Consider the following 144,179-nt stretch of genomic DNA (forward strand, 5'->3'; position numbering starts at 1 on the left):
CAAAAGAGGGACTTGGCTCAAAAAGAGGGACACTTGGAGGTGTAGTGTTCATGGAGGCTGGATCAAGAAACACCCCCAAAACCTGCCATTTTTGTGGTGCTCTGACCCAGTCAGTAGCCATCATAGTTCAGCCCTTGTTATGGTCGGTAAGATCCTTACACTTTTTTCTGCCTCGCATCAGCTTCAAGAACTGACTGTTAGGCCTCATGCACACTGCCGTGTTTCACGGCCGTATGCGGGCCGTGGAACCGCGGCCTGGATCCCTCCTGAGAGCAGGAGCGCACGGCGTCACTGGTTGCTATGACGCCGTGCGCCCCCTGCTGCCGGCACAGTACAGTAATACACTGGTATAGATCGTACCAGTGTATTACTGTACTGTGCCGGCAGCAGGGAGCGCACGGCGTCATAGCAACCAGTGACGCCGTGCGCTCCTGCTCTCAGGAGGGATCCAGGCCGCGGTTCCACGGCCCGCACACGGCCCTGAAACACGGCAGTGTGCATGAGGCCTTAACGTGTCCCATCCTTAGGACTCCTGCACACGAACGTATTTTCTTCCCGCATCTGTTCAGTTTTTTTTTGCGGACCTTATGCGGAACCATTCACTTCAATGGGTCCGCAAAAACAACGGAAGGTACTCCATGTGCATTCCGTTTCCATAGTTCCGTATTTCTGTTCTGCAAAAAAGTAGTGCATGTCCTATTATTTTCCGCAAATCACGGTCCGAGGCCTCATTTAAGTCAATGGGTCCGCAAAAAATACGCAACGCACACGGAACACATCCGTATTTCATCCGTAATTTGCGGATCCATACTGTAGAAATGCTATGCCCAGCCCATATTGCTTATGTGTTTGGTGATTAATAAGTTACTGTTTCCATTTCCGATCCGCAAAAAACGGATCACATATGGAAACCATACGGATATGTTTTTTGGAATAACGGAACGGAAGAGGACTTAAATGAGAGAAAAAAAACCCCCTCAGATACGGAACAATGGATCCGTGAAAAACGGACCGCAAAACAACTATGGCTGTGTGCATGAGCCCTTAGGTGCTATTGTGACCACTGATCATGTGTATCCCACCACTGCCGCTATGCTAACATACAGCAGGCCACAGCTGGAGGCTGTGCTGCTAAGGCCTCGTTCACATTTCCGTGTCAGTGTCACGTCCGTTGAATTAAAGCGGATGTTTTTTGCACGGGTGCAATGCGTGACGTGAACGCATTGTGCCCGCACTGAATCCTGACCCTCTTATTTCAATGGGTCTGTGTACACGAGCGTTGTAGAAGTGAATGGGGCTGCGTGAAAATCGCAAGCATCCGCGCGGAATTCTCGCCCGTGTGAAAAGGGCCTAAGGCCTCTTTCACACGAATGTGACGGATTAGGTCTGGGTGCATTCAGGGAAACTCGCACCATTTTGCAAGCAAGTTCAGTCAGTTTTGTCTGCGATTGCGTTCAGTTAAATTTTTTCCACGTGGGTGCAATGTGTTTTGATGCGTTTTTCACGCGTGTGATAAAAAAAATGAAGGTTTACACGTGGTGAGCATGATGACCTCAGCTCAGGTCCTTTTGCAGGTCCTGCAAAAAGAAAAAAGAAGACGATAACGGCTGCGCGATCAAGTGGATGAGGGGAGTAATTTTTTTATAATTTTTTTATAATTTTTTAACCCTCAATGGACATTTTACTTAGCATTCTGAATTAAAGAATGCTATTATTTTCCATTATAACCATGTTATAATGGAAAATAATAAAATGTACAGAACACCGAAGCCAAACTTCAGTGAAGTAGTCCGGGTTCGGGTCTAGGTACCAACATTCTGTGTTTTATCACGCACGTGCAAAACACATTAAAACGTTTTGCACTCACGCAGAAAAAACGGAACAACGCAATCGCAGACAAATTGCGTGCGAATTCGCGTGGGTTTCCCTGAACCCACTTGCAACTGTCACAGAAGGTGTACAGGAAACAAGACAATGCAAAAATGAATATATGACTCACTGGATCCAAAACTAAGGAACAAAAGGGAGACCCCTGCATAAGACTTGGCACTCTCCCTGACTCTGCTCAGCCTATGCGAACACCCCAATGGTGGATGATCGCATATCCACGTACCTCGACTATATAACACCTGAACACCCTACAATAGTGAGGGGACACGACCATCGGCTCCCTACACCAGACATGGAGGGAGTCAGGGTCACCTGGGATCCAGCAAACATAAAATCACAAATAAATGTACAACACTTATCTTGTAGAAGACTGGGAAATAGGATCAGCATGCACACACACTCCATGAAGTTGTACAAACCGCACATAATGCATTATGGGGAGGAATTTAAAGGGATGCAATCAGTCCAACTACAAGACAGCTGAGAGAGACTAACGAGATAAGGAACTGAAAACCAAAACAAAGAAAAGCTCAAGGAGGAGGTTCTGAAAGGCATCTGTCAGAGCTTCTCAGATGTCTGGTTGTGACAGTACCCCTCCCTCTACGAGTGGACTCCGGACACTCAGAGCCCACCTTCTCAGGATGGGACCTATGGAAAGCCCTGATGAGACGAGTGGCCTTAATGTCCGTCACTGGGACCCACATCCTCTCCTCAGGACCATAACCCTCCCAATGAACGAGGTACTGGAGAGAACCACGGACAACACGAGAATCCACAATCCTAGAGACCTGAAATTCAAGATTCCCATCAACCATAATCGGAGGAGGAGGCAAAGGCGAGGGTACAATGGGTTGAACATAAGGTTTTAATAAAGACTTATGAAAAACATTATGGATCTTTCAAGTCTGAGGAAGATCAAGACGGTAGGCAACAGGATTGATGACAGACAGGATTTTGTAAGGCCCAATAAACTTAGGACCCAACTTCCAGGAGGGAACCTTCAATTTGATATTCTTGGTAGACAACCACACCAGATCACCAACATTCAGGTCCGGACCAGGCACACGTCTCTTGTCTGCCACACGCTTATATCTCTCACTCATGCTCTTTAGATTATCCTGAATCTTTTGCCAAATCGATGACAAAGATGAGGAGAATCTGTCCTCATCAGCTAAACCAGAAGACCCCTCTCCCGAGAATGTCCCAAAATGCGGATGAAACCCATATACACCAAAAAATAGTGACTTATCAGAAGACTCCTGACGACGGTTATTTAAAGCAAATTCGGCAGGGGACAAAAAAGAACACCAATCCTCCTGATTCTCCGCCACAAAACAGCGCAGATATGTCTCCAGATTCTGATTGACGCGTTCTGTCTGGCCATTCGACTGCGGGTGGAAAGCGGAAGAGAATGACAACCGAACCCCCAAGCGAGAACAGAAAGCCTTCCAGAATCTGGAAACAAACTGCGTGCCCCTATCAGAGACTATGTCTGAAGGAATACCATGCAATTTGACAATGTGATCAATAAATGCCTGCGCCAGCGTCTTAGCATTGGGCAAACCAGGAAAAGGGATGAAATGCACCATTTTGCTAAAACGGTCCACCACCACCAGAATCACAGTCTTCCCCAAGGAACGAGGCAGGTCCGTTATAAAGTCCATGGACAGATGTGTCCAAGGACGGGAAGGAATGGGTAAGGGAAGGAGAGGACCTGATGGCCGTGAATGAGGGACTTTGGCACGAGCGCAAGTCTCGCAGGCTGCCACAAAACCCTCAACCGACTTACGAAGCGCAGGCCACCAGAATCTCCGAGCGATGAGATCCACTGTGGCTCTTGCCCCCGGGTGCCCAGCAAGGACCGTATCGTGGTGTTCCTTAAAAATCTTGTGTCTTAAAGCGAGAGGCACAAACAACCTCCCAGGAGGACAAAAAACAGGAGCCTCTGACTGGGCTGCCTGCACCTCTGCCTCCAAATCAGGAAAAAGAGCAGAGACTACCACACCTTCAGCCAAAATGGGACCCGGGTCTTCAAAATTCCCACCTCCAGGAAAACAACGTGACAGGGCATCTGCCTTCACATTCTTAACCCCAGGGCGGAACATGACAACAAAATGAAACCTTGAAAAGAACAAAGACCATCTGGCCTGTCTCGGGTTCAGACGCTTGGCTGACTCTAAGTAGGCCAGATTTTTATGGTCAGTAGGCACGGTAATAGGGTGTCTGGCTCCCTCTAGCCAATGGCGCCATTCCTCAAAAGCCAACTTGATGGCCAACAATTCCCTATCTCCCACATCGTAATTTCTCTCTGCGGAGGAGAGTTTCTTCGAGAAAAAGGCACATGGTTGCCATTTGGCAGGAGAGGAACCCTGAGACAAGACCGCACACCCACCCACCTCAGAAGCATCAACCTCAACTATGAAGGGTAAAGAAATATCAGGTTGCACCAAGATGGGAGCGGAAGCAAAACTCTCCTTGATATTAGAAAAGGCCTTACGCGCCTCTACCGATCAGGAAGAAAAATCTACCCCCTTTCTGGTCATATCAGTGAGTGGTTTAACAATAGAGGAATAATTCAAAATAAACTTCCTGTAATAATTGGCAAAGCCCAAAAAACGCATCAGCGCCTTCTGATTCTCAGGAAGCTCCCACTCAAGCAAAGCACGGACCTTCTCGGGGTCCATGCGAAAACCAGAAGCAGAGAAAAGAAAGCCCAGAAATTGAATTTCTGGAACCGCAAACACACATTTTTCCAGTTTCGCGTATAATTTATTCTCCCGCAGGATGAGCAAGACCTGACGTAAGTGTTCCTTATGAGTTTTGAAATCAGGAGAAAAAATTAAAATGTCATCCAAATACACTAATACAAATTTTCCCATTAAATGATAAAAAATGCTGTTCACGAAATGCTGAAAAACGGCTGGGGCATTCATCAAACCAAAAGGCATAACCAAATTCTCAAAATGGCCCTCAGGGGTATTGAAGGCCGTCTTCCATTCGTCTCCTTCTCTGACCCTGACCAGGTTGTATGCCCCTCTTAGATCTAATTTGGAAAAAGACTTTAGCCCCTACAATCTGGTTAAACAGGTCCGGGATCAGAGGAAGCGGATAAGGGTCACGAATAGTGATACTGTTCAGCTCCCTGAAATCCAGACAAGGTCTTAAAGAACCATCTTTTTTCTTAACAAAGAAAAAACAAGCGGCAACAGGTGACTTCGAGGGTCGTATGTGTCCTTTTCTCAGACTCTCAGAGATATAAGCACGCATAGCGACCCTTTCAGGTTGGGAAAGATTGTATAAACAAGATTTAGGCAGCTTGGCGCGTGGGATGAGATTAATAGGGCAATCGTACTCCCTGTGCGGGGCAAATCCTGAACTCCACTCTCAGAGAAGACATCCGAAAACTCAGAGAGAAAAGGTGGTACAGTCTTAGTAGAAACCTCAGAAACAGATGTCGTGAGGCAATTCTCTCTGCAAAAGTCACTCCAACCATTTATTTGCCTCGCTTGCCAATCAATGGTGGGGTTATGTTTAGTGAGCCAGGGTAGCCCCAACACAAGAGGAGTAGGTAATCCGCTAAGGACGAAACATGACACATCCTCAACATGAGCATCACTTACAATCAAACGAATATTGTGAACTATGCCCTTTAATGATTTCTGAGAAAGTGTAGCGGAATCAATAGCAAAAACAGGAATATCTGAACGCAATCGTAGACAGAACTGACTAAACTTGCTTACAAAATGGTGCGAGTTTCCGGGCCGCATCGGGTGACACCAGTGACGGGGTGACACCAGCAGGGCCAGCCGGCAGCACCCTCTTGCCTGTGTCACAACTTGCACACATCTCATTTACAAATCCCAGGCATAGTCATCTCTGTATTACCATCCTCAGCAGAGGATGTGTCTGGAATTGAAACCCATGACCTTCTGTATTAAAGGCAAAGCACTTACCCACACAGCCATAAGAGAGGTATTGCCACTGACTGAAAAAATATGAGACTTCTACTGTTATAGCTGGCTAAGTGTACATCTATACACATGACAGCTGCCCTAACACACCCAGCACTGCTATATCTCTATATGACAGCTGTCCCAGCACACTCAGCTTTGCTATATCTCTATATATGATAGCTGCCCCATCACACCCAGCTCTGCTACATCTAATACACATGACAGCTGCACCAGCACACCCAGCTCTGCTACATCTAATACATATGACAGCTGCCCCAGCACACTCAGCTCTGCTATATCTATATATCTCTCAGTATTGCTATACAGTAGATAGATATATAGAGATATAGCAGAGCTGAGTGTTCTGGGGCAGCTGTCATGTGTATAGATGTAGCAGACCTGGGTGTGCTTGGGCAGCTGTCATGTGTATAGATGTAGCAGAGCTGGGTTTGCTGGGGCAGCTGTCATATATAGAGATATAGTAGAGCTGAGTGTGCTGGTGCAGCTGTCATGTGTATTAGATGTAGCAGAGCTGGGTGTGCTGGGGCAACTATCATATATTGAGCTATAGCAGAGCTAAGTGTGCTGGGCCGGCTATCATGTGTATAGATGTAGCAGAGCTGGGTGTGCTTGGGCAGCTGTCATGTGTATAGATGTAGCAGAGCTGGGTTTGCTGGGGCAGCTGTCATATATAGAGATATAGTAGAGCTGAGTGTGCTGGTGCAGCTGTCATGTGTATTAGATGTAGCAGAGCTGGGTGTGTTGGGGCAACTATCATATATAGAGATATAGCAAAGCTGAGTGTGCTGGGACAGCTGTCATATAGAGATATAGCAGTGCTGGGTGTGTTAGGGCAGCTGTCATGTGTATAGATGTACACTTAGCCAGCTATGACAGTAGAAGTCTCATATTTTTTCAGTCAGTGGCAAAGCAGCTTTATGGCTGTGTGGGTAACTGCTTTGCCTCTGATACAGAAGGTCGTGGGTTTGAATCCCAGCAGAAACTTTTCTGAAATACAGGCTCAATTAGAATACACAAGCACTGACTCCATATATGCACATACAGGGCGGAACACAAGAAGAGGCTGCATCTCATCGCTGACATGGAGGTAAGTAGAAGTGTTGTTTTTTTTAACCACTTCCCATCTGGGCCATTTGCCCCCTTCCTGACCAGGCCTAATTTTGCAAAACTTTGGAACACCTTTATTTATCCAAGTCATTCAGAGATTGTTTTCTCGTGACACATTGTACTTCATGATAGTCATAAATTTGAGTCAAAATATTTCACCTTTATTTATGAAAAAATCCCAAATTTACCCAAAAATTCTAAAAATTCACAATTTTCTAAATTTCAATTTCTCTGCTTTTAAAACAGAAAGTGATACCTCATAAAATATTATTACTTAACATTTACCATATGTCCTACTTTATGTTGGCATCATTTTGGAATTGTCATTTTATTTTTTTTAGGACGTTAGAAGGCTTAGAAGTTTAGAAGAAATTCTTCAAATTTTTAAGAAAATTGCCAAAACCCACTTTATAAGGACCAGTTCAGGTCTGAAGTCACTTTGTGGGGCCTACATAGTGGATACCCCCATAAATGACCCCATTGTAGAAACTACACCCCTCAAGGTATTCAAAACCGATTTTACAAACTTTGTTAACCCTTTAGGCGTTCCACAAGAATTAAAGGAAAATGGAGATCCAATTTTTAAATTTCACTTTTTGGGCAGATTTTCCATTTTAATCCAATTTTTTCTTTAACACATCGATGGTTAACAGCCAAACAAAACTCAATATTTATTACCCAGATTCTGCGGTTTACAGAAACACCCAACATGTGGTCATAAACTGCTGTATGGGCACACGGCAGGGCGCAGAAGAAAAGGAACTCCACATGGTTTTTAGATGCCATGTCCCATTTGAAGCCCCCTGATGCACCCTTACAGTAGAAACTCTCAAGAAGTGACCCCATTTTGGAAACTAGGGGATAAGGTGCCAGTTTTATTAGTACTATTTTTGGGTACATATGATTTTTTGATCATTCATTATAACACTTTATGGGGCAAGGTGACCAAAAAATTGGTTGTTTTAGCACAGTTTCTATTTATTTATTTTTACAGCGTTCACCTGAGGGGTTCAGTCAAGTGACATTTTTATAGAGCAGATTGTTACGGACGTGGCGATACCTAATATGTATACTTTTTCTCATTTATTAAAGTTTTACACAATAATAGCATTTTTGAAACAAAAAAATTATGTTTTAATGTGTCCATGTTCTGAGAGCTATATTTTTTTTTATTTTTTGAGACATTTCTTATGTAGGGGCTCATTTTTTGCGGGATGAGGTGACGGTTTTTTTGGTACCATTTTGAGGGACATACGCGTTTTTGATCACTTGGTGTTGCACCTTTTGTGATGCAAGGTGACAAAAATTGCTTGTTTTGACAGTTTATTTTTTATTTTTTACGGTGTTCATCTGAGGGGTTAGCTCATGTGATATTTTTATAGAGCTGGTTTTTACGGACGCGGCAATACCTAATATGTATACTTTTTTTTATTTGTTTCACTTTAACACAATAATAGCATTTTTTAAACCAAAAAATGATGTTTTAGTGTCTCCATGTTCTAAGAGCTATATTTTTTTTTATTTTTTGAGAGATTTTCTTATGTAGGGGCTCATTTTTTGCGGGATGAGGTGACGGTTTTATTGGTACCATTTTGTGGGACATACGTGTTTTTGATCACTTGGTGTTGCCCCTTTTGTGATGCAAGGTGACAAAAATAGCTTGTTTTGACACAGTTTTTTTTTTTTTTTTTTTTTTACGGTGTTCACCCGAGGGGTTAGGTCATGTGATATTTTTATAGAGCTGGTTTTTACGGACGCGGCAATACCAAATATGTCTATTTTATTTTATTTTTTCTATTTTAAATTTTTTTTTTTATTCCTTACTTGGGGACCTTTTTTTTTTTACATGTGAAACTTTATTTTATTTAATTTTTTCAACCCTTTATTTTTTTTTACACTTTGCTTCACTTTTTCATTTTTTTTTTTTTCACTGTTGATTTCTCCTGTAACTGGGGCTGACATAGTAGCCCCAGTTACAGAAGAAATGCACCCCCCAGAGAGGCTGTACAGCGTGATTCTGCGCTGTACAGCCTCAGAGCAGGGCTGATCGAGGTCTCTGTAAGACCTCACACAGCTCCTGCACGCTCCGGTCCCGGCGGTCACATGACCGCCGGGCCGGAACAGGAAGCGCATAGGCGCTTCCTGCTCTGCAGACACAGCGCTCGGTGAGCGCTGTGTCTGCAGCGATCCGGAAGGCAGGGACACCTGGGAACTGTCCCTGCCTTCTCTCTGGGTTGCCCTGCTGTCACTGACAGCGGGCAACCCGATCAGCAGCTGCACGATTAGCGTGCAGTTGCTATTTCTGAAAGGACGTTTTAAAACGTGCTTTCAGAAATAGAGGTCCACCCATAGGACGTTTATATCCTATGGGCGGACGTAAAGTGGTTAATACCCGACTGTTACTGCCATAGGGGGAGCGGGAGGCACCGCGGCAGGTTCCCCTGGGTGGAGCCTAACTAGGAACATACCGGAGGATATAACCGGAGAACGGAGCGGCGCACGGGGATAACAGTAAGTGCAGGGGGATCCCTGGGCGCCGCTCTACACTTCTGTATAGTCAGTTTAGATACTTTTTCCTGGTGAAAGGTCCTCTTTAAGGCCTCATGCACACGACCGTTGTGTGCATCCGTGGCCGTTTTCCGTTTTTTTTCACGGACCCATTGACTTTCAATGGGTCCGTGGAAAAATCTGAAAATGCACCGTTTGGCAGCCGCATCCGTGATCCGTGTTTCCTGGCCGTGAAAAAAATATGACCTGTCCTATTTTTTTCACGGCCAACGGTTCACGGACCCATTCAAGTCAATGGGTCCGCGAAAAAACACTGATGCACACAAGATTGGCATCCGTGTCCGTGATCCGTGTCCGTGATCCGTGTCCGTTTTTTCCTATCATTTCAATGGCAAACTTGACTTAGATTTTATTTTCATTTTACATGTCCGTGGATCCTCCAAAAAACAAGGAAGACCCACGGACGAAAAAACGGTCACGGATCACGGACCTACGGACCCCGTTTTTGCGGATCTTAAAAAAAAACGGTCGTGTGCATGAGGCCTTAGTGTGAATTATTGTATTATGATCTTAACCCCTTAAGGACACAGGGCGTACCGGTACGCCCTATTTCCCGAGTCCTTAAGGACCAAGGGCGTACCGGTACGTCCTGACTTAAAATCGGCATTCCGGCGCCGCGGGGGTTAATCGGAACGGGATTTCGGCTGAAATCATTCAGCCGGCATCCCGTAACAACGCAGGGGGGGGTCATTTGACCCCCCCGTATCGGCGATCGCAGAAAACCGCAGGTCAATTCAGACCTGCGGTTTTCTGCGTTTCCGGTCCATTCGGGTGTCCGGTGACCCGATGAACCGGAAAAAGACTGCGATCGGTGGCGTAATTATACACCACCAATCGCAGTCCGAGGATTTGAGGAGGCGGTGCTGGCCCTGGTGCTGAACACTGCTGTCCAGGGTGCTGATTGGTGCAGGGGAGAGAGGCGCGAGATTCAAACTTCCTGCGCTCCTCTCTCCCCTCCTCTTCCTGTTCTGCACGAGCACCCGGCAGCATCGTCCAGCACCAGCTCCTGTGTCCCCCTAATCGCCATCCATCACCCTCCTGCACCCATCGCCACCCAGGTAGGTTAGGGTCAGTGAGGGAGAGGCATCGTTAGGCAGGGAAAGAAGGGAAAAGTTAGTTAGCAAAAAAAAAAAAAAAAACTTTTAACTTTTACACAAATCTTTTTTTGATCCATCAGACCCCAGACCCCCCCCTGCCACTTGCCCCCCCCTACCAGCCCCCCACCACCACCAGCCCCCCCACCCACCCCCCCACCACTCCCCCCAACCCCCCCCATCCCCCCACCACCACCACTAGCCCCCTCACCACCACTTTTTTTTCTGCGTTCGCTGACTGGTCGGCACTTTTTAGCGTCCGTCCACTGTTAGCGCATCGCCTGCCCCACCGCTGATCAGCGTTGTACCGCTAATCAGCAACTTTTTTTTTTTCCTAACACTTGCCCTTTTTTCCTTTTTTTAGTACGCGAACACCCGTTGCCCCCACACACACGCACATATAATAAAGTTTTACACACACGCACACCTACACGCACACACACCCATGGCCCGCCGGGTGTTCTCGGCCGAGGAGGCATATGCCCAGATTGCCTCCGACTCCGAGAGCCCCAGTGAGGATGAGGATGACCCCACATTCCTCTTATCATCAGCATCCTCCTCATCATCATCGGATGACGATGAGCCACCAAGGCGGCGGAGACGCCGCCAGGCGGAGCCAGGGGCCGCACATGCTAGGGATCCTGTGGCCCACCCTAGTACGAGCCGCCCTGGGGTTCGTACTGGTTTCCCGGCCCACCAAATAAGTTCACCGGAGACCCCTGCCGATGAACTTAGCTGGTGTCCCCCAGTGGACTTTGAGCCTGAGATTCCGGATTTCGCTGGCAATCCTGGAATCCAGATTCCCACAGTGGGGTTTACTGAAATTGACTATTTTAGTTTTTTTTTCAGTAACCCACTGGTGAATTTGATGGTGGAGCAGACGAATCTGTACGCCCAACAGTTCGTCGCTCAAAACCCAGGCTCAGTTTTGGCTAGACCCGGTGGCTGGACGCCGGTCAGTGCAGCCGAAATGAGGACATTTTGGGGCCTCGTGCTGCATATGGGTCTAGTCCAAAAACCCAGTGTCAGGCAATACTGGAGTGGGGACGTCCTGTACCAGACCCCACTGTACAGTATGGTCATGACACGCTCCCGGTTTGAGGCCATCCGGAAATGTCTGCATTATTCCGATAATGCAGCATGTCCACCCCGAGGTGATCCTGCCTATGACCGGCTGTATAAGATACGGCCTGTCATCGATCACTTTGGGGCCACATTTCAGCAGGCCTACGTACCTGGAAGGGAGGTCGCGGTTGATGAGTCGCTCATTGCGTTCAAGGGGAGACTCAGTTTCCGCCAATATATTCCCACAAAGCGAGCGAGGTATGGCGTGAAGCTATACAAAATTTGTGAGAGTACCTCAGGGTACACTTACAAATTTCGTGTGTACGAGGGGCGAGATTCCCGTATTCAACCCCCAGAATGTCCCCCCACTCTGGGTGTTAGCGGGAAACTCGTGTGGGACCTTATGTACCCACTGCTGGATAATGGTTACCACTTGTACGTGGATAACTTTTATACCAGCATTCCCTTGTTCAGGTCCCTTGCCGCCAGATCTACGTTCGCTTGTGGGACCGTGCGGAAAAATCAGCGCGGCCTCCCTGCCTACCCCCTCCAGGTACCTATCCCCAGGGGTGAGACCCGTGCACTTACCAGTGGAAACCTGTTGCTGGTCAGGTATAAGGACAAGAGGGATGTCCTTATGCTGTCCACAATCCACGGTAACGGCACCACCCCAGTCCCTGTGCGAGGTACCGCGGCAACGGTCCTCAAGCCCGATTGTATCGTCGACTACAATCGGTATATGGGAGGAGTTGATCTCTCGGATCAAGTCCTCACGCCATATAACGCCATGCGCAAAACCCGGGCATGGTACAAAAAAGTTGCGGTCTACTTGGTGCAGGTTGCCATGTACAACTCTTTTGTACTATCCCGAAGCGCTGGCAGCACAGGGACATTCCTCCAATTCTATGAGGCAGTCCTCAAGGACCTGATCTTTTCGGACCGGGAAAGAGCAGGCCGGAGTACCTCGGGAACTGGAGGCGCCCGGATCGTCCCTGGCCAACACTTTCCAGGTGTGGTCCCCCATACTGGAAAGAAGGGACGAACCCAAAAAAAGTGCAGAGTGTGTCGCAGGAGGGGGATACGGAAGGACACCACCACTCAGTGCGACACGTGCCCCGATCATCCGGGCCTCTGCGTTATCGATTGCTTCAGGGAGTATCACACTTCCATGGAGTACTAAATTTTTATAATCCCCAACAGTTCACTAGAGAACATAAAACACTATGGCTCTCAGACTTTGGAGACACGAAAACTATTTTTCTTTCCCCCAAAAATATTAGTTTTAGTGCAGGCATCCTCAAACTGCGGCCCTCCAGATGTTGTAAAACTATAACTCCCAGCATGCCCAGACAACCTACAGCCATCAGCAGGGCATGGTGGGAATTGTAGTTTTACAACATCTGGAGGGCCGCAGTTTTAGGATGCCTGCTTAGTGTCTCCAAAGTCTGAGAGCCATACATATTGGGCATCGTCGCGTGCGTAAAAGTCGTCGCTATAAAAATAACTTTTGACCAAACGCCTCGGATGAACGGTGTTAAAAATATAAAATAAAAACGGTGCCAAAACGCCTATTTTTGGGCAAAATTTCAATTTAAATCCATTTTGCCGGTAATAAAGCAAGGGTTAACAGCCAAACAAAACTAAATATTTATTGCCCCGATTCTGTCGTTTGCAGAAACACCCCATATGTGGTCGTAAATGGCTATATAGCCGCACGGCAGGGCATAGAACGAAGGGAACGCCATACGGTTTCTGGAAGGCAGATTTTGATGGACAGTTTTTTTTTTGACACCATGTCCCATTAGAAGCCCCCCCTGATGTAGCCCAGACTAGAAACTCCAAAAAAGTGACCCCATCTAAGAAACTACACCCCTCAAGGTATTCAAAAGTTACTTTACAAACTATGTTAACCCTTTAGGTGTTCCACAAAACTAAATAGCGAATGTAGAAACAATTTTAGATTTTTTTTTTTTTGTTACATTGCCTCAAAAAAGAGTAATATAGAGCAACCAAATATCAAATTTACCCCAAAAATAGTCCCAAAACAACAACCACCTTATCCCGTAGTTTCCTAGATGGGGTCACTTTTATGGAGTTTCTACTCTAGGGGTGCATCAGGGGGCTTGAAAGGGTACATGGTGTAAATAAACCAGTCCAGCAAAATCTGCCTTCCAAAAACCATATGGCGTTCCCCTTCTTCTATGTCCTGCCGTTTAGCCAAATAGTAGTTTACCACCACATATGGGGTGTTTCTGCAAACTACAGAATCAGGGCAACCCATTTTGAGTGTTGTTTGGCAGTTAACCCTTGTTTTACTCCTAGAAAAAATTGATTATATTGGAAAATTTTCCAAAAAATTGAAATTTCATAATTGTTTCTCCATCTGCCATTAACTCTTGTGGAACACCTAAAGGGTTAACAAAGTTTGTAAACCCAGTTTTGAATACCTTGAGGGGTGTACTTTCTTAGATGGAGTCACTTTTTTGAAATTTCTATTCTAGGGGTGCAACAGGGGGCTTCAAATGGGACATGGTATAAACAAAACCAGTCCTGCAAAATCTGCCTTCCAAAACCCATATGGTGTTCCCCTCCTTCTATGTGCTACCGTTCGGCCAAACAGTAGTTTACGACCACATATGGGGTGTTTTTGCAAACTACAGAATCAGGGCAACCCATTTTGAGTGTTGTTTGGCAGTTAACCCTTGTTTTACTCCTAGAAAAAATTGATTATATTGGAAAATTTTCCAAAAAATTGAAATTTCATAATTGTTTCTCCATCTGCCATTAACTCTTGTGGAACACCTAAAGGGTTAACAAAGTTTGTAAACCCAGTTTTGAATACCTTGAGGGGTGTACTTTCTTAGATGGAGTCACTTTTTTGAAATTTCTATTCTAGGGGTGCAACAGGGGGCTTCAAATGGGACATGGTATAAACAAAACCAGTCCTGCAAAATCTGCCTTCCAAAACCCATATGGTGTTCCCCTCCTTCTATGTGCTACCGTTCGGCCAAACAGTAGTTTACGACCACATATGGGGTGTTTTTGCAAACTACAGAATCAGGGCAACCCATTTTGAGTGTTGTTTGGCAGTTAACCCTTGTTTTACTCCTAGAAAAAATTGATTATATTGGAAAATTTTCCAAAAAATTGAAATTTCATAATTGTTTCTCCATCTGCCATTAACTCTTGTGGAACACCTAAAGGGTTAACAAAGTTTGTAAACCCAGTTTTGAATACCTTGAGGGGTGTACTTTCTTAGATGGAGTCACTTTTTTGAAATTTCTATTCTAGGGGTGCAACAGGGGGCTTCAAATGGGACATGGTATAAACAAAACCAGTCCTGCAAAATCTGCCTTCCAAAACCCATATGGTGTTCCCCTCCTTCTATGTGCTACCGTTCGGCCAAACAGTAGTTTACGACCACATATGGGGTGTTTTTGCAAACTACAGAATCAGGGCAACCCATTTTGAGTGTTGTTTGGCAGTTAACCCTTGTTTTACTCCTAGAAAAAATTGATTATATTGGAAAATTTTCCAAAAAATTGAAATTTCATAATTGTTTCTCCATCTGCCATTAACTCTTGTGGAACACCTAAAGGGTTAACAAAGTTTGTAAACCCAGTTTTGAATACCTTGAGGGGTGTACTTTCTTAGATGGAGTCACTTTTTTGAAATTTCTATTCTAGGGGTGCAACAGGGGGCTTCAAATGGGACATGGTATAAACAAAACCAGTCCTGCAAAATCTGCCTTCCAAAACCCATATGGTGTTCCCCTCCTTCTATGTGCTACCGTTCGGCCAAACAGTAGTTTACGACCACATATGGGGTGTTTTTGCAAACTACAGAATCAGGGCAACCCATTTTGAGTGTTGTTTGGCAGTTAACCCTTGTTTTACTCCTAGAAAAAATTGATTATATTGGAAAATTTTCCAAAAAATTGAAATTTCATAATTGTTTCTCCATCTGCCATTAACTCTTGTGGAACACCTAAAGGGTTAACAAAGTTTGTAAACCCAGTTTTAAATACCTTGAGGGGTGTACTTTCTTAGATGGAGTCACTTTTTTGAAATTTCTATTCTAGGGGTGCAACAGGGGGCTTCAAATGGGACATGGTATAAACAAAACCAGTCCTGCAAAATCTGCCTTCCAAAACCCATATGGTGTTCCCCTCCTTCTATGTGCTACCGTTCGGCCAAACAGTAGTTTACGACCACATATGGGGTGTTTTTGCAAACTACAGAATCAGGGCAACCCATTTTGAGTGTTGTTTGGCAGTTAACCCTTATTTTACTCCTGGAAAAAATTTATTATATTGGAAAATTTTCCAAAAAATAGAAATTTCAAAATTGTTTCTCCATCTGCCATTAACTCTTGTGGAACACCTAAAGGGTTAATAAAGTTTGAAAAAACAGTTTTGAATACCTTGAGGGGTGTAGTTTCTAGAATGGGGTCATTTTTGGGAGGTTTCTATTATCTAAGCCTCACAATATGACTTCAAACCTGAACTGGTCCATAAAAAGTGGGATTTTGAAGATTTCTCAAAAATTTCAAAATTTGCTTCTAAACTTCTAAGCCTTGTAACATCCCCAAAAAATAAAATATCATTCCCAAAATGCTACAAACATGAAGTAGACATATGGGGAATGTAAAGTCATCACAATTTTTGGGGGTATTACTATGTATTACAGAAGTAGAGAAACTGAAACTTTGAAATTTGCTAATTTTTCAAAATTTTTGGTAAAAAATGTATTTTTTTATGCAAAAAAAATAACTTTTTTGACCCAATTTTAGCAGTGTCATGAAGTACAATATGTGACGAAAAAACAATCTCAGAACGGCCTGGGTAAGTCAAAGCGTTTGAAAGTTATGAGCACTTAAAGGGACACTGGTCAGATTTGCAAAAAATGGCCCGGTCCTTAAGGTGAAAATGAGCCCGGTCCTTAAGGGGTTAATATTTAAAAAGGGTGTATCCACAAATGGGGTATTGGATTTTCCTCTTCGAATATCTGTAAGAAAGGGAAATACATTTCGAAATGATCGAAAGTCTACTTCAGAACAATCGACATAAAAAATCAGAAAGTTGAGAAATCGGAAGTCTTTGATAAAAGCAGATTGTAAAAAATTGGAAGTCCCAGATATCGAATTTTACAGAATCGGAAGTATTGAATTCTGAGGTTCGGTCCAGGTTTTGATGACAACTTTGTGGAGTATATAAGGCGTATACAGACAGGTGTGGCGCAACCACTGAGGAAGGGAGAGTTATAATTCCCAAAACGCGTCTGGGTTTAACGCCATACACCTGTCGATATTTCTTTAATCGCATGGCCATGCAGACAGGACTTTTATACTCGAAAAACTGAACATCCGAAAAATCGAAGTTCCAAACTATCGGATCGAATGTAAGAAAGACGTCACTACCGGACCATACAGGAAGTGACGCAAGTGCTATTCCGCGAGTATTGAACGCGGCCATCAAACAGAACAACGGGAGACACCGGTCCCATACATCACCCGTTGTGCCCTATCCGCTCTGTTTGAGCAAACCGCAGGACCCAAGTGGACTACCCATACAAAGGGAAGGTAAGCGGCCAAATAGCCGGAAAGTTCATTCTCTTCTGTCCGAAATAATACCAAACATCATGGGACTGTCACCCGATATATGAAGCACTGGTCGATTGTTCGAATCTTTCTAGTGTTGCATAGGTATTTCTTACATCTATTACCTATTATTGGGGACATATTGGATTTCTATGGAGACATAGGCCACATCAGAAGGCCCTACATAGAACCTTAGCTACAATCTATGGCAAAGGAGTTTTGGACATTGATTATATTCATCTACCCCATTGTGGCTATTTTGATGTATTTTTATTGTGTTGTTTTATATGTTTTCTATTGCTAGCTATTTTATATCCTACCATTTTATTTAATAAATGTGTGCCAATTGGTAGACTGCTCGTCCATACACATTTGTTCTATTTTCATGTGAAATATGTTTGTTATACACATATACCGCTACACTGTGCCCCACAATATACAGTATACCTCTACACTGTGCCCCACAATATACAGTATACCTCTACACTGTGCCCCACAATATACAGTATACCTCTACACTGTGCCCCACAATATACAGTATACCTCTACACTGTGCCACACAATATACAGTATACCACTACACTGTGTAGTCTGTTCTATAAGCACCATTGTTTTGTGGCAGAGGACAGAAAATAATGTGAAAGTGCCCCTCCCGAGACCAGGCTCTGACTGCTGGGGAGTGGGGGGTCTGCTGAGCTAACGGATGCCCCCTATGGCAGTAGCACCACCATAGCCCCCATATATGGCAAAAAAATTATTGCTTCGGGAGGGGGGGTGACACCATTTTCTACCGCACCGGGTGACACCAGCCCTAGCAATGCCACTGCTAGACCCAGCATGCATATGAAACCTGCATTCCCTGAATTTTATGGTGGCCAGTATGGCACATAACAGGTGGTGTTTAGTGTTAGGTTTCCATGTTATAGAGATGGCCTTGACACTGGCAGACGGGCCCAAATAATTTTGTACAAAATGTATTTGCCAATTTACAAAATGAGCGTAGCATTAGCACCAGAATATTTTCTATAACTATGGCATTATTGTACTTTATTTGTGTTTGCAGAGTGCTGTTGCATTGTGTTTTCTTTCCTCGCGTTTCTAGCCATGGCGACGTGTGCCTGTGCATTGGGATGTGCTGACTGACCCCCTTTTTCTTGCAGTTGCATAATGAAGGAGCCACCTGTGTCTGGATGGTGGACAACAAAACCGTGGAAGCTGCTCGTGCTTCTTGGCAGATCAAACAATCAATCCTCTACTAGTGGTTTGTCGGAGCCATCTAGAGCCTGCTCGCTATATATGCATGCCCTCACATAACCACTGCTCCCAACACCTCGTAACAACTAGATCAGAACGGTTTAGATGGCGGGCAATTCGTAAGGTGATCATCCTACTTCTCTTAATCCAATGATGCGCTCCCTCTCAAAGTCAGTCAAGTGGGCAAAATCTCTGAGTTCATCGTAGATACATGTCTAGCAGTCACCAAAAGGTGCACTACCCAAAAGTAGCCTCTGAGTGCCTTTTTATAGGGCAATGGGGAAGCAATTTTATGCTCTCTTGTGGTAAGACCCAGTGTTTAATAAGACCACACCTGTAATCATTTAGATGTCTGCCTGAGACATAACTGCATGCAGAGTTTGCAGCAATTTGACATTTCTATCTGGGTGTGGTATTTTTTTGTTTGTTAATGATGTAGTAGTGATAGATATTAGGAACTGCAGGGCCCCTATGTGCCCTCAAAAGGAGTGTAGGTTAGTAAGCTTGGTAAGTTCCATGTCATTGAAACCCTACCAACTTTTATACTCCAAAATATATTAAAAGACAATATAGTGATTTTTTTCATTGGTGAGCGCGGGAGGATTAACTTCGATTGGATTCCAAAATACACTGTACCAATAGATTGTCTACACGTGTAAAAGAAAAACATGAATAAAGGAAACTGTCTCCAAGGTTTATCATTTTATTAGGTGCTGAAAATGCACAATCATTTGTTATAGGCCTCTCAGTGCAACCAGTTTTCAGGTTGTTCAGACTGTATATGGTGTATTCACAGGCAGATTTCCAGTAAGTCACATTTCAAGTTTTCCAGATGATTGAGAGTCAAGCAGACGATGGCAGACTCTTAGCATCTCTCTCTTTGGCTTCTATTAGGAGACGAAAAAAGACAGTTATTCTCAGAAAGAGGACTAAGACCCCTTTCACACGGGTGAGAATGTATTAAGAATGCTATTATTTTCCCTTATAACCATTTTATAAGGGAAAATAATAAAATGAATAGAACACCTAAACCAAACCCGAACTTCAGTGAAGACGTTCGGGTCTGGGTACCACATTCAGTTTTTTCTCACGCGTGTGCAAAACTGAACAACGCAATTGAGATCCTACTCGCGTGGGTTACCCGCAATGCACATGCAACGCATCCGGAGCAAATCCGGGACACCCATGTAAAAGAGGCCTAAGGCTGGGTTCACACGGGAGTGACGGATTGGCTCAGGGTGCGTTCAGGGTGCGTTCAGTGAAACTCGCACCATTTTGTAAGAAAGTTCAGTCAATTTTGTCTGCGATTGTGTTCAGTTTTTTCTGCGCGGGTGCAATGCGTTTTAATGCTTTTTTCGCGCGTGATAAAAAACTAAAGGTTTACAAACAACATCTCTTAGGCCCCTTTCACACGGGCGAGTTTTCCGTGCGGGTGCGATGCGTGCGGTGAACGCATTGCACCCGCACTGAATCCTGACCCATTCATTTCTATGGGGCTGTGCACACGAGCGGTGATTTTCACGCATCACTTATGCGTTGCGTGAAAATCGCAGCATGCTCCTCTTTGTGCGTTTTTCACGTAATGCAGGCCCTATAGAAATGAATGGGGTTGCGTGAAAATCGCATGCATCCGCAAGCAAGTGCGGATGCGGTGCGATTTTCACGCATGGGTTCTAGGTGACAGTCTATTCACTGTATTATTTTCCCTTATAACATGGTTATAAGGGAAAATAATAGCATTCTGAATACAGAATGCTTAGTATAATAGTGCTGGAAGGGTTAAAAATAATAAAAAAGTTAACTCACCTTCTCCTCCTGTTCGCGTAGAGGCCGGTCTGTTCTTTAGCTGTGGCTGAAGGACCTTTGATGACGTCAGATCACATGCTCCATCACCATGGTGATGGACCATGTGATTGGAGCATGTGATCTGATGTCACCTCAGGTCATTCAGTCCACAGCTAAAGAACAGACCGGGATCTACGCTAACAAGAGGAGAAGGTGAGTTAACTTTTTTATTATTTTTAACCCTTCCAGCACTATTATACTAAGCATTCTGTATTCAGAATGCTATTATTTTCCCTTATAACCATGTTATAAGGGAAAATAATACAATCTTCAGAACATCAATCCCAAGCCCGAACTTCTGTGAAGAAGTTCGGGTCTGGGTACCAAACATGCGTGATTTTTCTCACGCGAGTGCAAAACGCATGACAATGTTTTGCACTCGCGCGGAAAAATCGCGCATTTTCCCGCAACGCACCCGCCTCTTATCCGGGCAAAAAACATGACGCCCGTGTGAAAGAGGCCTTAGGCCTCTTTCACACGGGCGTCATGTTTTTTGCCCGGATAAGAGGCGGGTGCGTTGCGGTAAAATGCGCAATTTTCCCGCGCGAGTGCAAAACACTGTCATGCGTTTTGCACTCGCGTGAGAAAAATCGCGCATGTTTGGTACCCAGACCCGAACTTCTTCACAGAAGTTCGGGCTTGGGATTGATGTTCTGAAGATTGTATTATTTTCCCTTATAACATGGTTATAAGGGAAAATAATAGCATTCTGACTACAGAATGCATAGTATAATAGTGCTGAAAGGGTTAAAAATAATAAAAAAGTTAACTCACCTTCTCCTCTTGTTCGGGTAGATGCCGGTCTGTTCTTTAGCTGTGGACTGAATGACCTGAGGTGACGTCAGATCACATGCTCCAATCACATGGTCCATCACCGTGGTGATGGAGCATGTGATCTGACGTCATCAAAGGTCCTTTAGCCCACAGATAAAGAACAGACCGGCCTCTACGCTAACAAGAGGAGAAGGTGAGTTAACTTTTTTTTTTATTATTTTTAACCCTTCCAGCACTATCATACTCTGCATTCTGTAGTCAGAATGCTATTATTTTCCCTTATAACCATGTTATAAGGGAAAATAATACAGTGAATAGACTGTCACCTAGCAACCATGCGTGAAAATCGCACCGCATCCGCACTTGCTTGCGGATGCATGCGATTTTCACGCAACCCCATTCATTTCTATAGGGCCTGCGTTACGTGAAAAACGCACAAAGAGGAGCATGCTGAGATTTTCACGCAACGCACAAGTGATGCGTGAAAATCACCGCTCATGTGCACAGCCCGATAGAAATGAATGGGTCAGGATTCAGTGCGGGTGCAGTGCGTTCACCGCACGCATCGCACCCGCACGGAAAACTCGCCCGTGTGAAAGGGGCCTTAGCAACCATCAGTGAAAAACGCATTGCATCCGCACCTGCTTGCGGATGCAATGCGTTTTTCACGCAGCCCCATTCACTTCTATGGAGCCAGGGCATGCGCTAAAAACGCAGAATATAGAACATGCTGCGATTTTCACGCAACGCAGAACTGATGCGTGAAAAACAACGCTCATGTGCACAGACCCATTGAAATGAATGGGTCAGGATTCAGTGCGGGTGCTATGCGTTCACGTCACGCATTGCACCCGCGCGGAAATCACGCTCGTGTGAAAGGGACCTAAGGGTTCCCATACAACGTGCCCGGCTGCATGATCCATATGTGGAATACTGCTAATTGCCGCTCTGCACCTGTATTTATAGGTGCTATGTCATTAGTAAATTTGCCCCACTGTGTTTTTAATTAATGTTGAAATAAAGATGAACTGATTGTATCTTCTCTAAATGCTGGACTACCAGAAGCTAGCCCAATCCTTTGATATTTAGGGTGTATCCATTTTTTAACATTTGTCCTCCAGCTTCCTCACCTGCTTCCTGCTGCACTGTTTTAACTGCCTGGCTTTCTTGACTGATCTTCTGGTCCACATCTGTCAACGTTCACAAGGACTGAGTGACGTGTGCGACTGCAGCCAATGACAGGCCTCAGTGGTGGCATGTCCCCAAGGAGCTCAGCAAGGAGCTCATCACTGCTGAGTCATGTCACTGACTGCAGTGGCACATGTGATCCTATCCATGTGAAAGTTGACAGAGAGAGAGACCAGAAGACCAGTGAAGCCAGGGATCTGGAATGGAGAAATGGGGAGCAGGTGAGTATGGATTTATTTTATTCACAAAGCAAAAAAAGTTTGGCAGCCCTCTTAATGTCTATGGGTGCAGCTAGCTTGGGACCTCCACCAATACAGAGAATGGGGGCTCCTATGTGCTTGTCCTGATGAAGCATGCAACCCGCCACTCTATTTATTCTCTATGGGACTGCTTAAAATAGCCGAGTACAGTATAAATATTTTTATATTGTTATACACTGTAGTGTATCTTACTATGCTACAGTTTCCATTTTATATTTTTGGGAACATTTGTTTGACCCCCAACATTTTTTTTTATTGATGACTGGGAATAATTTAGAATGAGGGGGAAAAAAAGACACCTCATGAAATGAGTGATGTTCCCATCCCTGTTCCTTCTGGCCCTCTGGGGAGGTCATCTGTGGTCATGTACACCGCTGCAGCCATTCCACTGACCACTGAGCCTGACTATTTCCTCAATCACAGTCATCTAACTTTTTTCATGGGTTACCCTTTAATAGCGTTATACAGATTTATGTAAATATGGTTGCATGGCTTAAAAATGAATAACTATGCACCTTTTTATTATACTTTTTATTTCTCACCATATTTAGAATCTCAGAGATCTTCCTGAGTTGCATATAGAAATCCATGTATATACTCTATGTTGTGTAGCTGTTTATGTTGCCTACGTTGGTCTTTTAACTTACCAGCCGCGTGGCGCATTCCACGGTGCAAGGCATCACCTGTCTGAGGCATTTTTTGTTCATTTATTTGAAATGTCAGATTCGTGCCAGTCACTAAAATACAAAACAGAGCAGTCTAGTCATTAACTGTTATCTAAGACTGTGTTCACGGCACATTTTCGTGCACGTTTAAACGTATACATTGGAAAAAAGAGGACGGAACGCGTTCTACACTTTTCAATTCATCCAGTGCATAAAAAATAAAACATATACCTTACATGGATACTTTTTTTTTCCCAATAGGACCCTATGGTGACAGATGCCACTCATTTGCCAGAGGCATCTGTTTAATGCATATATGTTAAATGTGGAGTAAATCATGATGTTAATGCAGTTTTGGTAGCAATTCTCAAGGTTTATGTAAATAGGCCTCTTACACTATAAATTGCCCTTACCAGGGTGTGTGGGTTCAGCTAAGTCACATGACTGCATTCTCCGAGAGCGTTGTGGCTTTAGAGGAGGCCGCCGAACTGGAGGTGCTCCATCTGGTGACAATGAAATGGGAGCGTTAAGTTATTTAACTAACGGGAATAGAGAGGAGGGGCAAGGAAGACCTGAGAAATGAATATTGACAGCAAACAGTAAAGAGTAAATGGTTTGAGAACATTCAGATTAAAAACACATGCAGAATGGAGAAATAAACATCAGGAACGTCAGGAAGAACAAAGCGTGCAGTTATAAACTGAGATGGAAAAAAGCGAAAACAGATGCAGCTAGAAAAATACAGACTCTTGGGTCTATGTGGCGAGTGAGAGGGTGCAGTGTATGGTGTACAGTGTTTGCGGTGAGCACTGGGCAGTTCCCACCTCCCACTGGGGGGGCCGCCTCTTTCCCAGGTTCTCTGATTCGAGGTTTGGGCACTGGGATTTCCTTCCTCGTCTCTTCTGAACTTTCGGTCTCGCTGTGCACCCCCCCACAAGACACTTTCCTACCTCGTGGGGCAGCAACTGGCCGAAGTTCTGCAGAAGGGGGGCAGGAATCAGTAAGACCCCCCTGGAAAAACAAGGGAGGGGAAGGTGCAGTGAATTGGATGTGAATTAGACAGTCCATGGTATACAGGGCAAACTGATTTTTGCTGCAACGTGGTAGAAAAAAACATATCCTATCACTAGCTCTTTGTGTTGGAGAACATTTCATTTACCAACAGAAAGGAGATACAGAAATATTTGTGGTGACATTATGATTTGCCCAGCCTTGCCATTAAATTGGGCTGACATTGGAACCCAGCATCTACAGCTCAGTTCTACATGCCGTTTGTACATATTCTCAACTACAGTACTCCATTCTTTCAACTCTTTCTTTCATTTCACTATGCAAAGAGGTATCTCCCAAGAAAGAGAACAATCTCGCCAGTGGCACCTATTGGAAGTGGCTCTCTATGAGTCAAGATCCGACTTTCCAGCAAGCCTTGGGATTTGACAAGGGGATATAGCCAGGCCAGATATCTTGGGAGACACCTCTCTGCACATTCCTTTCCTATGGAGCATTGCCAATAAGTCTCCATATCATGGAGTACTTTCAGTAAGTCTCCATACAGGACAGGTCTCTTTAAGGAGATTCAGCACCTTTCTTAAGTTTCATCGCACTAGATTTACTGAGAAAGCTTTGATCTCAGCCATCTCATACCTTTCAAGTATAGAAACATACAGAAAGCTCCACTCTTCACCTGTAACCGACCAACATTGATAAATTGGTCAAATAATAGATTATATATTTATAAAAAACTACTTGTACAGTTATTGCTTTAGGTATGTGACTCCTTTCTTCACTATATAACCAGGGTCACCATAATCCAGTTCCGGATCAATTTTTTTCCACATTTCACATAACTTACAGCCACAAGCTAAATTTACTAAGTAAATGAAACATATCAGGTTGGGGTATAATGTAGCGTCCCTCATTGTACTTTTCCATTTGTGCATAGAGGCTGTTTTTATAGTATGATGTTTACATGAAGAGTCATGCAAAATTGCCACCTATGAATGTCATGGTTTGTATTGTCCAAGTTTTCAGCCAGGTCTGTCAATACCTTGTTCTAAACATATGACGTCTGGTTAAAATTTTGATTATCTCACAGTGAATAGTCATTGGATAATGAACTGCTTTGGAATAAAGTCTTAAAGGGATTGTCTGCTTTTTACTGTTGATCATTAATATCAGATTGGTGGGCTCTGACTCCCGACACTCCCACCAATCATCTGTTTGAAGAGCGAGCAGCGCTGCCTTCTCTGCTCTGTTTACCTGCTTGCCGCAACAGTTGCAGTGGTGAGCAGGTGTAATTACAAGTATGGTGTCCTGAGGATAGGTCATCAATAGTAAAAAGTGGACAACCCCTTTAAAACTATTGTGTACGTGTCTAACTTCCTGATTTCTGCATTACTGTCCCCATATACGTTCCAACTGTTACTATGGCACCCCCGGTAAGTCTGGTTTTTAAAGGCTACGAATAGTGTTATTACCTCTTCTCTTGATAAATTCTTCTGATTGTTTCTGTCTCCGTTGGAGAAACAAGGCTGTCTGTCCTCAAACGTAGCACCCTCCTCTGAGAGACAGAGAGAGAGAGCGAGAGACAGAGAGAGAAGGGACAGGAAGGTGTGGGGAATTGGGGGGACAATGCCGATACACATAGAAAGCACACAGAGTGGGGAAAAATTGGGGAGTACCAGAAAAAAGACAAAGAGCCAGCATGGACTGAACTGCTTATGAGACCAAGAAAGAGATCAGAGATATGGAGTGTAATATGGAATGTAAGAAATAGAAAAAAGAAGGGATAGATAAGACAGGACTAAGTAAATACTTACCCCCATCCCCAGAGGAGCGCCTTCTGTCATCAGGAACACAATTAGTTCCTCCTGCCGTTTCCATCTGAAATCAAGGTACAGAAATGTAAATTCATCATGAAGAGAGCACAGATATGTAATCAGTAGAATTAAAACATGGCATAAATAGAATCAGCTTCTTTCCATAAGTATTCCACTACATACCTCCTTCCACACACGGACTCCATCCATTCCAGGAAGCGGAACTCCTCGTACTCTTGCAGGCTGCACTTCTTCCAGTGGTGGTTCACAAGACTAAAAAGTAAAAAAATCTAGTAGTAAAAAATATAATTTTATGGTATGGTCTCTTCATTGTGGTCCAGTTATCCAGGTTTGTGCCATTTGACTGCAGTTTTTCTACTCTTTATTGATGCTGTATTGAGCATTATTTTTAAGCACTTACCGGTGTCCCTCTGCCTGGCAAGCCCCTCACTCCTCCCATAATGTGGAGTTCAGCACCATTGCTGACTGTTGTCCCATTAGTAATTGGAAAGTTCTCCAGCTTCATGTGATCTGAAGGTTCAGGACCAGGGGAAGGTGGAGGCACAGTTCTTCCCCTGTCTCGTTCTCTCTTTGGGGTCCGGCTTCTGCGGAAATGGAACAAGCTCCTACGCCTTCTTTTGGGGGGAGCATCCGTTTCACTTTGTGGAGCTGAAGATACACTGATGAACATGTAATGGGTTGAGTCACATCTTGTATGATGTAAGAGCTACACTGCTATAAGGATTTTGTCCAAATAATTTTTATCATACCTGTTTGATTGTGTTAACACTGTCCGATGGAAAAACTCATCCAAGCCTTCATCTATAGCAGGATCAGGGCGTTCTGAGTCAGATGCTGGACCTCGGACCTGGTGAATGAAGCAAAATTGTCACGCATCCCTAATGACTATGCAATGTGATGAATGTAAATGTATCATCATACTCACCTTGCCTCCTCCTGGTGCTCTACGGGATTGTTGTTTCGGCCTGTCCCGGGTCTGGTGCTGCAGTTTACTCCCTTCTGTGGGTAGTTCAGAAAGACCTTCTAGAGATACGCTTAGAGAGCGAGAGAGCTGACTGCTAGCAGATGAGGAGAGCGCGGGTGGAGAACTGAGTTCACGGGAGCCAGGGGAACCCAAATCTAGGGTCTTGGGGCTTAATTCCTGCTCACTCACACCTACCAAATGAGGGGCATATGGATTTAGTTAATATTATAATATAATAATATGTCAATAAGTTAATATGTCTTTCAGCCATAAGAGAAAAGTAAAGGGATGTTTTCCACAAAGCATACAGAATGAAGAAGTATAAGTTGAAGCTGTGCATGACTTTGAGAAAATAGTACATATGAGAGATCTCACTGATAAATGCAGACACGGGCCGGATTTTCCTGCCTTGAAGACGTTTCTTTATTACCATTGTATCCTGCAGAAAGAAAACAACATAAAAAATAGGGAAAAAAATGTCATACCAGTAAATTGTGGTGGCCTTAACTAAGCAAGTGAAAATGACCGTTGTATGTAAGTTGGACATCTGATGAATATGGTGGTCTTTAAGAAGGTGGGGAAAATACGTATCTAAGAGAAAATATAATGTTGGGAAGTAATCCTCAGTACTAAAGAGCAGAGAGTAGCAGTAGTTAATTTTTTGGGTGGGACTTTGAGATTAATGGCTTGTCCTAAGGATAGGCCATCGATATCTGATTGGTGGGGATCCAACTCCTACCCACCCCCACCGATTAGCTGATAGAAAGGGCTGTAAAGCTGCAGACTGTGCTGCTCAGGGTTTACCGGGCACAGCTCAGTACATATGGAATCCAATGGAACATGACACATTTTTTTCTGAAATATTGAAATGGAAATGCACAGAATAAACCCATCTCCATTTTAAATCAAAGCTATACAGTAGAGGACTCATGCACCTCTTTGGCAGTCCTATTACAGGTCCATGAAAAAAAAAAAGTATTAGAGGGGCTGTCCAGCTGGGCAACATTTTTACTAAAGCTATTGACCGAGCGGTCATCTTGAGCGGTCATCTTCTGCAATCCTGGTTTAAGCCTCTGAGCACAATAATATGTTGGTAGACCATGCACATGTACACTGTATAAGAATTGACCCCAAGTGTCTGAAAGCCAAATACTCAGGCTTACAATGCTGGAATACATCTCTCCTTCATGTGTTTCCTGTTTATTCCTGGGTGGTGTCTGAGGGATATATCCCATAATCCTCTGTTCCTCCTCCATAAGAGCCTGCAGCTGAGATCTATGACGGGCCTGTCAGATTAATGAAATGAGGTAGATATAAAAATATGGATTTTTCTGGTTCAAATACAGTGCATTGATCTTTTTCTGATGTAATGACGTAGAAGTATATATTTATACAAGTCAACTGAAAGGGGTTGTCCAGTTTCCCATATTGATAAGTGAGACCCAGACGATCTGATATTGATGAACCTATCCTGAGAATGGATAAATATGGGAAACAGGAAAATCCCTTTATTGTTCTGTATGACGCCATCCCAAGGGTACATGTACTTGTCTTATAATGGAGTGCTAATTTAGGATATAAGTCCAACTTCACAACCATTTTTATCATTGCAGGCATCTAAAATGAAAAAGTGAAGCAACTTTGCAATAAGTCTTGCTTAAAAATGTCCTACCATTTTTCTTTTAAAGGGTCACTGGGCTTTCATATGTTATAGGGATATATCAAAAATTTAGATCAGCCAGGTCACCACCTATAGAACGAGGACAGAACAGGACAGAACGCGAGTCGGACTCAACAGAAAGTCTATGGGCCCGTCTCATACAGAGACAAGAGAGTACACTAAGCAAGCTCTTCTCTTCCCTCATCGGTGGGGGTCTCAGCGCTCAGACCTCCACAGATCAAAACCTTTGATATGTCTATAACATATCAAAAGTTTCCTGAAAATACAGTGACCCTTTTAAAGAAAAATGGAAGGACATTTTTAAGCAAGACTTATTGCAAAGTAGCTCCACTTTTTTCTGGAACAATATAAAAGAATTGGTTGTGACAGTGGACATAGTCTTTAGGCTTGTCATGATTAATGTGATTCCGTATTGTGGGCTGCTATTCAAACCCATCCCATCATGGCCCTCTTATTATGTCTAATTACCAGCTTTCTATGTGTTCTTTGCATTTCCTGTAGAACTTGCTCCAAAACAGAATTACTGAGACGCGTCATGAGGGACAGCTGTGCAGCCCTAGAATGACAGACAGCATATGTCAATTTTACACAATTTTAGAGGATAGCAAATTGTCGATAGTTTCCAATGCCTTTTCTCTTGATGCATTGAAGAGCATGATCAACTATGCTTTACAATAAAGAGGCATCCTACACAGGCACATACTCAAAATATATAATATCCAAATATAAAATACATTTTTAAAACCATTATGAAACTTTGCTAGCAGCAATTGGTTATTAATTAGAACCAATCAATATTTGATATTATAAAAAAAATGTATGTGTACGTAAATAACCTAAAAAGCTTAAAGCGAATTAAATACTGATGACTTATCCTGAGGCTAGGTCACCAATCTCAGATTGGTGAGGGTCTGACTCCTGGGACCCCAACTTATCAGCTTTTCAAAGGAGCTATGGTGTTCACATAAGCACTGCAGCCTCGTTATAGTACAGCAAGCACATTGGGGGAGATTTATCAAGACCAGTGCTTTCTGCGCTGTTCTTGATATCGCCTGCACTTCTGGCCTAATTTATGATGAGGGTCAGGCAGTCCGTGCGTCTAAACAGAAATAGAAGGCAGCTTGGAGCTGCCATAGATTTTTTAAGCTTTATTTGTGCCAGAAAACTGGAATAAATGAAGATACATTTGTCGTAGCTGGTTGCCATACCTCCTTGCTGTGTCCCCTTTCTGAAAAGTGGTGAGGGCGGCAGAATAAATAGGCGAAACACAACACAAAGCTATGCTGACAGACATATGCTGTCTGTCATTGTGACTTTTTAACGCCACTTTATTGGTGCATGGGAGATGATAAATCTCCCCCCTTGTAAAGCAGCTGTGCTCCGTATTGAAGCTCAGTCCCACTGACTTGCATCTGACTGGGCTGCGCAAAGGCCATGTGACCAATGGACGTGTGGTCACAGGCTGAGGAGGAGGCCAATAGTCGGACCAGATACTGATGACCTATCCTGAGGATAGGTCATCAATGTTTAAAGGGGTTTTCTGAGATTTTTATACCGATGACTAGTGTTGAGCGACAAGATTCGGTTTTGGGTTATCTAAGAATTCCGTTTTGAATTCTGCTACCACGGACCATAAGTTATGGTCCGTGGTAGCGGAAACCATAACAGAATTCTTAGATAACCTGAACCAGAATCTTGTACGCCAAACTTGAAAACACAAGTTCGCTCAACACTAGTCATCAGTATAAAAATCTCAGAAAACCCCTTAAAACTTAAATCATCACTATCTGATTGGTGGGAGTCTGACACCCAGGAACCCCGCCAATCAGCTGTTTGAGAAGGCAGCGCCATCTCTCTGCTTTTCCTAGGCCGAGTGACAATACTTCATGTGTCACGTGGCCTAGGAGCAGCTGGGCCCAAATAAAGTGAATGGGGCTCATATACTGAGACAATTTTATGAAGGAATTTTATTATTAATTCCATGATATATCTATTAGGCCTCTTTCACACAAGTGATATGGATTGTGTCAGTATCTGTTCAGGATAAAAACTGATTGTTTTGCATACAAGTTCAATCAGTTTTGTCTGCAACTGTATTTAGTGTGTGCGTTTTTTCTGCATGGATGCAATCAGTTGTGATGCATTTTTCATGCGCGTAAAGAAAGCTGAAAAAATAACACTCTACATCTCCTACCAACGATCAGTGAAAAACACATTGCATCTGGATATCTTCCATTTCTCACAAAAGCCCCATTCACTTCTATGGAGCCAGAGCTGTGTGAAAAACACACAGTATAGAACAGGCTGCGATTTAGAATACGCCGCTCATGTGCACAGACCAATTGAAATAAATGGTTAGGCTTCAGTCTGCATGCTAAGGGTTTGCTACACGCATCGCATCCGGATGGAAAAGTTGCTTGTTTGAGGAAGCTGTAATGCTCAAATTGCTCCAGTATAAGGCCTCATGCACACAGCCATTGTGCGGCCATTGCGTGCATCGGGGACCGCAATTTGTGGTCCCCAATGCACGGGCAACGTTTGTGCGGTGGCAGGGACGGATCGAGACCCATTAAAATTGAATGGGTCCATGATCCATCTGCACCGCAAACAAATATATTTTTTTGCGGTGCGGAGGCACAGACAGAAACGCCACAGAAGCACTCTGTAGTGCTTCCATGGAGTTCCGTGCCTCCGTTTCGCACAGCATCTTCGGATTGCGGACCCATTCAAGTGAATGGGTCAGCATCTATGATGCAGGGAGCACACGGCCGGTGCCCCCATATTGCGGACCCGCTGTTTGCGGATCGCAATACGGCCACGGCCGGGCAATGGCCGAGTGCATGAGGCCTAAAGCTGGGTGTTGGGGCAAGGTTGGTGTGGGGAATTCTAATTCCTTGCAGCTAACCTCCCTACATCATCCTCAGCATACAGGTATCATTTACTGTACTGAGCTGGTATTCTCCTAAGGAAGTTAGAAGGGGCACAGTAGTAATGACTATTGACAGATTTCCCCTTACCAGATTATTGGAATCACTTCCACTTCTTGTCTTCTTTTTAACTTGGGCTACTTCATTTTTATGATAATGTACTATTAGTTAAATCACTCACGCTCAGTCCATGATGCACAGTGCCTATCCCGCTCCACCTATTTATTCCGACCACTAATTCATGCATTTGTCAAGAAAGTTGGAACCATGTTTTGCTTTTACTTATGTCTGCCTTGCCAGCCTGTAGCCACTGCTATAAACCACTTACCTCAGCTTATTATGTAATTCATTCCCCACCTGCCTAAGCATATCACGTATATGGGGTGGGCTGAGTCCATGTTGTTCTCGAAGCCTGCAGAGCATTGCTCCTCCACGCTGTGCATCCCGCGCCGCTCCCGGGAAGAGATCCTGAGTAGCCTCCCACATGGTGTCTGCAATGTTCTATGTAGAAGGCAAAAAAGATTCATTATGCGGCGTGCCTATACTAAGTTTACAATAATGGTTAGGCCGGGTTCACATCACCATTTAGTTTTCTGTTCTTCTAATCTGTCAGAAGAACAGAAAAAAAACAAAAAAAACACATCTGGGATGGGAGATGGGAGAAGAAGTCCTCCATGCAGGTCGAGAAGAAGTCCTCCATGCAGGTCTTTTTAATCTCATCAATAATAATAGATCTCAGGCAGAAATGGCAAAAACAGATGCAAAATAAGCACAACGGATGTGCAAAACTAAACGGTGATGTGAACGTGGACCCATTGAATGGGCGATGTGGAAGAGAATATTGAGAGTTTTGTAAATCAGATTTGCTTGATATTTCACAAACAGATTTACCACTTCACAATGTGAGTAATACCCTATTGAAGGGGTAGGCAACCTCTGGCACTCCAGCTGTCGTGAAACTACAACTCCCAGCATGCATAATTGCTCTTCTCAGAACTCCCATAAAAATCTGTGGGGCATGCTGGGAATTGTAGTTTCACAACAGCTGGAGTGCCAAAGTTTGCTGACCCCTGCCCTACAGCTATAGCACAGAAGTTTTAAAGAAGGGAGTGTCACACCAACATAAGGCCTCATTCACACATCAGTATTTGGTCAGTGATTTCCATCAGTGACTGTGAGCCAAAACCAGAACTGGAGACTCCACAGACATAAGGTATAAGGGAAAGATCTGCACTTGTTCTGTGTTTTTGACCTGCCCCTGGTTTGGGCTCAAAATCACTTTAAATGCACACTGCCACGAACGTGTGCACTCCATGGCCGTATTGCGGACCGCATTTGCAGGTCCGCAATACACGGGCAACGTTTCGTGTGCATTCCACATCACGGATGCGTACTAATTCACTTCAATGGGTCCGCAATGGGAACGGAAGCACGGAACAGAACCCTACGGGAGCACTATGGAGTACTTCCGTGGGGTTTCATCCCGTACTTCCGTCCCACAAAAAGATAGAACATGTCCTATCTTTTTGCGGAACGGCCAGATCGCGGTCCCATTAAAGTGAATGGGTCAGCGATCCGCTGCGGCTGCCCCACGGACGGTGTTCGTGCATTGCGGCCGCATTTTGCTGGCCGCAGCACGGCCACGGGGCGCACACGTTCGTGTGCAGGAGGCCTAACAGTCATAGATTTTTATTTACTGAATACCTGCAATTCCCTGTCCACTGCTCGAGACAGTTCATACGAGACTGTCTCAAGGAGCCTCTGAGCAGGGCCTGAAGGAGACAGCCAGCTGCCTGCTTCCAGGAGACGTGGTAATAACTGAAAGAAAGAAGAGCAAATTCAATCGAATTAGAGAGTGAAGCACTAGACAGAACTTTTTTTAAACTGCGTGTATCTATGCTGAAGTAGTCATATTTACGGAACTGTAAAAATGATAGAGGCAAGCAGGAGCTGAAGACATCTTTCTCCAATATGATGCTTGAATGCCCCCTTGAACTGGGTATGCCCCACAGCTTTCTATTCTACAGTCATGAAAAAAGAGGGTCATCAATATACAGTAAATCACTGCTCAACCCCTATAATCGTGGGATAACCCCTTTAAAGAATAATGTAGTGGCTGTTTTGTATGCCTTGTGTAAGGGCTCGTTCACACGACGGCGTGAAGCCCGTGCTGTGGACCGCAAATTGCAGTCCGCAATGCACGGGCACCTTCCGTGGGGCAGGCTCATGGGGATCGCAGACCCGTTCACTTGAATAGGTCCACGATCCCTCCGTTCCGCAAAAAGATAGAGCATGCTCTATCTTTTTGCGGTGCGGAGGCACGGAACGGAGCCCCAGAAAGCACTCCATAGTGCTTCTGTAGTGTTCCGTTCCGCATCTCCGGATTTGCGGACCCATTGAAATAATTGGGCCCGCATCCGTGATGCGGAATGACAAATGCGGTCCGCAATACTGGGAACAGGACACCAACAGTCGTGTGAACGAGCCCTAAAGCTGTGTTAATTGAGGTGTCGGGGGAGGGCAGGCTCTCACCACACTGCACTGCTCGGCTTTGAGTCGTATCTAAGGGTAAATAGTGATAGGTCAGTGCCATAGAACTTGTGTCCCCTAACTCACAAGAGTGCACACACAATGCAGTGTATTCCTATGTGATGCAGCTTCACACAGCTCTTCCTGCCTCCTGCTTGTTATAGGTGTTTTCTATCAGCTCTTAGAAGCACAAGGACTTACAGTATTTCTTATAGTAAATGATGGAGAATTGGGCACAAGGAACATATAGGGGTTTCTATTAATTTAAATAAAAAACAAATTCAATATGAATCTATGGGTTCTGCAGCTGACAATAGATAATGACATGAAAGAAGAAAAACCTCAGAAGCTCAGATTTACTAATATGCCAGTGCCTACAATCTGTCTAAAAAGTGGTACAAATTGGTGCAATTTTGGCGCAAATAGGGTTTCTCCATTTTTCTGATTTGCTCCAAAAGGGGGGAAGTTTAGCACAAAGAGGTGGAACTTTGTAGGAAAGGGGCCAAGATGGTAAGATGTGCCACTTTGCGCCAACAGTGCGTGACAATTCTGGTGTAAATCTCTGTCTCAAAAGTAAGCGAACAAATAGTTGGTAGAGAGTCCGAGAAAAGTGTCTGTCCCTGCACCACATGTATCATCCGCCTGATCCCCAGTGATAAGTCCAGACAGCCTGTCTAAGCTCACTCCATCTTTAGGATTCGTAATCTGGGTCAGAGTGTTCAAATATATCATGGATAGAACAGGGTATTTTATACCATATTACCGTATAAAGCTGTGAATAAAATGCTCTTTTTCCAAGTCATTGAAACACCTGCTTTCTGCAGTTATTTCCGCCTTTTTATAATGGCATGCTGACTTAGCAAGAAAAACATATAAAACAGGCTAACTATGCATTTTTTTTTATTTTATAAAGGTCACATTTACTGCATCTGTGATATTAAACAAACCCTATCTGCCTTTTTCTAATTATCTTAAAGGAAATGTGTCACCAAAAATGTTATCTCCCAGTTAAAACCAGATAGCGACACGCTTTTTATTTTCTGGTTACAGATTTATTTATTCTATTTCCTGAACATGAATATGGGGGCGGCCATCTTGCCTGAGTTGTTCTTAACAGCATTTAGAAGGCATTGAGAAAACTGCTTTACGGCTGCCCCATGGCCCATAGACAGAATGGTCAGAAGGGGATATCATTGACTTTTATGGCAGATATGTCTAGACATGCTCTGTGACCTGTGCGAGGTCATTGTACAAGGAAAGAATAGATAAGCTCTGATAACCACCTGTTGTGAACGCTGGATCCTGTCTTATCTGTCATTCTAATCCTGCCTGTAATGATATCACCGCTGTGTATAGATAAGCAGATAACTGCAGTAAAGTGATCTGTACAGGCCAAGAAGTGGCGCTTATTATTTGGCTTAGTGGTCAGTGCGAAAACTGCAGGATTTTATTGTTTTTGATTAAATATAGATATTGACATGGAAAATAAAAAATTATTTAAAAATATATTAAACAACAGGTCATTTTCTGATGACACATTTCCTTACAATACATACGGCATTGAAAATAATTTGTTGGTGGGGCCTGGATGAACATGTCTGTTACACAAGATACTCTGCATTTGACTACATGTAATCCCTAAGGTTTGTCTTTTTATTTTATTGCTATGCAATGACATTTTCCAATTCTCCAATGTGCCTATAAGGCCTCTTTCACACTACAGTTTTTTGCGTTCCGTATACGGTCCGTTTTTTGCGTTCCGTATACGGTCCGTATACGGAACCATTCATTTCAATGGTTCCGCAAAAAAACGGAATGTGTTCCGTATGCATTCCGTTTCCGTATTTCCGTTTTTCCGTTCCGTTGAAAAGATAGAACATGTCCTATATTTGGCCGAGAATCACAGTCCGTGGCTCCATTCAAGTCAATGGGGCCGCAAAAAAAACGGAACACATACGGAAATGCATCCGTATGTCTTCCGTATCCGTTCCGTTTTTTGCGGAACCATCAATTGAAAATGTTATGCCCAGCCCAATTTTTTATATGAAATTACTGTATACTGTATTTGCCATACGGAAAAACGGAACGGAACAACGGAACGGAAACGGAACCACAACGGAAGCAAAAAACGGAACAACGGATCCGTGAAAAACGGAACGCAAAACACTGAATGCAACATACTGTAGTGTGAAAGAGGCCTAAGACGGCATGTAAAACTCACAGCGCGACAGTTCTTGGCATCTCTGAGGAGCTGTCTCGCACATATGATGTCTTCTTGTACAGTTTCCAGGTCACAGGAGCGCAGAGCATTGATGTGATCTTGTATCAACATGGACAGTGTTTGTAGCATCTAATGGTTCAAGAAGAATAGGAGGACTTGTCAAAGAAGATATAAGGGTAGGCACAGAGGAAGCAGCGGAAAGCAAGCATACCGCACCTGTTCCGCACTGCTTGTCACACCCTGTTGAAGCCGGAGGGCTCTTTGGTCAGAGACAGCCAATGTCTGAGAGTTTCGAAGGAGACAGCTATGTATCTGTGAGAACAAGCATTGTATTAGTATATTTATATATATATAGTATAATGATGATATTCTATTATAAATACTGTATGTCAAATACAAATCACTGCATCTAGTAAAGAACTAAAATTGTGTCCAAAATATCTATATTATGTACTTAAGTATCTTTATTATGCCTTCCAGACCAGAACCGCAATGCAAAATCTGCATTGCATTTATAATTCTGCATGGGTACCCCTGCAGTCTTTGTAACCCCTATAGTTATGACTAGAGATGAGCGAATTTCCACTTATGAAATTCGTTCACGCTTCGTTTACTGGTATAAGGTGAATTGCGTTATGGATTCCGTTACCACGGACCATAATGCAATTCAATGACGGAATGCATGACGGAATGCCTTTAAAGGCATTCCGTTATTCATTCCGTCATAATCGGCGGCATAACGGATCCGTCCCGTTTCCGTTATGCAGGAGAGGACTTCCCTGCATAACGGAAACAAGACAGATCTGTTTTGCAGCCCATAGACTTCTATTATGATGGTAACGGAATGCATAACGCAATTCACCTTTTACCAACACACAAAGTGTGAACGAATTTCAAAATATGAAATTCGCTCATCTCTAGTTATGATGCTTCATGCTCCATTTTGATAATACGCACGTAATCTCACATAAATTATTTATGTTCAGTAACATACTAGCTACTTAAACATACGCTACAGAAAATTAAAGCGTGTCTATTTAGAGGTTGCCACAGTATTAGGGCTCATGCACAACCGTATGTATTTTGCGGTCCGCAAAAAACACTGAAGACGTCCGTTTGCATTCCGTATTTTGCGGAAAGGAATAGCTGTCCCCTAATAGAACAGTCCTATTCTTGTCCGTAATAAGGATAGGACATGTTCTATTTTTTGCGGAACGGAAATACGGACGATGGAAACAGAATGCACACATTGAAATGAATGGTTCCGTATACAGTCTGCAAAAAAAATACTGAACGGACACGGAAAGAAAATACGTTTGTGTGCATGAGCCCTTAGGGATTTCCTTTGCGAGCAGATCCCTCATCCAGTTATTGGGTCACCTGCAAGCATGAACGCCTAGAGCATTTTCAGATGCTCATGGCTGGCCTGCAGCTTACTGACCAGGTATATACAATGTTATGACTATAGCCTATAGCCTGACATCAGTAGAACAGATCGGTGACGGTAAACCTAACCCATATATGAGGGCCTAAGATGCAACTTTTGACCCCATCCAGGGTTTGACCATTATAACATGTGTGGCTTATGTGGCCACCATTCTCCTGCAATCAGAGTACCTTGTAATTGGTATAGGCAGTGGTCCGATTAGTCAGACTCCCACCAATACATTTTTCATTGCAGAAAATCATAAATGTAAGGCCCTTAAAGGGGTTGGGACACTTCAGCAAATAGTATTTATCATATAGACAAAATTAACACAAGGCACTTACTAATGTATTGTGATTGTCCATATTGCCTCCTTTGCTGGCTTCATTTTTCCATCACATTATACCCTGCTTGTTTCCAGGGAATATGATCACCCCACCATCCAGCAGCAGTTGCAGTGCTTGTACAGTATAGAAAAAAGTTCTGGAGTATGCGCACTCCCATGGTCTCGGCCACCAGAGAGGCTGACACTTTTTTTTCCTATAGTGTGCAAGCACGGATTGAACCCCTGGAAATGATCCTTGTATAATGTGATGGAAAAATGAATCCAGCCAGCAAAGGAAGCAATATGGACAATCACAATACATTAGTAAGTGCCTTGTATTAACGTTGTCTACATGATAAATGCCATTTGCTGAAGTATGGCAACCCGTTTAGGTAATGCTGATGATACTCACATTTTGATCATATAAAAATGTGACTCTGAGGTCTGAAGAGTATAATACAGAATTCTGTGGGCTTGCACTGCGACCGTGCCACTCTGTTCTATGCACTCTGCATTCCATACTTATATATTGCCCTAAACAGCGGTCTATAACTTGCTAAGAAATGCATTGCACCATTTGTTGAATACATGAGTTACATAGATTGTATCCGTGTTACCTTCCTCCAGGCACTTTCAGCTCTCTCAGGGTGTCTCTGGTATGCCTGGCAAATGTCACCAACAGGAAAGGACATGAAGCGCAGGGTTCTATTTCTGTGTGATATCAGAGTTATTTTGTGTGATGACCAGATGAAACGTAGAAGCATAAAAGTTGGTGACAATAATTTGCTGTTAACTCACTTCTCAAGAGCTCGAGCTACATCCATAAATCCAGAAGCGGAAACAGCATTCCTGTCCCAAAGAACAGACCTGAAAGCAACGGTATGGAAGAAAGGCAGTTACTGCAAACAATATACTGTGTATACATGTGCAGCAGAAACGTAAGTTCAGGACCAACTGGCAATAGACCCCACAGGGAAAATTCTAGGTGGGCCAATGCCCTGGAGGCCACCAGACCCCCCATCACGGCTGGCAGCTGCGTACAAAATTATCTGATGTTCTTAGCATTAAAAAAAATGCTAGGAGTATCAGGTACTTAAGTACCCTCCAGCAGCCGCAAGTTCCCTCCTGAATTCAACCGTATCGCCATCCTCAGGGCAGTGATACAGTTGAATGCTGTGGTGAAGGTGGCAGTATTTTGTGCTGCACTGTGGTATTTGGTTCTGCTGGGGCAGTATTTTGTGCTGCACTGTGGTATTTGGTTCTGCTGGGGTGGTATATTGTGCTGCACTGTGGTATTTGGTTCTGCTGGGGCAGTATTTTGTGCTGCACTGTGGTATTTGGTTCTGCTGGGGCTGTATAATGTGCTGCACTGTGGTATTTGGTTCTGCTGGGGTGGTATATTGTGCTGCACTGTGGTATTTGGTTCTGCTGGGGCAGTATTTTGTGCTGCACTGTGGTATTTGGTTCTGCTGGGGTGGTGTATTGTGCTGTACTGTGGTATTTGGTTCTGCTGGGGCAGTATTTTGTGCTGCACTGTGGTATTTGGTTCTGCTGGGGTGGTATATTGTGCTGCACTGTGGTATTTGGTTCTGCTGGGGCAGTATTTTGTGCTGCACTGTGGTATTTGGTTCTGCTGGGGCTGTATAATGTGCTGCACTGTGGTATTTGGTTCTGCTGGGGTGGTATATTGTGCTGCACTGTGGTATTTGGTTCTGCTGGGGCAGTATTTTGTGCTGCACTGTGGTATTTGGTTCTGCTGGGGTGGTATATTGTGCTGCACTGTGGTATTTGGTTCTGCTGGGGTGGTATATTGTGCTGCACTGTAGTATTTGGTTCTGCTGGGGCTGTATTATGTGCTGTACTGTGGTATTTGGTTCTGCTGGGGCTGTATATTGTGCTGCACTGTAGTATTTGGTTCTGCTGGGGTGGTATATTGTGCTGCATTGTGGTATTTGGTTCTGCTGGGGCTGTATATTGTGCTGCACTGTGGTATTTGGTTCTGCTGGGGCTGTATATTGTGCTGCACTGTGGTATTTGGTTCTGCTGGGGCAGTATTCTGTGCTGCACTGTGGTATTTGGTTCTGCTGGGGCAGTATTCTGTGCTGCACTGTGGTATTTGGTTCTGCTGGGGCAGTATTCTGTGCTGCACTGTGGTATTTGGTTCTGCTGGGGCAGTATTCTGTGCTGCACTGTGGTGTTTGGTTCTGCTGGGGCAGTATATTCTGTGCTGCACTGTGGTATTTGGTTCTGCTGGGGCAGTAATTATGTGCTGCACTGTGGTATTTGGTTCTGCTGGGCAGTATTATGTGCTGCACTGTGGTATTTGGTTCTGCTGGGGTGGTATATGTGCTGCACTGTGGTATTGGTTCTGCTGGGGTCGTATATGTGCTGCACTGTGGTATTTGGTTCTGCTGGGGCTAGTATATTGTGCTGCAACTGTGGTATTGGTTCTGCTGGGGCTGTATAATGTGCTGCACTGTGGTATTTGGTTCTGCTGGGTGGTATATTGTGCTGCACTGTGGTATCTGGTGTCTGCTGGGGCTGGTATATTGTGCTGCACTGTGGTATTTGGTTCTGCTGGGGGGTGGTATATTGTGCTGCACTGTGGTATTTGGTTCTGCTGGGGTGGTATATTGTGCTGCACTGTGGTATTTGGTTCTGCTGGGGCTGTATATTGTGCTGCACTGTGGTATTTGGTTCTGCTGGGGTGGTGTATTGTGCTGCACTGTGGTATTTGGTTCTGCTGGGGTAGTATATTGTGCTGCACTGTGGTATCTGGTTCTGCTGGGGTGGTATATTGTGCTGCACTGTGGTATCTGGTTCTGCTGGGGCTGTATAATGTGCTGCACTGTGGTATCTGGTTCTGCTGGGGCTGTATAATGTGCTGCACTGTAGTATCTGGTTCTGCTGGGGCGGTATATTGTGCTGCACTGTGGTATTTGGTTCTGCTGGGGCAGTATTCTGTGCTGCACTGTGGTATTTGGGTCTGCTGGGGTGGTATATTGTGCTGCACTGTGGTATCTGGTTCTGCTGGGGCAGTATTTTGTGCTGCACTGTGGTATTTGGTTCTGCTGGGGCAGTATTCTGTGCTGCACTGTGGTATTTGGGTCTGCTGGGGCAGTATTCTGTGCTGCACTGTGGTATTTGGGTCTGCTGGGGCAGTATTTTGTGCTGCACTGTGGTATTTGGTTCTGCTGGGGCTGTATAATGTGCTGCACTGTGGTATCTGGTTCTGCTGGGGTAGTATTTTGTGCTGCACTGTGGTATCTGGTTCTGCTGGGGTGGTATATTGTGCTGCACTGTGGTATCTGGTTCTGCTGGGGTGTTATATTGTGCTGCATTATGGAATTGCTGGCTCCACCTACTTCTGTTGTCACCGCCTACTTGGGTAGCCCCACCTTCCATCAATCTGGACCCGTCTACAACATGTGGCCTTTAGGTCCACGTCAAGTTCCCGCACCGCCCCTCCGTATGCTGATCTAATATAGGCATTTCCCTGCCTAACATAGGGACGCTCTTTATACACATGGTTATGTGAGTGCTGGCTGATGACAAATTATGCATATTCCGTTTTTAGAAGCCTGCATGATTTGACTATGAGAGAACGTTCCCCCATAGGAGGAAAAAAGACTGTATGTACTGTATATACTTAATTTAAGAACATTTACTATAAATTCAAAAATCGTCATTTATGGAGCATGGTGACTGTGTGGCCTTAAAGTGCATTGTACTGTGCCGTGCTGCAAAGTTTCTTTGTGGAGTCCACAATATGCTATATATGAACCCAGCATTAGCCATCCTATGTGTACGTGAGTAATATAAGTATTGCAAACCACAATATGACTTGTATCCTGCATTTGTACTAGTTTTCTCCCTCTCTAGGCTCCATCTCTCATTGGGAGTTCAGTGGCAGGGAATGGAGAGTAGCTACTGTACACCGTAGACACAACAGGGGATCTCTCCATATAACCTGATCTATTATTAAGATGGATAATCTGTCTCATCCCTGCCTCACTAAAGATGGAATTTATCATTGAATTGATAGTAAGTAAACAGTTACAGCCAGCGCATGAGACTAGGGAGCAGGAAAGAATGATTAGTGGAGAAAGAAGCGTTTTTCCGATAAGTTACACACTTTCTTATCAAGGCTTGTGCTATTGATTCATAGTAAAAAGTTACTCTTTAAGGTTCAAGTTACAAAGGACATAATTAGCTCTTTTTCATATAAAAAAAAGAAAATGGCTTTGTTTTCTGATACTTTTCTAGTGTCATTATTGGTACCCACTAGTCTGAGGGATAGGGTGAAATACTTATCTTGTCCATACAGTGTTCTAAGGGAAAGGTCTTTTTATGTATAAAGCCAACCATAACATTGTATTTTCATTTATCTTGTCTTTTCTTTCACTACAGATTATTCCAGACAGTATAACAGTAAGGCTTCCTCTGTACTCACCGCAGTGTGCTATTTATCTGCAGGGTTTTTCCTAGCATCTTGGCACCAATGTCAGACATCCCATTACCACTGATATCCAATTCCTGAAGAGATGTGTTACTCCCCAGAGCATTTAAAACAATACATGTGCGAGACTTCAATCGAGAGTCTGTGAGAGACAGAGACTGGAGGCACTGCGAGAAACAAAGAGAAGCTGTCAGTATATAAATGCACCCATATCTTTTATAATATTGTGATATTAAATACTTTTGTGTCAAGCAATATTTCAGGGCACCGAGGCTCCTTTATCAGGCAGTATTTAAAAATGATGCTACTGTATACAGTATGTTGTATATCACTTCAACCCACCATTTCCTCCATTAACCTATACATATTTTATTACCAGCTGAGTTTATCCAGTAATACAGTTGGAACAATGCAGGGTGTATTTGATCACATAATGCAACATTAAAAAGTGTCTTATACCTCAAATTAATCAGGCATTGTTTTTCTATCTGTAAATAAGAATGTTTGAATTCATTTACAGATATTATGTAACCCAATGGACCCAATGTGCCAACTATCCACTTTGGCTTTGGGCTAAACCTAAGGGCGCTGTCTTGGCGATCCCCTGGTATTCACATTTAAACCCCTATACAGGGATCTGGACTTCGCAGAGAGCCAACCTGGCCGCCACTTCCTGAAATAGTAGTTGGCAGCTGACACACTGGGTTCACAGACACCAATGTGAAGCATCAAAGGTTTAGGTAAAACTCAAAGTCAGAAACAGGTTTAGGTCAGGGCAGGCAGAGTTTGTATGTATCCGTGAAACTGGTCCGAGGTCAGGGCAGGCAATGGTTCAATACAGTATTCAGGGTATAGTCAGGGAAGGCAGTGGCTGATCAGAGTCGATAAGCGGGCAAAGGTATGGTACACAGGCAGACAAACAGATAAGCATACCTTCACTGGAGCACTAGCAAAGCTAGCAACCTAATGCTCAGGCACCCTCCACCTGAAGAAGGTGTCTAAAATAGACACAAGAGGCGAGGCATTGGCTGGAAGCAACAAGGGTGCACACTCGCTAGCGCTTTAATAGCTGGGAAGCGCACGAGTGCACTAGTGACAGGCTTGGAGGCTTTCACAGAGAAGCGCAGGCCGCAGACTGATGGGAAGCTGATGGCCTGGTAAGTAGCACGGGGTGAGAAGATCCTGGCCACCGGCTCAAGAGAAGAGAGGTGAGTAATATGACGCCCATGACTGCCGGAGGGAGCCATTGTAGCAGATTAAAGGATTTGGACACCATGGCACTGATTTTTATTGTTTATTAGCTTCTTAAATGCAAGTAAACAGTTTTCTAAATAGTCTTTATTTATAATGTACTACCATTTTCTTCTGCTGGTGCTACAGAATCTAACATAAATCCACAATAAAAAGCAGCAGAATGTCAGCATACCATCAGTGCTTCATTATTGTTGCAGGAAAAACACCTACCAATGTTTCGGCTCAAGTATCAACCTTTCTCAAGAAACATACTTGGTCAAAATGCCAACACGATGTAGTCAACATGATGTAGTCAATTAGCTTACTTAATACCTGTGCAAAATGTGTACAATATGAAAAGCAATTTAAAAAGTGCATTTTCATAATCGTATTAATATCTCCATTACAGTCCGTAACTTAAAGGGGTTGTCCCATGAAAAATATTCTACAGTTTTAAAATTAGCACCTGGATCTGAATACTTTTGTAATTGCATATAATAAAAAATGTAGTATAGCCAGTGAGTTAGTCAATAAAATGAATCGGTATAGCGACACCTGCTGTTTTTTTTTTCTTATTTCTTTGACCTGCTCACTGAGAAGGCCGCACATGCTCATTTTCATCTTTCAACTGGCCCCTGAGCTGTGATAGGTAGAGCTGAGACACGCCCCCTTAGCTGCAGCTGAATAGACACTCCCCTTGAGCTGTCAGCTTGATATGACTCTACTAGCGCAATAAATGGGGATTTCTCTGGATCCATGTGAGGTACAGGGCTGGTTCTGATAGAGATTGCCATGTACTATATGTTGTCTGATTTTTGTTTTTTACATTAATCATGTGATAACCCGTTTAATCATCTAGACTGATGTCCGAGTGGTGGGGATATACTCGCGTGTTTCTGGCATCCAGATGTATATACTGTATGCCCCCACTATTTTTCCAGTGCACTTTGCCGGTGCACATGCTTTCTTAGTGAAAGTGACATATGGACTTTAACCCCTTTACTATTAAACTTATTTTAGCATTAAAGCCTATGAACACCTTCTGGGGCAAATATTTTCATTATTGCATTTTACTACACTTTGGGCTAAAAATATATTTTTCTGTTGGTCTTTATCAAAAATTGTCAACAGCTTCTGTACCACAGCCTGCACTTTTATTGTATCTGCATCCTTCAGGGACCTGCTCTGACAGATGTATATTTGGCCATTATCTCTGAACTCCTGACAGTTGTTTTTTATTTTGCAGCATTCCTGTAAAGCATTTATATTTCTGTCAATGGATTTTTTTGCGGAATGAGATGTAGTTTTTCACTGGTACCGTGTTCACAGCAGATCAGAGTGTGGAGAGGGAAGATTTTGTCTAAGGAAGGCAGCTCGGGCTGTAGATAGGGAAAAAAGCACACACAAGGCAGTTTGCAGGGGAGAACCACATAGGCTGTGTACATGAGCAGAGAGAACCCAAGGCAAACTCTGCGGGGGGGGGACACACACACTACTCAGCATCAATGACTATCAGTACGTGTGAGAATCTTCCAAGGCCTGTAGAAGAAGAAAGCTGTGCATATGTGCAGCGACCTCCTGAGCAGCCTATGTAGAGGATAGGAGTGATAGTGGCCCTGATGAAGTGTTCTGTCATGGTGTACTTCCTCAGTCCATTGCTCCCTTTGGATCCTTGCAGTGGAAATATAATACTGAAGAATGGGGCCAGAGTTAAAGGGAACTTGGATTTTGGGTATAGAGCTGAGGACATGGGCTGCTAGGTCGTCGCTAGCACATCCGCAATACCCAGTCCTCAAAACTCTGTGTGCTTTTATTGTGTCCCAAAAAAGATTTTACATATATGTAAATGAGGCAAGTAAGAAGCCCAAGGAGCTGTTACTAACGTTTCCGGAGCCCAGCCACACCCACTGTGAAGGAGCCCAGCACCGCCCCGCATACTCCGAATCTCCTCCTTGCTCCCCGACGTCACAAAGCTAGAGAGCCGTAATCTCACAATGCGCGAGCTAGCGCTTGCGCACTGTCGGCATAGTGTTCCTTCCCTGTGCTGGCATCAGCCTCAGGGAATGAACTGCGCATGTGCAAGCTTGAGCATCGCGAGATTATGGCGCTCTAGTTTTGTGACGTCGGGGAGCAAGGATGAGATTCGGAGGATGTGGGGCGGTGCTGGGCTCCTTCACAGTGGGCATAGCTGGGCTCAGAGTCAGAGAACGCTGGACTCATCTCTGAAGCATGGAGGAGACAGGACTCCTCTAAGGTTCATTTACATATAATTATATATAAGATCGTTTTTTGACACAATAAAAACACTAGATATTGCAGATGTGCTAGCAGCGATCTAGCAGCCCATGTCCCCAGCTCTATACCCAAAATCCAGGTGACAGGTTACCTTTACCTTTTTTTTTACTAAGTGCAACGTAGAACTTGAAATACCGTATATACTCGAGTATAAGACGAGTTTTTGGGCACATATTTTTGTGCTCAAAAAGCCCCCTCGTCTTATACTCGAGTCTAGGTCTTGATTGCGAAAATTCGCAAAAAAAATCGCATTCAAATTTTCGCATGAACTTGTATTTTCCCAAAAATCGAATATTTGCTTTAGTTGGTTTTTGTACTGGTAAAGTTATTGTTGATACCATATTGTTTTTCTTTGAAATAAATATTCAAAAACATTTAACCTACTGATGCCTCAATTAATGTTATTTTATTGGTACGGTATCTATTTTTATTTTTGAAATTTACCAGTAGCTGCTGCATTTCCCACCCTAGTCTTATACTCGAGTCAATAATTTTTCCCATTTTTTGGGGGTAAAATTAGGGGCCTCGGCTTATATTCGGGTCGGCTTATACTCGAGTATATACGGTACATATAATAAGTGCAGTTGTTCTTGGGCACCAGCAAGGAATCTGGAGGCAGATTGGATAGTTGCAATACCGCACTTAGGTGATACTAGCCTAGTGGTGGTTTGGTGATGGGTGGCTTGACTGTAGTTCCTCACCTTACATCAATGTCTGTATATGCTGATGCAGCAGTCTCACATCTTTAGGACAGCTGGAGTAGTTCTCCCTGGAGATTGGGTATCAGGAGCTTAGCAAGTTGCTCCCTCTCCTCTTTGTGTCCACAGAGGAACTCCCTCTCTTGGCACTCTTGGCAGGGAGCAGCACCAGCCCACTCCTACCAAAAGGGGAGGAACAGGGTGGTTAGCCCTGTTCCTGCCAAGCTTTGCCATCCATTTCTTGCTGGTAGCTACGACCAGAGGCAAACAATAATACACATCATACATAATAAACAATTTGTCGTACCCGCAGGTCTGGGGTACGACATATGCATGAGAGCTATATGAGACAGCAGCATCATGGACACCTCCTATGCAGCAGGTATCACTGGAAGGAACACGTTCACATGAAAAAAGTCTGAAAATAAGAGCAGGTTGTAAACTGAATATCCAGGGGTCTGAAAATCAATGAAGGAACGGTAACAACATTTTTTGATTGAGGTAACCACTAATATATGTAGAAGTTATTTTATCATGTTAAAATGGTCCATAATTTTGAAGCTTAATTTACATACAACTAGAGAATGATTGCGAGCATTAGCTGTCTGGGTATATTACTCTGTGGAAGGTTCTGCTGCCTTAGCTAATGCTGCAGGAACGATTCGGTAAATATGCAGAACTGCTTTCTCCACAGGGGCAGGATTTACAAGCTGCAGTACTGTTTAACATGCTTTGCAGTCACTGGAATATTTCTAATCTCACCATGGGAGACGACCAGCAAAATGGAAGGAAAAGCACGAGTATTTGCCACCTTCAATCTGATCACAGACTTTGCATCAAAGGCCGAAGAATCATTAACCAGAGGATCTCGGCAAGATAATTCTTACATGTTCCCCTGAACCTCTCTGTTTCTACCAGAACATCTATGATTACTTGACTATAGAACAATAATCATACATACTTTATTTATGAATATTTACATAATATTGTCATCATTACTCCATCAGCTTTATCTTAAAGCCATATTTCCATATATTTCTAGAATACTTTCTGCATTAACCAGTTCAAGAACAGGCTGTTTACCCCCTTCCTGACCAGGCATATTTTCTATTTTATTTTTGTACCATTTTTTTAAGGCCATAATGTTTTTTTCTCCCTGTTCGGTAATTAATCTCCTGACTTCTAGGCCCATTTTTGGTTTTGTATTTTTTCCTCCCCATGTTGCAATAGCCATAACTTTTTAATTTTCAGTTCATGTAGCCATATCAGGGCTTATTTTTTTGTGGGATAAGTTGTATTTTTTAAGGGCGCCATTTAATTTACCATGTCTGTTATTGGAAAACAGGAAAAAAAAATCTTTGTGGGGTTAAATTGAAAAAAAACCAAACACAATTCCGCCAAGGTTTTTGAGGTTTTCACATCACAACGTTCAGGCCTCATGCACACGACCGTTGTGTGCACCCGTGGCCGTTGTGCCGTTTTCCGTTTTTTTCTGCGGCTCCATTGACTCTCAATGGGGCCGTAGAAAACTCGGCTTGTGCACCGTTTTTACACCGCGCCCGTGACCCGTGTTTCGAGGCCGTGAAAAAAATATAACCTGTCCTATTTTTTTCACGGCCAACGGTTCACGGGCCCATTCGAATCAATGGGTCCGTGAAAGAACACGGATGCACACAAGATTGGCATCCGTGTCCGTGATCCGTGGCCGTAGGTTGCTTTCATACAGACGGATCCGAAGATCCGTCTGCATAAAAGCTTTTTCTGATCTAAGTTTTCACTTCGTGAAAACTCATTTCCGACAGTATATTCTAACACAGAAGCGTTCCCATGGTGATGGGGACGCTTCAGGTTAGAATATACTGAAAAACTGTGTACATGACTGCCCCCTGCTGCCTGGCAGGTGCTGCCAGGCAGCAGGGGGCAGACCCCCCCCCCCCCCTGTTTTTAACTCATTTGTGGCCAGTGCGGCCGCCCCCCCCCCCTCCCTCCCCTGTAGTTAACTTCTTGGTAGCCAGCCCCCCCTCCCTCCCCTGTAGTTAACTAATTGGTGTCCAGTGGGCCCCCCCTCCGTCCGCTATAGATAACTCATTGGTGTCCAGTGGGCCCCCCCCTCCGTCCCCTCTATATAACTAATTGGTGTCCAGTGGGCCCCCCCTCCGTCCGCTATAGATAACTCATTGGTGGCCAGTGGGCCCCCCCTCCGTCCGCTATAGATAACTCATTGGTGGCCAGTGGGCCCTCTCCCCTCCCACCCCCTCCTAATTAAAATCGCCCCCCTATCATTGGTGGCAGTGGTGAGTACCGATCGGAGTCCCAGTGTAATCGCTGGGGCTCCGATCGGTAACCATGGCAACCGGGACGCTACTGCAGTCCCGGTTGCCATGGTAGCTTAGCAATTTGTAGAAGCTTTATACTTACCTGAAGAGCAGCGATGTCTGTGACCGGCCGGGAGCTCCTCCTACTGGTAAGTGACAGGTCTGTGCTATAAGCAATGCGCCGCACAGACCTTTCACTTACCAGTAGGAGGAGCTCCCGGCCGGTCACAGACATCGCAGCTCTTCAGGTAAGTATGAAGCTTCTACAAATTGCTAAGCTACCATGGCAACCGGGACTGCAGTAGCGTCCCGGTTGCCATGGTCACCGATCGGAGCCCCAGCGATTACACTGGGACTCCGATCGGTACTCACCACTGCCACCAATGATAGGGGGGCGATTTTAATTAGGAGGGGGAGGGAGGGGAGAGGGCCCACTGGCCACCAACGAGTTATCTACAGCGGAGGGAGGGGGGGCCCACTGGACACCAATGAGTTATCTATAGCGGACGGAGGGGGGGCCCACTGGACACCAATGAGTTATCTATAGCGGACGGAGGGGGGGCCCACTGGCCACCAACGAGTTAACTACAGGGGAGGGAGGGAGGGCCCACTGGACACCAACGAGTTTACTACAGGGGAGGGAGGGGGGGGGGCGGCCGCACAGGGGAGGGAGGGGGGGGGGCGGCCGCACTGGCCACCAATGAGTTAACTACAGGGGAGGGAGGGGGGGCGGCCGCACTGGCCACCAATGAGTTAAAAACAGGGGGTGGGGGGGGTCTGCCCCCTGCTGCCTGGCAGCACCTGCCAGGCAGCAGGGGGCAGTCATGTACACAGTTTTTCAGTATATTCTAACCTGAAGCGTCCCCATCACCATGGGAACGCCTCTGTGTTAGAATATACTGTCGGATCTGATTTTCACGATGTAGCTCATATCCGACAGTATATTCTAACATAGAGGCGTTCCCATGGTGATGGGGACGCTTCAAGTTAAAATATACCATCGGATTGGAGAAAACTCCAATCCGATGGTATAAAAGAACTCCAGACTTTACATTGAAAGTCAATGGGGACGGATCCGTTTGAAATGGCACCATATTGTGTCAACTTCAAACGGATCCGTCCCTATTGACTAGCATTGTAATTCAGGACGGATCCGTTTGGCTCCGCACGGCCAGGCGGACGCCAAAACGACTTTTTTTTCATGTCCGTGGATCCTCCAAAAATCAAGGAAGACCCACGGACGAAAAAACGGTCACGGATCACGGACCCACGGACCCAGTTTTTGCGGGCCGTGAAAAAAAACTGTCGTGTGCATGAGGCCTCACTGTGCACTAAAAATAACATGATGCTTTTATTCTGCGGCTCAATACCAATACGATGATACCAAACTTGTATAGGTTTTGTTTTACTACTTTAAAAAAAAATAAAAAATTTGAAAAAAATCTACATTTTCTTTGTATCGCCATTTTCTGACAGCGATAACTTTTTTATATTTCCGTCCACAGAGCTGCATGAGGCTTGTTTTTTGCTGGACAAACTGTAGTTTTTATTGGTACCATTTTTAGAGGCAGGGAGGATGCACAGAAATGCTATCGCGTTCACTGCACAGGAATTTTTTCAATATTTAAAGGGATTCTGTCACCTCCCCTCAGCCAAAAAACGATTTAAAAGCAGCCATGCAGCACAGCTTACCTGGATTAGGCTGTGCTCTTTTATCTTGAAATCCGTCCAGCAGTTACTTCAAAAAACGACTTTGATCAATAAGGAAATGCGTCCTGAAGGTGCCCAGAGGGGCGTTTTTTTCTTCCTAGTGAGCCCAGTACCGCCCCTCTTTCAGTGCCCAGCCCGCCTTCCTTGTATTTTCTAACCGCCGCCCCCAGCCTGCCACAGCCTCCCCTCCCTCTCCTCCCCCTCCCTCACGCCGAACGAAGTCTCGCACAGGCGCAGTACCCACTGAGGGCTGCGCCTGTGCGATCATCAGGAGACTGAGGGCGGCAGCTTCATCTTCGTCACTGGGCATGCGCCGAGCCCAGTGACGTCCGATGCTCGCTCTTCCCTGCTGACTGAGGGAAGAGCGAGCATCGGACGTCACTGGGCTCGGCGCATGCCCAGTGACGAGGATGAAGCTCCTGCCCTCAGTCTCCTGCAGATCGCACAGGCGCAGCCCTCAGTGGGTACTGCGCCTGTGCGAGACTTCGTTCGGCGTGAGGGAGGGGGAGGGGAGGCTGTGGCAGGCTGGGGGCGGCGGTTAGAAAATACAAGGAAGGCGGGCTGGGCACTGAAAGAGGGGCGGTACTGGGCTCTCTAGGAAGAAAAAAACGCCCCTCTAGGCACCTTCAGGACGCATTTCCTTATTGATCAAAGTCGTTTTTTTAAGTAACTGCTGGACGGATTTCAAGATAAAAGAGCACAGCCTAATCCAGGTAAGCTGTGCTGCATGGCTGCTTTTAAATCGTTTTTTGGCTGAGGGGAGGTGACAGAATCCCTTTAATATAGTTTAGAAATTTTCGGATGCAGCGATATCTGAAATGTTATATATTCTTTTATTTTAACAGTTTTTTTTTACTTTTACAGTAATAACTTTCAACCCCCTTAGGGGGATAGAACCTAGGATCTTTTGATCCCTTGTCCCATTTACCCTAACAGAGATTTATTAGGGTGAACGGCATTATACCGTGCTCCCTGCTGAGCTGTGCTATGTGCACATTACCGCAGGGAGCTTACCATGGCAGGTCTAAAAAGCTCAATTGGAGCCCCTCAATTTAACTGCGGGGGCTTCAATCGGAAGGCAGAGGGAGCTGCATCCCTCTGTCTTACCTCACAGATGCCCCGATCATGGCATCTGAGGGATTAAATGACGGGGTTCGGCATGATCGACCATTCCCTGCCATTGCGGCTGGAAAAAGTAAGGTGTCTGTTTTTCACAGTTTTTCTTTTTTTTTGTTAATAGCACAACGTGCAACTATAATATTTTTCTAAAATGATGTCCCTTTTCTGTAATGGTTTATTGTGGGATGTATGGGTTATGGTTGCCGGGGGCAGGGCTAGAAGCGGCTGTGTGACTTTGGTAGCTTTTCTAATTATTTTTTTCATTTATTTTTTTATTTTCTCTATCATATTTTAGTGAATTTAAATTTTTTTACACTTTGTGCCCCCCATAGGGTCATACAAGACTTTGGGGAACATTTAACATTACTTTTTTTTATTGCTGATTCTCCTGTAACTGGGGCTGACATAGTAGGTTGTACATTGCTGTACTGCAGAACTGATCTGCTAAAACACAGCAGCTCTCGCAGACTCCAGCCACCAGCGATCTCTCCACACAGGGCTCTTTTAAGGACATACATAGTCAACATGTGGTCGGCAAGCAGTTAATCTTTGACGCTGGGTTCACACCTGAGCGTTTCTCAAACGCGCGTTTTACGCGCGGTTTTGTCGCGCGTTTTTATGCGCGTTTTTTGTAATAGTAAACGCGCGTTTGACGCGCGTTTGTGTCATTGACTGCAGTGTCCTATGGCCACAAACGCGCGTCAAAACGCCCCAAAGAAGCTCAAGTACTTGTTTGAGCGTCGGGCGTTTTACAGCGCGTTCGTACGCGCTGTAAAACGCCCAGGTGTGAACCATTCCCATAGGGAAGCATTGGTTTTCATGTCTTGAGCGTTTTACAGCGCGTTTGAACGCGCTGTAAAACGCTCAGGTGTGAACCCAGCGTAAAACTATGGCCTTAAGATAGACCATCGAGTTTAGATCAGTAGGGTCCAACTCTCGGCACCCTAACCCATTAGTTATCTAATGGGGCTGTGATCAGTGCAGTTTCTAGGTAAAATTTCTCTCAGGGCGAGTGTCAAAAAAACTCCCCCCCCCCCCCTCACAACTGCTCGATGAAATAAGTGTCTCCCCATTGTAAAAAATGTGGAATCACATTGCACGGACGGTCACAGTGACCCACTGTCCCATAGACTCAGGCTCTCACTCACAGCAGGCTTCTTTCTCAGCACTGCTCCGGGCGGGCGGTAACAGGCAGGCAGGCAGTGCGGGCGGCGGTGCTCACCTCACTCACTGTACGTCACGCAGTGCGTGAGGTACAGTGAGTGAGGTCCGCCGCCCGCACTGCCTGCCTGTGGGGGGACTTTATTTTTAATAAGGATCACTATGGACATTATTTAGAATAGAGGCTGCTGTGGATGTCATTACTCATTATAACTATAATGTCTGATAGGCCTAGTCCTGAGTTATATTACCCTGCCCTGTATAATAATGTACCCTGATGCCCCTTAGTTATATTACTCCAGCGGGGTAATATAACTAAGGGGTATCAGGGATAGGTACATTATTATACAGGGCATGGGCAGGGTAATATAACTCAGCTCAGGACTAGGCCTATCAGACATTATACAGTATAATGAGTAATGACACCAACAGCAGCCTCCATTCTAAATAATGTCCATAGTGATCCTTATTAAACTTAATGTCCCCCACAGTGACAGTGGCCCCCATTTTCATGTCTCCCACAGTGGCCCCCCCCATTGTAATTAATTCCCCCCATTGTAATTAATGCCCCCCATTGTAATTAATGCCCCCCATTGTAATTAATGCCCCCCCCCATCATTGTAATTAATGCCCCCCCAGACCATCACTCGCCTCACAGCAGGCATCAGCACTGCTCAGGGGCTCAGGGCGGGCGGTAACAGGCAGGCAGTGCGGCGCTCACTCACTCACTGTATGTCACGCGCCTGCGCCGCCTAGTGGGAGGAGCAGGCGCGTGACGTCAGTAAGTGCCGCCCGCACTGTCTGAAGAGCATAGGCGTGCGCACGGGGTGTGCCGGGTGTGCCTGGGCACACCCTAATCATCACCTCCGTGCTGCACTGCCATCTGCCAACTCCTGATGCGATCCTTCACTAGTGGTCTGAAGCCTATGAGACAGTAGAGCGCTAGAATGGATTTGCTCTAGGGAGGTATGATGTCGGGAAAGAGGCGGAGTCTCGTCATACAGGGGGCGGGGCCTCGAGATATGCCGGAAATTCAACAGAGCCGGATATTGGAGAGAGGAGCAGAAGCCATAGGTAAGTCTGTGGAGGAGAAGAGTGACTGTTATATGGACTTGGGGGGCTTTTTGCAGGGGCTGAAGGGAGGAGGAATAATCATTGTACACTGGAGACTGTTAGAGGGGTCTGAAGAGAGGGGGGTGAAGTGATATTATTTACATGGGACTGTATGCTGGAGAGGCTAAAGACAGAGAGAGTGATGTATTTTACATGGGACTGTATGCTGGAGGGGCTGAAGGCAGGAGGGGTGATATTATTTTACATGGGGACTGTATGCTGGAAGGGCTGAAGGCCGGGGGAGGTTTGTATTTTACATGGGACTGTATTTTGGAGGGGCTGAAGGCGGGGCGTGATGTATTTTACATGGGACTGTATGCTGAAGGAGCTCAAGGCAGGCAGCGAAGAGAGGAAGGGTGATATTATTTACATGGGACTGTATGCTGGAGGGGCTGAAGGCAAGGAGTGATGTATTTTACATGGGACTGTATGCTGGAGGGGCTAAAGAGCGCCATAATTATTACTATTCTGGTCCATTCACACGTCCGTAGTGTTTTGCGGATCCGCAATACACCCGGCCGGCACCCCCATAGAACAGCCTATTTTTGTCCACAGCTGCGGACAAGACTAGCACATTTTTTTCCAGAGCCACGGACCGGAAGTTCGGCAGGCCGCTCCGGAAATGCGGATGCGAAGAGCACACTGTGTGCTTTCCGCATCCATTCCGTCCCCATAGAGAATGCATGGGCCCGCACCCATTCCACACAATTGCGGAATGGATGCAGACACATTTTGCGGACGTGTGAATGGAGCCTAATACAGAGGGGGCCATTATAATATTAAAGGGAACCTGTCACCAGGATTTTGCGCATAGAGCTGGGGACATGGGCTGCTAGATGGCCACTAGCACATCCGCAATACCCAGTCCCCAGAGCTCTCTGCGCTTTTATTGTGTTAAAAAACAGTTTTGATCCATATGCAAATGACCTGATATGAGTCCTGTATCCGTAGATGAGTCAAGCGGTAAGGAGCCCAGTCTCTGGATCCGCCACTGCGCCGCACGCGTGCATGTGTATGTATATATATATATATATACACACACACACGAAATCTTGCGATGCGCGAGCTAGCGCATGCGTAGTTCGTTCCCTGTGCTGATGCCAGTACAGGGAATGAACATGATGCCGACACTGCGCATGCGCTAGCTCGCGCATCACGCGATTTCGGCGCTCCAGCTCTGTGACGTCAGCCAGCGAGGAGGAGATTCGGAGGACGCAGGGCGGTGCTGGGCTCCTTTCCAGCTTGACTCATCGCCGGATACAGGACTCATATCCGGTCATTTGCATATGGATCAAAACTGTTTTTTAACACAATAAAAGCGCAGAGAGCTCTGGGGAGTCTGGGTATTGCAGATGTGCTAGTGGCCATCTAGCAGCCCATGTCCCCAGCTCTATGCACAAAATCCTGGTGACAGGTTCCCTTTAAGAATAATAATAACACAGAGGGGCCAGTATATATTATAATTAGACAGAGGGCATTATACTTCTGGGCACTACGGGTGGAGGGGAGGTCTGTTATCTGAGGATGATAGTAAAGTGAGAAATCTAAACATTTTTCTGTGAAACTCTGCAGAGTCGCGGCTGAAAGAAGGTATCATGGCGGTCTTATGTCCGAATGAAGACGTTGAGGAAGGTCTACATGACAGGAGATGTCACTGGAGGTTACAGGTATGTGCTGCTGTACTCTACTGTATAGTGTGTACCATTATATGTAATGCCCATCCACATATCTGTTTAGGGGGGGGGGGTGGCTATAGGATTTGGCCCACACTGCCGAAGCCTGCCCCCAGACTTCAGGTCACACTGTACGTGTTCTGAATTCTGGGGCCTCACACCCATCTACTACATTATCTGTACTCACAGAGTTACCACTGTGTTATCTGTGGTATTACATAGGACTGCAGGTGACATCTGCTACATTATCTGTACTCAGTTATCACTTTGTTATCTGTGGTGTTTCATAGGACTGTAGGTGACATGTACTGCATTATTTGTAAAAAGGAGCGTGTTCACAGGTTGGGGGGGGGGGGGGGCAATACTTGGCTTGCCCCGGGCGCTGGACAACCCACGCTACGCCACTGGAACTCTGCCCTGTATGTTCCCTGCTGCTTGCTACCCCTCCTCAATTACACCTCTGTATAATGTACCCTGATACCCCTCAGTTATATGATACCGTATAACTGAGGGGTATCAGGGTAAATTACAGGGGGTAATATAACTGAAGGATCAGGGTAAATTATACAGGGGGTAAAACTAAGGGGTATTAGGGGTACATTATTATACAGGGGTAATATAACTGAGGAGGGCTATCTCAGGCGACATAAGTTATATTACCCCTGTATAATGTCCCTGATAGCCCTCCTCAGTGATATTACTCCTGTATAATTTACTCTGATAGCCCTTAGTTATATTACCCCTGTATAATAATCTACCCTGATACCCCGTAGTGTATTTGTGTGTGTGTGTATATATATATATACATACATACACACGCGCGCGCGGCATGTGTTTGTGCTTTAGGGTGCACACCCTAATGCAATAGGCTGCGCACGCCTATGCTGAAGAGTGAGAGGACTCGGCACTCGGGCGCAGGTCAGGCGAGATGTCAGAGGGAGGGAGCCAGGGCGCACGGCCGAGAAACGACAAGAGGGCGCCCCTGCCGGCGCCCCCCTTCTGACAGCGCCCCGGGCGGCCGCCCGTCCCGCCCGCCCCTAGAAACGGCCCTGGCTGTGATACTCGGACGGGCACTGCAGCCTCTTCATTGTTTACATTGGTCAGGACATTAGTTCGCACCACAGAATGACGTACTTTTAGGAGCGGTGGTGCCGGGTTTTACAGCTTTGTCCCATTCACTTAAATGAAGCCATCATTTGGGTAAAAGGAGGCAATACAATTAAAGGTTATATTTTTTTCTTTAGTATGACGGTTTTATTGATAATTTTGGTTTCTGTCATGTATAATACTGTAGCTTATTTAAAATGCATAAGCTTTAATGGAAATGCTGCTAATTTAGGCTGGGTTTACTGGTTTTCTGTGTGTTTCTTAAAGTCAAAGCTAGGAATAAATAGAGGATATGTGTGACGGAAAGGCAGAGTCTTATCCTTTTGAAAACCACTGTAGTTTTGGCTTTAAAAATAGCATTAAAAGGCCTAAATGTGAAAGCCTAGCCTCAAAATCCATAAAACATACCACTTTGCTGTATTATGCTGTGGATTTGCTGCCTGCAGGTGAAAATCAGCAGCACATCCGCCACATGTAAAAAATACCCTAAAATTAACACTTTCTTGTTTTCTTAAAGGGAATCTGTCACATGGATCAATGTTAAACCAATGTCTTGTAGGGCTAACTGAGCTGAATGTAAAGATACTTTTTACTTAGCGATCAGTAAGTCACTTTGAAACCATTTCACTTTCTGTCAGCCCCTCCATTTCAGCAGACTGACAGAGGCTAGGCTCCTGCATAGTCATCTTGCCTGGCCCTGTCAATCAGGCAGGAGATGGAGGGGCAGGCAGAGGAAGCAGGAGGAGCAAACGTGCACAGCGTGTCTGGGTTCGCCCTGGGTGCACTTAACTGCCTATTTGCAGAGGGTTTAAAAGTACATTTTCTCTGGAAAATAATGGACCATTAAGTGAAAGATATAATTAAATTCAGAGCTAGCCCTACAAGGCATTGTGTCTGGTTTAACAGTGAATGTCTTGCGTTTTTGAGTTAGACTATCAGCATAGCTTGCTGTGCTATGCTGTTTCGGTAGCTTTCATGAACCGCAATGGGAGCTACTGAAACAACGAGCACCCAGCCGGGAGGTGGTCGGAACTGTGACTCTGTCATGATCAGTGTGGGGGGAAAACTCCCCACTGAGCACAGGAGGGAAGGAGAACAAACAGTAACTGGGTCTGGAAACTAGGCAAGGAACAGGTCATCTCCTAAACAACCCTAATCTGGGCCATAACTACCTATCAATATGAATAGACCTTGAAGGTAGGAATATTCATATGCAGGATACCTAGGCCCTTATTTCCCTATAAGGCCCTGGAAAAGGTTAGGACCAGAGACAATCCATTCCTCCCCAGATTGACGAATGGAAGTCTCTGTCTCAGGCCCAGATACAAACAACAGGGAATATAACAAACACAAACAAACGCGACACTTAACTTCTGTAGAGATGGACTAGCAGGAACACCAGATACGACCTCACACCAGCTCAGCCAAACCCAAATTAAGCTATCAACCGCATAGTCAGAAGGGTGGGGTCAGACTATAAAGGGAAGAAGTGATGACCACTGAGCAACAGGTGAGAAAAGAGAAGTGGTCATTAACCCTATCAACACTAAATCAAGAAAAATCAAGGAGGCTGTTAGATTCCTCCACGCTCAGCCAGTCTCCTTGATCTCCTGACATATGTCACCTGAGGGACCGTGACAGTACTCCCCCTTCTACGGGTGACCTCCGGGCACCCAGTACCGACCTTATCAGGATGGGCTCTGTGAAAGGCCTTCACTAGACGATTCGCATTAACATCGGCCGCTGGAACCCACATCCTCTCCTATGGCCCATAACCCTTCCAGTGGACGAGATACTGGAGGGATCTATGGAGAACTCGGGAGTCCACAATCCTGCTGATTTGAAATTCTTAATTATCGTCCACCATGACAGGAGCAGGAGGCAAGGAGGACGGCTCAACAGGTTCGACACATTTCTTCAACAACGACCTATGAAATACGTTATGAATTTTCAAAGCCTGAGGAAGTTCAAGATGGAAGGCTACAGGGTTAACAATGGCAGTGATCTTATATGGACCAATAAATCTTGGGCCCAACTTCCAAGAAGGTATTCTAAGGCCTCATGCACACGACCGTATGTATTTTACGGATGACATCTGTGTGCATTCCGTATTTTGCGGAACGGAACATCTGGCCCCTAATAGAACAGTACTATCCTTGTGCGTAATGCACTATTTTTTTGTGGAACGGAAATACAGACATACGGAAACGGAATGCACACGGAGTACCTTCCTTTTTTTGAGGACCTATTGAAATGAATGGTTCCGTATATGGTCTGCAAAAAAAAATAATTTACGGACACGGAAAGAAAATACGCTCGTGTGCATGAGCCCCAAGCTTAATGTTTCTTGTGGACAGCCACACAGAATCACCCACTCTCAGGTCCGGACCATTCATACGTCTCCTGTCAGCCACACGCTTATACCTGTTGCCCATCTTTTTCAGGTTATTTTAAATTTTCCACCAAATCGAAGACAAAGAAGAGGAAAATAGTTCCTCCTCAGGAATATCGGAAGTTTGAGAATCAGAAAATGTTCCAAACTGAGGATGGAAACAAACTGTGTCACCCGATCAGACACCACATCAGAGGGAATGTCATGTAGTTTCACAACATTCGTCGACAAACATCTGTGGAAGAGTTTTGGCAATAGGTAGAGCAGGCAATGCTATAAAATGCGCCATTTTGCTAAACCAATCAACTACCACTAGGATCACGTTTTTTCCCGAATAATTCAGTAAATCCGTGATAAAGTCCATGGACAAATGCGTCCAAGGTCTGGACGGGATGGGTAACGGAAGAAGAGATCCAGAAGGCCGAGTATGTGTCACCTTAGCACGAACACAGGTACAACACATAGTCCTGAACACACTTACGCAGCCCCAGCCACCAAAATCTGTGCGAGATTAAATCGACAGTGGATCTACTCCCAGGGTGACATAAGTCTGAAGTAACAAAGGAAACAAGGAAAGCTGCGTGACAAAGCATCTGCTTTGACGTTCTTAACCCCAGGGCGGTAGGTGACAATGAAGTTAAATCTGGTGAAAAATAGCGACCATCTGGCCTGCCTTGGATTCAGTCGTTTAGCCGACTCAAGGTAAGCCAGATTTTTGTGATCAGTAATTACCGTAATAGGATGAATTGCTCCATCCAACCAATGGCGCCATTCTTCAAAAGCCAACTTAATGGCCAGCAATTCCCTATTACCCACGTCATAATTTCTTTCAGCAATAGAGAGTTTTTTTAGAGAAAAAAAAGCACATGGGCGCCATTTACTAGATGAAGGACCTTGCGACAAAACTGCTCCCACCCCTACCTCAGATGCGTCAACCTCTACAATGAATGGCTGAGACACGTCCGGTTGTACCAGAATAGGGGCTGAAGCAAAACATTCCTTCACAGCAGAAAAGGCTTGTAATGCCACCCCAGACCAAACAGAGAAATCAACCCCCTTCCTAGTCATGTCTGTTAAAGGTTTAACCACAGTTGAATAGTTCAAGATGAATTTACTGTAGTAGTTGGTGAATTCCAAAAACCGCATAAGCGCTTTCAGATTTTCGGGTCGATCGCAGTCTAACACCGCACAGACTTTCTCGGGATCCATACGAAAACCTGAGGATGAGTGCAGGTAACCAAGGAATTGTACTTCCAGGACAGCAAAAACACATTTTCCCATCTTCGGATACAATTTATTCTCTCTTAGGATCTGTAACACAGGTCTCACATGATCCTGATCAGTCTCCATGTCTGGAGAATAAATTAGTATGTCATCCAGATATACAACAATAAATCTTCCCACCAGATGATGAAAGATGTAATTTACAAAGTGTTGAAAAACCACTGGAGCACTGGTGCACCCAAAAGGCATGATCAGATTCTCAAAATGACCCTCAGGGGTATTAAAGGCCGTGTTCCATTCGTCCCCCTCTTTTATCCTTACCAAATTATATGCCCCCCTCAGATCCAATTTAGAGAACACCTTGGCACCGACAATTTGATTAAACAAATCCGGAATCAAAGGAAGGAGGTAAGGATCACGGACAGAAATACAGTTGAGCTCACGGAAGTCCAGACATGGTCTAAGGCAGTGATGGCTAACCTTGGCACTCCAGCTGTGGTGAAACTACGATTCCCAGCATGCTCCATTTATTTCTATACAGTTCTGAGAGCAGCCAAGCAAGGGTGGCATCTAGGGAGTTGTAGTTTTACCACAGCTGGAGTGCCAAGGTTAGCCATCACTGGTCTAAGGGTACCATCTTTTTTTTTTTTTACAAAGAAAAACCCAGCAGCCACTGGGGATTTGGATGGTCTGATATGCCTCTTCGACCAAACTCTCAGTGATATACTCTCGCATAGCTTTTCTTTCGGGCTCCGAAAGATTATACAACCGAGATTTGGGCAGTTTAGCTCCAGGAAAAAGATTGACGGGACAATCATACTCCTGATGCGGGGGTAACTCCTGGTTACCACTCTCAGAAAACACATCAGAAAATTCGGAAATGAACGAGGGTACAGTTTTAGTGGTGACCACAGAGAAAGACGCATTAAGACCATGCAAAAATCACTCCAATCGAGAATCTATCTCGCTTGCCAGTTGATGGTAGGGTTATGTTTGCTTAACTATGGTAAGCCCAAGACCATCGGAGCAGGCAGACCCTCCAACACATAACATGAGATAGATTCCTGATGGAAATCACCCACTTTTAAATGGATGTCATTTACCACCTGCAACAGGCATTTTGGGGTAAGAGGTGCAGAATCAATTGCAAAGACAGAAATGCTTTTCTCTAGTGCACTAGTAGTCAACCCATGAATATGAACAAACTGTCCATCAATCAGGTTAACCCCAGCCCCACTGTCGATAACTATATAGATTTCCACAGTTTTGGATTCTAGCGCCACCTCGGCAGACAGTAGAAATCGGGTACTACCAGTAAACGACAAAAGTACGTTTTCTTGCTCCCCATCCATACCACCAAACGTAATTTGGGGATTAAGCGTTTTTATTTTGTTTACACCTTGAGGCAGAATGTACGGGACAAATATTCACGAAATGTCCCTTTTCTTCACAACAAAAATAGACTCCCTTCATATAACTAGAGCTCTTACCAGCAGTCCCAGGAGTAGCACCCCCTAACTGCATAGGCTCCTCAGCAAGGCGTAAACAACAGGTGTCTCTTTACCATAAGTGTCAAAGGAAGCCCCCACCTTATTTGACAGTACGTCCTGAGGGTGAGGACACTTAGATCTCCCTCTCAGGCGTCTATCCAGACATACAGCGAGGGACATAGCTGCTTCCAATGACTCAGGTTTTTCTTGAAAGGTCAACAGCGTCCTGCAGCCTCTCAGATAGACCCTAACAGAACTGGCTACGGAGAGTAGGATCATTCCACTCCGTATCCGTTGCCCATCTCCTAAATTCAGAGCAATAGATCTCCGCGTAGCGCTCTCCCTGCCTTAAACCACGTAACTTGGTCTCAGCCTGAGAGATCCAATCCAGGCTCATCATAAATAAGACCCAAGGCTCTGAAAAATTCATCTACCGACTGGAGGGACGGTGATCCGGTCGGCAGTGAAAAAGCCCAAGACTGTGCATCATCCTTAAGCAAAGAAATGATCATACCCACACCTTGACATTCATCCCCAGAAGAGTATGGACGCAGCTTAAAGTACAACTTACACGATTCACTGAACCTGAATGAAATTGTCACTACCCCCAGAAAATCTGTCCGGGAGGGCAACCTTAGGTTCAGGGCAGGCCTGGTACCCACCATCGGAACCAACCTGCCTGTGGTCTCTGAATCCGTAAGACTGTCGCGCGGAGGTCAGCTACCTCCAATGACAGTCCCTGCAGATGTTCGACCAGTGCAGACATAGGAGCCATAGCTGCAGTGACCTGAACGAAATGGCGGTTTTTAGGGCGGTAGATTATGTCACGATCAGTGTGGGGGGGGGGGGGGGGGGGGACGGGACTCCACACTGAACACAGGAGGGAAGGGTAACAGTAACTGGGCCTGGAAACTAGGGAAGGAACAGGTCACCTCCTAAACAACCCTAATCCGGGCCATAACTACCTATCAATATGAATAGTCCTTGAAGGTAGGAATATTCATATGCAGGATACCTAGGCCCTTATTTCCCTATAAGGCCCTGGAAAAGGTTAGGACCAGAGAAACCCCATTCCTCCCCAGATGGACAAATGGAAGTCTCTGTCTCAGGCCCAGATACAAAAAACAGGGAATATAACAAACACAAACAAACGCCACACTTAGATGGACGAGGAGGAACACCAGAGACAACCTCAGACCAGCTCAGCCAAACCCAAGTGAAGCTATCTACCGCATAGTCAGAAGGGTGTGGTCAGACTATAGAGGGTAGAAATGACCACTGAGCAACAGCTGAGAAAAGGGAAGTGGTCATTAACCCCATCAACACTGAATCAAGAGCAATCAAGGAGGCTGTTAGATTTCTCCATGCTTAGCCAGTCTCCTTGAGCTCCTGATATCAGTCACCCGAGGGAACATGACAGTCATCTCGCATTATTGATGGCGAGATTAGACAACCCCTTTAAGTTAACCCCTTAACAACCCATGATGCATCCATACATGAGGAGTTCTGGCTGTATAATACAGCTGAAACCCGACCACAATGACCGGAATCTGAGATAACTCTGATTCTGGTAATTTAATCCCTCAGATGCTGTGGTCAATAGCGACTGTGGCATCTGATCAGTTAGATTGGAGCCCCTACAAGTGAAATCACCCCCTTTCCCAATTTTACTTAAAAAAATAACATAATATGTATTGCCACGTCTCAAAATGCCGTATTAAAATAAATAAATATTTTTTTCTGCACGGTGAATCTTGTAAAGATCTAAAAATGCACAATTCACAATTTTTTGGTCATGTCCCACCCTCAAAAATGTTTATAAAAATTAATCAAAAAGACATATGTACCCCAAAAAGATACCAATAAAAATTACAGCACGCCCTGCAAAAAAAAGCACTCACACCAATGTAGACAGAAATATAAGAAAAGTTTTTTTTATTAGAGGCCTAAGAAGCATATGAATTTGGCATTGCTGTATTCATAACGATCCCCAGAATAAGCTCATTATGTCTTTTGTAGAGCTCAGTGAACTTCATAAAAACAGCTGGCAGTCTTAACTATCCGCAAGAGTGGGATTGCAGTAAGTGGCGGGGGCTGTTCAAATATCAAGCCTTTTCTTGATACACCCCTGGTCGCATCATAGACGTCATGTCAACAACATGTGAAGATGCAGCCAATCATTAGCCTACGTGGTGCACCCGACAAGGCCAGTAACCGGCTGCAGTGGTCACGTATTGTCGACATAACATCACTGCCACAGCCAGGTAAATAGAGCCTGGCCAGGAGAACTGGAGAAGTGGCACAGGATCCATGAGGTAAGTACTTACCTGTTCTTTAATTAAGGCAGATCTGGGGATTGTCTGGTTTCCTCCTGAAACCAGACAATCCCTTTAAATAGGATGAGAAAATCAAACTAATAGATGTAAACCCAAGACAATTTTTAAAAACCCCAGAGAATCATTCTAGCAATTTATCTGTAATACACCTCTGTGGTTATATCAGTGGTACTCACACAGTCTTCATCCTGAAGGACATTCACGATTCTTTGAAGAATCTCCTCTAGGACCCTATGTGCAATGTCAGAGATTAAAAGAGTCTTTCAGTAATAACTGCAGTGTTTGCTTGTAGAAGTGCAGAAGATACAGAAGCATTAACAACTTCACTATGCCCTAGTGACAGGTTTCCATGTGGAATATATTTGTCATTTTTCTGTTCCTTTTTTAGTTCGATAACACACTACAGCTTGTAATATAGTAGTTTAGTAGTTTTAAGTTTCTTTATCCTTTAATGGCAAAATTCCCCAAAACATCCCTATCATGCCTAATAACATAGTGGGGTCATTTACAAAGGCTGTACACCAGTTTTCTGGCATGACCAAATCACAATTTTCATGCATTTTGCACAAAGCTTTGTATCTTTTTGCCTTTTTCCATTGCCCTGACCACTTTTTTTTAAGTGGGTGGAGCTCAGCACAAGGGGTGTGGTCACTGCAAACATCGCAATAACAATTATTTATCCAAAAAAACCTGGAGTAAACTATAACGAAATCTATGTGTAAGTTTCAGTTTCTGGAGCATGGACATCACAGATGTGTCAGAGGGCTTCACCTCTACATAAGTTAGTCACACCTTACTCCTACCTAAGGTGCCCAAGGGGACGTCAGTTAATACAGGCTGCCCGGCCGTCTGGTGCCTAGCACCTCCTTCCCAGTCTTAATCGCCGCCCTCCTCACCTCAGCACCTGCCTCCGCCAGATCCGGCCGGCCCTCTGCCAGATCCGACACCTGCGCACTATGCTCAGCCTGATGGACCGTGGACTCCTGGCAGCGGCTTCGTTGAGCGAAGTGCACATGCGCCGCCTGGTGCGCATGCGCACTTCGCTCAACGAAGCCGCTGCCAGGAGTCCGCGGTGCATCAGGCTGAGCATAGGGTTCCGGATCTGGCAGAGGGCCGGACGGATCTGGCGGAGGCAGCGCTGAGGTGAGGAGGGCGGCGATTAATACTGGGAAGGAGGCGCTGGGCACCAGACGGCCGGGCACCCTGTATTAACTGACATCCCCTTGGGCACCTTAGGTAGGTGATTGACCGGTTAAAAAAAACGTTTTTTTGGGCTAATAGAGCCACAAGCAGGTTTAATAAGGCGAGTTTAGGGTTCATGTTATTAGTACGGACATGGGCATATGTATAGCTTATAGGGCTAAAATTTAATGACAGAATCCCTTTAAGCCTCTCCCTTTTCCCATTATGAAACGTTTCCTTGTCAAACCAGATGCAAAAAGCATCTAGACATAATACATATAGGCATGTACCTCCTCCTACTGATGTGACTATAATTGATATTAGGAAAACAAAAACTCCCCCCTTTAATCATACATTCTCCAGTTTTTACCAATACATTGTAACCAAGAAGGTCTCAATGTCCCCTTTTCTGTGCAGGATTGTTAGACTGTGTTTGTACAAGCCATTGCAGACTAACAAATGGCTACTTTCCAGCAGAGGAACAGCCAGTGAGTTCAGCAGATCTGGTCTAGCCGGATACTGCCATGAACCACCAGACCCCATTGGGTATAATGGTTTCCGACATGAGCACCTGGTTTGGGCTGGACAAAAAACAGTGCATGCACCAGTTTTTGCTCATGCTGGAAATTGGTCGAATCCCTGCTGGATCCAAGTGTATGGCTCTATCTGGCTTTTCCTGATAAGGTGAACTATGGCAGGCTGTTCCTCTTCCGGAACAGCCTGCTGAATACCTTTATTGCATATGTGAAAGTAGTCTTACCAAGTGAGATTTTATTGTGTGTATTAACTTTTTTCAATCAGTTTTAGTCTTCCTTTTTCAGGGGTTGTCTCATCTTGCCTGTACTAAGGCGAGATGAGACACAGTCCCAACCACGAGCTGACCGGCAAACAGGGGAGCATGCCAGCACTTCCTGTTTGAGTAGTTCTCATTCTGGTGCATACAAGATACAGAAACAGCATATGACAGCAAGCTATCCTGTTTCCGAATTAGGGTAATAGCTAGGGATGAGCGAATAGAGCTTCTGATCTAAGATCCAAAGTTGATTTGCTCAAAACTTTGTTTTATTGCTGTACGGAGATCCGTCTCCGTACAGCATTAAAATGTAAAGGCTCAGGTGAGACTTTGGTGAATAACTTCGCGATTTTTCAAATTCAAAACCATTTTAAAACTTGGTTCCGGAGTCAGCTTCGGTACAAAGATACCAGCCAGTACCAAAGCTGACTTCGGATTCCTGTTTTAAAATGGTTTTCAATTTTAAAAATCGAACGTCGAAGACTTCGGTGACAACTCATTTCAACTCACCAAAGCCCAAACATTTGAATACCGTACGGACACGAATCTCCGTACAGTATTCAAAACTAAGTTTTGACCGAAGCAACTTTGGATCTAGGATCCGAAGCTCACTTCGCTCATCACTAGTAATAGCATAGCTTGCTGTCCCAGACTGTTTCCATAGCTTCCATGCACAGCAATGGGAGCTACTGAAACAGAGAGCGCCAGCATGCTCCACTGTTTCCTGGCCGGCTGGTGGCCGAGACGGTCTCAAATCTCATCATAGTAATGGCAAGATGAGGCAACTCCTTTAATTGGAATTCACTGCACAGATAAAATCTTGTAAAAACCCAGGCATTATACCCAGCATTGTATAATAAACTCTCACCGTGACTTAACTGAGAAGTTTCTGCCAATCGAAAGATGTTTGAGATGCCTACTTCTGCCCAAAGCAGGGACAAGGGAGAGCAAATGAGAGTCTAATCCTAATAAAACACAATAAACAAATCAAAGTTAAAGATAAGAACTTCTGTAGTGAAAAACACAGACCATTAAAGGGAACGTATCACCTACATTTTATTTTACTGCTTAAAATCAGATACTGAAACGTATCCATATTCTTTTCTGTTTTTATTTTCTCACTGCAGAGGTTTTTGTGTTCTATTTTCTGTATATGATTATGATAAACAGCAGAAAGATTTGCTTTACAGTAGCCACATGGACCATAGTGTCTAGTAATGACTTATTAACTTGTGAGCATGCTCTATGAACTGTGCAGAGGTCTCTGTGCAGGGAGAATTGGGGTACCTGAGACCATTATCCAAAGGGAATCTCTCACCAAGATATTAATTGTTAAGAATACTTAGTAAATCTCTGCCTCCATTGCACTTAAAGTGTAACTGTTGTCTCAGTTTATTTTTACCCTTGAGTAGGGACGAGGATGCTAAACATTCTTGTAATATACTTTATTAGGGAGAGATGCTTCTTTGCACTAGAAAACATGGTGTAAAAAGCCTTCTTAGTAAAGCTGTAGCTGAGCATTACTAAAGACAGTCTGTCTTCAATCGTCAGTCCTACTTAAGCCCTCTTTCACATGAACGATACGGATTAGGTCCGGATGCGTTCAGGGTGCGTTCAGTGAAACTCGCACCATTTTGCAAGCAAGTTCAGTCAGTTTTGTCTGCGATTGCGTTCAGTTGTTCAGTTTTTTCCGTGCGGGTGAAATGCGTTTTGATGTGTTTTTCACGCGCGTGATAAAAAAACTGAAGGTTTACAAACAACATCTCTTAGCAAACATCAGTGAAAAACGCATCGCACCGCACGTAAAGACTAGCAGGGGTCTGGTATAGGCCCCAAGCCAGCCTTGATTGTTTTCCAGAGTGTCTCTCTGGCGCAGCCTGCTGGTCAATGTTAATATAGCATTGACATTAAGATGCAATTTATATAGGGATTGTGCATTGTATTTTAAAAGCAATCAAAAGATTGCCTGTTATAGTTCCCTTGCGGGACTATTAAGTGGTAAAAAAATAAAAAGTTAAAAATAAAATATTCAATAAAAAAATGAGATAAAAAAATAAATAGTTTTGATTCCATTGAAAATGTGCTTTTCCATGAAAAAAAAGCAAAAATAAGATCTCCCCCACATGTTTGGTATCACCGCACCCATAACGACCCACACTACACAAATATCATGTAAATGATCCTCTACGGTGAACGTCAACATTTTTTTTTGCAGAATTGCTTATTTATTCTTAGTCCTCACCAAAAAACTTAATAACAAGTGATCAAAAAGTGGAATTTGTCCAAAAATGATACCAATGAAAACTACAAGTCGTCCCGCTAAAATCAAGCCCTTGTACAACTCCATAGAAAGAAAATGTTAAAAGTTATAGGTCTTGGGAAGTGGTGATGCAAAAAGGTTTTCTTCCTGGATGGTCACTAAGGGGTCTGTGATGTTATTGAGATGATTGATGAAGTGATCTCTACAAAAAAGGAAATTTTTGTCTATTGAGAGTTTAGTGACTAGTGTCAAAATGCAAGATTTTGTGATTTTTTAAAACATAATGTCCTCAACATTGAAATTGCAACACCAAGAAGGGAAACTCATGAAATTATGGAAATGACAGGATTAACATATAAGTCAATGATAAAAATTGAAACATAGGGGAAGATTTGTCAAAACTGGTACAAAGGAAAACTAGTTTAGTTGCTCATAGCAAACAATCAGAGTCCACCTTTCATTTTCCAAAGAAGCTCTAAAAAATAAGAAAGGAGAAATCTGGATGCTATGGACAACTAAGCCAGTTTCCTTTACAGCAGTTTAGATAAATCTCAACCAAAATATAAAAAATATCTCAATATATTCAGTATCGAGTGCGACATGCAGAAGTACATGCACTTACACACCTTGGCATGCTATCTATGAGGTTATTAATGGTGGTCTGAGGAATGTTCTGCCATGCTAAATGCACTTGGGCATGCAAATCATCAATATCCCCTGGTAGCAGCTTCCTTTTTGCCGACCAGTGACATTCTAAATGTGCTCAATGGGAGACAGGGCATGATAGCACGTTTAGGCCACGCAACCTGCTCACAGTAGCATGAGCACCATGCGGCCTGGTGATATCCTGTTGAAAAACGGCTCCTCAGACTGGTTTAATGACCAAATAAAAGTAATGTCGGGCTGTTAGTGTTCCTCATGTGAAGACTAAAGGGATCTGGCTATTGTCACCCCTCATCATAATCCCGGGAGTAGAACAAGTGTGTGGTACCCTTGTGAAGGCCTCTTGATGACGTTGCCCATTTCGTCTCCATACCAATCTCCGGCTCTCATGGCGTCTGAGACAAAAGTGGGATTTGTTGATGAAGAGTATAGAAGGATAGATTTCCATTCCAGCCTCCATTGCTTTCTTGCAGACTACCATGATGGCCTTTGAGGACTTTGTTGTGAGGTCAATGGAAAACATGTAGTTGAACATCTGGTTTGTAGCCCAGTGTTGTGCAAATGCCTTCTGGTTTGTGTAGACACTGTTTGCCCTAGACAATTGCAGTACAGAAAGGGTCACTACACACAATATTTAATTAAGGACGATCCATCCGTACAGAGGTTTGTCTCTATTTATCTCTTGCTGTCATTTCAGTTCATCATTGTTCTTCCATCCATTGGGACATGGAACATTGATCATTGATGACATCTCAGCCTAGGCGTGTAGCGATCTGAAGAAGTGATAAACCAAGGTTTCTTGGTTCAAGGTTTTCGTTCCTCTCAGTTTGCGACAAGTGGTGATAACTTGCAGGTTGACAAACAGGAGGCATCGCACAATCATCCCACACAACTTGATCTGATTTTTTAGGTTTTATGTGGCTAAAGAAAGCTTTGATTTTAGTCTGGCTTTTATGTCCCCTCACACATGCCAAAGACTACATCTACTTGCTTAAAAATTGGTTCATCTGCAGATCTTATTGACACCTGCTACCTCCTCGATTTACATAACTTACAGCTTGTCCTTCTTGGTGTTGCAATTTCAATGTAGATGAGGGTAGATAATGATGGATTTAAACAATAGATTCATTTTCTAATGATACATTCCCTTTAAAAGTGACATCACTAGCATATGATTCTCACCATTATCAGATATGTTCAGGCTCCCAACACTGCTGATTGGAGGGAAAAGTTCCTGTAATATCTGTGCACCTGCAGACCGCAGCTACAAAAGTAGAGCAAAACTAACATAAATGCCAGGTCCTTGTAAAAAAAATAAAAAAATAAAGCATAACTATTTCTATTCAAATGGTTTCTTGGAAAAATATGGATGCCAATCAATGTGACTTGAATTACAGCTTCTAGGTGGGTTACTTTCAGAGTCCTAAGTGGGAAATACACTGAATAACTGGACATATTAGCCATGCAAGAGTCTGAAAAACTTCTGAAAACTCCATGTAGAAATGTCAGTGATGGTAAACAGCTTTTCCAAAGTCAAAGACTCGAGGACTAGTATTTTTGATTCTTAACTTCTCAAAAACAGAACATTATACATGGAGTTGAAAATAAAGAAGTCAGGAGGTACCCAATAAATATGGGGACTGTTGGATGGTCCTTACCGCATTTAAAACTACACTCAGCACTATATAATAGGCATGTGTAATATGTACAATATGTATAAAATATATTATATGCTGTGAAATTTTGTAATGTCAAGTCAGCGAAAAGTATGTACAACATTTTGTTTTAAACTCATTCGCTTAAATTTTTAATCATCTAGTCATGTCTGCCTTTTTTTTTCACATTTTCAGCTATATACAGCTCATGTACTTCTGGTGGTTAACTTTACTGCTGTGATTATTTCCCCTTGTGTGTGGCATGGACAGCATACTTTGTTAGGTATTCTATATGTAACTATTTGAGTCACTCACACTTAGGTATTCTAGAACAATTTGACACACTGACACTTACCTCACAACTGCTTAAGTCAATGTGAACATCCTGCAGGTGAGTGTTGGAACACAGCCCCTGAAGCATGGCTCTGCGTTAAGAAAATAGATTTAGCACACCAATGCCCGAAAATAATTCTTATTCTTACAATAATTCAACTTTTTGCAAGACAACATCCAGAATTGATATAAAGAAGAAGATATGAAGATCTTATTTGAAAAATATTCACTGGGCAAAAATGACGATATATATTAAAGTTAATTTCGTCAGTTAATGTATATGGGACATCCCAACAGTCCCATGATAGGAAAATTCCACAAGAGATCTAGGAATGTTATATTTCAAAGTACTCATTCTTTTGTTTTTCGGTTTGACTGGTATGAGCTAATTTGCATACTTTTTCCCATGGACCATTGCCTGGAAAAATAAGTCTCCATACACTACTATGTCTTGACAATGAGAAACAGCCACCCCCCAAGAGCGCAATCTATGACATCTTATCCAACCAATCAGTACCTACTCTTTACTGATGAGGGGCCTAGAACCCTGAAGCAGTGCTGTCTGCAGATGAATGACTTTGGTTTGGCTGGTATGTGCTAATTTACATACTCCTTTCCATGAAGCACTGCCTGAAAATAAGTCTCCTTACACCAATGTGTGTCTTCAATGACAAACAGTATCTTCTCTGAGCTTTTAAGCTGTCTGCTAGTAGTTTATTACTCTCTCCCCTCTGAATGAAACATTCAGGTCCAGATGAATCCAAGTTGCATATTTATGGAAGAGTCCATAGAGATTGCCACCTAAGATTGCCATCTAATGTGTAAATATTTTTAATAATATTATGAACTTAATAAAATTGTATGTTCTGTGTATCCATAGTATAAAGATAGACAAGGTGTTATTTCAGATGAAGAGAAGGTTCATTCACCAAATGGCTGATTGCTTTGAAGCCTTCATTTTATCCCAGCATGATGGAGCCAGGTTGGGCCTATACAAGCGATAGAGGAGCAAACGGACAACCTCCACCTGAGTTAAAAAGGTACACTTCTCCTCATCTTTCTGTCACATTTAACACCTCTGGCTGCCATGTACAAACTCCCCCCCAAAAAAATCTGCTACTGCCTGCTAAACTTGATACTGGAGGAAGGGAACTATTTTTGGGTGGGAGATTTGAAAAGTTGCAAAGAGATTTCAATATTCAATGTTCCCCACTGTTATAGTTAGTTTCCCCTAATGGAAGGGGTGCAGGTGCCCACAGAGAGGGGCTCTGAGTGCTGCCTCTGGCTTCTGTGCCATAGGTTCGCCACCACTGTCCTAGTGTATCTTATCTATTGGAATAGTGGGTTGCCAAAACAGGGAATCTTAGTTTCTCACCTCAAGAGTTCTGGGGGCACTTTGGTTCCACTTAATGATACATGGGACAGTGACAATGAGCTGCCAAAAAATTTCTCCACAGACGGCAGTGTCTCTGGTGTTCTTCTGTTAGAAAGGAAATAAAATTGTACATTATGTTGCATATTTCACTACTGAAAGTCACATTTATAGCTGGTGAAATAAATAGAAATGTACTGCAATTTAAAAAATGTGTCTTTGCCAAATAAGGATGACAACTCTGAGACTTCATCAAATGAAATGGATTGAGAACCACATCATACTCAAATATAGCATAAGAGCCTTATCTATGATACACTAAAAGTATTCTATGAGATTCTAAAGAAAGCCTAGGACACTCACCGATGTGAAAGAGAATTCTTAGAGAGGTCAAGATGTGAGAGACAAGAGCAACAACCAAGAGCTAATGCACCAAAAATCTGAAGGAAGAGAAAAGACAGCTGAAATATTCTTCACTCATTTTAAATGGGTTTTCTGGGAGTTCAACATTGATGACCTGTCCTCAGGAAAAGCCATCAATATCTGATTAGTTGTGGGTCTGGCACCCGCCTCCCCTGCTGATCAGCTGTTTGAAGAGGCCACGGTGCTTTGGTGGTCGCTGCAGACTCCTAATAGCTTACCAAACACAATGCCATACATTGTATAGTGGCTGTGCTTGATATTGGAGCACAGTCACATTCATTTGAATGAGACTTAGCTGCACATAGGCCATGTGACTGATGACCATGATGGCCTAGAAAGAGGCCACAGCACTCACCGGAGCTCTGCAGCCTCTTTAGACAATGCCGGGAGCTGGACGCCCACACCGAGCTGATATTGATGGACTATCCTGAGAACAGGTCATCAATATTAAACTCCTTGAAAACCACTTTAAGCGTTTTACATTCATTCCTCTATACAACTGATATGAAGCACTCAACTCTAGCCAAACAGTTGTCATATACAACCCCAATCAAGCACTGCTGATATCCCATACACTGCTCCCACACTTGCATTCTTTATATATTGCCTTCATTCCCTTACAGTGTCCACAGCACAGTCTGTTCCTGAGAGATCCAAATAAACCAACGAATTTGGGTGAGACAGAAAAGTATAAAGTGCCTAGAAAATAGAGATTTAGTGGTTATTAAGCAATGGGACAAAGATGAAAATGTAATTTGTAATATGTGTCTTCTGAGCGATAATTGTAAGGATTGGAGAAGACTGAATCTCAATGGCATATATAGATAAATATTTAGAATGGGAATCATGCAGGAAAAAGAAAGACAGATGAACTGCAGAAGATATAGGTACTTGTAAGGATGTGAAGTAAAATATGGAAGAATAATACGACAATGGCTTATGAAGTGGTGGATGTAAATACGTAACCCCAATGTCCAGTATGTATCAGTCTACACTAGAGGTGACTCTACTCTATATCAGCTAAAAGATTAGGACCAATCACATGCTAGCTCTGGTAGAAAATTAGATGAACTGCAAACTAAATTATCTAAAATTATGCATCTGAGTGTTTGGACTTCATGACTAGTCAACATCCATCTGGAGCCATGTTCACAGCAACTGCATAGTCCATTCTCCCCTTGTAGACTGTGCCTAATAACCGTCCATATGCTCCTCACCTCTTATTGGTTCCATCTAAGTAGCCTACTCTCAGTATTTTCCCCTTCCTCAATCATCTTCTTTTCTAGCATGACTAACCCATTGACCAATATTCCCATTCTCTTCTTACTCTTTTAATTTCGCTACTCTATTTAACCCCTTCCTACCACATCTATTTTCCATTTTAGTTTTTTACTCCCTTCCTTCCAAGAGCCATAACTATTTGTATTTTTCCATTCACATATCCATATGAAGGCACTTTTGCAGGACAAGTTGTACGTTCTAATGGCATTATTCTATTTTCCATACAATGTATTGAGAAGCTGGAAAAAATATATTAGTGGGGTGTAATTTTGCCATTGTTTTTCAGGTTTGTTTTGACAGAGTTCGCCATGTGGTAAAAATGACTTGCTAACTTTTAATCTGCAAGTCAGTATGATCACAAATTTACATACTTTTTATGTTTTAATACTTTCATTTTCTTTGCATTTTTTGCATCGTATTCTGGCACCTATAACTTTTTATATATTTTTTTATCCCTAGGGGACTTAAACATGCAATGTTTAGATCACTTATTCCATAGACTGCAATGGTATACTATTGTAGTTTATGGGAGAATCGCTGTGTTCCTAGTAAAAGGGTTGGTCATCCCTAGCTGATTGGTGGGGGTCTGACACCATGCACCCCCACAGATCAGCTGTTCTGTTTGGCTCCGTAGCTGGAAGTCGACGCTGGAGCTACAGAGCACCATCAACAGTGCTCACCTCCATTATAGTGAATAGGAGCAGCACTGCTGTGATCAGCGCTGTACACCTCAATGTTGACAGTGCTGTGAAGTTCCACCGCCGATTTCCGGCGAATGAGCTACACAGAACAGCTGAACAGGTGTGGAGTTTCGGATCACTGCTAATGAGCTAGTGATAGCCTATTCTGAGGATAGGCCATCAATTAAAAAAGACTGGGCAACTGCTTGAAGCCCTGTCACCGATAGCACCCTGCTCACTGTAAATGACTGCTCAGGTGTGGTGGTCACAATTGACCACTGCACCTGAGGGGTTAAATATCCTTAATTGGAGTTGTCTTCGATCAAGAACAGTGGGTTTCCGGCAGGTGTCTGCTGTCTAAAACAGGAGCTGAATGGGCGCCATCTTTAAAGATTCAACATCTACCATCCATGTATGATGGATGTCAAGAAAGGGTTAAGAGTGTACATATTATAGAAGTAAACCATGTACTTGCTATGGCGCCTTCAGAGAGCAGATGCTCAGCTCTTGTTGGTTCCATCAAGAACCTGTGCAGAACATCCCTTCTCCAGAGGAAAAGGAGAAGAGGACAGAGAATCATTCCAAAGAACATGCAGGGCATAGATATGGACACACCAGGCCCTTCTGTGGTGAATGGAAAAACAGTGCTCACTTTGATATTTGCTATGAAGCTCTCGTAATATCCAACACGTACAATTTGTATTACATATATTTTTGGGTTACTAACAGAAGGAACAGTCATCTCCTTTATTCTAACACTACTAAATTTACCACCATCTGTTCTAAATGGTAGTGTATTAAATCTTAACTAAATGAACTGAAACAATCTGTAGCAAAATATCTATACATCCTAATAAAATAAAACATATGACACGTGGACTATATCTGTGACAATAAGTCACATATCTAACCATCTGCTTCTAAGTTTTCAGAAAATATGCATTTTAATGTTAGTTACTGATCATAATATGACATCTACATTATGTCTATATCACTACATTTTGCAGGATAGAAGATACCTTTAGTTCGGCATCTTTCTTACTGTGTTACTTGTATGTTGTAGATGAACATGCCAGGTTCACATGCTTTATTTTTGTCTATTCTAACATTTCATGACATGTCATATGGGTCATATGGTTGGGGCTTATGAGATAACTTTAATGGAAAGATGACTTTTGTATATGGCCACCTCTCAAGCCACATCAAATGCAGTAATACCTTGAGAGCACTCCTATGGATGTGACCCTTAGGACATGTTTGATTGATCATGATATGCTATAATACCTCTTAAAGGGCTTCTTCGGGAATGACTTAAAATGAATGTTAGCCACCTGCCCTAGAAGGGGAGCAGGACTGGTTGCCTAGGAGGACAGGGCTTCACTATACTGCTCTACATAAGATGGTAATGATGAGATCCTGCCTATGATGTGTTATCATGGCTGAGCAGCCTGGCAGGAAAACTCACCAATATGTAGTATATGGAAGTACCAGAGCCTAGTGTGTAGTAAGCCCCCTCATTCCTAGGCAACTTTTCAAGTGGAGACAACAAGTCCTGCTCTCATTCTAGGCCAGGTTACTGGTGGCCATTTTAAATAGTTTACAGGGAACCCCTTTGAATCAGCAGTTCCTTAAATATGAATGATATATATATTAGTAAAAGATGATGCAGATAAGGATATAGAAGTACCACTAAAAGGTGCATGTGTAAATGAAAATGCTAAGGAAACAATAAAAATGAGCAAGCAAGGGAGTTGTAATGGATGGGGATGTGATGTGTACAACTTTTATAGAAGGATACAGTGTGTGAGTGATAGATTGAAGCAGGATGGGTAATAATTAAAGGGAGTGCATGCATGATATTAGATACGGTAGTAGTAGGGGATGACCTGCATGCAGATAAGATGTAGAGACAGTGAAGAATTAGGTGGGGGTTATAAATGCATGCTGATATATGGGTAGTGTTGTTAGGGGTCAGTCTCACATTGGTCTCCTCGCTCCCGAGAAGTCCAGGGTTCTTACTGAGGGTCAGTGAGTGCAACGAGGAGGAGAAAAGAGCATTCTGGCAGAGAGACTGACACAGAGAGAGTGCTCCTACAGAAAGAAAGCCCAACAATAATAACGTACATGTAGAGCATTGCACATGCCAGGTTATCACACACACCGTGCCACAGTCGTCCAGTTTCTCACAAACAAGAACACAATTTAGGCAAGCACGGTAAGATATTATAAAAGAGTGCCACAGTTACATGCAGGAAGATGGCAGGCATTAATGTACCTCTCGCGGTGATGTTTGTTTTACTCAAATTGAGGCTCCTAAGTCCAGCATGAAAATACAGGAATTGCTGGGAGAGAGCAGAGATCCCTGAAAACAGCAAAAAAATTATGTAACTAGGGCTTTCACACATCAGAGACCTTTATAGCTCCTCACCCAAAAATAGAAGGCCCAGAACTTTTTGCCCTCCCACCAATTATAGGAGATAAATGTGGCGTGAGCTTCTGCCCCCTTTCGCCATACCTCATTTGCTAATTTTTCTTTGATCTTAGAGAGTGGGAGACATGTACAGGTTAGGCTTGTTCACATCTGCTTTGTGGGCTCCATTCAGGGCCTCCATCACAGATTCCACCAAAAACAGCAGTTAGAAATATCCTGCATGTAGGACTTTTTTCTCAGCTAAAAAAAGCAGACTCCTGGACAGAAATCAAATGGATCCCATTATAGTCAATGGGATCTGTTAGGCTCTGTTCCTTTCAGTTATGTGCGAATCTTCTGTTATTTTCATTGTTCTGTTCCTATAATGGAGCAGAACAACGGAAATCAATAATGCTGGCGTGGAAGAGGCCTAACACAACCCATAGCAAGGGAAGATGAGTCTAGCTCGAGCTGGCCCCTATTGTTGTATGGGCCCCAAGCAACTGCATAGGCTGCCTGTAGGGTAAATATGCCCTAGGCCAGTGATGGCGAACCTTTTACAGACCGAGTGCCCAAACTGTAACATAAAACCCACATATTTATCGCAAAGTGCCAACACCGCAATGTAACCTGAATACTACAGTCCAGTATAGTATATATATCATTTAGCTATAATAGCCTGCCTACATTTAGTGCGCTGCTTGTGCTGTTCATAGCGCGCTGTGCGCTGATAAATGGCAGGAAGATTCTAAGGCATATTGATACGGCTTAGACATTTTCAAGGGTGTGGGTGCCCACAGAGAGGGCTCTGAGTGCCGCCTCTAGGCACCCGTGCCATAGGTTCGCCACCACTGCCCTAGGCAGTCATTCAGTGGATAGTTGTGGACAATGTAATGCAGTCCTTTAGCAGAAGGAGTGTCTATTCATAAGGGTGACTACAGGAATGGAAAAAACTCTCTGCATCCCAAGAAATAAAAGGGGATTTGAGGTGGTTGTTAACTAGGTTTAGTGGTTGGAGTAATTATGTTGAGATTCTCTTTAAGGAGCATCTGTCAGCAGGATCAACCCGTTATAATGCCTGGCAGGGCTGATTCTGTTCTATAAAAGCATACTTTACTTAGCAGATCCATGATACTGTTAATGAGAAATATTTATTTTAATTATTAGGGCTTAAAGGGGTTGTCCCATGAAATACATTCTACAGTTTTCAAACCAGCACCAGGAACAGAATACTTTTGTAATTGCATATAATTAAAAATGTATTATAGCTACTAAGTTATTCAATTAAATCTATCTGTATAGCGCCACCTTCTGTTTGCTCTTTTTCTAATTTCTCTGTCCTCCAACTGCCACCAGTTGCAGCAGCAAGGACATGCCCCCTTAAAAGGACAGACTACCTAAGGTGATAGCTTTGAAATAAATCTAGTAGAACAATTGGAGCATTGAATGGGGAGACGCCTGGATATATGTGAGCTACAGGGCTGGTTTGAGCTTTGTCAGAAAGAGGCACTACAGGTGAAACTCGAAAAATTAGAATATTGTGCAAAGTTCATGTTTTTCAGTAATGCAACTTAAAAGGTGAAACTAACATATGAGATAATTACATGCAAGGCAAGATATTTCAATCCTTTATTTGTTATAATTTGGATGATTATGGCTTATAGCTTATGAAACCCCAAAGTTACAATTTTGAGGTACCCTTTGCTCAGGGGATATGGATTAATTAGGCCTCGTTCACATCACCGTTTCTCCTTTCCGTTCTCTGTGAAACGGTGATGTGAACAAAGCCTTAGCTGACTGGAGTGTGACACTTTGAGCCAAGAAAATTGAACCTTTTCACAAAATTCTAATTTTAAGCTGCATTAATGCAATTATTTTTAATTTGCATTACTGAAATAAATGGACTTTTGCACGATATTCAAATTTTTAAAGTTTCACCTGTATATGATCTGATATTTTTTTTTTACATTACTGATGGGACAACCCCTTTAAAGTGCTCTGAGGGATGGGCCCTAGCCTCTCGGTGCCCCTTATCTCCTCCTCTCTGCAGCACTGGGCACTCTCCCTTCATTTGATTGACAGGTCCAGTCAAGATGACACTACTGGTGTTTGCCCCTGGAGGACAACAGGATAATCAGGGTCAGCTCTACTAGGCATTATGGCTGGTTTAATAGGGCTGCTCCTGCCGACAGAACAATTTACCCACAATGAACATATCATTTATATCATAAGTATTCATTTGCTACATAAGAGAAGATAGGACTTACCAATGTATTAATAATATATTATGCTGTATACACATACACAGACTATATTGCATGTGCACTATAGTGGAGGGATTACCTCGGTCTTCCAGGGGGTTGTGTGACAGGTTCAGCGAATGCAAAGAGGAGGCTGCATTATCTGACAATACAGAGGCCAAGCGGAGAGCGAAATCACTGCAGGAGAGAGAGGGACAGAGAGAGGAGGAATGGAAAAAGAGAGGGATAAGCGGTGAGAGAGAAGGAAGGTGAGCGGAAGTGGGTAATGCTGGATTCAGTCTAACGTTATCTCTAGAGATGAGCGAATCGAAGCTGAGGAAGTGGAATTTGATCCGAATTTCAGGAAAAATTCTATTTTTCGTGGTAATGAATCGCAATTTTTCCTAAAATAGCGGCTACACGTGTGAGGACTGAGGACATGGGGCAAGGAACTCTTGGAAGGCGGGATCACCCAGATTGACATGCATGCATGAAGCCAATCATCAGCCAGCCAGCCCTATAAATATGGCAGCCATTTTAGATTCTGCCATTTTCTAGCGTTCTGAGTTCAGGGACAGACGTGAGAAGGCACTAGGGACAGCAATAGGAAAAACCTCATTGTGAACAAAGAAATTCAAAAAACGATTTATAAGTGCAGGGGAAGGATAGGGAGGAATTATTTCAAAGCATCTTAATGCAGGGAAAGACATTAGAAGGCGCTAGGGACAGTGTTAGAAAAGCGATTTACAAGTGCAGGGAAAGTATATTTGGGGATCCAAATAGACATTATACAGCTCTGTCATTCCAGCAATTTGTTCTTGGGGTGCAAGTGCTACGTTGAAAAGCCTTTAGTGACCTATATCTGTGGAAAAAGAAAAATATATATGCAGTTCACTTCTGCAGTTATATGTGGTGAAAGCATCTAGTGGCGTATTTCAGTACAAAAAGAAAAATATATAAGCAGTTCACTGTTTAAGTTATTTGCGGTGAAAGCATTTAGTGGCCTATTTCAGTACAGAAAGAAAAAAATATATGCACTTCACTGGTGCAGTTATTTGTGGTAAAAGCATTTAGTGGCCTATTTCAGTACAAAAAGTAAAATATATTCTCAGTTTACTTCTGCAGTTATCTGTGTTAAAAGCGTTTAGTGGCCTATTTCAGTACAGAAAGAAAAAAATATACGCACTTCACTGGTGCAGTTATTTGTGGTAAAAGTGTTTAGTGGCTTATTTCAGTACAAAAAGAAAAATATATTCTAAGTTCACTTCTGCAGTTATATTTGTTGAAAGCGTTTAGTGGCCTATTTCAGTACAGAAAGAAAAATATTTTTGTCGCTTTTATGGGTGTTTTATTTGTTTTTAATTTATTTAGTTCAGCTAAAAGTATGTCACACAGAGAAGTGCCAGGCCATGCACAGAGGAGTGGCAGAGGCATAAATGTTTCTGGTGCAGGCAGAGGTCGTAGAAGAGTAAGGGAGCGTGGTAGCAGGAGTCGCAGCGAGAGGTCTGAGCTCCCGATGTCATCTAGCGGTCGTGTCTTGACCAGCAACCCAGCGGGTCTTGATTGGTTAACGCATTCATCCACTTCATCCCAAGTGACATCAGACAACCCCAGCCAACAGTCGGTGGGTTCGTCAGACACAACCCTTAGATGGCATGGCCCGGGAGCTGGCCCTGTGCCCTCACCTGCCCTCAACCTGCTTCTGTCCTTTTCTGTTACCTCACCCAGAGAAGTATTATATGCTGTTGGCTCAACTCCACTTTTCAGCGAGGGCGAGCTACTAGAGGACAGTCAGCAGCTACTGCCCAGCCAAGATCTGGAGGAGACATCCGCCGCTTCCTCCGCTAGGCGGGCAAGTAGTGATGAGGAGAGTGGCGTGGGAGGTGGTGTTGCGAGCGGTCAGGCTCCTGACCCAGAGACCGTTAAGGAAGACATCAATTACGTGCAGACAGTACTTGATGATGATGAAGCCGATCACACTTGGGAGTCGGGTGAAGGGGCTTTATCATCATCAGGAGAAGAGGATGGCAGCTTGCCTGTGAGCCAGCAAGTCGATAGGGTGGTCGGGAGCCAAACGTGCCCGGGGTAGACCACCTGCTTCGCAGCATCCTACCTGCCCGGGAAGTAGTGGTGCAGGGGTTCACGGAGGAAGCGGCGGTAGCAGTCAGTCAGTGCGGACTGTTGGGGGAAGAAATCACCTATTCGGCAGTGTGGCAGTTTTTTCTTAATCCGCCTGTATAATCTGTGGGCAGAAGGTGAAGCGTGGCCAGGGTGCCAATGTTGGCACTACGGCCCTGCATCAACATACAGTGGCTTGGGAGAACCGTGGCTCTGATGTGGTGGTCTAGCCTGCCGCAGAAACCGCTGCATCACCCAGTGGCACGCACCCGGTTTCAGCCAATTAAGGCTCCACCATCTCAGCCAAAGGGAGCTGTCTGTCATTTCCATCTTCTGCTGGTCCAGATGCTCCTGCTCTTCCTACTCCTCGTCAGTCATTCCGTCAGCAATCAATTACCGAAACGATTGCCAAGAGACAGCAGTATGCGTGCACGCATCCAATGGTGCAGAAGCTGAACGTGTTCCTGGTGCTGCAGTCCCTCCCTTTCCAATTGGTGGACTCTGCACCTTTCAGAGAACTAATGGCTTGTGCCGAGCTGAGGTGGGGAGTACCAAACTGTAATTTCTTTGCAAAAAAGGCAGTACCAGCCCTGCAAAAATATGTTGAACAGAAGGTGGGCCAGTTATTGAGCCTGTCTGTGTTTGCCAAAGTGCACGGCAGCGCCAACGTGTAGAGCTGTAACTACGGTCAGGAACAGTACATGTCCTTTACGGCCCACTGGGTGAATGTGGTTCCTGCACAGCCACACCAGCAACTTCGCCAGGTCACGCCGCTTCCGCTTCCATGTTGTCACGCCGTTGGTCCTGCGACAATATCTGCCTCTGACTCCTCATCCTCCACCATGTCCTCAGCCTCCACTGCAGGGACAAGTCACAGTGCCCCTCCAGCATACCACATGTGCAGGGCACAGCGGTGTCACGCTGTTCTGCACCTCGTTTCCCTGTGCGAACGGAGTCACACAGGGGAGGAACTACTCTGTGTCCTTCATCAAGAAATCGAATCCTGGCTTTCTCACCAACAACTCAAAATCAGAACCATGGTGACCGACAACGGGAAGAACATGGTGTCGGCGCTGCGTCAAGGAGGGCTGAGCCATGCACCCTGCATGGCACACTTGTTCAATCTGGTTGTTAAGCAGTTTCTGAAGTCTTCCACCCATCTGCAAGACATTCAAAAAATGGGCAGGAAACTTTGCATGCACTTCAGCCACTCATACACCGCAAAGCACACCCTCTTGAGCTGCAGTGGCAGAACGGCATCCCCCAACATAGGCTGATATGCAACGTTTCCACCCGTTGGAATTCCACACTCCATATGTTGGACCAACTATACGAACAGAGAAAGGCCATCAATGATTTCTTGATGATACAAGCGGATAGGAGTACTCCCCTGTTTAACTTCGATGTTAGCCAGTGGTAGCTCATGCGTGACACCTGCCATTTGCTCCGGCGTTTTGAGGACCCCACATTATTTGTCAGTCACTAGGACTACGGGATGAACAACGTCATTCCACTGCTTCATGTCCTGGAACAGATGGTGGTAACAATGGCTGGTCAGGAGACTGGAGACGTGGTGCCTAGATCTCACGGCTACATGAGCCCTGTGGGGGCTGAACTGGAAGAGGAGGAGAGGGAGGAGGACATTGGAGCACAGACAATGTGTAGCGAAATGGGTGGTTTTTCTACTCAGGTGAAAGGAGAGGAGGAGCAGGAGCAGCCAGAGGAGCTAGAGGGCGATGATGAAGATGAGACAGATGACCCAGACACACCTTGGCAGTGTGCAGTGGAGATGGAGGCAGGGATTCCCTCCAAGTCACTTGCACAAATGGCCCAATCAATGCTCACTTGCTTGCGTAGTGACAGCCAAATTGTTACCATTCGGCAGAGGGATGACTTCTGGCTCTCCACCTTTTAAACCCTCGCTACTGGTCCAGAATGGGAGCCTTTTTTTTACACCCACTGAGAGGGAGGACAAACTGACCTACTACAGAGACATCCTATGTAGTCAGTTGGCCGCTGCCTATCTGCGCCATTGTCCATCCTATCACAGGTCTGACTGGGGGGCCCTCTGCGCTCACGTTCCACTGCCATGGCTGCTGGGGAGGGGTGAGGTTTCAGGAGCAGCTCCATCAGCAGCAGCCTGAGTCTACAGTCGCTGATGAGTAGCTTTCTTCACCCGCATAGTGAAGAAACTACTCACCAGCAGCAGCAGGTAGACCTGGAGTAGGACCTGAACCAGCAGGTGGTGGCATACTTGGACAGCACCCTGCCAACCCACATTGAAGATCCACTGGACTACTAGGCAGCCAAACTGGATTTGTGGCCGCAACTAGCAGAGTTTGCTCTGGAAAGCTGTCTTGCCCGGCCAGTAGTCTGTAATCAGAGCAGGTGTTTAGTGTGGCGGTGGCCATACTTACCCCAAGAAGAAGTTGCCTGTCCACCCAAATTGTTGAGAGACTGACCTTTGTCAAAATGAGTCAGGCATGAGTCAGCCGGGATTTCCAACCACCAATTCCTGATGCATCAGACTAGATCATCCATGGTGCCACACCAACACTTTGACAAAAGAGACCAGTTTCTTTTGGCTACCTGCCTCAGCTACTACTCTGATGCTGCCACCCGCCTAATGCAACACATCTGATGCCAAGTGCTCCTTCTTTCACCCACCTTCGTCATTCGGTATTGCCACCCACCACCACACTCTGTCACCGGGTCATTTTGTGGTCTCCTGATGCAGCTGCTGCTGCCATCTCCACACTGTCATCTTGCCACTCTGTGGTATCCTCCTGCTGCTTCTGCCATATCCACACTATATCACCTTGCCACTCTGTGGTATCTGGATGCTGCTGCTGCCATCTCCACACTATGTCACCTTGCCACTCTGGTATCCTTATGCTACTGCTGCTGCCATATCCACACTATGTCACCTTGCCACTCTGTGCTATCCTGATGCTGCTGCTGTTGCTGCCATATCTACACTATGTCCCCTTGCCACTCTGTGGTATCCTGATGCTGCTGCCATATCCACCCTATGTCACCTTGCCACTCTGTGGTATCCTGATGCTGCTGCCATCTCCACACTATGTCACCTTGCCACTCTGTGGTATCCTTATGCTTCTGCTACTGCCATCTCCACTCTATGTCACCTTGCCACTCTGTGGTATTCTGATGCTGCTACTGCCATCTCCCCACTATGTCACCTTGACACTCTGTGGTATCCTGCTGCTGCCATCTCCACACTATATCACCTTGCCACTCTGGTATCTTCCTGCTGCTGCTACAATATCCACACTGTGTCACCTTGCTACTCTGTGGTATCTGGATGCTGCTGCTGCCATATCCACACTATGTCACCTTGCCACTCTGTGGTATCCTCCTGCTGCTGCTACTGCCAGTTCCACACTATGTCACCTTGCCATGCTGTGGTATCCTCCTGCTGCCATATCCACAGTATGTCACCTTGCCACTCTGTGGTATCCTGATGCTGCTGCCATCTCCACACTATGTCTCCTTGCCACTCTGTGGTATCTGTATGCTACTGCCATCTCCACACTGTCACCTTGCCACTCTGTGGTATCCTCCTACTGCCATATCCACACTGTCACCTTGCAACTCTGTGGTATCCTGATGCTGCTACCATCTACACACTATGTCACCTTGCCACTCTGTGGTATCCTGATGCTGCTGCCATCTCCACACTATGTCTCCTTGCCACTCTGTGGTCTCCTGATGCTGCTGCTGCCATCTTCACACTATGTCACCTTGCCACTGTGTGGTATCTGTATGCTACTGCCATCTCCACACTATGTCACCTTGCCACTCTGTGGTATCCTCCTACTGCCATATCCACACTGTCACCTTGCAACTCTGTGGTATCCTGATGCTGCTACCATCTACTGCTGCTATATCCACACTGTGTCACCTTGCCACTATGTAGTATCCTAAAGCTGCTGCTGCCATCTCCACACTAGGTCACCTTGCCACTTTGTGGTATCTGTATGCTACTGCCATCTCCACACTATGTCACCTTGCCACTCTGTGGTATCCTCCTACTGCCATATCCACACTGTCACCTTGCAACTCTGTGGTATCCTGATGCTGCTACCATCTACACACTATGTCACCTTGCCACTCTGTGGTAACCTGATGCTGCTGCCATCTCCACACTATGTCTCCTTGCCACGCTGTGGTCTCCTGATGCTGCTGCTGCCATCTTCACACTATGTCACCTTGCCACTGTGTGGTATCCTGATGCTGCTAATGCTATCGCCACACTATGTCACCTTGCCACTCTGTGGTATCCTCCTGCTGCTGCTGCTTCTGCCATATCCACACTATGTCACCTTGCCATTCTGTGGTATCCTGATGCTGCTGCTGCTGCCATATCCACACTATGTCACCTTGCCACTCTGTGGTATCCTGATGCTGCTACTGCTGCCATATCCACAATGTGTCACCTTGCCACTCTGTGGTATCCTGGTGCTGCTGCTGCTGCCATCTCCACACTATGTCACCTTGCCCCTCTGTGGCCTCCTGATGCCGCTGCTGCTGCCATCTCCACGCAATGTCACCTTGCCACTGTGTGGTATCCTGATGCTGCTGCTACTTCCAACTCCACACTATGTCATCTTGCCACTCTGTAGTATCCTCTTGCTGCTGCCAACTCCACACTATGTCACCTTGCCACTCTGTAGTATGCTCCTGATGCTGCTGCTGCCACCACCTCCACACTCTGTCATTGGGCCACTCTGTGGCCTCCTCCTGATGCTGCTGCTGCCACCACCTCCACACTCTGTCATTGGTCCACTCTGTGGTCTCCTTATATTGCCGCCACCTCTAGATTCGGTCATTGTGCCACTCTGTGGCCTCCTCATACTGCTGCCACCTCCAGACTCTGTCATTGTGCCACTCTGTGGCCTCCTCCTGATGCTGCTGCTGCCGCCACCACCTCCACACTCTGTTATTGGGCCACTCTGTGGTCTCCTCATGCCGCTGCCAACTCCAGACTTGGTCATTGTGCCACTCGTTGGCCTCCTCATGCTGCTGCCACCTCCACAATCTCTTGTCGTGGTGCAATTCTGGCCTCCTTATGCTGCTGACACCTTCACAATCTCTCGTCATCGTGCCACTCTGTAGCCTCCTCATGCTGCTGCCACCTCCACAATCTCTCATCGTCGTGCCACTCTGTGGTCTTCTCATGCTGCTGCCACCTCCACAAGCTCTCGTCGTTGTGCTACTCTGTGGCCTCTTCATGCCTCTGACACCTCCACAATCTCTCGCTGTCGTACCACTCTGTGGCCTCCTCATGCTGCTGACACCTTCATAATCTCTCGTCGTTGTGCCACTCTGTGGTCTCTTAGTGCTGCTGACACCTCCACAATCTCTCGTTGTCATGCTACTCTGTCGCCTCCTCATGCTGCTGCCACCTCCACAATCTTTCATCATCCTGCCACTCTGTGGCCTCCTGATGCTGCTGCCACCTCCAGACTCTGTCATTGGGCTACTCTGTGGTCTCCTCATGCTGCTTCCACCTCTCCACTATGTCATAGGTCCAAGGAAAAATGAGATGCACAATGGATCCTGTCTATGTAGTGTAGCAGCTGTAAGGCCTGTATGGTCCCATCAGAATCGGCTTATGATTTGGTAGCCATAAGCAGGAGTGGGTACAAAACACAGAAGACATGCAAATAATCCATTCACGTGTCATCTCTGTTTTAGATCCACTCTTGGTTTTTTTTTTTGTCATTAGCAATACTGATGGATTATTGAAAAATTGCTGACCGAGTGAAGGCGTATGCTCCACAGACAGGATCCGTTTTTTGTGGGTTATTGTTCTGATGGATCAAAGGAAGGGCAAATTAATCAGTGATGTCAACACAAACTTACTGCTGACACCCTCTCCACTCTGTCCGGGGGGCTCTACTGGTATACGCGTTTAATAGAACAGGTTCTGTAGACATCTATGTGGAATCAGCTGGCGACGGTGTAAAAGGGGTGTGCTTCTTCTTGGTGCTAACATCGACCTTTAAGGCTGAGTTCATCCTTAAGTTATTTGGTCAGTTTTGGCCCCGTGACTGCCCAAATAAGTGAAGTGTCATCTGCATGTCATACGGACTCACAGTTTTAATTTACTACCAAAGCAGACTCCCTATGTATGTTACTGTAAGGCACAGTGTTCTACACCACTATAAAGGCTCTTTGCAGCCAGGAAATTGCTGTTTTTTAACGCGATTCGCCGCGAATAAATTCAGAATTTAAAAATTCGCTCATCTCTAGTTATCTCCATTATGTGAATCCCGTCTTGGCTTTTTTTTTTTTTTATTACTTATTGTTCTGCCCAGTTTTTCTCAGTCAGCGATATATTATGTCCCATGATGAGCTCATCTTTTATAACACCATTCATCTCAAACACTACAGGCATTTATACTCATGCACTCCATATTGAAACCCCTTCTAGTAAATAACCTGGTCAGGACAGAATAACTCTAATTAGGTGTTTTCATGAATCACCCCATCCTGGTCTTTCCACATTCTTGTTCATCCATTTTCTTTGCACCCCTTCTATTTATTACATCAATGATTTCCTCTAATATCCCCTAACGTTCTCCTATCTCCCTCTCCACCCTTATCTCGGTATCCCATCTATATATCCCTCTGTCTCCCTCTCTCACGCTCTCAGTCCGCAGTCCTCTAGGATTAGCTCCTCTAGGTGCTGTGATCGGCCCACGCAATGTAGGATCTGTTCTGTCACCTCCGATCCCTAATTGTAAAAAAAAAAAAAAAAAAAAAAGGCAAATTAGGCAATATATAGATATCATAATTTGTGCCACAAACAAAGCAGAAATGATTGCAGCATTTACCAGTTTGAGATTTGCGGCCTGGAGCCTGAGAAAATACTGATTATACGCCAAAGCTGCAACAACCAGAGCCAGGTCCCTGTGGAGGAACAGAAAGATACAGTGTGAGCAATATAGTAGCCTACGAGTAGTGACAGCGCTTTCCTACTGCTTTCCCCTGACCTGCTTTCCAGATGGCTGAAGTCCTGCAAGTTAAATTCCCGGCTGTCCTGAGAGTGATAAATCATATCCACATCCTGAAATGAGACACAGAAGGAACAAATGAGAAAAACTGCATAAACTCTGCAGTAACATCAATCAGTTTTCAGATGTAACATTAAGGGCGCCTTCACAAGCGGCAGATTTTGTGGCAGAAAATTCTGCAACTGAAAATCAGCTCCATTCACTTTAATGGGGTTTGCAAAAAATCCATGTGCTTGTCGCCCCATTCGAATGAACTGATTTTTAGTCGTGGAATTTTCTGCCACAAATTTTGCCGTGTGTGAAGGCACCCTTACAGAAACAAAATGCATCATCAAAGACAAACCATAGGGTAAAAAACCAGAGCAGCATTTACCCAACCAGAGAACATATTGTAAATTTACCCAAACTTTTTCCTAAGCTATTCCAGAGCAAAGTCCATTACAACTTTCTAAAAAAGCCTTAAGACCCACTCATATGCTGGATTTTGCATATTCCGCAACAGAATCCTCAGTGGTTGTTCACTTTGGAGGCCACGAACCCGCTTGTGGCTTAGCTCCATTGAATGGAGAACATTACACTGTAATACGCAAGTTCAAGTCTGGACCCTGGTAAAATTCTGCCTTAAAAAATAAAAATGATAAATTGCAGGGTATTGTATAATTGTTTATAGCATATTTAAATACATTGCCTGTTTGCATTGTTTTGTGGTCTCATTTATTAAAATCCTGCTGGGTCAATTTTTTACAGTCGTTGGCCATTAATTGCACAGGTTTTTTTTTCTTGCAAGCAACCGATAATGGATAACCAACCAGATTTACTAATGTTTCTGCACCTACAATCTATCTAAAAAGTGTTGCAAATTGGCCCAATTTTGGCGCAACTAGGGTTACTACACTTTTTTCTTGACTTGCTAAAAAAGGGGACAGGGCTTAACATTAAAGGGGCATGGCCTAAAATATGCATTTTTGCACCAAAAGTCCGCTACAATTCTGCTGCAAAATTCAGCCTCAAAGTAAGCTAACCAATAATTGGTATCGAGTCAGAGAATAGTGTCTATCCTTGCACCACATTTATCATCTCAGCCGGGTCAGCCCATGTGATAAATCTGGTGCAGGTCTAGACCGCTTGTCTAAGTTTACTCCATATATAGGATTAGTACATCCCAGACAATCTGTCCTAATTTTCACCTACCGTGATTTTGGTCGACTGTAGTCAGCCACAACCTGAAGTTTATGGTAAGTCAATCATTCAACAGCCAGTCAGACATTAGAAATGGGGTGGTAGTTTTTCTCCTTTCTGCATTTTGTGCGTATTTATAAATGTTTATTTCGGTATTATTTCTAGTGTGTGTCTGATGAACAATTTGAAGCTCAAGTCTATTGCCAGCTCAAGATATTTTGTCTTGTCAAGTCAGTTTTTCCTACATAGAAAATCTCCCTCATCACTTACGCTAGTGGACAGTTGCCCTGTCTTCTCCATGTTGGGAACAGCATCACATACAGATCACTGTCACAGACCTGCTGTTCTGTATGTGATGAGCAGGAGCTGTGTTTTCTGCTTACTGGCTGCGTCTGGCAATGAGATTAAGGATAAAGTGCCAATATAGTTTCAATAGATCATTGTGGACTGAACCCATCAATTTAATGTGTATGGGAGGAGGGGTGGCTTCGGACTCTTTCCCGATGGAAGATATCAAGGGAGAGAAGGATTGGGACGGTTGAAACTCAACCTGCCTGATACTTTGTTCTCCGGGAGATATTTGGCCCTTTAATTCCATGAAAGCTACATATAACTTACCCACTGAACCTCTTCTCTGCAACACACGCCATTATAGTCACAAAGAGCAGCATACGTCTCTGAAAAACCACCTAAAGAAAAGGGGATTGGAATCATTACTAATAAAGTCACTGATGATAGAGCATGTGTTCTTTTTTTAGAATTAGATTAGAAATAAATGTTTTATGTATGTATTATCAGTGATATAAAAGCACAATCTCATTCAGGGAAAGAGACATATTGAATAGTTAAGTCATAATGATATATAGTAACATCAAAGAAAATAATAAAACATGTTAGAAGTAGGATTGGTTGTTAGTAAGGTGGTCAGGATTCATGTTCCATACAATTTTTTGTTTATTTTGTAAGCAGTAATTTTCTTTAACAGATCCACACTAGCTTGGATGTAGTAGTAATGTAGTAGTGTGCCATCAATCTGGAAATCATTGGCATCATGAAGCTTACCAACTGCCGGAGACTTAGGCTACTTTCACACCAGCGTATCCATCATGGATCAGCAAAAATGCTTCCGTCATAATAATACAACCGTCTGCATCCTTTCTGAATGGATCCGGTAGCCAAGACGGATCCGTCTCTAAAACCACTGTAAGTCAATGGGGGACGGATCAGTTTTCTTTTATGTCAGACAAAACGGATCCGTCTTCATTGACTTACATTGTGAGTCATGACGGATCTGTCTTCCTCCGCACCACATTGCGGACAGAAAAATGCTGCTTGCAGAGTTATTCTGTCCGCGATGGGGAAGCAACCAAAATGAACAGAATGCATTTTGGTGCACTCTGTTTCGTCAGTTCAGTTTTGTCCCCATTAACAAGTTCCAGCTTGTGCTGTGTACACAGTAATTTACAATAAAAGGTGACACTTCTGTTATAAAGTTGGAGGTAGATAACAAAGGAATACACCATGATGACAGGTGATGCAGCCATCAATGGCAAATAGCAGTGTTTAGTGATGAAAGCAGGTTCTGTCTTGGTACTAATGGTGGCCACATCAGAGTTTGCAGGAGGGCTGAAGAGTGCCTACTGCCATCATGCATAGTACGGAGACACGAAGAACCAACACTAGGTGTCATGGTGTAGGCCGCCATTAGCTACCATGGATGTTCCCATCTGGTATTCGTAGCGGGAACATTGACCAGCCTTTGCTATGTCCAGGACATTGTGGAACTAGTCCTAGTACCTTTTTTGACTCACAAGATGTGGTGTTCCAACAACATAATGCCTTCCCACACACTGGCTGTGCTACACAAAGTACTCTTCAGGGGATCCAGCAGCTCCCCTGCCAGATCTCTCTCCCATCGAGAATGTCTAGGATTGTATGGAGCGACTAATTTCCCATGCACAGCGGTCAAGAACCACCTTGGCTGAACTACGGGTACAAGATGAAAGATCTTGGACTGTCATACCACAGGAGGATCTCCAGCATCTGTATGACCGTTACCATGCCAGGCTGGCAGCCTGTATCGCAGCAGGGGAAGATGCCACCCAGGATTAATATGACCCCGCTTCATCATATACTCTGCTGTACGAGATAAAGGGTGCACCACCTTGGTTGTGTGGTCATTGACCAAGCACCACTAGCAGTTTATACTGTGGTCAATCTCAGGTCAATCGCATGATGTTTTCAAGGTGTTCTTCTTTCATTTTCCGCTAGTGTATATACAGGTACCATGACTTACTTTATTTGCTATGTTTGATGTACCACATTGTTAAAAACAAGATAAAAATATACATCATAATACATAAAAAGGCATGGCAAATACTTTCAGTTATAGTTCTGTACATTTTTATTTTGTGTGACATTTCAAGCCATGCACTGTGTGTGGAAAAATAATAGGTGTAAAAAAAAAAGCACTGCAGATGAGTCACGATCAGTACTAAAAGGAATCAGCACTAGAAAGAATGCCAAGGCTAAATTTGACATACAATGATGTAGGTGGCAGGGCAGAAGCAGGTAGAAAATCAAAATTCTGTTGCAATCTACCTCAAAATCTCCAAGAAAGAAGATCATCAATGGTTTTGGAAGCACATAGGATGAATGCTGCATGAATGGTTTGGCTTAGTAATTGGTCATCGGCAAATGTCACGGTAGACAAAAAAAGTTTGTGCATCTTTGGTGTAGAGTGTGGAGCATGTGGTCATAAACCAGTCCCAAGGTCACAAATCGAAAAATGTCCATATGCTATTTATGATGCCCGCACTGAAAATGCTTTCAGTTGAGGTTGGTCCATCCTTGTGGAACACAATGCTCTGTAAAATCATTGACAAATGGGCATTGGGATTTTTTACCTTTAACAAAGGCTTATTTCCTACCGGTAATGAGCGCCAATTGACCATACAGCCTGTCAATCGGTGCTCGTATAATAAAGCATGCAAAGTGTATGGGCACGAACGATCGTTATTTACAGGAGAAGATGTGTTGCCGAAGAAAGATATATTTTTTTTATACCAACATGAAAGACGTGATCAACGACAAATGAACATTTGCTCACTTGTCAACTGATTGGCGGGCATGCTTAGACGGGATCAAACATTCGTATGTGTGGCAGAGTGACCACTGTGTCCCTTCTGGCACCAGAGCCTGGATGCAGCATCTGGAATTAGACTGATCTGATGGACCCTGCACATGAAGTGTTAAAAGCCTTAGTAACAGGACTCTTTGTAGGAATCAATAGCAGACACAAGCCGGCCTTTCACCACAATACAAAGCTATTTTTACTTTTTCTTTCCGGATGTACAATTGAAATTGCTGATATTGTTCACATTTGAGATCCCAGTTTTTTTTTTCTGCTTCAGTAATAAATATCAGATGAAACATTGAGCTTGGTCAATTTTCAGCAAAACGTAAGAGATCTGCAGAATACATCTAATCATGATGGCACAAGATGTTAACTCCTTATGATCTGGATTTACTATAGAGTCTGCTTTGGTCAGTTGCAGCTAATGTTCATGCTGACAGACCCTAATAGGCAGACACATATCGCAGACCTGTGATCTTCCTTCAGGCTCCTGGCTGCCATGGCAACCCATTAAAACCCACATTGTGGATTCTCCACTATTAACTGTGGTATCTCAGGGGGTTAAATTGCTGGTATCTCAGTCATCTCCAATCCATGCTCCCGTGTCCACACCATTTTCACTCAGTACATGTACAGTGGTCTGTGTTAAGGGGTTAAGATGGGTTGTCTTATGAAGTACATCACAACCCTTCATCTGATTGTTCCGGCTCTGGCTTCTGAAACCCTCAGAGATCAGCTGTTATTGTTAGGAGAAATTGGGCCTTCTACCTCATGAGAATGGCTGTCCATGTAACGTATGGGTAGAACCGGTCCACCGCAGCCAGAGCTCATACTTATCGGCTCTCTACTCTGGCTCATGGAGGGTGACCCTAAGCACTTTAAATATACACTATATGCATACAGCTTAGAGCTAGACTAGATGCACCAAATTTCTCACAGTAGCTTACATTGTATGATCAGTTTGGAGACTCTTTAGAAACTTTTATCCCACCTCTTGGTTGGCTTACTTAACAATTTTTTTTGCGCCACAATTTTTATGCAATATCACACATTAAACCTGTACCCCTTTCCACTAGTTAACAAACCCTTTTTCTCTGAGCCATGCCTACTTGTCTAGTAAGGTATGAAAAAGGTTTGTTGGCGCACGGCACATACAGTATACTAGTGTTTTGTTCAAATTGAGCCAGATTTTTAAAGAGCTAAAAGTTAAAAAATGTTTTAAAACAGGCTTGGATCAGTGCAAAATAATAAGATAAGTTATAGTCATCTTACTGATCCCCTGCCGCTCTCGTTCTGACGCTTCCTGCCAGTCTCTACTTCCTGCTCCCTCTCAACACTGCCCGAGTGACTTACTAAGCAGTCATTTCCTGCATATCGCGAGGGACCAAGAAGTAGAGACCATCTGGAAGCGTCAGAACGGGAGTGGCAGGGGATTAGGAAGGTTGGTATCACTTATTTTATTAAAATAATCATAGATCAGACAAGTGATAACCCCTTTAACAAGTTCTAAAGTTAGACCTCTTTCACATGATGACATGGTGACAAGATGGTCAGTGGTCCTTCCATGAAGATGTCCGTGAAGGATCCGTGTTTGGTCCATGTGTCTGTTTTTTGCCCTCCATTTGTCATCCATATTCCATGTACACTGCTAGGCTGAAAATTAATTTTCAGAGCATCCAACCACGGACCAAACGCTGAAGGCATCCATGTTCACAGAGGGATCCGTAATCATGGATAACAGTAGAGCATGCTTCAGTGGTCCTTGGAAAACCACTGATATATGAATACACACATTAAAGTCAATGAATACACGTGCTGTCTGTGGAGACCCTGGATAGCACACAACCGTGATTCACTGACAAGTGAAAGAGGCCTTTAAGGGGTTATCCCATCTTAGACAATGGGAGCATATCACTAGGATATGCCCCCATTGTCTGATAGGTGCGGGTCCCACCTCTGGGACCCGCACCTACAAGGAGAACGGAGCCGGGGAGAGTTGTGGCTGGACGCCCCCGGGTTTCCTGGCGTCCGTCCACCACCAGGCGCAGCTCCCCGCCTCTCCCATTGAAGTGAATGGTAGCGCCCTGCGCATGCGAGGCCACCGCTCCTATTCATTTCTATGGGGCCGACGGAAATTGCCGAGCCAGCGCTCGACTATTTTCAGTGGCTTCATAGAAATGAATGGAGGGCGGCTGCGCATGCGCAGTGCACCCTCCTCAAATTTCTCCGCTCCGTTCTCCTTGTAGGTGCGGGTCCCAGAGATAGGACCCGCACCTATCAGACAATGGGGGCATATCCTAGCGATATGCCCCCATTGTCTAAGATGGGATAACCCCTTTAATGTTATAGCCAGCAAATAAAGATGCTATCAGTTACATCAAGCAACACATAAATTTTATGACCATCACGTAATCAATATTCTTCATCATGACTTTCATTTTCATTTCATGTAATTACAAGTATTCCATGGCTATTAATGTTATAATTTTCATGAATGATATATTGTAATATTACAAACACGTTAATAAAAAGTACATATGCAGCAGTAACAAATCACTTAGCCTTACCGCAGATCCCAGTTGTAGCGGGAAGCCCAGCAGTGTCGGAGTTTGGAGATGAATTTCGGGAACTGTCCGCAGACTCGGGATATTGTCGCCTGACCAAACATCTGTCACATATAAGCAAGATGGGTTGCAGAAAATACATCAGTGATTTTTATTAGGAAGTTGTTTTAAAATGAAAACTGAAATGTATTTCATTGAAAGTAACCAATTACTTCATACTATTTATTTCGGAAGTCTATCAGGAGAAATTAGTTGCTTTTTTCTTCCAAATACATGCATGTATTTCTGTTATTTTTTAAATATATGGAGATGGAGACACCATTTTGTCTAGGTAATTAAACCTTTCTTGAAACACAATCTATCCAACATGACAACCTAACAATCATTAAAGAGCACTTGTCAGCAGGAAATCTAGGCATACTGCCTGGTAGGGTTGATTCTTCAGATGTATATGCAAATGAGTGCTTCAGTGCACCAAGGGACAGGGCTGAACCCCTTGGTGCACCTCAGTTCCTTAGCTTTAGGCCTTATATACATGACCGTATGTATTTTGCAGTCCGCAAAAAAGGATCCGCCAAAAATACGGATGACTTCCGTGTGCATTCTGTATTTTACGGAACGGAACAGCTGGCCACTAACAGAACAGTACTATCCTTGTCCATAATGTGGACAATAATAGGACATATTCAATTTTTTTTGAGGAACGGAAATACGGACATACGGAAACGTAATGCACACGGAGTACCTTCCGGTTTTTTTTTGTGGACCCATTGAAATGAATGGTTCCGCATACGGTCCGCAAAAGAAACGGAACGGACACGGAAAGAAAATACATTCGTGTGTATGGGGCCTTACATTAATGGCCACACCCTTTGATGGACTGAAGTCCTTTGCATTTGCATAAAGTTTTTTTTTTCATGGGAATGCAGCAACTGTAGACAGGCATTGGTTTAATCTGCAGGGTCAACCCTACCAGACAGTATACCCGATGACCCGGCTGACAGATGTCCTTTAACCCCTTGGCATACCAGAAGTTTTTTCATTTTTTCATTTTTATTTTTCTTCCCTATCTTCCTTGAGCCATAATTTATTTTTCCGTTCAAGTTATACTTTCTAATGTCATCATTTAATATGGCATACAATTTAGTGGAAAGCGGGGAAAAAATTCCAAATGGGGTGCAATTGGAAAAAACACACAATTCCTCCACCGTTTTACAGGTTTTGTTCCTACGGCATTCCCTTTCTGGCACAACTGCCTTTCATTCTCTGGGTCAGTATGATTACAACGATATCACATATGTATAGGGTTTTTATGTCTAAATAGTGTAAAATAAATTAAAACTTTGAAAAAAAAATCATTTTTTTTACTTCACCATATTCTGACCACTATAACTTTTTTATATTTCTATATTGTAGATCTGTAGTTTTTATTGATACCATTTTGGAGTGTGTGTGACTTTTTGATCACATTTAATTACATTTGCCATATTTGAAACCTCTTTTTATATTTTAATATTATGGGAGTTTTCAGACCCGGCGATATTTTTTGTTACTTATGTATTTATCTTTTATTCTATGGAAATGAAGGTAATTTAATTTTTATATTTTTTTTTTATATATATATATATATATATATATATTTTATGGTATTGTAGCTCATGCTTGATCTTATAGATCCATGAATAGAGCAGAATTGCTCATTTCTTATGTTTGCCCGCCACCCGCTGGTCAAAATAAAAATTGCAGCTTCAATACCCTGGGTCTCTCTAGAGAGACCGAGCGTATTGAAATCAATTAGCGGCATCCTCAATGGCCGCAGAGGATGCCGGTAAGAAGCTTGGAAGTGCGACCTTCTGGGTTTTTCACCCTTTAGATGCCGTGATCACACTTGATCACAGCATCTAAAGACTTTAGTGACAGCAGTCAGCATTATCAGCATTATTGCACGTGCAAGCAGGTGCCATGTTTGCCCATCGCTCCAGTAGGGCTCTGGTAACGAAAGGGTTAAAGGGATTAGCCTGTCTGAGACACTGATGGCATGTTGCTAGGATATGCCACCAATGTCAGATAAGTGCAGGTCCTACCTGCTGAGACCCACTCCATCTCCAGAACGGAGCCCATTAAGTGAACAGAAAGCAGCTGGACGTGTACCTCCGCCCTCCGTTCACAGCTATGGGAGTTTTGAAAATAGCTGGCAGTCCAATAGCAGTGAATGGAGAAGTTGACACGCTTGTGTTGTACACTCTCCATTCACAGCATTTCCGAAAACATCCCAACGCGCTTGCTATTTTCAGAACGGTCATAGCGATGTATGAAGAGCATGTCACAGGTGTGCTCTCCTTCACTTTGAGGGACTCCTTTTGGAGATAGGAGCGGGTCTCAGAGGTGGGACCTGCCCCTATCTGATTTTAATGGCATATCCTAGTGATAGGCCATCAAAGTAGCAGATGGGACAACCCCTTTAATGATTAAACAATGTTATCTTATTAAATAGGATCTGTCACAGCTACTCACATGTATATGATTCCTCCGTTATTCCTTCTAAAAATATATGACTAAATTGACGACCAATCCCCTAGTTCAGTGATGGCGAACCTGTTAGAGATCGGGTGCCCAAACCGCAGCCCAAAACACACTTATTTATCGTAAAGTGCCAACACGGCAATGTAACCGGAATACTCCAGTCCAGTATAGTATATTTTCCATGTACTTTATTCTTCATTTAAGTATAATGACCTGCCTACATTCAATGTGCTGTTCATAGTGCGCCCAGCGCTGATAAATGGCTGGTAAAGTCCAGAGTATATTGGTACACCATAGACTTTTTCCAGGGTGCGGGTGCCCACAGAGAGAGCTCTGAGTGCCGCCTCTGGCACCCGTGCCATAGGTTCGCCATCACTGCCCTAGTTAGTAAGGTATGTCCTTACACTATTATACAGCCAAAACTGACTGGTCAGTATGAAAGTGGGCTAGGACACACCACCAACTGATAACACCCAACTTTCAATGTATTCCTACATTTCTAGATGGAATAACAGAGGAATGGGACAACAAATTGTTTTAATTAAACATGTTCCAGAATCATGGTATTATGGCGATTAGAATGCTCTGCCAGTCAGGCAGTCTCATGTATTGGGGCCTCCAAAGGCTGAAAAGAGAAAATGGGCATGTTGAACTGCCTCTTTCACCATGGAAATAAGCATGCATGCTGGGCAGATCTGAGCATGCTTGTTTGTGCTGGTGTCAGGCAAAGGGACAGTATATTAATGTGGAATCTGGAAATATGGTACACCACAGCTCTCTGTGAACCAGTATTTTGAGGACTCATAAACTTCTGAGTTGTAAGCGGCCTCAAAACCCATAGATTTTTATAAAATCTTAGTATATGGTGCCTCTGACTTTATGCTTAATATGGACATTTATTATTTTAGATTGTGCTCCACAAGATGCTATATCATGGAGCTATTCTTCCCATAGAACCAAATAATAGGGTGCTGTATAACTGCCAGAGAGCGGTGCCATCTTAATCATATATGGCGGTAAACTGTTTATTCTGTTAGCTGTCTTAGGGAAAGACTATCCTTGTTAGCTCATTTCTTACCACAGCGAACTGCAAACTGCAATTAAAGAATTCCCAATGGACCGTGCTGAGCTCTAATGAAGACATTTATTGTCTAATGTTCAAAATGAGAACTTACACTGTGTCTGGAGTTGGAAATATTTTGGAGAGTGTGGCCTGGATGCCGTTAATCAGCTGATCTGAATTCTGAGCAGTCAGCGTCAGCTGGAAGTTTCCTTTCTCTGTTTCAATGAGTATCTGCAAGAGGATAGCAAACCATGTAATGGTGGCATGGAGGACAGCACACTCAGAACAGTGGCCTATAACGGACCACGGCAGATGTAATATAGTGAATGCTAAAGGCAAGAGGCAGTGTAACCTTGGATCTAATACATATAATACACCCAAGTCTTGGTGGATGAGAGTATCAAGGTATAGGCTAGGTATTGCTACTGTATAATATTTCCCCACATATTCAATACCTGGCTAGGACTGATAGCTGTGAGAGATCGGATTTCCAGCACACTGAATGAACTTTCAATCTAAGAAATATGGAAACATAAAGGTTACTGATATTCCGCAATATAGACAAAAGGCAAGAAAAACAAATGGTGAATTATTAAGGGCAGTGGAAGAATATGAAATAGGTAAAACATATGGATAAAAGTATTGGGACACCTACACATCACACCGACAGTTTCTGCTCTTCTGGGAAGGCTTTCTGTCAGATTTTGGAGTGTTTCTGTGGGAATTTTTGCCTATTTATCTAGAAGAACATTTGTGAGGTCCGACACTGATGTTGGGAGAGAGGACTTTGCTCACAATCTCCATTCTAGTTTATCTCATAGGTGTTTGATGAGGTTGAGGTCAATGATCGGTCCGGGCCAGTTAAGTTCTTCCACACCAAACCCACCCAACCATGCCCTTATGGACGTTGCTTTGTTCACTGAGGCACAGTCATGCTGGAACAGAGGAGGGCCTTCTCCAAACTGTTCCCACAAAGTTAGAAGCATTCAATAGTTCGAAATGTCTTGGTATGCTGAAGCACTAACATTTCCCTTCACTGGAACTAAGAGGCCTAGTCTAACCGATGAAAAACAACCCCAAGACGTTATTCCTCCTTCACCAAACTTTACAGTTGGCACAATGCAGTCAGGTAGATAACGTTCTTCTGGCATCCGCCAAACCCAGACTTATCCACTAGACATCAGATTCGTCACTCTGCAGAAAATGTTTCCACTGCTCCAGAGTCCAGTGGCATTACACCACTCCATCCGACGCTTGGCATTGTGCTTGGTGATGTAATGCTAGCATGCAGCTGCTTGCCCATGGAGTCCCATGCCATTAAGCTCCCGGTGCACAGGCTTTGTGCTGATGGTAATGGCAGAGCAGGTTTGGACAGGTTTGGCAGAGCGATGGTGACTTTTATGCACCTGGTGCCGCACTTTGTAACTTTACGTGGTTCCCTCTTTACGGCTGAGTTGCTGTAGTTCCTAAATGCTTCCAGTTGATTGTGGAATATTTATGAGGGAAGATATTTCACGAACTGACGTGTGGCAGCGGTGGCATCCTATCACAGTACCACACTGGAATTTAGTGAGAACCTTAGAATGACCCATACATTCACAAATGTTAGTAAAAGAAGACCGCGTGGTTGAATTACTCCATATGGCTGGTGGCAGATGAAGATTTAAACTGAGCGCGTTCGACCAGCTCAGTGAGAAGGAGAAAAATAAGGAAAAGAACAGATGGCGATATACACATACATTTTATTGTATAGCTCGCTGGCTATGCAAAATTTTTAAATACATGAAATTACAAAAGTATTCAGATCCAACTGCTGGTTTGAAAAGTGTTATTTTATAGGTTTAGACAGTTTCTTCTCTTTTTTTACTATATGTGGACTGTCGAGCTTTGTTGCGGGCAGTCAAGCTTTGAAAATGGCACTTAAATCAGTCGGGGCTGAGCATTGAATTAGGTTGTTCTCAGGAAAAATTTAAAGGGTTACTTTAAAGGGATTGTGGTCCGAAAACATATTGTACACTTTTCAAACCAGCACCTGGTTCTGAATATTGTTGTAATTTCATGTATTAAAAAATTTAGTATAGCCAGCGAGTTATTCAATAAAATGTATGTGTATATCGCCATCTGTTCTTTTCCTTATTTTTTGTCCTTCTCACTGAGCTGTTTGAACGCGCTCAGTTTAAATCTTCATCTGCCACCAGCCATATGTTCTGTTAGAAGCTGGGGCAGTTACAGGGAGAGATCTGCAGCAGAAAGGACACACCCCTGAGCTGCCAGGCTGAAGATAATCTAGTAGAGCAGTGGATGTGGAGATCTCTGGATCCATGTCAGGTACAGGGCTGGTTCTAGCTTTGTTCATAAGGTAATGTCATGTACTATATATAATATGATGTCTGATTTTCAATTTTACATCAATCATGGCATAACCCCCTTTAACTAGTGCTTTGGCCGGGTGATGTTAAATATGCCTTTATATGCAGTATAATATGCAGAAAATTTCCTGAAAATCAGTTCCATTTATCTGACTGGTGCTTGCAGAAACCCATGTTGGATAATAGGAACTGATTTTCAGTCACAGAATTTTTTTGTCTGCCAGAAGAATAAATGATAATTCTGTAGCGCTCTTGCTAATTTTTCTGCCGACAGTAATTTTTAGTAAAAAGCTCTGGTCATTTCACATCCAAATAAACCCATTTTGTGTCTTTTGTCGGATGGTGCAATTCGGAGGCCTGAATCATTTTACATGGGAAAGAAGCTCCTAGCAACCAATCAGATTCCCCCTTTCATTTTCCAAAGGAGCTGTGAAAAATGAAAGGTGGAATCTGATTGGTTGCTGTGGGCAACTGAGCCAGTTTTCCTTTACATCAGTTTTGATAAATCTGCTCCTGAATGTTTAATGAAGGAAGAACCTAGATGATGTAAAACTAAGGTACCAATTAGAGATGAGTGAATTTAATATTTTGAAATTTGATCACGCTTCATTTGGTGGTAGAAGCAGAATTGAGTTATGGATTCCGTTACCACGGACCATAACGCAATTCTATGACGGAATGCCTTTAGAGGCATTCCATTATTCATTCCGTCACAATAGAAGTCTATGGGCCGCAAAACGGATCTGTCCCATTTCCGTTATGCAGGGGAGTCCTCTAAAGCCATTACGTTATGCATTCTGTCATAGAATTGCGTTATGGTCCGTGGTAACGGAATCCATAACGCAATTCTGCTTCTACCACCAAACGAAGCGTGATCGAATTTCAAAATATAAAGTTCGCTCATCTCTAGTACCAATATTATGCCTCCTTTAAATCAAAATGTTATATTTGGCCACCTGAAGAAGACGTTGCTGTGGTTTTTGGAATAATCTGGATCACAGAACTTATGTAATAACCCAGTTCATACATCACTCACCTTTGCTGGCAGTTTGACGTGGAATATATAGAATCTCCAGCATGTTGTGACCTGAGAAGGAATACATAGATACGACAGGTTTTATGCTTTTTATAATTGGCAAGAGGATGTGTGTGTATGCAACCATGGCAAAAAACGCAAGTGGTTAAATGGACCAGTTGCCATGGTAACGGCCATGCTTTGCTTTGTTGTGCCCCCCTGAATTGTTTGTCTCAGAGAAGACAACCAGTTAGATCCTATGAATAATCTTCTCAGCTTGTCACTAGGAAACTAGCTTGATATTCACTTTACTAAAACATTAGCAAATTCAACAATTCTGTGTGATCCACATCGTGCCTATGTATGTGCCTGTGCCTGCAAGTGATAATCCACTCTTGCTGCCTGACAGAAACCTATGGACACCTATGGGAGCACTTATTTTTCATTGCGTTTTTTTTTTTTTCAACTGATCTTTATTAAAATGTTTAACCCTTTTTTCACTACAGCTTTCACTGCATCTACAGATTACTTGTTTTCTGTCTAACATTGGACTGGTCAGGGAGCTGCTCTAATGGCTTGTTCTATAGCCTTTATCTCTGAACTCCTGCTAACAGTTCATAAACGCTCATGATAGGTAAAATCTTATCAGTCTGATAAAAACAAATTCATGATAATAAGTGTTTATAAGCTGTCAGGAGTTCAGAACTAAGGGCTACAGATCTAGCCAGAGCAGTTCTCTGATGATGGATTCCGTGTGAGGCCGAAAGCAATAGTCTGTAGATGTAGTGAAAGTGAAAGATGTAGAAATTTTTTAATAAAGATCAATTGAAAAAAATATTTTTAGCCTAAATTGAGTAAAATGCAACAATAAAAAAGCAATAGCCTTTAAAAGAAAACAAAAAGGTTGTTATTAGAGATATGCATTAAAACTGTATGTCCTAATTGTTTTGTTTCCGGCAATATGAGCAAGGTGAGTGCAATACTGGGTGATGTCTATGGTTAACGCATGGAAAGCAGGCTAAATTGTGGGCCTAAGGCCCCTTTCACGTGACCGTATTTTTGGTCTGCATCCGATCTGTATTCTTTGCAATGGGGCCACATAAAATGCAGCACTGAATGCTGTCCACATCTGTACAGTATGTCCGTTCTGCAGCCCAGCAAAAAAGATAGAACGTGTCATATTCTTGTCCATTTTGGGAACAATAGGCATGGTTACAATGAGCCCACAAAAAAAAAAAAAAACAGATGCATTATGGATCCGTATTTGGCAAAATACATATATGGTCATGTGATTTCACCCTAACTCTGATGATTTTTTTTCCTGCCACAGTGGAAACCCTTGTACCCAGCCTTACTGGAATCAGAGCACATCACTGTACACACCCCTACATCTTAGGGCTACCACCTATATACCGCTGAGCTAGTTGGATAAGTATATTGCTACTAGGTGTCACTAGGCTACTAACAGTATTTCTACTGCATGTATATTGCAGTAATACAACATTTAAAAAGCCCTTTTCATTGCATAATCATTCTTTTGATGGGATAAGCCCTTTACTGAACATTAGCTAATGGTCATATGGCTGGCAGCTGAAACCACTTGCGATCAACCTATATGACCAGGGGAATTTGCAGGTAGAGAAATGAGTCCATGCCAAGTCCTCCAGAGCAGGAGCCCGGGGAGGGGGGCAAAAGCACACTGTACTCCTGAGTCCTCTATGAGCCTACAGGGCCCCCAGTACATCAGTCACCTTGCGGGGGGGGGGGGGGGGGGGATGCATCAGCAGCAAGGAGTTAAAGGGGTTATCTAACCCCTATAATGCCCCCCAAAATGCCCGGGCACCTTATGTACCTCATTCCCCGGCACCCGCATTGCTCCTGATGCCCGCACAGCCGCCACTGCCTCCCTCCTGTCACGCAGGTGAACACATCCAGCAACGTGGGGGGCAGTTAATAGCAGGCCATGATGGGAACGAGCCTGCCTAGCATCGCGGGTGACACTAGGGAGGCTCACTTCCGACACGGCCTGCTATTGGCTGCACCCCCCCACTGGGCATAAGTATTATCTGTATGCTGTGCCTGGGCATTTTGGGGGGCATAATAGGGGTTAGATAGCCCCTTTAACCCTTTTGAGCCATAACTTTTTTAGTTTTCCATTCACATAGCTGTATGAAAGCTTATTTTTTGCGGGAGAAGTTGTACTTTAGTATGGCATACAATGTAGTGTGAAGTGGGCAAAAAAATTCCAAATGGGGTAGAATTTGAAAAAGAAAACACAATTTCTCCACCGTTTTACGGGGTTTATTCCTACGGCATTCCCTTTGCCGCAAAACTGACCTGCGCCCTTCATTCTCTGGGTTAGTACGAATACATACGAACGTAAGTATACATTTCTTTATTCGCAAATGGGGGTATGGAAGGGGAGGAGCCAGAACAGGAGGTGGGATGGACCAGGGGTAGGTAGTGGGTGGGGTTAGGGGGCCCAATTCAGATTCTTGCTATGGTGCCCAGTGATTTCTATGTACGCCCCTGGAAAGAGGTTATCCTGATGAAACAATTAAAGCAATCAAATAAATGTTATTGTCCTAAGAGCAACTCCACCAGAACTCTGAAGTAATACCTATGACCCAAGCCCACATTATGAAAGTCTTCTTCTAATTTCCGCAACCATCATCTAACTTACTTTTTGGAATTAAATAATACAGCTTGTAGCATCTATCGTGGTGGTATAAATCACTGTAAGGCAGCTCTGGGAACCACATGTCCTATGATGACTTGTCCAGGGAGACGAGATCAGATCACAGCTACAGGTGCAGAGCTCAGCCTTAGGGCTCATGCACACGACTGTTGCCTGTTCTGCGGTCAGTAAAACACGGATACCGGCTGTGTGTGTTCTGCATTTTGCGGAATGGAACCTCCGGCCCATAATAGAATAGTCCTATCCTTGTCTGTAATACAATAGGATATGTTCTATTTTTTTTTGCCGGGCCATGTAATGGACATACACTATGTGCTATCTGCATTTTTTGCGGCCCTATTGAACGAATAGGTCCGCATTCAATCCGCAAAAAATATGTTTGTATGCATGAGCCCTTAGTATGAAGCTGCAGCAGCATGCAAACAGCATTTCACAGGCACTACATCAAACTTCACTGCTAGGAGAAGCAAAATGACTGTATGGCAAAAGCCTTACATCATATATAGGAAACAAGAAGTAGCCTACAGCAGAATACACAGAGTTAGGCTGGGTTCACACCTGAGCGTTCTGAAACGAGCGCTCTGTATGCGCGATTGTACGGGCGTTTACAATCGCGCATACAGAGACAGGCGTGCACACATTGTCACGCGTTCCCGAATATCTATGTGCGGGAACGCGCGACAAACGCCCCAAAAAAAGCTCAAGCACTTGTTTGAGCGTCGGGCGTTTTACAGCGCGATCGTACGCGCTGTAAAACGCCCAGGTGAGAACCATTCCCATAGGGAATCATTGGTTCTTGCCTGTTGTGCGTTTTACAGCGCGTAGGAACGCGCTGTAAAACGCTCAGGTGTGAACCCAGCCTTAGGGGCCCTTCACATGACAGTGTTTTGAGTCCAATGAGTCCGTGGTCTGCATGTTGCAGTGCATTATAGGACTCTTTTGCAGCGCAGCCAAATGGATGCTGAAGCAAACTGAAGGACTTCTGTGCACTTTAGCATCTGTACAGCCGCTACACAAAAGATAAGGCATGTCCTATAATGCACTGCAACATGTAGACCTACTTCGCACTGTGATGCGGTATGTGCGCGGCCATCATCCGTGTTTTGCAGATCTACAGCTGGTATCTGTGTTTTGCAGATCTGCAGATCCATGGCCACACAGGAAACCACTTAGGCCTCTTTCACACAAGCGTGTCTGAATAAGGTCCGGATTTGTTGCGGCAAACCTGCGCGAGTAGGTACGCAATTGCAGTCAGTTTTGACTGCGATTGCGTTCCGTTGTTCAGTCTTTATTGCGCGGGTGCAATGTGTTTTGCACGTGCGTGATAAAAAACTGAATGTGTTACCCAGACCCGAACCCGAACTTCTTCACTGAAGTTCAGGTTTGGGTTTAAGGTTGTGTAGATTGTATTATTTCCCCTTATAACGGTATATGGTTAGAAGGGAAAATAATAGCATTCTGAATACAGAATGCATAGTACAATAGGGCTGGAGGGGTAAAAAAATTTTTTTTACATTTTTTAACTCACCTTAATCCACTTGTTCGCGCAGCCGGCATCTCTTCTGTCTTCTTCTTTGAGGAATAGGACCTTTGATGACGTCACTGCGCTCATCACATGGTCCATCACATGATCTTTTACCATGGTGATGGATCATGTGATGGACCATGTGATGATCACAGTGACGTCATCAAAGGTCCTATTCCTCAAAGAAGAAGACAGAAGAGATGTGAGTGAGTTAAGTAATTAGTGAGTTAGGTGAGTTAAATAATTATAATTTTTTTTTAACCCTTCCAAGCCCAGCATCAAAAAGGTCTGTGATCCCTCTGTTCCGAAAAAAAAATAGAACAAGTTCTATTTTTGGGCGGAACGGAAGCACAGATCGGAACCCCACGGAAGCACTCCGTAGCGCTTCCGTGGGGTTCCGTTCCATGCTTCCGTTCCGCACCGCAGTGAAGCTCTGGATTTGCAGACCCATTCAAGTAAATGGGTCCCCATCCGTGACGCGGAATGCGCACGGCCGGTGCCCTGTGTATTGCGGAAATGCCGTATGCGGCCCGCAATATGGCCACGGGAGCACAACGGTCGTAAGCAAGAGACATTAGGTGACTGCATGAAAAATCCAATTACCAGATGAAAAAACGTTTCCCTCATTCATCGGGTAATTGGCGGCATCTTCACACTGGCAGATTATCGCTAATGAGCGTTCCTATGAACGATCTGCCCAATATTCGGTTAATGTAAAGGACCTTTAAGCCATCACTGTTTACATCGTCCATACACCTGCACATTGTACATTTAGTAGCAGCTGCATGGGATTTGACCCACTTAAGTAATTTGGGGGGGGATTCCACCAATGTGATATTGTCCTATTCTAAGCATAGGCAATCAAAAACCCAGTAAAAACACATGCATTTTTTTCAGAAGGGGTTTTGAAGCAGTTAATGACACCTCAACTGTTATGTGTGAATATAGCCTTAGAAAAATAGACACAGATGCAGATAGATAGCTATATAACTTGAGCCTCCTGAGCCCCAATGCAAAATCTGTAAACTGTCATATGCCATTTTTTAACTCCCAAAGGGCGCGGCCTATTTTCGATTTCAGAATGTGACAATTTTCTCCTTTTTTTTTTTCAGCTACAGATTTCTAAAGCCATAATTTTTTTTTATCTGTCTACATTTTTTTTTTGTGGAACATATTCGATTTTACAATGGCAACTTTTCTTTAACATATAATGTATTCTATTTTCCTGGTTTACGATATTTTCTAACAGATATGCTCATGTGCATCTTCCCTATGTTTTTTTTTCTTTCAATTTAGACTCTGCTGATCCATTTTCACCATGTAAACAGATCAGTCTGGTTGGTTTACATTCTGTATATAGCACTTCCTGTTATTGGATCCAACCAAACCCATGATGCACTTCTCCTTTCTCTGCCACAGCTAACAACACCCATCTGGTTTATAGCTCCTCCCACCCAGCTAGTTACATAGACACTCCCCTATCACTGCCCCTAACAACACCCAGCTAGTTTATAGCTCCTCCCACCCCGCTAGTTACATAGACACTACCCTATCACTGGCCCTAACACCCAGCTAGTTTATAGCTCCTCCCACCCAGCTAGTTACATAGACACTCCCCTATCACTGCCCCTAACACCCAGCTAGTTTATATTAACAAAAACGGATGGCATACGGATCTCATTATTTTATTTTTTTACGGATCTGCAATTAGCAGACCGCACAACACATACGGTCATGAGCATGTAGCCTTAAAAGAAACAATTCCTTATAATGAAACATTTAATTCACAAAAAGAGATAAGCCAATTGATCCAACTAATTTGAGCTTTGCATCCGATTTTCCCTCCGTCCCCCATTAGAACATATTGAACTGATTTGCTGAGTTTGTGATTTACTTTTGAGAAATCGAAGTGAAATCGATTTATGTCTGTTGGATTGTACTGGTTGTAAGTAGAACAATCGATCTGCTCATCTTAAAGGGGTTGCACAGGGTCCATTCACACGTCTGTAATTTGGGTCCGCATTTGTTCCGCAATTTGCGGACCCATTCACTTTCAATAGGGCTGGAACGGATGCAAATCTGAATTTTTTGGGATCCCCATCCGCATTTTCGGGATCCACATCCATTTTTTCGGGATCCGCAATTTCGTTTCTGAAAAAAAATAGAACATGTCCTATTCTTGTCCGCAATTGCGGACCAGAAAAGGCATTTTCTACTATAGTGTCTGGGATGTGCGGCCCGCAAGTTGCAGATCGCACATTGCAGATGTCCGTGTTTTGCGGATCTGCAAAACACTTACAGACGTGTGAATGGACCCTTATACTGCTATCTTTCAGAAATAGTTCCCCACTTGTCAAGAACTGCAGCATAGTCCATTGAAGTGAGCATAGCTGAGATGCAATACCACCTGTGGACAGGTGTGCCGCTGTTTTTCTAACCTTGGACAACCCCTTTGAAGGAGATTTGTCACCACTCCTGACGTGTCTGTTTTAGTAAATAACTGTATTCAACATGTAATGCCAATTCTAGTACATTTTCTTATAACTGTATGTTGTGCCATTCCTCTATTATTCCTGCTAAAAGTTTATGAATAATGATACAACTGAGTGTTTCCAGATGTGCTGCCCCTGCCCAGTGCTGCCAGTGTCAGACCGGTCTCACTGGTCTCACCCAGCTGTACATTTATTCAGGAATAACACAGTACAGTCATCAGAATAGATGCTCCAGTATTGTTGTTACATGGGGAATGCTAGGTTGGTAGTTACTAAAACAGACATGTCAGGGAGACAGACAGGTCACCTTTAAGTTGCAAAAATCATGCAGGAACTACGCAACCTCCATAAACCAAGGACAGTGTGATGTTATGTTGTGGAAAACTTTTTTTTCTAAAGGAACATTTTTGCCTCTGGAAATATTTTGGGGTGTTATAGGAGCATAATGGCACCTAAAAACAAACATGCATATGATATTTTGGTCATTAAGCAATGGCTTCCATATAGGTGGTGCTGACTGCTGTGCAGTAATGTGAGCCTATTTGCAAATGAGGCTGCATGAAAACCTGACTTAAAGGGGTTGTCCGGGTTGAGAGCTGAACCCGGACATATCCCCATTTTCACCCAGGCAGCCCCCCTGACTTGAGCATTGGAGCAGTTCAAGCTCCGATGCTCTCCTTTGCCCTGGGCTCTCCTTAGGGCTGCCAGGCAGAGGCTTCCGCCCAGCAGTGAGCCCGGTGACGTCACCGTCACTAATGGGTGGGCTTTAGTGCTGCCCTAGCCTGTAAAACGGCTACGGCAGCGCTAAAGCCCGCCCATCAGAGCCGGTGACGTTACCAAACACACTGCTGGGCAGAAGCCTCCGCCCGGCAGTGTGTTATTGTAAATAAAAGAGCCATTGCCCTGGGCAATCCTGAGCAGGGCAAGGGAGAGCATCGGGGCATGAAATGCTCTGATGCTAACATCAGGGGGCTGCCTGGGTGAAAATATGGGTATGTCCGGGTTCAGCTCTTAACCCGGACAACTCCTTTAAGCTACTTTCACAAGAATGCTTCTAGTTAGGGCTCGTTCACACAAATGTTTTTTGCGTTCCGTATACGGAACCACTCATTTCAATGGTTCCGCAAAAAAAACAAAAAACTGAATGTACTCCATATGCATTCTGTTTCCGTATTTCCGCTTTTCCTTTCCGTTCAAAGATAAAACATGTACTATTTTTACCCGCAAATCACGTTCCGTGGCTCCATTCAAGTCAATGTGTCCAGCAAAAAAATGGAACACATACGGAATGTACTCCGTATGTCTTCCGTATCCGTTCCATTTTTGCGGAACCATCTATTGAAAATTTTATGCCTAGCCCAATTTTTTCTATGTAATTACTGTATACTGTATATGCCATATGGAAAAACGGAACGGAAAAACAGAACAGAACCGGAAACACCCACTGATGTTATGCAGTATCTCTGGCACCAGCATTACATGGCTCCATTCATTGTATAGTGGACAGAGCTGGTTACTCTCTTCAACGGGAACAGCAATGCATTTGCCAACTGGCCCGAATTTGGCGGGACTGTCCCTGATTTTCAGAGACAGTGCTAGCAAATCCGTGCTGTTTCGGGCCAACAATGGGCGGGGTTAACATAAACCCCACCCACAAGGGCTGGTCCTGAGGTCTAAGATGTCCCGATTTTACCAACTTAAACATTGGTAAGTATGCATGCCCACTACACAGTGGACAGAGCCGTGTAATTCAAGTCTCAGCTTCCGGTGCTGGAGCTACTGCAGATCAGCATTTGTGCAGAAAACCCCATTAATTCCATCAGGGACCCCATTGATGACTATCTGGCTCCAGATCCTGTTTAGCTCTAGCTGCGTCTCTTACAAATACAGCAGCTACTTGGATGTTCCAGGCTCAGTCACTTTTGGGCCTAATCAAAGTCCACTGGCGCTCTACCTTGTTAACTGCCTAGGCCTGAATCACTTGCATACACCAGGTTGTGTGTACCCTACACTACACAACATAGACAAGGTTGTTTAACCCTACCCTGGGAAGCTAAGATGCAGTTCTTCTAGCATTGCAGCGTTGACTGTGATTACAGCACAAGGTTCCCAGGACAGCTCCCACTGCTACGCTATGGCAAACTGGTATGCCATTTCTGCTGTCAACACACCGCTGTCAACAACTGCATACCCTTATACATAGTTGGTACAGGGGCAACTAGGCAGGGGTGGACTGGTCATAGACCCTCCAGGGAAATTTCCCAGGGGGCCGCCAGAGCTGGCCTCATGGCCGCCAGCTGCTTACATAGCAATCAATGCATCAGGTTCCCTAGGTGTCCTCCTAAATTCAACTGTATCCTCAGGATGGAGATAAAGTTGAATACTATGGTGAGGGATGGCAGTATTATGTTCTGCACTGTGACATTTCATTCTGCTGAGGCAGCATTATGTGCTGCACTGTTGTATTTGGTTCTGGTGAAGGTTGGTTCTGCAGGGGCGGTAACTTGTGCTACACTACAGTATTGCTATCTGCCTAATTCTGTTATCCCCGCCTACTTGTGTTGGTCCGCCTTTATTCAATTTGAACCTGCCTACATGGGGCCACTTTTAGTTTTTTTTCCAGGGCCACTTTAAGTTCCCAGTCCACCCCTGCAAGTGGGCCACCTGTTGTGTACTCCCTTACACCTCATACAATTCTACCCCCATTGCTTTCACGTAGGCAGTGGGAAGGAGGTCTAATCTGTTTCCCATTTTCAAACGTTAGAAAGGTTATCGAAGATTTTCCTATCTGCAATGTGTTCAAATGGCCCTGTGGCTGGCCACTCCACTGAGATCAGGAAGAGAATGGTCAGAGCTACTTTATGCCACCAGACTGTGCCACATATTCCGGAATCCATGGTGAACATGATATGAATAGGAATGTGCTAAACTCAACCCCAGTAACTCTCAAAAACTGGATCTTATTTGTATTCAAATGGTATGAAAATGCCTTCAATAATGAAACAAATGCACATTTTGGAGCTGGTGAAGGTTTAGTGGGTAAACACCTAGTAGGATATTTATCGTGTACATACCCTAAAGGGGTAGGTCCTATGTCATATGGTCTTTAAGGGCAAGACAGCAACAGGCCAGATACACAAATGTAACAGCAAAGTATTCCGGACAACTATTCCAAGCTATCTGCATGGGAATGTCTGCCCATTTCTGAAGCCTCATTACGTGACATAGACCGTGTATCCATACTGCTCCATATCACTGTCAGCATTGAAATCCATTAATGCATGAAGATACGTATGATATATCTTGTATCAAGTGAGAATATAAAGCCATAGCCGGAGATGACAGGTACGTCCGTGCTGGGGAAGAGGGACTGGTACACATTTGCTACTCACCAGTACCCTGTCTTCTAGCTTTCTTGGTCTGGTCTCTAGTTGCACTCTCTGGAGACGAAACTCTCCTCCAGCGCGGCTCAGCTGCTGTCTAATGCCGTCTGGGGAGACAATAGGAGACAGTCTGGTGAGCATATTGATACTTCAGATATGAAAAGGAAAAATAGCAGTAAATCTGAACTATCATGTGAGGTCTGCCTAGCTACAGAATGTATAGCTAGCTAGATCACTGGCTGGGAGCCATCCCAACGCCACAGAAAAGCAGTCTATGCCCATAAGTCATTCACTATGCATGCTACAGTCAGATGGAAAATGGCTCATGCTGGCATTATCCAGCAACAGTTGCAATGCCAAAAAATAGCTAAATACTCAACAGAAGTGTTAATATGTTCCACGATTACTTATAATATTAGAAAACAGGCACAGATTACCCCATTATTCCCAATTTCGAGGCCGACATTCTAGTATAATCATTATAGAAGTGAAATGAGATAGATACAGTAGATACTGTATATGATAGATAATATATAGATATTTGATAAATAGATATTAGATTGATGGATAGATATTAGATAGATAGATAGATAGATACTGTATATGATAGATAATATATAGATAGATAAATAGATAGATACTGTATATGATAGATAGATACTGTATATGATAGATAATAGATAGATAGATATTAGATAAATAGATATAAGATTGATGGATAGATATTAGATAGATATGTAGATATGAGATAGATAGATAGATAGATACTGTATATGATAGATAATACATAGATATTTGATAAATAGATATTAGATTGATGGATAGATATTAGATAGATAGATAGATACTGTATATGATAGATAGATACTGTATATGATAGATAATAGATAGATAGATATTAGATAAATAGATATAAGATTGATGGATAGATATTAGATAGATATGTAGATATTAGATAGATAGATAGATAGATAGATAGATAGATACTGTATATGATAGATAATAGATAGATATTAGATAAATAGATATTAGATAAATAGATATGAGATAGGTTGATAGATGATAGATAATATAGATGGATAGATAGATGATAGATAGATAATAGACAGATAGTAGATAGATTGATAGATAGATAGATAGACAGATATTAGATAGATAGATAATAGATAGAGGATAGAAATGTATACATATATACAGTAGACAGGGCAGAGGGCACACTGAAGAAGCGTGGATAATACTGACTAGTTTCAGTTTACTAAATGCCTAAATGACCGTTGAATGTCAAATTTAGCTCATTATTTTTCCCAGGACCTTTGGGATTTTTTTAGGTTAAAAAAAACTATACACATCTGCGCTTGTGACACATATAAGCAAAGAAAATATAGATAATAATATATAATGAAAGATTAATAGGCAACATAAAGGAATAAAAAAATAAACAATATACAAAATAGTGACAAATATACGTGCGTAGAGCATGGACAGCGATGGATAAAGACAAGTAGATAGATAGATGGGTCTCACCTTGCAGGGCTCTGCAGGGCTCCATACACAGCTGGTTCATGGCTGCTGCATTTCTTGCTCTGTCATAACATCAGCTGCATGCAGCCCCAGCCAACCTGTTCTGTGTAGTGGGAAGAGTGTATATATATATATGAATGTGTATATATATGTGTCCCCCCCCTGTGCACGGATTACAGTCTGTGTGTACAGCAGGTAGTACCATACAGGATGCCCCTCTGTGTGCAGAATGGGTGTGCTTGCCTGGAGATGTGGTGGTCTGCTGGCGTGTCTGTCTCTCTCAGTCTCTCACTCTGTGATAAAGAGAGCAGAGCTGCGTATGTGTGAGAGATTGAGAGGGAGAGAGACAGACACAGTCTGTGCTGCTTATGTGTGTGGTGAGAGAAAGCTAGATGGAGAGGGAGAGCGTGTGGAAGATGGGAGGCAGTGGAAGGAAGGGAAGTGGCGACAGTGGGGGTGGCACATTGTGCCTTTAACTGCTTCTGCTTGCCTGAAGGGAATGTCCTTAAATGGAGGGCTAAGTCACTAAATCCTATAATATTTCCCCGCTGCAGATGTGGAGCTATTTGCATTTTTTTGGTGCTGTGGTTAATTCGAAGACAAGGTCCGCAAACACGACAAGATTTATAGTACAGTTATGGCTACTTATGGATAATCATCATTCTTTCTAAAGGAGATCGGTGAACAACACTCTAATAAAAGTATAGGTAAAAGCAATATTATTACATCCAAAATGAAATTCTATCAATACACCTCACCACTGAGGCCAGGAAATGGCTGCAGTGGTGAACATGACGACAGACTGGACATCACACTTTCTGTCCTCAAGAGCTCATGCACACAAACGTATTTTTTTCCTGTTTCTTTACAGGTTCGTAGGTGTAACCATTTATTTCAATGGGTCTGCCCCCCAAAAAACAAACTGAAATGACTCCGTGTGCATTCCGTTTCCGTATGTCCGCATGTCCGTACCACAAAAAAAAATGGAACGTGTCCTATTTTTGTCAGTTTTGTAGATCAGGACAGGCATTGTTACAATGGATCCACAAAAAAATAAACGGATGCAACACGGATGTCATCCGTTTTTTATTTTTGCGAATACGTATTTTGCGGACCACAAAATACATATGGTCGTGTGCATGAGCCCTAAGGGACAGGATGCAGCAGGGACGAGACCTTCTGTGCTGAAATGGAGTAATAGCAAAAAAAAAAATTCTTGGGAGGGGAGGGGTTTAGCTTAAGCACTGTCAGGGGCCCTAACTAAAAATGCTGTGGGGGTCAGACAACCCCTTCTGCATAAGCACTTGAGGGCCCCCATGACATCAATCCACTCATAAATAATGCATAATAGTGGATCCAAAAACACTTTAACTCTTTACTTTTTTACTCTTTACAGTTTAATAAAAATAAGGAAATAAGTCCATAAAAGATCAAATGTGGTAACCCAGGCGTATATTGAAGTAAGAGTAGATGCCTTTTCTGAATCCCGTATGGCGCTTTAGCTATATTCATCCAGACAACACATAGGTTTGACATTTGCATGTTGTTGGCTGACTATTAGAGCAAACTGAACACGGATGGTAGTCACATCCTATAAAAAGTCCCGGATAAGTGTCCATTGTTCAAAATGTTAAAGTGTATGCTGGAATTACCGTGAAGTTGATATTTTTTGTATTATATAATGTCTATGCATCTCTATTTGTATGCTGCCCGCAAAGTTTGAAGCAAATGGAATACAAAAAAAGAAATAAATTGAAATAGGTAAACCCTAAATGTATAATTTTTTGCTGTCGTTATTAGAGATTTCTAAAAAATACGATTCGGTCGGTTCGCCGAATTTTCAAAAAAGATTTTATTCGATCCAAATTTATTTGCGGCGAATCGCATTAAAAAACAGCTTTTTTCTGGCTGCAGAGAGCCTTTATAGTGGTGTAGAACACTGTGCCTTGCAGTAACACGTATAGGGAGTCTGCTGGGATAATGAAACAATACTGTGAGTCAGTATGACAGGCAAATAACAGGCGTTGCTCTTAGAATCACTGCACACTTCACTTATTTGGGCAGTCACGGGGCCAAAACTGACCAAATAACTCAAGTATGAACTCAGCCTTACAGGATGATGTTAGCACCAGGTATAAAGAACCGTGCAGAGGCCCAAGATCCTACTACAGCGTGAAAGAGCGCACTCCTTTTACACCGTCGTCAGCTGATTCCACATAGATGTCTACAGAACCTGTTCTATTAAACGCGTATACCAGTAGAGCCCCCCGGACAGAGTGGAGAGGGTGTCAGCAGTAAGTTTGTGTTGACGTCACTGATTAATTTGCCCTTTCTTTGATCCGTCAGAACAATAACCCACAAAAAACGGATCCTGTCTGTGGATCATACGCCTTCACTCGGTCAGCATTTGGTCAGTAATCCATCAGTATTGCTAAAGCCCAAAAAAAAAACAGGAGTGGATACAAAACAGAAATGACATGTGAATGGAATATTTGCATGTCTTCTGTGTTTACCACTCCTGTAAGCCAATTCTGATGAAAAACGGGGACCATGTCATACAGGCCTTACAGCTGCTACATAGGCAGGATCCGTTGTGCGTCTCATTTTTCCTTCCTTCTGACAGATCAGAAGAAGGGTCAAATAATCAAATCAAAATTCACTGCAGAACGACTACTAGGACGGAGGTATATTTCCTATTAATACACCCCGTAAATGGCAGTAGTACAATGTAACTTCACCGCAGAACGGTAATTAAGACGTATTCTTTTTACTATTAATAAACCCCCCCAAAAAAGTATAACAATCCAAATTCACTGCAGAACGGTTAATAGGACGTACGTATCTTTCCTATTAATACCCCATGTAAATGTCTGTAGTACAATGTAACTTCACCGCTATATGCCAATTATGACATATATTTTTTCCTTTTTTTTTTCTCCTATTAATACACCCCCCAAAAAATGTAAAACAACATAAAATCAACGTAGAACGGCTAATAGAGGGCCTATTAAAGGGTTTCTGTCAACCCCCAAAAGTCTCTTTTTTTTTTTTTTAGGCTAATTAAAATCCTTATACTGCGATTTTTCTATATATAGTGCTCTTACCCTTTTCTGTTGGCTAGTTTCTTTAAAAAACACACTTTTATAATATGTAAATGACCTCTCTACCAGCAAGTAGGGCGGTTACTTGCTGGTAGCAGCCGCATCCTCCTTTCAAAAAAACTCCTTTCTGGGGGGTGACAGAAGCCCTTTAAGGCTAGGTCTACACGACGACATTTGTCGCGCAACATTTTGTTGCACTAATGTCGCGCGACTATTTTTATAATGGCAGTCTATGGTGTCACACTGCAACATGCGACATGCTGCGACTGCGACGCAACAGTCGCAAAAAAATCCATCTCAAATGGATTTTCTGCGACTGTTGCGTCGCAGTCGCAGCATGTCGCATGTTGCAGTGCGACACCATAGACTGCCATTATAAAAATAGTCGCGCGACATTAGTGCAACAAAATGTCGCGCGACAAATGTCGTCGTGTAGACCTAGCCTAATACACCCAGTAAATGGCTATAACACACAGAACTTGCACCCCAATAACAAGCAATGTTTGCTGGAATTACTGATGTATCATATAGTGCAAACAACATAAAAGCAGCAGTATAACAATCTGTATCCCCAATTAGTGCAGCAAGGTGTAATAGAATCGCTCCTATTACCCAGACTGTACTCTCCCCTAGTGGACACTGTTCTCTTTTTATAGCGTGGAATAATTCCTCTCTAGCCTTTCCCTACACTTCTAATGATCTTTCCCTGAACTTCTATTCAGCCCAAAAAAAAAGTATTAAAATCTTTTCTACCACTGTGCTGCTAAAGTCTCTCCCTGCACTAAGTACACTGGAAAATGGCAGAATCCAAAATGGCTGAGACTATTTAGAGGGCTGTGACATCACAAGGGCTGGCTGCTGATTGGCTGCATGCATGGCATTGTGGGTGATCCCTGCTCCGTACAGTATTAGAACAAAGGTTTATGCAAATCGACTTTGGATGTTTCATCCGAAGTCGATTCGCTCATCCCTACTTACCATGAAGCACGAGGAAATTCGGCTTCGGTGCGAATCAAATTTTCATGAAATTCTGATTGAATTCCATTTCGTCAACTTCGATTCGCTCATCTCTAATTATTATTATATGTTTTGAATCTTGGTTGTAGGGCGCAAAGATGCTAATATTCAATCTGATAATTAATATGATGATTAAATAAAGAATTTATTATTTTATGGTGACTTTGGATTATGTACGATTTTTGGGAATACACACCGTTTCTGTAGGAGTTGTTTTTGATGTGTGTGGCCCTTATAGGTTGGTTAATATAGGTTTTCTAATATTCAATCTGGATTATAATACAGGGATTTCCTTGAAAATTCGGTAGACCATACAGCAATCCACCATGCCATTCTTAAAGAGATTGTCTTATTGGTTAGTTATTTAGTTAGTTAGATATTCAATAAAATGTATCTGTATAGCGCCACCTGCTGTTTGTTCTTTTCCTTATTTTTTTGTCCGTCTCACTGAGCTGGTGGAACGCACTCAGTTTAAATCTTCATCTGCCACCAGCCATATGTTCTGTTAGAAGCTGGGGCAGTTACAGGGAGAGATCTGCAGCAGAAAGGACACGCCTCCTGAGCTGCCAAGCTGAAGATAATCTAGTAGAGCAATTGGAGCAGTGAATGTGGAGATACTGTCATGTACTATATGAGGTCTGATTTTCATTTTTTACATCAATCATGGCATAACCCCTCTAATGAGTAGACATTACCAGTTTTGGTATGTTTAATGGGTGTACATTTGTTATATTATAGGTTATATAATAAATTCTGTCTCTTCTTTCGTTACATATTCCATAAACTTATGGACAAAATTCAGTCACCATAGTAATGCCAGAGCTAATGACAATGGACCAGAGTGTTTTCACCGCACATGCATAATAATGCACACAGTGATGTCATACCCTAGGGATGTAAACAGTGAAGGCAGAGAGGTTCTTGGGCCGGAGAAACAAAGTGTGATTGCAATCTCTGAACCCACTATAGTCACAACCCTATGGAACACATTGAAAGGGCAAAATGCTGCATGTCAATCATTTACATCACTTAAAATATTGGACCAACATACTGCCAACCAGTAAAAGCTGAACGCTGATGCCTGGGCATCCCTTTTGTTCTGATAAATCTAACATTAAATACACCTGCGTCTCTCTAAGGCTATAATTTATGGAAACCAGCAGTTTAATGCTGTGTAATACCTACCCAGTGTAATGCATCCTCAACAAGATTAGTTCATTAGTGCTTTCACCTCTTTTTACAGCTGTTCTAACAACTCCACTAAGTTGTTATACATATCCTTACTCAAGCTGTATGTTCAGGGAAATTTACCTAATTTTCCATTATCCTCCATGTGTCATATTGCTCCAGACCTGTCAAAGGCGTTGTGCTGGTACCTCCACATAAGAAAAAAATCAGTCTTTCTAGTGAGTTTATAGCTACATTAGCTCTGGCCTATGGCATGGTTATCAACAGTCATTATAGGTGTTGTAACTTGATGGGCCACTGTATAGGTATTGTAACTTGATGGACCACTATATAAGTGTTGTAACTTGAGGGACCACTGTATAGGTGTTGTAACTTGAGGGACCACTGTATAGGTGTTGTAACTTGAGGGACCACTGTACAAGTGTTGTAACTTGAGGCACCACTGTATAGGTGTTTTGTAACTTAAGGGACCACTGTATAGGTATTTTAACTTGATGGACGACTATATAGGTGTTGTAATTTGAGGGTCACTGTATAGGTATTGTAACTTGATGGACGACTATATAGGTGTTGTAATTTGAGGGCCATTGTATAGGTATTGTAACTTGAGGGACCACTGTATAGGTGTTGTAACTTGTTGGACCACTGTATAGGTGTTGTAACATGAAGGACCACTGTAAATGTGTTGTAACTTGAGGGACCACTGTATAGGTGTTGTAACTTAAGGGACCACTGTATAGGTATTTTAACTTGATGGACGACTATATAGGTGTTGTAATTTGAGGGTCACTGTATAGGTATTGTAACTTGATGGACGACTATATAGGTGTTGTAATTTGAGGGCCATTGTATAGGTATTGTAACTTGAGGGACCACTGTATAGGTGTTGTAACTTGTTGGACCACTGTATAGGTGTTGTAACATGAAGGACCACTGTAAATGTGTTGTAACTTGAGGGACCGCTGTATAGGTGTTGTAACTTGAGGGACCACTGTATAGGTGTTGTAACTTGAGGGACCACTGTATAGGTGTTGTAACTTGAGGGACCACTGTATAGGTGTTGTAACTTGAGGAACCACTGTATAGGTGTTGTAACTTGAGGGACCACTGTATAGGTGTTGTAGCTTGATGGACAACTATATAGGTGTTGTAACTTGAGGGACCACTGTATAGGTGTTGTAACTTGAGGGACCACTGTATAGGTGTTGTAACTTGCATTGTAGATTTTTTGGGGAAAAATGTAAAATGCAATAAGGATTTCACTGTATGCATATATCCAAATGAATAATTGGCAAATAGAAAGCCATGGCTACATCCAGATAACTTTCCTATTAGGTGTATTTTGAAGGATCATCACTTATAAAATACTATGTGACTATTAGTGGTGAAAAAAAATTCTGTTAAACAGAGTATATGTGTCATTTATTCTGTGAATAGAGTTCTGGCATGGAATCTTTTTCAAGGGAATCTGTTACCAACAAAATCATTATTAAAGAGGACCTTTCACCTGAAAATGAAAGTTAAACTAAAGATATAGCCTTACTTACATGTCCCCGGTATTGCTTATTCAGTCATTTATTTTTCAATCAGTGCCCCCGTTTGTCCGTGCTGCCCCCCGGGAATATTTGCTGCCTTGTATGCTAATGAGCCATTCGGCTCAACTGGGCGGGCCTTCAAAAGTTCTCCCGGGCGTGTCATTCTTCTCCCTGGCACGGAGCGCATCCAATCAGTGCGCTCCGCTCTTAGCCAGTGAGAAGAAGCTCCAGTTCTCGCGAGATGGCGCCGGCTCCGGATGGATGAAATTGCTCCAGTTCTCGCGAATCTCGCGAGAACTGGAGCGTCTTCTCCCTGGCTAAGAGCGGAGCGCGCTGATTGGATGCGCTCCGTGCCAGGGAGAAGAATGAAACGCCCGGGAGAACTTTTGAAGGCCCGCCCAGTTGAGCCGAATGGCTCATTAGCATAGAAGGCGGCAAATATTCCGGGGGGCAGTGCGGACAAACGGGGGCACAGATTGAAAAATGAATGAATGAATAAGCAATACCTGGGGCATGTAAGTAACGCTATGTCATTAGTTTAACTTTAATTTTCAGGTGAAAGGTCCTCTTTAAACTAGACACGCTGTCTAGTTAATAGGTTTTGAAGGCTACTTGCACACCTGCGGATCCGTCTGGTACCATGATAATGCAAACGGATCCGTTTTAACTTACACTGAAAGTCAATGGGAGGCGGATCTGTTTTCAATTGCACCATATTGTGTCAGTGAAAACGGATCCGTCCCCATTGACTTACATTGTAAGTCAGGACGGATCCGTTTGGCTCTGCATCGTCAGGCGGACATCAAAACGCTGCAAGCAGCGTTTTGATGTCCGCCTCCAGAGCGGAATGGAGACTGATCGGAGGCAAACTGATGCATTTTGAGCGGATCCTTATCCATTCAGAATGCATTGGGGCTAAACTGATCCGTTTTGGGCCGCTTGTGAGAGCCCTGAAACGGGTCTCGCAAGCGGACCCAGAAACGCCAGTGTGAAAGTAGCCTAAGAAATAGATCCTAGTGATAAATGATTGGCTCCAAAGGTCTCCAGGATCTTTGGGGCCCATTGGGCAGCCTCTGTTAGTTATATGTTCATAACAGGCATGGGCCATGGACCCACTGTGCCAACTAACCAATTTGGCTTTGGGCTAAACCTAAGGACATTGTCCTGACGATCCCCTGTTATTCACCATTTATTCACTCTGAAGGGATGTGGACTTTGCTGCAGAGAAACAAGGTCAAGGCAGACCGAGACCGCAGAGGATCAGAGTCGGTAAACAGGCAGAGTTCAGTTCGTACAGACAGAATAAGCACACTTTCACTAGGACTAGCAAACAGTTGAATACCTAAAACAGAAGCAAAGGGGTTGAATAAACAGCCCAGCAGAAATAGGAGTCCTGATCAGCACCTTAGCAGCTGGACTGAGAGCAAGAGGGAAAGATTAACTCTAGTAGTACTTCAGAGAAGTTTAATGAACACCCTCCAATACAGAGGGTGAGTGGAGCGTCCGTACTAGTCATTGGGCCTGCTTTGAAAAGGATCTCATTGGTGACAGATAACTTTTCAATGTACTTAGTGGTAGTACAACAGCCCACGAGAACAATGGTCACATAATATAGCCTGATACTAACATGTACCAACATGTAAAAAGTAAAATTCAGGACATTTACGCTCCACACCTCGGAATGCCCCCAAAATGCCTTGGACTGCCCACAAAACACCCATTTTAAGCAGGGACTTGCCTGATATAAATGCTTCTATATATTTTTTTATTCCGTCTAAATGAAAGTAACTTTGAACTTTAATTTGCAGAGGTTTTTACTGCAGATGACATGTATACAACCTGCTGAAAACTGGACAGTGCTCATGAATCCTGAATGTGTATATAAACTCGACTGTTTGACTTCCAGACTTCTGTCTCCCAAACTACCTCCTGTCCTGGCATGTCAGCCATATTATCTCTCTGTGGACTAAACACTGTAGAAAGTCTGAAGCAGCGGTAGACTGGCCATAGACCCTTCAGGGGAGTTTGCAGGTGGGCCGATGCCTAGGGGGTTGCTGGGGGCTGGGTACAAAATGAGCTGACACTGTCAGTGTTAATTAAAACTGGGAATACCTGGCCAGCAGCCCCAAGTGCCCTCCTGAGTTCAACTGTATCGCCATCCTTAGGACAGTGATGCAATTGAATGCTTCAGCAGGCCACGGAAGCTCATGGCTCTCTGCCCCTTTATTTACCATCATAGACCACTAAATAAGGCAGTGTATAAATGGTGCAAGGATGCAAACTTCTCAGACTGTAGGCAGCATGGAACAGCACTTCAGTATTATTTGTTTTACCTTGGCCACTTGTCGAACATACTACTGGGGGGACTATAGGGGTCATTAATACAAGTATTATGGGGACATTTTTAATACTAAAGTACTAAAAGTGGTATTACTGTGGTATTACCTGGACCAAAATGAAGGGATTTGTTATTGCTAGAGGCACTACAGGGGTATAATTATTCATGGAAACGTTATAGGTACCATTATTATTACTGGACGCACTATAGGGGGCATTATTAATTCTGGGGGCAATATTACTACCTTGTCCACTGTCAGAGGCATTATCACTACTGGGGCGACTATAGAGGGACATTATTACTACTGGGGGCAGTATTTTTTGTGCACTACACTATTTGGGGGCATTAGGAGCACAGCAAACATTTTGGGTGGCAGCAGGATGACACAACTGGGCCAGCAGGATGGGGAGTTTGTGTTAAGAAAATGGGGAGGAGGATGGAAAAGTGAGGAATCCAAGATGTCTGTGTGGCAAATTCTGCAGAGAGGAGATTTACAGTAGATGAAAGAAGTTATCATGTTGGTCTGGGTGAATGGAGACGATGAGGAAATAGAATGCTTACCTCAGAGATAACGTCACTGGATGTAATACACAAGAAATTCCAATTGTTGCAATCCGATTTTGAGAAAATTCTGGTCTTTGATATGCTACATAACCCCCTTCCCATTGGAACAATTTGTTCTTGATCCAATATGCTGGCTTTCAAAATGGCAGCCATGTTACAGATATAGCCAAAAAGATAGGCCCCCTCACTCATTACTTGCAGGGGTATTCAGATATTTCATTTTCCCCTTTGTTTCTAAAATTTTACTAACCCTTTAGTTTTGCAGTGCTATATTCTGCTTTATATCAGTATGCTGAAGGTAGGGATGGCTTGGTGCTGTGGTCTCACATTCTCAGCACCCCGTTCCATATCTTAAGTAGAGGAGAACAGAATAGTGCTGGCCACCACATTGGGGCAGCTTCTGGGGAAGTATGTTGTGCTGCCTGGGCAGTATTTTGTGCTGCATTGCTGAATTCGGTTCTGGTGTGGGATGGTATTTTTTGCTGCACTATGGTATTTGGTTTTGCTGAGATGGTATTTTGTGCTGCACTATGGTATTGCTACCTCTGCTTATTTGTGTTTCCTCCGCCTTATGTCAATTTGGACTTCCCTACAACATGGGGCCACTTTTATGTTTTTTTTCCAGAACCACTTCAGTTCCCAGTCCACCTCTGCTCTGAAGGTTTGTGTCTGTATGTAACCTGTGTAAGGTGTCACCTTGTTATCTCACTTTAGCAATCCGTCCACCATGTGTGAGGCACCTCCTTTTCTCTATATTAAATATATAGTATATTCACACAGTATAATAAATTTGCATTTTGTGCATGGGATTGCACCAAAAAGATTTTTTTCTCACAACCCTATTATATGTCCTCCTAATCTACAGTGCTGCCCATAATTATTCATACCCCTGGCAAATTTTGACTTAAAGTTACTTTTATTCAACCAGCAAGTATTTTTTTGACGGGAAATGACATCGGTGTCTCCCAAAAGATAATAAGACGATGTACAAGAGGCATTATTGTGGAAAAAAAACATTTCTCAGCTTTTATTTACATTTGAGTAAAAAGTGTCCAGTCCAAAATTATTCATACCCTTCTCAATAATCAATAGAAAAGCCTTTATTGGCTATTACAGCAATCAATCGCTTCCTATAATTGCAGACCAGCTTTTTGCATGTCTCCACAGGTATTTTTGCCCATTTATCTTTAGCCAAAAATACCAAGGCCAAGTTTCTCTGGAGACTGCCTGATGTTGTCGTTGAGAATCCTCATGTATTGCTCTTTTTTCATGGTGCCGTTTACTGTGATTAGGTTCCCTGGTCTATTGGCTGAAAAACACCCCCAAAGCATTAGGTTCCCACCACCATGTTTGACAGTGGGGATGGTGTTCTTTGGGTTGAAGGCTTCTCCTTTTTTATGCCAAATGAAGGAAACATCATTGTGACCAAACAATTCAATTTTTGTTTTATCTGACCATAACACAGAAGACCAGAAGCCTTCTTCTTTGTCCAGATAAGCTTTTGCAAAGGCCAAGCAAGCTTTTGTGTGCCTTATCTGGAGAAGTGGCGTCCTCCTTGGTCTGCATCCGTGGAACCCAGCAGTGTGCAGTGTCTGTTGGATTGTCTGCCTTGAGACATTGCCACCAGCAGAGCCCAGATTCACCAGGATGGCCTTGGTGGTGATCCTTGGATTCTTTTTCACCTCTCTAACTATCCTCCTGGCCAGCACAGGTGTCACTTTTGGCTTCCGACCACGTCCTCTGAGATTTTCCACAGTGCAGAACATCTTGTATTTTTTGCTCAAATGTAAATAAAAGCTGAGAAATGTTTTTTTTTTCCACAATAATGCCTCTTGTACATCGTATTATTATCTTTTGGGAGACACCTATGTCATTTCCTGTCAAAAAATTACTTACTGGTTGAATAAAAGTAACTTTAAGTCAAAATTTGCCAGGGGTATGAATAATTATGGGCAGCACTGTAGCTGTTTCACAACAGTAACAGTTATCTGCTACCCTGAATAAAGTCACTCTTGACAAATCATGCTGTCCTTGTTCCAGCAATCTCCAGCCTTGACTTCCCATAACAGTTCCCTACAAAGAAAAAATAAATTCTGTTCTAAGCAGCAATTTTCTTGATTACAAACACTTCAACTCCCAATGCTAATTCCTTCCTCCCCATCTGCAGCCTTCAATGCTCAGAACCTTGCATCAGACATGTCATATTAACAACTGCCACTGTGTTGCCTTTCCTATCTATCTGTAACTCTTCTTTCAGCTCCACTCATGATCTACTTCTAAATGAGGGGTCTCAAACTTGGCCGGATATATGGGCCACCCATAGAAAAAATTTAAAGTTGCCAAGCTGCGTTTAATTCCAATATGATACAGTGAGTGATGGCTCCTTGGATGTAGATATTCTTCTACCTCATCCTCTCCATTTGGATCAGATTGCCTTCACAGCTTCTTTCCACTGCACCTTGTCCATGCACATTTTGTTACACGGACATCTTAGGTTCCCCACTTCTTTTCCATCATCTTCACCCTCCTGGTGCCCCAACATTGTCAACCTGCTGCCCCCCCCCCACCATCACGGTGCTCATAGTGTTTCCCAATGCTCACAAACACGATGCCCCTGTATTTATAATGCCCTCATCCAGTGCCCCACATAGTTATTATGCCCCATGCAGTGCCCCTGAAGTTATAATGCCCTCCTGCTTTTTTAACCCCACTGTAGTGGCCCCTGTATTATAATGCTCCCCTGAATGCCACCTGTATTGTAATGCCATATGTAGTGCCCTGGCCAATATTAATGCCCCAAGTAGTGCCCTCTGTATTATAAGGCCCTTCACCCTGTAGTGCTTCAACCTGCATTAATGCCCCCCATAGTGCCCCTGTATTATAATGCCCCTTTGTAGTGCTCTGGCCTGTTTAAATGCCCCCATTAGTGTCCCTGTATTATAATGCCCCCCCCCCATAATTCTCCAGTCTGTATTAATGCCCCCAGTAGTGACCCATGTACTATAAAGCCCCCTGTGGTGCTGTGTCCTGTATTAATGCCCCTACTAGTGCGGCTAGTGCACCATGATTTATAATGCCTCCCTAGTGCTCCTTCCCATATTAATGCTTCCAGAAGTGCCCCGTGAATTATAATGCCCCCTATAATGCCCTTTATTAATGCCCTTATACCTCATGAATTGTAATGCCCCCTCTGTGGTGGACTTGCCTGTATTAATGCCCCCGGTAGTGCCCCATGAACTATAATGCCTCCTGTAGTGCCATGTCCTATATTAATAAATTGTAATGCCTTTTCTGTGGCGCCTGTATTAATGGCACAGTAGTGCCTTCCCCCCTTTTAGTGCTACAGCATTAATGCCCCCAGTCGTTTCCCATGAACAATAATGCCCACCTGTAGTGTTCTATCCTGTATTAATGCCCCCAGTAGTGCCCCATGAATTAGAATGTCCCCCTGAAGTGCTCTGGTGTTTATTAATGCCCCCAGTAGTGCCCTATGAATTATATTGCCCTTCTAGTTCTTCAGCCTTTATTAGTGTCCCCAGTAGTGCCCACATATAAAAGAAAGAAAGAAAAAAAAGCATTCGCCTGACTCCTATTCACCAACGCTGCCTGAGTTGCCGTGTCCCAGTGCAGGAGATCTCAGGCTACACAATGACATGGTCACAAACGCTAGCATCCTGACCCCAGCATTCATGACCACGTCATCGTATTGCCTGAGACCAGGCACAGGGGGTCATAGTGATGTCATCATAAGCTCCTGCACCGTTCTAGACTTCATGGGCCATGTGTTTGAGACCCCTGATCTGCATTCTGTTTGGTTGATCAAATTTCCTCTGGTCTGTTTTGTGCAACCCGCACTAACTGAGCTATTGGACCTCACCCTGAACATAGGTGCCTCAAAACATGAAGTTATACCTTCTATTCCGAGGAAATCATCACTTGACCCTTCTCTACTCTCCTAATTACCATGCATTTTCCTTCTTACATATACACTGAAGCTGCTAACCCTATCCTACAATTCCAGCTTACTGCTCAACCTTTTTATAGTCTGTTTTTTACCCAGAGCATTCAGCCAACATGATGCTAACAGAAGTGAACAATAACCTTAGAGGCAAAGAAAAAGGTCACTTTCCCTGCTGCTTCTCTTCTTGATTGCTCTTCTGCACTTGACACACCAACTACCTTTTTCTATTACTAGATCTACACTCCCTTGGCATTTAACACACTTACGGTTTTCCTATTCCCTAGACCCTAGGGTAGTGTACTTGAAAGGTACCCCATCTGCTTTCACTTGGCATGCTGTTCGGGCATACTTCAAAGGTACCTCCCAATTTTTGCAAAGTCCAAGTAGGGACAACAGCTTAGTTGGCCAAGGCAATTTTTTTTTACACTAAGCCACTCCTCTAACCCCGCCTGAAGCTTTGACAAAGGGGCACAGGAGGTACACCAGCACAGGAGGTACACTAGTTACACTACCAGCATGTCATGCCAGGATATCTGTATATGCCAGGAAACTAAGCTTTGGCATGGAGAACATGACGGTTAATCACAAAGATCTCAGCAAGTTGGCAATCCTACCAGATCTAGTGTGGTTGAGAGGTATGCTCTTATGCGCTGTTCACAGCCCAATTCTCATGTCTACATAGTAACATAGTTTATAAGGCTGAAAAAGACATTTGTTCATCCAGTTCAGCCTGTTATCCTGCAAGTTAATCCAGAGGAAGGAAAAAAAAAACCCTGTGAGGTAGAAGCCAATTTTACTCACATTAGGGAGAAAAAAAATGCCTTCCCGACTCCAATCAGGCATCCAATCAGTCGTCTAAACCAGTTGTGCCCAACCATTTTTCGTCTGAGGGCCGCACTAGACATGGTATAAATTTCACGGGCCAGAACCAGGTAGAAGAAAATCTCTTTTTTGTCCCTCAGTAAGGAAATTTGGGCATAACAGCAGCAATCACATTTTGAACAGGAGCAAAATAAGAGTAATTAGAAATCAAAGAGTAAAATACAAGAAAAAAATAACACAGAATTTACTTTAAAAATTCACTACTGGGTTTCTGGGAACAGTGGTGGTTATAAATCCTAAGTGCTGCTGGGAGGAAGGACCTCCGATAACGTTCCTTCGTGCACCTAGAATGCAGCAGTCACTGAAGGAGCTCTCCAGCTTCACAACAGCTTCAGCATGAGCTGGGGGACATTGTCTACCAATGATGGTAATTTTGCTAGAGTTCTTCTGTCACCCACCTACTGCACTGGATCAAGGGGACAACCTTGGACATAGCTGGCCTTCTTAATGAGCTTATCTAATCTCTGTCTGGTAGCTTTGCCAGAAAGAAATGCAAACACTGTGAGGGGGCACGTGTGAGCATTACTAAAATACATAATATGTAGGCCTTCAAATCTGTGTTGGAGGCTGCATTTGGAGCCTCGGTTGCAGATTCTGTCGAAAGACCAGACAAAAAAGCATTGTATGCAGCACTTTTGTGTCCGGTAAAAATACAGGATCCCGAACGGAAATTGAACGGATCCCATCATAGTCGGTGGAGTCTGTTCAGCTTCTTCCCTGTAGGGATACAAGAGGAGGAGGGAGCAGGGTCACTAGTGGGGTGACAGAAGGAGGGGGGAGCAGGGTCACTAGTGGGGTGACAGGAGGAGGGCGAGCAGGGTCACTAGTGGGGTGACAAGAGGAGGAGGAAGCAGGGTCACTACTGGTGTGACAGGAGGAGGGGGAAGCAGGGTCACTAGTGAGGTGACAGGAATAGGGGGAGCAGGGTCACTAGTGGGGTAACAGGAGGAGGGGGAGCAGGGTCACTAGTGGGGTGACAGAAGGAGGGGGGAGCAGGGTCACCAGTGAGGTGACAGGAGGAGGGGGAGCAGGGTCACTAGTGGGGTGACAGGAGGAGGGGGAGCAGGGTCACTAGTAGGGTGACAGGAGGAGGGGGAAGCAGGGTCACCAGTGAGGTGACAGGAGTAGGGGGAGCAGGGTCACTAGTGGGGTGACAGGAGGAGGGGGAAGCAGGGTCACTAGTAAGGTGACAGGAGGAGGGGGAAGCAGGGTCACTAGTGAGGTGACAGGAGGATGGGGGAGGGGGGTGACAGGAGGAGGGAGAGCAGGGTCACTAGTGGGGTGACAGGAGGAGGTGGGAGCAGGGTCACCGGGGACCAGTCACATGAGTCCATGCTCCTTACCACTCCAGTGGCCCTGTCATGTTGCCCAAGGTCCTCGGCAGCATGCTCCGCATTCCTTACTACAGCCACCATAGGTGCCGGCCCCTCCTCCTTCCAGCTCCCGCCAGTTTCCCCTGTCTGACCCGACTTGTATTGCTCTGGCGCGCTCATACCAACCAATAACAAAGCTCCTTGCTGTAGGGAGCTTTGTTATTGGTTATTTCAGACACAGGCAGCATCGCTGCGCTACCTGCGCTGTTCACAGCGCTCACTGCGCTGATGAATGTGGGGGAAAAAGTCTAAGGTTTACTGGTACGCCATAGACTTTTTCTAGGGAGTCGCACGAAATGCATAGCACAGCTTCGCTGGCCGGATTTGGCCCGTAGGTTGGGAATCACTGCTCTAAACCATGGATAGAGTGCAAATGCTCCTGTGTGACCACCATAAAAAAAAAAAATATATGTATGATCAATTGTAAGTAATATTATTGTTTGTTAATAATTGTAAATAATTATAACATGCAAACTTAAAAATATTTTGTCCCATGGGGGCATATGGAAACAATAAAGGGAGTTTTCCACAGGAAAATGTGTCTCCAGTTGCAGTAGACTTTAGTATGACGGTTTGAAACGTACTCTGTATATTAAAACATTAACAAACACCTTTAGCTCTGCTTCAGCTGCCATTACCCCCATCAGTGGTACTTCCACAATCAGCAATTTTTTTTTACTTTCCCAGGTCTAAAACATAAAAAAGATACTAATATAAAAATACAGCCCCACGTATCACCAAAAGGACACAGATATGAGACGCGTCCTAACAGTGTTAGACGAAGTCAAAATGAGACCAAATCTCCACCCAGCTCCAGCTCTCATTAGCATAGATGCTGAAAAAGCTTTCGACAATGTGAGCTGGAGGTGGCTGGAAAAGGTGCTTGGCAAATTGGGACTACAGGGACAATTTAGAAATGTTATTTCTGTGCTATATGATAAACCAACTGCAAAAATCAGCACACCTGGCTTCCTGTCTCATAGCTTCGAGCTGTTTAAAGGGACCAGGCAAGGCTGCCCCTTGTCACCCTTATTATTTAATCTAACCTTGGAACCTCTGTCACGCTTTTTAAAGTCCACGCCAGATGTAGAGGGGATAAGAGTAGGTGCAGCGGAAATAAAACATGCATTATTCGCGGATGACCTTTTAATTTTCCTTGAAAACCCACTTAGGGACCCAAAGCCTCTCTTACAGCACTTACAAACCTTTGGTAAATGGTCGTGATTTAAGATTAACATGGACAAGAGCGAACTATTACTCCTTAAAAATAAGCAACACTATACCTCGATGCTGACGCAGACCATTCCAGTTAAGGTCTCCTCCACAAGCATAAAATATCTAGGAATTAATATAGGACAAACCCCTGAGTCAATATATAACCTAAACTATCCACCGCTGATCAAAAAGCTTCTAAAAGAGATTGACAATTGGATTAATTTGCTGCTGTCCTTAATGGGTCGTAGCGATCTGTTAAAGATGATCAGCTTTGCCACATTGCTATATCCAATGCAAACGATTCCGCTGTTGATCAAACACTCGGATGTACAGACAATAGAAACTGCCTTCCGATACTTTATATGGAGGGGGGAAAAGTCGAGAATAGCATTCAGTAAACTTCAACTCCCGAGAGATGAGGGCGGCCTGAACTTTCCGGATCTGCGTAAATATAATCTATCGAGCCTTTTTCGGCACTGCATTCACTGGGTGTCCAATTCCAATCATTACTCTAATATAATCATAGAAACACAACTGGCGCGCCCATGGTCGCTAACAGCTTTATTACATACCAAATTCGCCCATTTACCCACTCAGTTAAAAAATAGTGTCTTGTTGAAGGACACGATTGCCACATGGAAAGCGATTCGTAAGGAATATGGCCTCCCTTTCTCTCTGTCAAAACATATGCCACTTTTGCATCATCCAGAATTTACCCCTGGGGTGAACAATCCGCAATTCGCATTTTGGAAGTCTAAAGGGATTAATAAGGTTGGGGATATGTGGAACAAAACAGAAAATAGATATTTTAAATTCCCGGAGCTATGCTCTACGCTTGGTCTCACCTCCAGCCACTTCTTGGCGTATCATCAAGTAACCGGTTTCCTTAATGGCCGGGTCCATGATCTCTCCAGGGAATTTCCCTCAAACTAATTTGACAAGATGTGCAACACACGAGATGTTGGCCTGTCACTTTCAGAGATCACTAGCCTGCTGAGAGACAACACGCTAAAGGCCTCATCTAGTAAAATAGGAAGGTCCTGGGAGAGGTCGCTCGGAGTCCCTAATATACAGGAGGGAATGCTTAGGGGGTGGATGGCTGTGAGACAAGCAGTGCCAAATGAGGTATGGAGGGAGACTCAATATAAGGTAACGCATAAAGCCATATATGGCTTCTATGGCTCAAGAAATCTCACACGCAGTGATCACATAAGCAGATGCCCGAAATGTGACGAACCTAATGCAGATTTATACCACGGCCTGTGGACCTGCCCAAGAGTTGGGGAGTCCTTCATTCAGTGGCACAGTAGAGTCATGAAGAAGGATTCACCTCTATCACGCGAGGCAATCCTGCTTCATTACAAACCTGACAATGGTAGCTTGTCACAAGCCACACATGTTAGTATCTTGGCAGCCAAACGTTGTCTTTTACGACATTGGCTTCAGCCAAACAACACGAAATTAAAAGAGATCTTGGACCAGGTGAAGGTATGCGCTAGGATGGAATTTTTGGCTGAGTATAAGAAGGAAAAATGAATAGATGGGCTTATGAAAAAATGGAGGAGCATCATTACACGAGTGTTTAATGGGGATGAGCTACAGGACCTAATCCGTCCATATCGACTGACTTCATGGTATCTGAGAGAACAGCTTAATGGCACATTAAGCAGCTTGGGAGATGGCAATGTTATCATCTGACTTATAGACAGTATAAGGGATAGGAGAGGAAAGTCGGAATAGGGGAATACGGACATGTGCAAATTTGTTTATGTATTTTATTTTATGTTTAACTGCTCTTTACATTTATTGTGATACCTTATTTCACACTCTTACATATCAATGTACAGACGCAACTATCTTTGAGATTGTGAACCCTTTGTGAAAACATATATTTGTGATTATGTCAACATTATATGAAACAATAAAATTGTGTTTTAATAAAAAAATAAAAATAAATACACAGATATTATTTAAATAACTAAACCAAAAAAGTTATGGCTTTCATGGATACATTAGCCAAAACGGAACGGAAAACAAAAAACGGAAAGTGTGTCTAGTCAGCAAGGGAGTAAATGGCTCAGTGTTGAACAGGTCAGAACTCACTAACAATCCACTTAGAATGCAAAAAATACCGTAACTGTAGCTATCTTTCCACTAATAATGCAGAGATGAGGGAGCAAGAAAAGTGTCAACACTTGCAGGTGACAGCCCGTAAAGAAGGTGAAATGGTTGCCTTTTCCTGCTGTCAGGTTTGGAAGGTGACAGGGGAGAAACAGTTATAACTAATAAAAGGCTGGACAGTAATCGTAAAAATTCAATGCTAAAGTCAACTGAAAAGCTACAGAGCTGTCAGAAATGGATACCAACCAAAGCTGACCGAATGGTACCTGCAGATTGTAACACCAGCAGTCCGTGGCTTCTGGCGTCCCTTTGTTCCTGGTGGGCATTTCCATCAGAACACTCACCAACAGGTTTCTTCGGTGCTCCAGTCCAGTTTCGCATCCACATCCTCTCTCTCAGCAAGAATGGCCACTGGAGTCCTGAGACTGGAGACTGTTCCGCCAGACCTATGCGGCCTACACACATGCATTCCTCCCAGCTTCTTAAAGGGACAGCACACACACACACCTCCATCTGCTCCAGTCTTTAGCAACTCTCCTTCCAGTGGGAAGGTGCCTGAGCAATAGGTTCAGTTTGCTAGTGTTTTGAAGAGGTGTGCCATATTATCATTTGCCTGCCCATGCACTGACCACTGACTGTTGTCGGATTTGACCCTTTTCTGCTTGACCTAACCTCTGCCTGCTCTCCGTATTGATCCTGTGCTGTTTGCCCTGACCCTTAGACTGATTACTGGTTTGCACATACTCTGCCTGTCCTGATCTCTGCTTGTCCCTGACTATGGTTTTGCCTTATCCTCGGTGCTCTGCGCCACTGTCTCATGACTTCCCATGGGTTGGCAGTCACCAAACTGAAACTATTTTAAAAGGTGGCAATATGGTGAAATCCAGGGGCTGACAAGCATAACTCCCTTAGGAGTAGCCCCAAGTCAAATACAGTATGTTCAGTGGCACAGCGGATCCACATCTGCTTTCATGACATAGATGTTATATTACATGCTGTAGATTACCAACGATCACAGATGCTTTTTTCCATTAGTTTTCCACCTTGGCCAGTGGAGGAGGTCTCAAGCAGGTGAACCCATTCTTTTACATTCATATTCCATTAATAACCTACACTATCAAAGATATCCTCATACCCATTTTGATGGGGTATTTCACATTAGGAGACATATTTGACGACTGTTAAATCTCAGTAGCAAATACTTGAATACAAATTATAACCCAGACAGATACTTCAGACCGGTCTACGGATGAAGCATGCACACAGACACGTGATGTGCTCTTTCCTCTCTGATCTCTATATCAGGGAGCTCTCTTCTTCTTGCATCAGAAGTTAAACTGATTTCTAAAAGTCCTACAGTCCTTATCTAATACAAATTACAGGGTTGTCGGTGGCTTTTCATTCTTCAGCTGCTGCACAGATTCCTGGCTGTTGCTCTCAGCTCAAGATACTTATTTATCCATTCCTTTCATCTCAACATCTGTCTTATGCATAAAACATGCTTAGATGTATGTTGCTTCACACTTCATAAGGCATCAAGTCATGCGGGGTTAGAAAGATCAAAAGAATATCCAGTGGATGATGGTGTTAATTGTGATTGCACTGAGTGGAAGGATGATGGGTGTCACTCTTGCCACCAAAAGAAGCAGGCCACTATATGAGTTTGCTTAATATGGTCATAGGGTAAGGTTTGAATTGACAGTGTTCCAATATTTTTTTTTTATTATGGGTACACTCATCAGGAAAATACATGTATGCTCATATATTTGAAATAATGGGATTAGTTGGTAATAGGGTAATAGAGTCCATTGGTTTGACATTTACACAATTAAAAAAAATGGTTCCATGAGCTGAGATCTCTGAGGCCACTGCAGCATCATGCCACCCAACAAAAGCATATATTTTCTATCTATACACCAAATCCTACCCAGTCCCCTTTGTACCCTCAAATAGAGGTTATGCCCCTTTACTGACCAAACACAGTAGTTATGCCTCCTTAGTACCCCCTTTGCAATACAATGCTCATTTAGTGCCCCCTAATAGTAAGAATGCTCAGTTGTTGCCCCTTCACAGTAGTAATGCCCCTGTTTCTTTAATGCCCCACACAATAGCTATGCAACCTTAGTGCCTGCCCCACACAGTACTTTTGCTCCCTTAGTGCCCTCACACAGTAGTTGTGCCCCCTGTAGTACCCCCCACACAGTAGTTATGTCCCCTTAGTGTCCCACACAGCAACTATGCTCTCTTAGTGCCCCTCACAGTAGCTATGTCCCCTTAGTGCCCCCTTTTCAATACAATGCTCATTTAGTGCCCCATAATAGTAGGAATGCTCAGTTATTGCCCCTTCACAGTAGTTATACTCCCTTAATGCCCCCTCACAGTATAATATCCCCTTAGTGCCCCCACAGGAGTTATACATCAGTGCCCTATAACAGTAAGAATGCCCTGTGAGTGCCCCCACAGTAATGCTACTTTAGTGCTCCCACATAGTAGAATACCCCACACAATATAATGCCTGCTTACTGCCCTATCACAAAAGTGCTGCCCCATTAGTAGCCCCTTATAATAGTGTCACCTTCTTAGTGCCTCTTCACAATAGTACTGCCCCCTTAGTACCCCCCCCCCCCTTACAATAGTGTCGCCTTCTTAGGGCCCCTTTACAATGTTAGTTTTAATAAATTTCCTATGATGTGCACGAATGACCACCACTGATGGATTGCATGGTGGTCGTAACCATGTAAATGAGCACTGTATAATGCGATGGAAAAATTAATGAAGCCAGCAAAGAAAGCAATATGGACAATCACAATAAATTACCAAGTGGCTTGTATTAACTTCCTCTACATAATAAATGCTATTTGCTGAAATGAGACAACCCCTTTAACCCCTTAGAGACTTAGGGCGTACCGGTACTTCCGGCGTCCTTAAGGACTCAGGACGTACCGGTAGGTCCTAAGTTTGAAAGTAGATTGCGGCGTGGCGGGGGTTAATTGTGACAGGATGCCCTCTGAAATCATTCAGCGGGCATCCTGTAACAATGCCGGGGGGGTCAATTCAGACCTGCGGTTTGCGGCTTTTAACTGGTGCGGCGGCGGTGGTCGGCGGTGCCATCGGGTCCCCATGCGGCTGTGGGGGGGACCCGATGGCATGGAAGGCAGCGCGATGTCTAAGGAAGGCATTGCGCTGCCTTCTGATGATGAGCCTGTGAGATCCAGCCCCCTGGATCTCACAGGCCAGAAGCTGTATAAGTAATACACACAGTATTACTCATACGGCCAATGCATTCCAATACAGAAGTATTGGAATGCATTGTAAAGGATCAGACCCCCAAAATTCAAGTCCCAAAGTGGGACAAAAAATAAAGTGAAAAAAAAGTGGAAAAAAGAAAGTGAAAAAAAAGTTTTAAAAATAAAGTTTTCCCCCCAAAAAATTTAAAGTTTCAAGTAAAAATAAACAAAAACGTCATTTTCCCCCAAATAAAGTTAAAAGAATTGGTAAAAAGTAGGGAAAAAAAAGTATACATATTAGGTATCGCCGCGTCCGTATCGACCGGCTCTATAAAAATTTCACATGACCTAACCCCTCAGATGAACACCGTAAAAAAATTTAAAATAAAAACTGTGCTAAATAAACCATTTTTTGTCACCTAAACATCACAAAAAGTGTAATAGCAAGCGATTCAAAAAGTCACACGCACCGCCAATAAAAACGTCATCTCATCCCGCAAAAATCATACTCTACCCAAGGTAATCGCCCAAAAACTGAAAAAATTATGGCTCTCAGACTATGGAAAGATTTTTTTTCTTCAAAAATGAAATCATTGTGTAAAACTTACATAAATAAAAAAAGTATACATATTAGGTATCGCCGCATCCGTGACAACCTGGTCTATAAAAATATCACATGATCTAACCTGTCAGATGAATGCTGTAAATAACAAAAAATAAAAACGGTGCCAAAACAGCTATTTCTTGTTATCTTGCCTCACAAAAAGTGTAATATAGAGCAACCAAAAATCATATGTACCCTAAACTAGTACCAACAATACTGCCACCCTATCCCGTAGTTTCTAAAATGGGGCCACCTTTTTGGAGTTTCTACTCTAGGGGTGCATCAGGGGGGCTTCAAATGGGACAAAAAAAACATGTCCAGCAAAATCTGCCTTCCAAAAACCGTTTGGCATTCCTTTCCTTCTACGCCCTTCCGTGTGCCGGTACAGCTGTTTACAACCACATATGGGGTGTTTCTGTAAACTACAGAATCAGGGCCATAAAAATTGAGTTTGATTTGGCTGTTAACCCTTGCTTTGTAACTGGAAAAAAATATTAAAATGGAAAATCTGCCCAAAAAGTGAAATTTTAAAATTATATCTCTATTTTCCATTAATTCTTGTGGAACACCTAAAGGGTTAACAACATTTGTAAAATCAGTTTTGAATACCTTGAGGAGTGTAGTTTCTTAGATGGGGTCACTTTTATGGAGTTTCTACTCTAGGGGTGCATCAGGAGGCTTCATATGGGACATGGTGTCAAAAAAAACAGTCCTGCAAAATCTGCCTTCCAAAAACCGTATGGCATTCCTTTCCTTCTGCGCCCTGCCGTGTGCCCGTACAGTAGTTTACGACCACATATGGGGTGTTTCTGTAAACTAAAGAATCAGGGCCATAAATATTGAGTTTGGTTTGGCTGTTAATCCTTGCTTTGTAACTGGAAAAAAATTATAAAAATGGAAAATCTGCCAAAAAAGTGAAATTTTGAAATTGTATCTCTATTTTCCATTAATTCTTCTGGAACACGTAAAGGGTTAACAATGTTTGTAAAATCTGTTTTGAATACCTTGAGGGGTGTAGTTTCTTAGATGGGGTCACTTTTATGGAGTTTCTACTCTAGGGGTGCATCAGGGGGGCTTCAAATGGGACATGGTGTAAAAAAAACAGTCCAGCAAAATCTGCCTTCCAAAAACTATATGGCATTCCTTTCCTTCTGCGCCCTGCCGTGTGCCCGTACAGTAGTTTACAACCACATATGGGGTATTTCTGTAAACTAAAGAATCAGGGCCATAAATATTGAGTTTGCTTTGGCTGTTAATCCTTGCTTTTTTAACTGGAAAAAAATTATTAAAATGGAAAATCTGCCAAAAAAGTGAAATTTTGAAATTGTATCTCTATTTTCCATTAATTCTTGTGGAACACCTAAAGGGTTAACAACGTTTGTAAAATCAGTTTTGAATACCTTGAGGGGGGTAGTTTATAGAATGGGGTCATTTTTGGGTGGTTTATGTGACGAACTGCGACCGCCGCGGCCACAATACGTCACGAAACCGTCACAGCGCCCCTAGTGGTCAATCCGCAAACAGGCCTCCCAGCCACTTTCAGCACACCGACAGTCTAACTTGAGTCCGTACAGTCGATAGGCTGAAAGCGCAGGGAGTGGACCTCCGACTGACCGCAAGTAAGCGTGCGACGAACTGCGACCGGAACTACACACAGGGTAGTTTAACTGCCACCACCTCACAATTTATGGGAGCGAGGAACCCACTATCTAGATAACACAACCGAGTAGCTTTCCCTTCGGAGAGGCTAGGGTAAGTTTTTGCAGTGTTTGAAAACAGGCATATGGCTAGAGAAATGACTTGGAGGTCATTTATTATATATCTATATACAATACAAATTATCAAGATGCACAGTAATTATTAACACAATAATAAAGGAAAGTATAGTCCAATAAACAAAAGGGAGAAAAGAAAGAAAATACTTAGTTTCCGCAGAAAAGATGTCCGTTGGTGAAATAGTCCGTTGCAGGGGTAAAGTCCAAGAAGCCTTTGTCCAGTGTAATATGCCTACAGCCCACAGGTTCTCTGGCTGAGGCCCTCTTTAGGTGTTGTTAAAAGTGGAGAACTCCTTTAGCAGATTCTAGGTCTGTGTTATAAAGGGTCCTAGAATCAAGGCAGGGAATTGAGAGTCCGCCTGCTGGGCAGGCTGTATTCCTGAGGTGAATGTCAGTTCTGAAATATGGCATGTGCCATATCGTGGGATGTCTCCGCTGTACACAAGTAACAAGCACATATTCACATTCCCCACAAAATATGGAGTTCAGGGATACCAAATATTACTATTATAACTGGTTCTATGATGGGGTAACACCATAACTTTACCTGGGTACATCTTAGAGTTATGTTTGTCCTATGTAAACGACCAGTGAATTCTGAGTGACACGATGATGTAATTTTTACGTCCGTAAGATGCATGGTCTCTCTTAAAAAGGTAAAAATCATATCTCAGATTCATGTGTCAATCTGGGAACCTTGGTGCCGGCCGTCTGAATCAAGTTATCTTACAGACCCTTATGGCAGCGACACCAATCGGCTCCCCCCAGGTGCCGTCTTCACACCTAGCTGTGATATCTCTTCAGACAGGGAAGTTCTTTTGTCGACCTGAGGAAGCCAGCTGTAATTGCGTTATCTGCTGGGCATCTATTGACTGACTTGAACAAAAGGACTATGTTGTTCTCTGGGTACAACATAAGGACAGAAGGAGACGCTCTGAATAATCAAATTGTAGGTTCTGGGGCCTAGGGAAATAATTACTGTTTAATAAGGCAGAGTAATATTGATAATATTGGGAGGACAGTTCAATATTCTCGCGGATCATCCGTGACACCTCCCCCCCGCGTCTGTGGCTAGACATCCGTCCGCAAGACGGGTGGCATCGCCGCTAACCTGCGCTGATCGGTCTGGATCGCCATTGCACCGGGATAAGCCATCCGCATTTTGATGTCTGCTGCCTGCCCTGTGCTGGATGGTAAAATCGTACTGCTGCAGCGACAAGCTCCAACGTAGGAGCTTCCCGTTGGACCCCGCAGTACGGTTCAGCCAACTGAGAGGATTATGGTCCGTAATGATTGTGAAGGAGCGGCCGTACAGATAGGATTGAAGCTTCTGCAGGGCCCACACAATCGCCAGACACTCCTTTTCTGTAGTTGAGTAGGAGACCTCTCGGGGAAGAAGTTTCCGGCTCAGGTACAGAAGAGGATGCTCGTCCCCTTTTCCATCCACCTGGCTTAAGACAGCGCCGAAACCGTAATCTGATGCGTCGGTTTGCACTATGAACCGACGGCTGAAATCTGGGGCTTGAAGCACAGGGGCGCTAGCTAACGCCTGCTTCAAGGCCCGGAAGGCGTTCTCACACTCAGGGGTCCACGTAACCACTTTCGGGTGCTTCTTACCAGTGGCATCCGTCAGGGGCTTCGCGATGGCACTATAGGCCGGTACAAACTTCCTATAGTAGCCCGCGGTCCCCAGGAATGCCTGAACCTGTCGCTTGGTGATAGGCCGAGGCCACGCTAAGATGGCGTCAACCTTTCCCGTGTCCGGTTTCAGGGTGTTCCCTCCCACTCGGTGGCCTAAATACTGGACTTCCGTCATGCCGATCTGACACTTACTTGGCTTAACTGTCAAATTGGCTGCAGCCAGCCGTTGCAGTACCTGGGACAGATGTTTGAGGTGTTCTTCCCAGGTGGGGCTAAACACCGCAATATCGTCCAAATATGCTGCAGCGAACGGCTGCATTTCCTCCAGCAGGTCGTTCATAGCCCGCTGGAACGTGGCAGGTGCATTTTTCATTCCAAAGGGCATCGTCGTAAATTCGAAGAGCCCGAAGGGAGTGATAAAGGCCGATTTCTGCCGCGCGTCCGGGGCAAGAGGGATCTGCCAGTACCCCCGGCTCAGATCCATGATTGATAGATAGCTGGCAGCCGCCAGCTTATCTAGCATCTCATCGATGCGAGGCATGGGGTAGGCGTCCGTAGTGGTTACAGCGTTCAACTTCCGGTAGTCCACGCAGAACCGCGTTGTCTTGTCTTTCTTGGGTACCAAGACGACGGGTGCCGCCCATGGACTACAGGACCGCTGAACGACCCCCAGTTCTAGCATTTCCCCCACCTCACGCTGCATGTCCGCCTGCACCTCCGGAGAGACGCGATAGGCGGATTGCTTGATGGGGGGATGTGCTCCGGTATCTAACCGTGAGCGACCAGATTGGTCCGTCCCGGGATACCTGAGAAGGTCCGGTGGTACCGACCTAACACCTCCTGTAACTGCTCTCTCTGAGACGGGGAGAGCTGCGGGTTGACATTTATGTCCCCGTCCGTCTCCCGGGTGTCAGCCAGCAGATCTACCAGAGGGTCTGTCTCGCCCTGTTCTAACCGGCTGCACACTGGGAGTACATACTGGGTTCTATCGTGGTGAGCCTTCAGCATGTTAATGTGAAAGGCCTTCTGTTTTCTACCCCCCATGTTCACCAAGTATGTCAGGGGGTTTAAACGCTTCTCTATGGTGTATGGCCCCTCCCATGCCGCCTGTAACTTATTGTGCCGTATGGGAAGAAGGGCATAGACCTTGTCTCCAGTTTCAAATGCCCGGTCTCCCGCGGTGCGGTCGTACCATAGTTTCTGTTTGGCCTGGGCCTGGGCCAGATTCTCCGTTACCATGGCAGAGAGTGACTCCATTTTGTCTCTGAACTTCAGGACGTAATCCACTACAGAGACATCCGTGGGATCACCTTTGCCTTCCCACGTCTCTCGCATCAGCTGTAGTGGCCCTCGGACGTTCCTGCCATACAGGAGTTCAAACGGGGAGAACCCGGTGGACTCTTGCGGTACTTCCCTGTAGGCAAACAGCAGATGAGGAAGGTACCGTTCCCAGTCCCCACCCTGCGACTCAACGAATGTGGCCAGCATCTGCTTTAATGACGCGTTAAAGCGCTCGCAAAGGGCGTTGGTTTGCGGGTGGTATGGACTGGAGACGAGGTGCGTCATCTGGATCTTTGCCGCCAGGGCGTCCATCAGTTCAGACATAAACTGGGGTCCCTGATCTGTGAGCATCTCCGCAGGGAACCCTACACGTGAAAATATGGAAATTAGCGCGTCTGCTACCCTGTCTGCCCTCAGGGAGGAGAGGGCGACCGCATCCGGGTAGCGAGTCGCGTAATCCACCAGCGTCAAGATGTACCTCTTGCCGCTGCGGCTGGGAATGGGCAGAGGTCCAATTATGTCGACTGCCACTCGGCTCACTTATGATTGGCAGTGGACACAGGGGAGCCTTGCGCGGATTCCCAGCTCGTTTAACCTTCTGACAAACCGTACAGGAGCGACAATAATTGATGACATCTATCCTCATTCTAGGCCAGTAGAAATGCCCCTGAATACGGTCAAGTGTCCTGCGAATTCCTAGGTGCCCTGCCAAGGGGATGTCATGTGCGGATTTCAGCACATGCCCCCGGAAGGCACTAGGTACCACAAGCGACTTGGTACTCACGGTCATTTCGCCTTCGGTGGGTTGTATCGCCTCACTATACAACTTCCCACCTTCCCAGTACACTTTGAACCCGGCCCCATCCGCGAGGGGCTCAGCAGCCTGTCTTCTGAGACCCTCGAGGCTAGGATCGGTTTGAAGTGCGTGCTCGAAGGCCGCCAGATCCGTTTCAGCCAGCTGGCCCGTGGCGTATGAGGCCTGTGGCTGACAGTCACCCTCCCTGGGGTCAGAGGAGTGGGAGGAGACCGGAGCCTCTTCCCCCTGTTCTGAGTTCAAGCACCTGGGTGGGGGCAGAGGGCGGACCCCCTCCCTGGGATCCCGAGGGGTTTGTGGCGGGTTCATAATAGGATACCAGCTTGCCTAGATCGGACCCCAACAAAACAGGAACTGGTAGCTGGTCTAGGATACCAACTACCTTTTCTTGAACACCCACCCCCCAGTCGATGGAAACCCGGGCTTGGGGAATGTGAGAAAGAGTGCCCCCCACCCCAGTGAGGGTGAGATACTTGTCTGGGATGATGTCCTTTGTGGGCACAAGGTGCGGACGCACCAGGGTGACATCGGCTCCCGTGTCCCGGAAACCGGTGACTAGCTGGTCATTCACTGTAACCAGCTGGTGATTGCTGGTGATGGGGTGAATCTCCTCCCCACCGGCGAACAAAACTGTTGAAGATGATGGTTCACGCTGGGATGCGCTGGCTGGCTGTGGCTGTCTCCGCTCAGGACAGTTGAATTTCATATGTCCAGGCTTGCGGCAGTAGTGACAGGTGATTCCATTAGGTGCCCCAGGTCTGGAAGCAGTAGCTGCACTTGGTGGTCTCTGTGGTGGACGGCCCACAGAGGCAGGGGGGTCTGCCCTGACATTGGGCAGACCTCCTCTCCAGTGAGATGGTGCAGATTTACGCAGATCGGGCACTCGGGTTGTGACAAAAGTATCAGCTAAGTCTGCAGCAGCGGTTGCTGACGCAGGCTTCCGTTCTAGCACGAATTGTCTCACATCCGCAGGGCAAATACAAAGAAGCTGGTCTAGCACCATCAAGTCCTCTAGGATGTCATAAGACCCTTTTGTTAGGCCTAAAGTCCACTGGCGGAATGTAGTGCGTAAGCTGCTGACCACATCCGGATAAGAGTCCGTAC

At 44.1% G+C, this 144,179-nt stretch overlaps 1 protein-coding gene across 1 annotated transcript; it reads right to left on the minus strand.

The window, feature by feature from the left end:
* Window positions 1–19,246: 19,246 nt before the first annotated feature.
* Window positions 19,247–114,855, minus strand: CARMIL3 (capping protein regulator and myosin 1 linker 3). Its single transcript, XM_044287936.1, has 40 exons — window positions 114,442–114,855; window positions 112,927–113,024; window positions 102,841–102,891; window positions 99,891–99,950; window positions 99,548–99,666; window positions 95,853–95,953; window positions 90,768–90,838; window positions 88,950–89,023; window positions 88,791–88,866; window positions 88,602–88,690; window positions 79,916–80,010; window positions 77,438–77,524; window positions 77,144–77,253; window positions 73,823–73,900; window positions 73,142–73,218; window positions 72,782–72,886; window positions 71,429–71,498; window positions 70,601–70,682; window positions 67,364–67,460; window positions 64,697–64,751; window positions 42,649–42,821; window positions 38,994–39,062; window positions 38,813–38,906; window positions 36,661–36,756; window positions 36,445–36,573; window positions 33,399–33,512; window positions 32,023–32,195; window positions 29,236–29,323; window positions 28,250–28,372; window positions 27,462–27,525; window positions 27,048–27,277; window positions 26,872–26,969; window positions 26,523–26,781; window positions 26,285–26,374; window positions 26,102–26,165; window positions 25,760–25,842; window positions 24,233–24,293; window positions 23,696–23,785; window positions 23,265–23,354; window positions 19,247–19,437 (listed from the first exon to the last, which is right to left on the minus strand). Exons 1-40 carry the CDS (start codon window positions 114,479–114,481, stop codon window positions 19,394–19,396), a joined length of 3,867 nt encoding a protein of 1,288 aa, XP_044143871.1. The 5' UTR covers window positions 114,482–114,855; the 3' UTR covers window positions 19,247–19,393.
* Between the last annotated feature and the right edge of the window lie 29,324 nt (window positions 114,856–144,179).

The sequence above is a fragment of the Bufo gargarizans genome, chromosome 1, assembly GCF_014858855.1.
Source record: "Bufo gargarizans isolate SCDJY-AF-19 chromosome 1, ASM1485885v1, whole genome shotgun sequence".
Taxonomy (NCBI): Eukaryota; Metazoa; Chordata; class Amphibia; order Anura; family Bufonidae; genus Bufo; species Bufo gargarizans.

Excerpts from the sequence above, each read along its gene's own strand:
- CARMIL3 (XM_044287936.1), bottom strand. The coding sequence starts at position 114,481 with ATGAACCAGCTGTGTATGGAGCCCTGCAGAGCCCTGCAAG. Across the intron at positions 99,951-102,840 it reads ACGTCAAACTGCCAGCAAAG|ATTGAAAGTTCATTCAGTGT; the intron begins GTGAGTGATGTA and ends CATATTTCTTAG. Across the intron at positions 28,373-29,235 it reads AAAGAACACATAGAAAGCTG|GCCCGTCATAGATCTCAGCT; the intron begins GTAATTAGACAT and ends TTAATCTGACAG.